This window comes from Salvia splendens, chromosome 3 (genome assembly GCF_004379255.2).
Source record: "Salvia splendens isolate huo1 chromosome 3, SspV2, whole genome shotgun sequence".
Taxonomy (NCBI): Eukaryota; Viridiplantae; Streptophyta; class Magnoliopsida; order Lamiales; family Lamiaceae; genus Salvia; species Salvia splendens.
The window spans coordinates 23,883,078-24,027,256 of record NC_056034.1 but is presented as its reverse complement, the minus strand read 5'-3'; the positions used below and the strand labels follow the sequence as shown (position 1 = coordinate 24,027,256).

Genomic DNA, 144,179 nt, shown 5'->3' with positions numbered 1-144,179 from the left:
ATCTTCTAACTCCCACGTAGCTTCCTCGGGACCATGGTGCTTCCACAACACCTTCACGGACGCTATCGACTTGTTTCGAAGCTCTTGTACCTTCCGATCTAGTATTGCTTCGGGCCTTTCCTCGTAGCTCATGTCGGGGGTTAGGATCACTTCCTCTTGATGAATCACATGCTTGAGGTCGAACACGTACTTGCGCAACTGCGACACGTGGAATACGTTGTGCACGTTCCCAAAGCTGGGAGATAACGCTAATCGGTACGCTACAGGACCTACTTCGTCGATGATCTCGTACGGTCCCATAAAACGCGGTTTCAGCTTGCCCTTCACTCCAATTCTCACAACTCCTCTCGTCGGGGATACTTTCAAGAACACTTCCCACTTCATTTATGCTTGTCCCCAAGCAATCCTTATGAAGTGAAAAACATGGCAGTTAGTGGCAACACAAACCAGAAAAGCAAAAACAACAAACTCAAACTTCTCACACTTAGACCAAGCATTGGGCTAAGTGTAAGAAGGTAAAACACAACAAGATATATACAAAATAGTCTCCTCATACTTAGGCCAAGCCATGGGCTAAGTGGGAAGAGAGATTCAAGAACACAGAAAGCAAAATATGCCAGGCATATAAACTTTTCACACTTAGGACAAGCCATAGCCTAAGTGGGAAAAGACATAGAACAAATAACAACCTAGCATGCATACTAAAGAAAACTAAAAACTAAAACAAAAACAAAATAGAAAATAAAATTTACTTGGTTACTTGGGGGTGGTGGATCAATTCTGACCCTGGTCCCCACGGGGACCAGGCTTCCGGGCTTTCTTGGGGTGTGGTGGTAGCACATCCTCCTTCCTTCTCTTACTCGATGTTCCGATAGATTCACTAGTAGTGGATTGGGTGAGATCCTTTCTCTTCTTCATGGGCACGGTCGTTGGGGCAGTTTGGACGGACTTCTGTGGGATAGTGCCTAGGGGAGAGCTTTGTTGGGGTTCAGGTGTCCTCTGTTGTGGTAATTCTGTCATTGTGCACCCCCAATGGCTCTTTCAGCCCCAGAACAGTGAAAGTCAACGTGGATAACTCAGTCTTGATATCCCGTATATCGGTTTGCACTCCCTCCAACTCCTTCTTCCACTCCAGCATGGCCAGATCCGTCACTGAACTCCCCTCCGCTTTAATGGCCGCCTCAGTCTGTCCGACCTCGTAGAAATACACTTCACCATCTTTCGTGTACAACAACCCCTTGTTGAAGAAGAAATTCACATTAAACTACTCAGGGGGTCGCACATTTCTAGATATGGTACTGGCTCCGCGATCCTCATCATGATATTCAGCTGCAGATTTGTTCCAAGAAGATAGCATGTATAGAGATGGTGAGAAGTGTGGGTGGTCATCAGATGGCCCGCCTGAGCTAGCCAGTGATGGACTTTCACACCTTTCAACATACACCAGGTGAAATAAAGCTTAGGTGTTTTTAGGGTGGAGCTGACCTGCCCCATCAAATTATAGCCGATGAAAATCAGGGTGAAACGGAGTAGGTGGTTGGTGATGTGGACTCCACGTGATATACTGGTCTTGAAACACCCTTCACATTTGTGCGTGATGAGCTCCCAAGCCTCCTGTGTGTCAAATCCCGGAGTTTTCCTAGGGGGGCCAATTTGTCTTTCATCCCAACCCCCGCTGATGTCCTCCTCCATAGTCAGCAATCCCAATCTCATGGACCACTCTCAAATGCTCATCGTCGTCTCTTCATTAAACAAGCGGAAAGATATCAAGTCAACGTTAGTGTCCGCGATGGACTTGAACTTGAATGATGTGAAGAATTCCTTAGCCAGTGCAACCAGCACCTCCGTTACACTGTGACTCAACAGCCATTCAAACCCGATGGCCCTGATGTAGGAGAAGAACTCCTCCTCTGACTCGATATCTTGGAGGGATTCTGAATGGTAGCATTTTCCAGACTTAGCCAGCTTCCCCTTCGCTCCTCGCTCCGCATAGGTCCGCGCCTTTTTGGGGTTGTGGAAATGGGCCATTTCCTCCAAGAGCTTCTTTGTGACCATGTAACATCCCAAAAATTTGTGACTCTTTTTATATGGTTTTTTTGAAATTTGGATTATGAAACTTTTGTTTCTATGCGATTAAGTGAATTTTGTGAATAAAATTGTCGTGGGTGATGTGGAGTAAAGTGTTTGATATTTTGCAATGTTGGGAATTAATTAAATAGGATCATGCATGTATTTTTCTAGCCAATTCTTTGATATTTTCGGCCCTCATTATTTTTGTAGAGGAGAATTATTTTGTTTCCTTTTTGGTGAGACCCTTTTTATTCAAATTAATGTCTATGTCTAATTAATTGGGAATGTGAATATTTCCTTTTAATTCTCACCTATATCACACGCCCATGCTCTTATATTTGTTTTCCTTGAGGAAATTTATTTATTTGTTACCTATTATATGAGAGTCTTTTCCCATAAAGAAATTACCAAATTTAAATCCTATTCTATTTAATTGAGGATTTAAATAATTTCCTTGTGCAATTCCTTATGGAAATTTTCGGCCCCTACCATTATTTTCATACTTGGAGATTTAATTTATTTTGTTCCCTTGTTTATGAAATATTCACTTTTATTTCCTAAGTTGTGAATATATTATCTCCAAGTAAATACCAAATAAATTCCTTGCTATTCCTACATGGAATTTTCGAAAATTTCCTCCCCTTCCCACATGCTTATTTTATTCTTTTAATTGTGAGATTTATTTAATTGTATTTTTACCCACAATTAATTAATTAATTAATTTTAAACCTAACCCTAATCCTATAAAAACACCTAAACTAAACCCTAGCCCCCATTCTCCCTCAATTTTCGTGCCTCCCTCCTCCCTCTCCACATTCTCTCCAAAAACTTCTTCCACCATTGTTTCTTGCATCAATTGGAGTGGATTTTTCAAGAGTTTCCGACGAATCGTGCCAACGCTTGTTTCTACCGTTCATTTTCTTGATTCAAGAAGGTATAACTAAGATTTTCTTCTCATCTCCTTCATTGAAACTTTATTCTTGAATCCTACATGCATATAGAGGCTGTAGGATTGATAGATCGCAAAAATTATCAATAGGAAGGTGTGATTTCATAAGAACTTTGATAATTATGTGTTGTTGATTGAGTTCATGTGAAATTTGATTTAAATCTTTGGTGAATGACGCGAATTTATGTGCAAACATGTTCATGAGAAACTTTTAGGCATGATTGTGTGTTATAAGCATGAAAATTTTGTATTTGTTTGATTGAAGAAGAAACCCTAAATTCGAAATCATGAGCCTGAAATCTGTGACGTTCGATCAGTGGATATTGATGTGTAATTGACCCATCAAACGATCGAATTTTGATATGAAATTTTTACTGAGTAACTTCAAGGTGTTTTCCGTGTCTCGTGTGAATTTCAGCCCTTTTTATCGAAAAATGAAGTTTTAATAAATTTTTGAAGTTGACTGCGCAAATCTGCCAGAAACTCGTGTTCTCGCCAAGAATGTTTCATTTTCTGTTTGACTGACCAAATGACCTCCGATTGATGTGATTCTTGAACTATATGAACATTTGAAGTATCTTCTAAGTCGTGTAAAATATTCAGCCTTTTTAGGCATTGGATGAATTTATGGTAAAATTTTCAAATGAACTGCGCAGTGCTGTTAGAAATTTTATGTTCTGACCAGAGAGTTTAATTATTGATTTGACTGACTAAACAACGTGATTTCAGTGTGAAAATTTGTCAGGACGAAATTGAATGTGTATTCTGTGTTGTGACCAAAATTTAGCTTCATATGAGGTCGGGTGAATTTTTAGTGATTTTTATAAAACGGTCGCGCAGTTCTGCCAGTTTTCTGCTTTGATAAAAGGATATTTATTATCAAGTTTAAAAGTATTATATGATGCATGTATATCTAAGGAACGTGTTTAATGATGTGATCGCGTGAGATACGTTGAAATATATTATGGTGTGTTTTTCCATCTTTGTGACGAACATTGGGTTGGGTAAATTGAGAAAAACGATGAGAGAGAAACGATAGGACATGCATGGTAATATGATTATGTGGAAGGCTGACTTGTGTTGTCGTTGACAAGGGTGATTGTATTCGTGAACTCGAGGAACGAGAGTTGCCATAAGTTGGATTGTGAATTGTTAAGCGGACGAGGTGGGCTTTCTTTTCAAACCTCTTTATTTTTCCGAAAATATGATGTGGTGTTATAAGGGTGGTTTAAAGTATTATGTCATGCCGTGATTGTTTTGATGTTGAGATTTTTGCCTGATGCCTAGTTCGTTTGAGCTTGCTCCGTTAGGCTATAGGGCTATGTTGAGATTGTGCTTGATGCCTAGTTTGTGAGTTCGCTCCATTAGGCTATAGGGCTATGATAAACGAATTCGGGTCTGAGTAGGGCCGCAAACCCTATCAGGCTGTGTACACAGAGGGGATCGTGAGCCGTCCTTGCTAGTCGGCCGGTCTCGTGGGCGAATAGTGTGGCCACACTTTCGTCGCACTATGGTAAGAGGATGTGATTGATTGATTGATGAGAAAGTGGGGAGATTGTTTTGACCGGCCGGTCTGTGAAAAGTGTTTTTGTGATACTCGTGATATTTCTTACTACATATAAAACTCGAGTTCACTGGTATGGATGACATAACTGTTATAAAATGTTTTCGGCATGAGCCCATTGAGTACAACAAGTACTCAGCCCTGCATATCCTTTTTCTTTATGTCCAGGTTGAGGGGTGATGTTGCGGCAGATGTTGAGTGAGCTTTAGGAATTCCCGGATGCGTCGTGTCTTCAAACATGGGCGTCATCCTATGACTCTCCTCTGATACTTGTTTTTCCGCTGCCGTGTTTCGAATCGTTCTTGTTAAAGTCTTTCGTTTTGCCCCACACTACTTTTTAAGATTATTTACCTTGAGATATTAACCCGCTCCTTAATTGTTTAATCGATTAAAACTATTATTTTGAAGCTTTGTTTAAGATGTTGTCTTTCATTGCTTTCCCCTTTTTCTTCCCTGCTCATTCGTCCCTTCCCTATTCACGATTTCCCCGTCTTTACTATCCTTAGTGAGGGCGGTCGTGACAGAGTGGTATCAGAGCTTCGTTCTTTCACTCTGGTCCGAGAGTCTTCTTTCAGTCTAAGTCTAGATCAGTACCCCTAGACTAGAAGTGTCACGAAGGCTCAACATCCGAAGCATCACGCTCAACCAAAGAAAGTGAGGTATGTTTAAGTTGTTGAAAGAATGCGAGATTGATGTATGAAATTGATGATGTTATGATGAGGATGTTTTGGCAAGTGTACGCATGTGAATAAACGTTATGTGTGAAGATGATAATGTAGTGATATGATTATGTGAGACATGAGCATGATTGGCATGATAATCTAAACCCGTGTTATATGTGTGAAAATGATATTGTGATAATGTGATTATGTGGAATATGAACATGATTAGCAAGATGATCTAAGCACGTGTTGTGTGTGCGAATATAATATTGTTATGGTATGATTATGTGAGACATGAGCAAGATTGGTATGATGACTTAAGTATGTGTTATGTGTGAAAGTACTACGACGTAAGCATGTGAACATAGGAAGCCTTAGGGCGGCCTCAAATTTGGTGATGCGTGACGAACCCTAGATTTATCACAAATAACGAGATAGAATATATGTTGGAAAACCTTCGTCTTCGCGTAAATGGCACGGATAAAACAAACCGCATATAAGGGCGCCCAATATAACGTCAGAGTGCGACGAATGCAAGGAAGTTACGATTTTGATAACAACGAATACTAACAACGATGCTAACTTGTCTTTTGGACCAGAATTCCACCAAGACGCAGACGTGGCCCACAAGTGGAGAACGACATGGAGGAACAATCAGAGGGAAGTGTCGGGAATCAACCCCCTCCTCCACCACCACCCCTACCTCAACCTCAAGAGAGAGAATACATTAAGGCCTTCCGAAAGGAAAACCCTCCAAAGTTTGACGGACTGGGAGAGCCCCCGAAGGCAGAGGCTTGGATACGCGACCTCGAGCGTATTTTTTACTTCATGGGATGCACCGATAGGGAACGTCTAGCTTGCGTGACGTATCAACTAACTGGACCTGCCGATTTTTGGTGGGAAACTAAACGACGAACTATGAACCCTGCCCGCCACGAGGCGCTCACATGGGAAGAATTCAAGGAAGAGGTGTACGACAAGTACATTCCCATGAGCTATAGACGGGCGAAGATAGTGGAGTTCCACACCCTGAAACAGGGAAACATGACGGTGACGGAGTACGATCGTGCTCTTTGTGAAATGACCCGATATGTGCCCGAGTTAGTGGACACTAATGAGAAGATGGCCGCAAAATTCCGTTCTGGCCTTAGACACGAGATAAGGGTAGCCGTGGCCAGCCGCAGAGGAATCTCGTACTCCGAATTTTTGAGTTGCGCTTTAGATGTGGAAGAAGCACTACCAAAGGACGAGACAACGGCGAATCCTACACCACCAACACCTCAACCGAGCTATCGAGACAAGAGGAAGTGGAAAGACAACCGAGCTCCTTATGACAACAAGCGACACCGTTCTACTTTCCGCCAGACGCAAGACTATGACCGGCAAGCCATGCCACAGCCGAGATGGAATCAACAGAAGGCACCCCACTGCAACCGATGCTCCAAGTACCACTTTGGCGAGTGTAGAGCTGGAGGCATCCGATGCTTCACTTGTGGTGGAAATGGACATATGTCTCGAGAGTGCCCGAATAACAACAAAGGAGGAATGTGGAATAGGCAGGGACATGGGGAACAACAGCAACAACCACAACCCATTCGACAAGTGGCCCCACAGCAAGCGAAAGCGTACGCGCTGAAAAGAAATGAAGGGCAGGAATAGCAAACCGACAAGGACTGATGGGATGAAAGAGAAGTACCCAGAATAGTTTATGGAAGAAGACTAAAATTTCGGGACGAAATTTCTGCTTAGAGGGGAAGCATGTAACATCCCAAAAATTTGTGACTCTTTTTATATGTTTTTTTTGAAATTTGGATTATGAAACTTTTGTTTCTATGCGATTAAGTGAATTTTGTGAATAAAATTGTCGTGGGTGATGTGGAGTAAAGTGTTTGATATTTTGCAATGTTGGGAATGAATTAAATAGGATCATGCATGTATTTTTCTAGCCAATTCTTTGATATTTTCGGCCCTCATTATTTTTGTAGAGGAGAATTATTTTGTTTCCTTGTTGGTGAGACCCTTTTTTATTCAAATTAATGTCTATGTCTAATTAATTGGGAATGTGAATATTTCCTTTTAATTCTCACCTATATCACACGCCCATGCTCTTATATTTTTTTTCCTTGAGGAAATTTATTTATTTGTTACCTATTATATGAGAGTCTTTTCCCATAAAGAAATTACCAAATTTAAATCCTATTCTATTTAATTGAGGATTTAAATAATTTCCTTGTGCAAATTCCTTATGGAAATTTTCGGCCCCCACCATTATTTTCATACTTGGAGATTTAATTTATTTTGTTCCCTTGTTTATGAAATATTCACTTTATTTCCTAAGTTGTGAATATATTCTCTCCAAGTAAATACCAAATAAATTCCTTGCTATTCCTACATGGAATTTTCGAAAATTTCCTCCCCTTCCCACATGCTTATTTTATTCTTTTAATTGTGAGATTTATTTAATTGTATTTTTCCCCACAATTAATTAATTAATTAATTTTAAACCTAACCCTAATCCTATAAAAACACCTAAACTAAACCCTAGCCCCCATTCTCCCTCAATTTTCGTGCCTCCCTCCTCCCTCTCCACATTCTCTCCAAAAACTTCTTCCACCATTGTTTCTTGCATCAATTGGAGTGGATTTTTCAAGAGTTTCCGACGAATCGTGCCAACGCTTGTTTCTACCGTTCGTTTTCTTGATTCAAGAAGGTATAACTAAGATTTTCTTCTCATCTCCTTCATTGAAACTTTATTCTTGAATCCTACATGCATATAGAGGCTGTAGGATTGATAGATCGCAAAAATTATCAATAGGAAGGTGTGATTTCATAAGAACTTTGTTAATTATGTGTTGTTGATTGAGTTCATGTGAAATTTGATTTAAATCTTTGGTGAATGACGCGAATTTATGTGCAAACATGTTTATGAGAAACTTTTAGGCATGATTGTGTGTTATAAGCATGAAAATTTTGTATTTGTTTGATTGAAGAAGAAACCCTAAATTCGAAATCATGAGCCTGAAATCTGTGATGTTCGATCAGTGGATATTGATGTGTAATTGACCCATCAAACGATCGAATTTTGATATGAAATTTTTACTGAGTAACTTCAAGGTGTTTTCCGTGTCTCGTGTGAATTTCAGCCCTTTTTATCAAAAAATGAAGTTTTAATAAATTTTTGAAGTTGACTGCGCAAATCTGCCAGAAACTCGTGTTCTCGCCAAGAATGTTTCATTTTCTGTTTGACTGACCAAATGACCTCCGATTGATGTGATTCTTGAACTATATGAACATTTGAAGTATCTTCTAAGTCGTGTAAAATATTCAGCCTTTTTAGGCATTGGATGAATTTATGGTAAAATTTTCAAATGAACTGCGCAGTGCTGTTAGAATTTTTATGTTCCCACCAGAGAGTTTAATTATTGATTTGACTGACTAAACAACGTGATTTCAGTGTGAACATTTGTCAGGATGAACTTGAATGTGTATTCTGTGTTGTGACCAAAATTTAGCTTCATATGAGGTCGGGTGAATTTTTAGTGATTTTTATAAAATGGTCGCGCAGTTCTGCCAGTTTTCTGCTTTGATAAAAGGATATTTATTTTCAAGTTTAAAAGTATTATATGATGCATGTATATCCAAGGAACGTGTTTAATGATGTGATCGCGTGAGATACGTTGAAATATATTATGGTGTGTTTTTCCATCTTTGTGACGAACATTGGGTTGGGTAAATTGAGAAAAACGATGAGAGAGAAACGATAGGACATGCATGGTAATATGATTCTGTGGAAGGCTGACTTGTGTTGTCGTTGACAAGGGTGATTTTATTCGTGAACTCAAGGAACGAGAGTTGCCATAAGTTGGATTGTGAATTGTTAAGCGGACGAGGTGGGCTTTCTTTTCAAACCTCTTTATTTTTCTGAAAATATGATGTGGTGTTATAAGGGTGGTTTAAAGTGTTATGTCATGCCGTGATTGTTTTGATGTTGAGATTTTTGCCTGATGCCTAGTTCGTTTGAGCTTGCTCCGTTAGGCTATAGGGCTATGTTGAGATTGTGCTTTATGCCTAGTTTGTGAGTTCGCTCCATTAGGCTATAGGGCTATGATAAACGAATTCGGGTCTGAGTAGGGCCGCAAACCCTATCAGGCTATGTACACAGAGGGGATCGTGAGCCGTCCTTGCTAGTCGGCCGGTCTCGTGGGCGAATAGTGTGGCCACACTTTCGTCGCACTATGGTAAGAGGATGTGATTGATTGATTGATGAGAAAGTGGGGAGATTGTTTTGACCGACCGGTCTGTGAAAAGTGTTTTTGTGATACTCGTGATATTTCTTACTACATATAAAACTCGAGTTCACTGGTATGGATGACATAACTGTTATAAAATGTTTTCGGCATGAGCCCATTGAGTACAACAAGTACTCAGCCCTGCATATCCTTTTTCTTTATGTGCAGGTTGATGGGTGATGTTGCGGCGGATGTTGAGTGAGCTTTAGGAATTCCCGGATGCGTCGTGTCTTCAAACATGGGCGTCATCCTATGACTCTCCTCTGATACTTGTTTTTTCCGCTGCCGTGTTTCGAATCGTTCTTGTTAAAGTCTTTCGTTTTGCCCCACACTACTTTTTAACATTATTTACCTTGAGATATTAACCCGCTCCTTAATTGTTTAATTGATTAAAACTCTTCTTTTGAAGCTTTGTTTAAGATGTTGTCTTTCATTGCTTTCCCCTTTTTCTTCCCTGCTCCTTCGTCCCTTCCCTAGTCACGATTTCCCCGTCTTTACTATCCTTAGTGAGGGCGGTCGTGACAGACCACCACCTCTGTTGCTACGTAGATGGGTTCTTCAGTGTGGTCATCCTCGGCATCTACATTGTTGTCCTCTGCATCTACCTCGGCTACCTGAGCGAAAGGCACCTTAATTGGTTCTGAGGTGGGTTCGCTAATTTTCAAGGTGCTCTTTGGTTTCTTACGCTCGGTAGCATAGCGCTCTTCCGCGTCTTCCTCTATCTCATCTCCACCCGCTGAAGGGTCAAATTTCAGTTTTCTCGGCCTCGTGGCCGCTGCCAATTCTTCTAGCTGCCTACTTCGGCGTGTCTCCCTTCTTGTTGTCCTCTCGTCCACCAGTGTCTCCTTACTCTCCGGCTCATCATTCATTTCCTCTATTTCATTCTTCTTTGTGCTCAATAAGGCATCATTACCATTGTTCTCTGATCCAGTTTCCTCAACATTATCCCCTCTTTCAATTTCTTCCCCGGCTGCTTCCTCACTCTCAGCCTTACATTCACTGACGGCTCCTGCATGCTTATCACTCTCCCCAACAGTATCCTTGCCCCCTTTATCCCCACTTTCCTCCAACTCCTCTCCCTCTGTCTAATCATCATCCTCTCTTTCAGATTCACCTTCGACGGCCCGGTCCCCCTCATCTTCAAACTCTTTCCCTCTTAATCCTTCTGTTTACCTACTCCCTCTGCATGTATCAGATCTGGAGCTGGGGTCAGGGTCATCGCCTGTGCGTCGGCGTGTGTCGATGGGGAGGAAATCTCTGCAACTGGGGTCAGGGTCCTTATTGGTTGTTGGGTGTCTCCTTTGTCGGCAGACACAAGATGGGTTGTAGATGTGTCGCGGGTAGGAGGATGTGGGGAAGTCATCTGAGGTGGGGTTGTGGTTGTCTCCCCATCCTTGCATACTTCTGCCAGGCGAGCGTAGATCGAGCTCGCTTTCACCCCTCGACCAAACTTTTGCAGGAATTCTCATACGATTTGTTCCTGGTCTACTTCTGCGGCGAGTGTGGTGGATGTGAACGGTGGATTAGTAGGTATCTCAAGCCTTATTTCTGTTAGTACAGTTGGGGAATCGGAAATTTCGGGGTGAGATGAAGATGGTCGCCTCAAAGCAGGGTTCAACGGTGGTCTCGTCGCGGCTCCTCCGGCTTTGGTTCTACCCCGTTGGGGTTTTACTTTTCGGATGCGTTGTTTGGGCGGCTGAGCATCCATGGCGTTGATATCGGAAGTCGGCGACTGGTGGTGGCAGCACCGCCGAAAGCTTACACAAAGAAAATTAGGAATTTGAGGTTAGGGTTTCGAAACTATGAAAGTGTGCGTGTGAGTGGGATAAGTGTAAAGGGGAAGTTTTAATAAGGGGAGGGGGAAATTAAATTTGAAAAATAAAAAAAAGGTAGAGGAACGGTTGCATGGTGATGTAAGCAACCGGACGCCTCCTGCTACAAGATTCGAATTTTGAAATTCAAATTTGAAAATTTCCCCTATATTTTTTTCGTCCGAAAATTCCTCCCTCTCTTTTAACTGCCAAATTAATGCATATCCTCTCATCCGCAACTCTAAGAAAAACTTAACTAAAAACCGAAACACCGAACTCCCAGGTCAAATAGAAGAGAATCAGAAACATTTTGAAGTTCAAATGACTCTCTAGGGTTTGTTCGGTATTTCAAAAATATTTTTGGGTTAAATTTTTTTCTTTGTTTGGATATTTATAAGAAAACATAAAAAACATATTCACATTAATTACATAATTCCGTTGAAGTATTCTTGGGAAGATGGGTACAGTCCTCAAAATTTTAAAAACTTCTTACTCATCTAGCTGACCCAAGAATTCCCGAAAAATACTTAAACCTTCTAACCAGTTAGGCGATAGTGGGGAGCATGCGTAGTGGAACTTCTTCCACCACACACAGCTCTGAACTATCCCTAAACTCCTTCACTCTATGACCATTAACTAGGAAAGGTATAGAGTTAGGGTCCGGTCCATTTTGTAGGGTCCGGTCCATTTTGACTTCAGTTTCTCGGGTCCGGTCCATTTTGACCCGATTGTGTAGGGTCCGGTCCATTTTGACTTCAGCTTCCCGGGCATCATCTTTAACCTTAACTGGAACAAGAGCACTTTTTGACCAACTTGCAATTCCTTACTCGGAGGTTCTTGTCATGCCACAACTTAGTTTTCTTCTTGTACTGCATCGCAGCATCGTATGACTCAAGCCTCAACTCCTCCAGTTCTTGCAGTTGGAGCTTCCTTTCCTCTTCACAGGCCTCGGGCTTCATATTCATATCTCTGACCGCCCAGTAAGCTTTGTGCTCTATCCCAATTGGGAGATGGCACATCTTGCCGAACACGAGCCTATATGGTGACATTCCAATGGGGCTCTTGAACGCGGCTCGATAGGCCCAGAGTGCATCGTCCAGCCGTCTGCTCCAGTCTTTCCTTGAGGGGTTAACGGTCTTCTCCAGAATACCTTTGATCTCTTTGTTAGAAATTTCTGCTTGCCCGTTACTCTGTGGATGATACGGAGTAGAGAGTCGGTGATGTACCTCGTATTTCTTCATAAGCGCTTCCATTGTCCGGTTGCAGAAATACGTTACTTGGTCTGAAATGACCTCCCTTGACACCCCATATCTACTGAAAATATTCGCCTTGAGGAACCTTGTGACCTCCTTCGCCTCACATGTGGCAGTCTCCTTGGCTTCTATCCATTTCGATACATAATCCACTACCACCAGTATGTAAGAATTACCGTAGGAAGATGGGAATGGTCCCATAAAGTCCATCCCCCAAACATCGAACACTTCGCAGACAATCACTGGAATCTGGGGCATCTCATCACGAGTGGAAATTCCCCCGGTCTGCTGGCATAGGTTAAACTCTGGCAGTACTCATAAGCATCTTTGTTCAATGTTGGCCAATAGAGTCCGCTATGTAGAACCTTCCGAGCAGTCTTCCTCGGACCAAAATGTCCACCGCACGCTAATGCATGGCAGTGGTCTAGTACGTCTCTTTGTTCCCATTCTAGATGGCATCTCCTGATTACTTGGTCGGATCCCATTCTCCATAGATACGGAACGACCCAGAAATAGTACTTGGCCTCGCTTCTGATTTTCATCCTTTGGGCCCGGGAAATCTCTGGGTACTGGGTAGCTCCCCTGTAACCAAGTAGTTTGCTAAGTCAGAGAACCATGGTTCTGCATTCAGCAGGGACTTCCCTTTTTCAGAAACTCCAGTTCCAGTTGCGGCCATCACTTTATCCCAGCGAATAAGCCTCGATGTCTCCCCTGTAAAGTACAGATGTTCCTCTGGGAACGCATCTGATATAGCTTCTTCAGTATCTCCTCTGAAGATCCTGCTGAGATGGTCAGCTACCTTGTTCTCGGTCCCCTTCTTGTCTTTCACTTCCCAGTCGAACTCTTGAAGTAATAACACCCATCGGACCAGTCTTGGTTTGGACTCCTTCTTTGCCAGTAGGTACTTTATTGCTACGTGATCAGTGAATACTATTACCTTTGACCCCAGTAAGTACGGTCAGAACTTCTCAAAGGAGTACACGACAGCTAGCATCTCTTTTTACGTGGTGTCATATTTTTTCTGGGCTTGATTTAGGGTCATTGATGTGTAGAAAATCACATAGTTCTTCCCTTCAATTATTTGACCTAAGACTGCTCTGACCGCGTAATCACTGGCCTCACACATTACCTCAAAGGGGTAATTACAGTCTGGAGCTCTGAAAATAGGGGCTGAGACAAGCCTTTCTTTCAGAAGTTGGAAGGCCACTTGACATGCCTCGTCAAAGTTGAAGTCTATGTCAGTCTGCAGGAGGCGGGTCAGTGGTTGTGCGATCTTTGCAAAGTCTTTGATAAACCTTCGGTAGAATCCAGCATGGCCCAGAAATCCCCTGATTTCCTTCTGATTTGTAGGATACGAAAGCCTTGAGATTACGTTTACCTTCTCCTTATCCACCTGAATTCCCTTTTCCGAGACAACGTGTCACAGAACAATTCCCTCCTGCACCATAAAGTGGCACTTCTCAAAATTCAGCACCAAATTTTTCTCTTTGCACCTTTGTAATACCAGATCCAAGTTGGCGAGGCAGGTCTCGAAGGAATTCACATAGACCGTGAAGTCATCCACAAATATTTCGATACATTCCTCCAACAGGTCTGAGAAAATACTCATCATGCACCTCTGAAGAGTGTCTGGCTCATTACATAAACCAAAGGGCATCCTTCTATATGCATACGTCCCAAATGGGCACGTGAAGGTCGTCTTTTCCTAATCTTCCAGATTGACGTAAATCTGGAAGTATCCACTGTATCCGTCCAGAAAACAGAAACACTTCTTGCCTTCTAACCTTTTCAACATTTGGTCTATAAATGGCAACGAAAAATGGTTCTTCTGTGTGGCCTCATTCAGTTTCCGGTAATTGGTTACTAATCTTGTAATGCCCCACTTTTTTTTAACCCTAATTTTCGAACCGAAAGTACTTGCATTTAATACTTTTAATGTCGCGAAGTCCGTGGATTAATTGTCGAGTGGAATTGTTGTTGGATACTTTCGTGACCTAATTTTGAGTTGGAATTTTGACTGGGTTAACTTTGTTGAATATGTGATGTGGCTGCTTTGAATAATTGATGTGGGGTGAGATTAAATGTTTTTGAATAATTGATAATTTGTTATGAGAGCTAGAAATTTGTGAAGTAAATCACAATGCGAATTTAAATAATTCCTTTTCGTGAGGAATCTTTATGGGACTCAATCTCGTGTTGGATCGGATAAATTGAATAAATAATACAAAAATCCAGTCTGGTGGAAAATAAATTGTGGGCTGCACAATTTAAATAAAATACAAAGGACCGTGAATTAAACTTATCTAATTAGTTCCGACCTGTTGGCTTGGTCACCAAGCTGCATTAATTCAAATATTAAATAAAGATCCTGCAGAGATATTCCTCCTCTGTGAATAAAAAAAAGAAGAAATTGAATTTCACTCCCCTCAACTCACGTTTGAAACCGTCATCTCTCTCCACTCCATAAATCTCTCCCAAATCACACGCCTCTTTCAATATCTAACAACCCTAATCTCCTCTTTTTCTACCGCCACTCCTCCATAAAATTTCATTCGCAATCAAGTTCCACCCCCCACAAGTTGCTCCACTAAAATCAGCAAGAAGTTTCAAGAACAAGGCTGACATTTTTCTTATCTCAATCGAAACAGATTCAAGGTAATCTCATACACGGAATTTCCCCCACCTGCTATTCTTCAATGTTTTGGAAAATCAACTCATTCATTCTTCCTGTCAGAAACCGAGAACTAAAGTGAGGGAGTTCCTGTTTCGTTTAGTTGCAAATCTGTAAATTGAAGGTATACCCTTCTTCCATCCAATTCCTATCCAATTCCATATTTGTGCATCTCATTAAAAACAGTAACTGAAACAAATCGATAATTTGAACAATCTAAATCAAAGATTCGAGCTTTAATTCATGAACTCAAATTAAGAACTTATCTGTCGGGTTAATCGGGGTGGAAATGGGGCTATTTCGGACAAAGTCGAGGCCGCCGGAGCGGCGACGCAGCGGCTGTTGCGGTGCCGAGCGACGGCGGTGGACGCATGTGACGAATCGGAGTCAGCAACGGTGTCGACTCTGGGGCAGCGGCGATCTCGGTAGAGCAGCAGCGCCTGTCCAGCGGTGATGGCCGAATCAGCAGCTGCGGCTTCGCGTGAAAGCGGAGGGGGGCCTGACCGGCGACAGCTGCTGCTCAAACGGATCGATTGGTGCAGTTACGACGGCGAGGTTGCAGCTGTGAATTTGGGGGGTTTTGTTTTCAATTTGTGTAGAGAGAGAGAGTTCACGATGGAATGAAAAATGTAGGAATGGGGTTCTTGTCACCATTGTTTTATTTCTTTAATTGGTTAATTAATTAAATATTGTGAATCTTGGATTTAAAATGGAAGTGAGGGAGTAGACAGTACGTGTATAACTCTGGGAAAAGGGTATTCGTGTACTCCTTTTGCTATATTCCTATTAAGGCTGGAGTATTTGATTTAAAAGTGGAACGGCAGTATTGTGTACGTATCTTGAACTAGGAGTATATGCTTTCCTATGAAAATCCTTTCTCTCAATTGTTTGTAAAGAAATGGGAAATTTTTTAATTAACTATTGGGTCAGTCAGTACGACAAATTATTTAATTCTTTGGGTTGTTTTAATTGTTTGGGCCTGTTCTAACATTTTCTTTGGGGAGCCAGAATTAATAAAAAAAAATACCTTAGCCTCTAATCGTGGAAAATTGGTAGTCTTGAACGAGGAAAATAATTGGAGACATAGGATGCATGCATCTTATTTATTTAATTTGAAAGTGTGTTGATTTATGTGTTATGTAAAATCTAAGGTCATATCTCGCAAGGGAATCGTGATCGCAAGGGAAAGAAAATAATTTCGGATTAAGCACTCAAGGTGCGCTTTCTTTTAAATAAGGACAATGTACTAACAATTTTATCGATGGAAATGAAATGTGAATATGTTATCATGCCAATATTTTGGTTTTAACGCGCCTATCTGAAATGGTCTTGCCATTATTATTTAAATCGAATTCGGGTCCTGGTAGGGCTGTACACCCTACTTGGATTAGTGTAAACCTATGGTAGACCGTGTGCCACCGTATGGGTTGGCCGGTCTAGTGACTTGGTTTGTGGGCACATTCCAAGTCATGTATGAGCAGATATGGTTGACGTCTATGGAAAAATGACTGCGCAGTCGTGATTTTGAACAATGGAATATTTAGGTACCTCGGGCCTTTCAAAAGTTAAAACCCCGATGGTTACCTAACAACGGCATGATAAAATATAAATATTTTTTTGATAACTTGTTTTCGGCATAGGTCCACTGAGTACATCAAGTACTCAGCCCTGCATGTGTTTTCCCTATGTGCAGGTTGAGAGATGACGAGCTGGGTGGTGTTGAGCTTTAATTGAAGTATTGTTGGATTTATTTTAAACTCCGAGGGGCGTCGTGTCTTCATACATGGCATCACTCTTACTCTTGAATGCTTCCGCTGAATTATGACTGTTTTCTTTTACAGTTAAGTTACTGAACCCTCTTCCATTCTAGGACTATAAATTCTGATAATTGTTGACTTCGGATTCAAATGTAAGAGTTTACTCTGATTTTCCCTCGTTATTGAATATTAAATATTTTGGTCAAACTCTTTATTGAAACCCTAGAAAATTTTCCTTTCATAAAGTCCCTTTGATCGCGACCTCCCACATTTATTGACCCTAGAAAGGGCGGTCGTGACAGTTTGGTATCAGAGCCTCAGTTCTTTCCGCTTTGGACTCAAGAGTCTCTTTGAGTTGTAGTCTACCCTTGTATTGATAGACTAAGTGCTAAACGTCGAAGGCTCATCACCACAACTCGTCACGCCCAACCACAAAAGAAGAGGTAAGAATATTTTGGTGACTTTTGAATTGAATTACTGAAATTTTTGAAATTCGATGGAAAAATGGTTCCTTGTGAAAATGGCAATTTTGGGCCTATTGGAAATTTAAAGTAAGTGCTATGGCTTTTGGAAAATGATGTGGTCTTATGAGACGTGAGACACTATGGGAGTATGTGATTGAAGGTGTTGAATGTGATAAATATTGAGGTGTTGAATGTGATAAATATTGAAGTGTGAATATGAATCGCATGCTTAAGGCAGAGACTTGTTATTACATATGTTTGAACTGCGAATTTAACTTGAAGAACATACGTGTTGATTACTTAAGCGGCAATTTTTATGCCTATGTGGTCGAAATTGCATGATTACGAAACTGTGAATTCAAAGCATGATGAGTGCATAGTTGCAATTTTGTGATTATGATGCAGATGTCCATGAACTGTATGATTTATGAAATGTGATTCCATGGACGATGGATTGACTGAGTTACTATTTTTAAATATTAATATACGTTGGATGAAATGCTATGGAATGCCAAATGGTTTATATGGGTAAATATGTTTGGCTGCGCAATGTATGAATGACCTTTTATGTAATGATAATTCATGATTGATGAAGTACGAGGTATCGTATAGAATCATTATGAAAGTGAAATGTGGAATTTTGAACTTTGTTGCAAACGTAGAATCCATATGAAGCTTGAATTAAGCAACAATCGAATATGTGTTAAAGTATGAGACTATGAACTATGTCCGAAAAACATAGAGTGCCTGAGAAGTATGATAGGCTGAACGTGCTCGAACATAGTTGTGAATTGATAACTGCAATATCACTTTCCTGAGTGATGGGACAAACGAAAACATATACTTCAAACTATACGGATTATTATAATTGCCTATTGTTTTCCCTGGATGAGATGAACAAAACGAAAGGAAGTTTCTAACGAGATCAAGACAAGAAGAAATGTTAGGTGATGTATCCTTACAACGACAAGAAATTGTGCCTACAATAAAATAAAGTGAATGCAATCATGCATAACATGTTAATGCAACGACGCGTTACAAATATGACAACACTTATGACACGTTAAGGCCAGGAGGGTTATTAGCATGTTTTAATGAGAATGACCGCTATGGCGTGCCAAAAACAATATGAAGATGTGACATGCAAGGACAGTTAATTGTTGTAATGACACCAAGAATCTTGACTTCGAATCTAGAGTTTTCGAGAACGCCTCTATTATCTTCGGGAAACGATGGAGTGCCACGTTTGTAGCTAGAATGGATGAATTTAATTAACAGTACTTACTTGGATTCTCAGAAATTTCTTTCTATGAAGCTCCTTGACAATGGTATTCTTTTCGTGCATTTAAAACATTTGATAGACCCGCAATTTGCAAGTGATGCATCACTGTTTCCTTAAAGAAATTAGTGACTCATTCTTGTTCCTCTTGAGTCAATTTTGGTGCCATTCTAAATCAAGGGCATTTTCAGTAGTGCTCCTCATGTTGAAACCCGTTCTGATCCAAGTAAGACTGTTAATTAGATTTCTAAATTCTTGATACAAGACTCTCAAGAAAGACAATGGCTCGATCTATGCAAACACATATGAGGAATAAGTTTCAAGAGACACATATAAAAAAATGATACATTAACAACATGAGGAGTCAAATATTTTTGAATTTATGCTTAATTGTAGCAAGCGGCCGAAGAATCGAACGTTATACCATACCTAGATATTAGGTCCTGAGAAATAAAAAGCTGAGAGAAGCCGTGTACACCAAATGATCACGTTTTGCGGCTCAAAATTTATGTAAGAGGTTGATCAAGGGATATACGGATAACAACAGAAAGTTGTGAGTCAGAGTATTTAAGATCATCGCATAAGATCATCACTGTACGATAGTATTGGAATGAAAATACGAGCACCCCTGATAGATTAAGATTTACGAACGAAGGTCGTCGACGAGAGGAAATCGTCTAGCAAGTGGCGAAAACGAATCAACTAAAATGGGAAACAATCGAAAGGAGGAACGCGTGCTAGTACCATCACCATCACCTCCTCCACCTAAGCCAGAATGACATATTGAATAGTTTTGCTAAAGCAAAATCCTCCTATCTCCGATGGGATAGGAGAGCCAGCAAAGGCTGAGACTTAGATACGCGCATTGGAGATCAGCTTCGAATTCTTCAAGTGCACTGAGGAAGAGCGTTTGATTTGTGTAACCTACCAACTCACGGATTCGGCCGACTTTTGGTGAGACAAGCAAAGGACCATGACCACTGAGTAAATGGATACAATGACATGGGAGGACATTATACCAAAAGGCGAAGACAGTTGAGTTTTACAATCTTAAACAAAGGCGCATGGCAATGACACAATATGGCCGCACACTTGCGACATGGCTCGGCATGCACCCGAACAAGGGATACCAATAAGAAGATGGCTGAGAAGTTCCATTCGGGCTTAAGGCATGAGATAAGGATAGGACGATGTGAAACACTACACAGGCACTGCCTCCACCACGTTCTTCTCGAGAGAAGAAAAAGTAGGATGAGAATAAGGGTCCCTATGAAAACAATGGATACCAGCCCACCCAAAACCAACCAAAGTATAGGGAAGTACAGGCTGCACTGAGTCAGATGAGTGATTTCCAACCCAAACTCAATGCATCGTTTGCTCGTACTATCATTTTGGGAAGTGTAGAATTCATAATACTATCAACCCTTTTTTTTACGGTAGTAGATATAATCACTTTTCTAGAGAGTGTCCAAGCAAAAATGTGGGGACGGAGTTAATGGAGAACAATCAAGGACCCTGTTAGCAGTTAAGAGGGGATATTGATATAATTTTGGGAATAAATTGGTTACCCTTGTATTTTTGCTACTAATCGTTGTAAGGAGAAACAAATATCAAGCGGCCGAAGAATCGAACGTTATACCATACCTAGATATTAGGTCCTGAGAAATAAAAAGCTGAGAGAAGCCGTGTACACCAAATGATCACGTTTTGCGGCTCAAAATTTATGTAAGAGGTTGATCAAGGGATATACGGATAACAACAGAAAGTTGTGAGTCAGAGTATTTAAGATCATCGCATAAGATCATCACTGTACGATAGTATTGGAATGAAAATACGAGCACCCCTGATAGATTAAGATTTACGAACGAAGGTCGTCGACGAGAGGAAATCGTCTAGCAAGTGGCGAAAACGAATCAACTAAAATGGGAAACAATCGAAAGGAGGAACGCGTGCTAGTACCATCACCATCACCTCCTCCACCTAAGCCAGAATGACATATTGAATAGTTTTGCTAAAGCAAAATCCTCCTATCTCCAATGGGATAGGAGAGCCAGCAAAGGCTGAGACTTAGATACGCGCATTGGAGATCAGCTTCGAATTCTTCAAGTGCACTGAGGAAGAGCGTTTGATTTGTGTAACCTACCAACTCACGGATTCGGCCGACTTTTGGTGAGACAAGCAAATAACCATGACCACTGAGTAATTTTGGGAATAAATTGGTTACCCTTGTATTTTTGCTACTAATCGTTGTAAGGAGAAACAAATATCATTACAAGCCCCGGGAAAGAAACCAATTGTGTATCAGGGAATCACGACGAACTGAAAAACGTCTATCATCTCCGCAACCCAAGCCACTACGATGTTGAGAAAAGAGCGTCCTGCCTATCTTGTCTATCTACAAGGAGATGAGAAGAAAGAAAGGAAAATGGAGGATGTTGCTGTGGTACAAGAATTTTCAGACGTTTTGCCTGAAGCTTTGCCTGGCCACCGCCAAATCGACAATTGGAGTTCACAATCGACCTAGAGCCAAGGTCTGCACCTGTGTCTAAGGCCCCATACCGAATGGCGCCTAAAGAGTTGGAAGAACTCAAGATACAACTTCAAGAGCTTATGGACATGGGTTTCATTAGACCTAGTGTTTCACAGTGGGGCGCGCCTGTGCTTTTTGTGAAGAAGAAGGATGGGTCGATGAGGATGTGTATCGACTATAGAGAGTTGAACAAAATGACTCTCAGGAACAAATATCCACTGCCGACGATAGATGACATATCCGGATACCATCAATTGAGGGTCCGAAGAGAAGACATACCGAAGACCGCTTTTCGCACAAGATATGGTCACTATAAGTTTGTGGTAATGCCGTTTGGATTGACGAATGCACCTGCAGTATTCATGGATTTGGTAAATCGAGTATTTCACCCATACTTGGATAAATTCATTTTGGTCATCATAGATGATGTACTCGTCTACTCGAAGAATGAGAAAGAACAAGAGGAACACCTGCGAATCACTTTGGATACGTTAAGGAGTGAGAAATTGTACGCCAAATTCAGCAAGTGTGAGTTTTGGCTTAAGGAAGTAAACTTCCTTGGTCACATTGTGTCGGCAGAAGGAATCCGAGTGGATCCCGCCAAGGTTGAGTCGGTACAACAGTGGAAAGCACCTTCAACACTAAACGAGATTCGGAGTTTCCTAGGCTTGGCAGGATACTACCGAAGGTTTATAGAGGGATTCTTCAAGATAGCGAGACCCATGACCTAACAACTCAAGAAAGGGGCAAAAGTAAATTGGACCCCTGAGTGTGAAGCAAGTTTTCAACTCTTGAAGGAGAAGCTAACTAGTACAACGATTCAAGCCGTGCCAGAGCCTGGAGTGAACTACGCGGTATACACTGACGCTTGGAAGGTGGGACATGGATGTGTGTTGATGCAAAACAACAAAGTGTAGTGGAGTTAGCAGCGAAAGATTTGAACATGCGACGACGCAGATGGCTCAAATTTGTGAAGGACTACGATTGTGGCATCAATTACCACCCCGAAAAAGCAAATGTAGTGGCAGATGCTTTGAGCCAGAAGGACCATTCCCAACTTGCTACTTTTCTCACCAAAGAAGAAAGCCTGATACTCGAGTTTAGCAAGATGCGTTTGGAAGTGGTGAGGGCACTTGAAACAGTGGGAACACGAATCGCCACTTTAGTTGTTGAACCTGATCTAAGGTCGAGAATTATTGAAGCACAACGGATGGATATGAAATTGGAGGAAATTCGGGTAGAAGTGAGAACCGGCGAATCTGGGAATTTTAGTGAAGAATGTGACAATGCCCTTACTTTCGAATGGAGACTATACATACCGAATAACAAGGAACTCAAAAACGAAGTTATGAGTGAAGCACATGAGACCCCCTGCACCGCCCACCTAGGAAGTACAAAAATGTATCAAGATCTGAAGAAGTCCTTTTGGTGGAATGGTATGAAGAGGGATATAGCGTCATTTGTTGAGAGATGTTTAGTCTGCCAGCATGTAAAGGCTCTTGTCACGACCGCCCATACTAGGGATAATAAAACGAGGAGGTCTTGACTACGGGAAAGCAATAAAGGACAACATTTAAAAGACGGCAATTCATATGAAAGACCCAATTAACTTAAGAAGGAGAATATTTTAGTTCATTAAAAGTTAAGCAACGGATTTTAGTTCAAAATACTTACTGTCATAATTACAATATCAAATAGTACGGAGATTTCTAGCAAACAATTTTTCAAAGAAAATAGCGGAAAAATAAATATCAAAAATCCAATTAACTCCTAAAAGAACATTTGTTTTAGTTTACGAAAACCATTCTAGGGTAACGAAGTAAGCAGCGGGTTAAAGTCTCAAAGTATTTGACAAGACAAAAATCGTACGAAATAAAATAAATTCTTGCGACACAGTTTCAATTATAGCAGCGGAAATAGGTTATCAAGAGAGTCATAGGATGACACCTATGTATGACGACACAACGCATCCAAAATTCCTAGGCCGACTCAACATCCATCGCAACATCCCGCTCAACCTGCACATAGGGAAAACATATGCAGGGCTGAGTACTTGTTGTACTCGATGGGCTCATGCCGAAAACATTTTATAACAGTTATGTCATCCATACCAGTGATCTCGAGTTTTACATGTAGTTAAGAAATATCATCAAGATCACAAAAATATTTCATAGACTGGCCAGTCAAATAATCTCCCCACTTTCTCAACAATCCATCAATCACAATCATCATTCCATGTGCGACGAAAGTGTGGCCACACTATTCGCCCACGAGACCGGACGACTAGCAAGGACGGCTCACGATCCCACCAGTGTACACAGCCTGATAGGGTTTGTGGCCCTACTCAGACCCGAATTCGTTTCACAACACAGCCATATAGCCTAACGGAGCAAGCTCGGACGAACTAGGCATTAGGCAACAATCTCATAAACAAAACATCATGGCATGACATAACAAGTTAAACCACCTTTATAACACCACAGCATATTTTCGGAAATTAAAAGATTTGTAAAAGAAAGCCCACCTCGTTTGCTTAAACAACACAATACCCAACTCAAAGCAACCTTGTTCCTTATGCTCACGTACACACAATCCCCTTGCCAACACCACAACACAATCAGCCTTCCATCAATACAAATTATCATGCATGTCCTATCTTTCCTTTCATTGTTCTCTTAAATTACCCACCCCAACATTCATCAACATAAGGAAAAACATGCCATAATATTTCTCAACTTATCACACATAATCACGTCATAAGATACATTCCTTGATCATACATGCATCATATAATTCACCCAAACTTGGCAACAAGTATTATTTTGACATAACAGAAATCTGGCAGAACTGCGCAGTTGTTTTGTAAAAATCACCAAAACTCCATCCGACCTCATATGAAGCTAAATTTTGGTCACTACACAGTAGACACAGTCAAGCACGTCCAGTTAAAATTTCACACCTAAATCATATCATTTGGTTAGTCAAAACAACAATGCAACCCTCTGGTCGGAACATAAAAATTCTGGCAGTACTGCGCGGTTCGATTGACAAATTTACCAAAACTTCATCCGATGTTCAATGAGGCTGAAATTCTCACAAAACACAGAAGACTATTCAAATTGCATCCAGTCAAAAATTCACATCGAGATAAGGCTATTTGGTCGGTCAAATCAATAACGAAACTCTCTGGGCAAGAATACAAGTTTCTGGCAGAATTGCGTAGTCAACTTCAAAAATTTATTAAAACTTCATCTTTTGTCAAAAGGGGCTGAAATTCACACACAACACAGAAAACACCTCAAAAATTACTCAGTTAAAAATTCGTGTCAAAATATGAGCTTGTGGCTGGTCAAACACACATCGGAATCCACTGTCCAAACGCCACAGTTTTCAGGCTTCATAATTTCGAAATTAGGGTTTATTCCTCATTCATCCAAACACAATTAATTATGCTTCCAACACACAATCATGCTTCAATAAGTTCTCACAATAATTTTCTCATATATTCACACATCATTCACCAATGAATCATCCAAACTTCACACATATTCATTCAAAATCGCACATCCATAAATTTTCTCACACAAACATAAATTCCCACCGATTAATTTTGCGATCTATGATTCCTACACTCACTATATGCATGAGGGATTCAAGAACAACGATTCAATGGAAAGGATGAGTAAAAGATTTTAAATTATACCTTCTTGAATCAAAATCAAACGGTAGAACAAGGATTGATGCGATTCCTCAGAAACTCTTGAAATTCCAACTCCAATGGATGCAAGAACAAGGATTGAAGGAGAGTTTTTGGAGAGAATGTAGAGAGGGAGGAGGAGGCGTGTGAGAGTGAGGGAGAGAGAGGTGGACGTTTGGGAGTGGAAAAAACATGGGGGCTAGGGTTAGGTTTAGGTGATTTTATAGTAGGTTTAATCCCCAACTAAATTAATTTATTAATTAATTGTGGAGGAATAAAATAGAGGCCAATAAATAAAATCCACAATTAAAAGAAGGGAATTTTCAAAAATTGGCTATTAAATTAACAAGGAATTTATTTGTTATTTACTTGGAGAGAAATACATTCACAACTTAGGAATTAAAACAATGAATATTTCATAAACAAGGGAACAAAATAAATTAAATCTCCAAGTAGGAAATAAAAGGTGGAGCGCGAAAATTTAATGGGTGCACAAGGAAAATTATTTAAATCCTCAATTAAATAAGAATAGGATTTAAATTTGGTAATTTCTTTATATGAAAAGACTCACATAAAATTGGTAACAATTAAATAAATTTCCACAAGGAAATTTGAAGCATAAGGGGCGTGTGATATGGAGAGCATAATACAAGGAAAATATTTACATCCCCAATTAATTTGACTTAGGTATTAATTTGGTATTTATTTGAATAGAAGGAATTCCATAAAGCAGGAAACAAGTATTATTTCTTTCTTAATCAAAGGGGCCGAAAATAGCCACTTTATTTGGCTAGAACAAAATGCATGCTCTTATTTAAATTAATTTCCCACATTGAAAAATATAAATAACACTTCATTCCAAATCACCCATAACAATTTATTCCATATAGCTAACTCAATCACATAGCAACAATTAAATTTCATAATGAAATTCGCAATCGACATATTATAATAAAAGTCGCAAAAAAAAATTTTGGGGATGTTACATCCTTCCCCTCTTAACAGAAATTTCGTCCCGAAATTTGACCGTCTCACAAAAACAACTCGGGGTACTTTTCTTTCATTCTATCTTCTAACTCTCACGTGGCTTCCTCGGGACTATGGTGTTTCCACAACACCTTCACGGATGCTATCGACTTGTTTCGCAACTCTTGCACCTTCCGATCTAGGATTACCTCGGGCCTTTCTTCGTAGCTCATGTCGGGGGTTAGGATCATTTCCTCTTGATGAATCACATGCTTGGGGTCGAACACGTACTTGCCCAACTGTGACACATGGAACACGTTGTGCACGTTCCCAAAGCTGGGAGGTAACGCCAAACGGTACGCTACAGGACCTACTTCATCGATAATCTCGTACGGCCCTACAAAACGCGGTTTCAGCTTGACCTTCACTCCAAACCTCACAACTCCTTTTGCCGGGGATACTTTTAAGAATACTTTGTCACCAACATCGAATTTGATCTCTGTTCGGCACACGTCAGCATACGACTTCTGCCTATCTTGAGCTTCCTTGATCCTTGCACTGATTTGATGCACAATTTCAGTCATTTCCTTCATGGCGTCGAGTCCTAACATCTTCCTCTCACCAATCTCATCCCAATAGAACGGGGATTGACACTCCCTGCCATACAAGGCTTCATACGGCGCCATATCGATCGTCGCTTGATAGCTATTGTTGTAGGCGAATTCAACCAACGGTAGAATAGTTTCCCAACTTTCCCCTCGATCTAGGACAACGGCCCGCAGCATATCCTCAAGCGTTTGAATCGTCCTCTCTGACTGCCCGTCTGTCCGATTACGGGTGATAAGCAGTGCTGAAGTTCAATTGCGTGCCCAGTTCCCATTGCAAACTCATCCAAAACTTTGATGTGAACTTCGTATCGCGGTCGGACACAATGGTCTTTGGCACCCCATGCAAACGTACAATCTCACTCACGTAGAGCTTAGCTAACTTGTCCGCTCCATAAGTGATTCTAATTGGTAAAAAGTGTGCGCTTTTAGTCAGTCGATCGATGATCACCCAAATCGCAGTGTTGCCCTTTTGTGACTTTGGCAAACCCGTCACGAAATCCATGGCTAGATGCTCCCACTTCCATTCGGGAATTTCAAGCAGTTGCAAATTCCCATATGGCTGTTGGTGTAAGGCCTTCACTTGTTGACATGCTAGACATCGCTCCACATACGATGCTATGTCCCCTTTCATTCCATTCCACCAAAAACGTTGTTTCAAGTCTCGATACATCTTCGTGCTTGCAGGGTGAGCAGTGTAAGGAGTGTCGTGTGCTTCACTCAAAATCTTATCTTTTAGCGCCTCATCGCTCGACACACACAATCGTCCATCGAATGTCAAAGCATTGTCTGCCTCCTCACGATAATGATCAAGTTTCTCGGCTCTCACCTTCACACGTAATTCTTCCAACTTCTCATCATGTCGTTGGGTTGTTATGAGCTTGGTTCTCAAGTCTGGCTCAATTACTAGAATTGTTATTCTTCCTCCTACCGTCTCGGGCACTTTCACTATCTCCAATTGCATTATGTCGAAATCACGAATCAACGTTTCCTCTTGCGTTAGGAAAGAAGCCAATTGAGGTTGGTTCTTCCTACTCAAAGCATCGGCTACTACGTTCGCCTTGCCCGGATGGTAGTGAATACTGCAATCATAATCCTTCACGATCTCTAGCCAACGTCTTTGTCGCATATTTAGCTCCTTCTGCTCGAAGAAGTACTTGAGACTCTTGTGATCTGTATATATCTCGCATCTCACTCCATAGAGATGATGTCTCTAAATTTTCAGTGCGTGCACTACTGCTGCTAGCTCCAAATCATGGGTCGGAAAATTCAGCTCGTTTGGTCTCAATTGCCAGGAAGCATATGCTATCACTTTCCCATCTTGCATCAACACGCATCCTAGTCCTACTTTCGATGCGTCAGTAGAGACGGCGAAGTCCTTGTCAGCTTCTGGTACCGCTAGGACAGGTGTTGTAGTCAATTTCTCCTTCAACAGTTGAAAGCTCGCCTTGCATTCCGGCGTCCAAACCACCTTGATTCCTTTCTTTAACAGTTGCGTCATTGGTCTCGCGATGTTAGAGAATCCCTCAATGAAACGTCTGTAGTATCCTGCCAATCCCAAGAAACTGCGAATTTCACTCGGCGTTTTCGGCGACTTCCGATATTGCACAGCCTCGACCTTCACTAGGTCCTCTTGAATTCCATTAACCGTCACGATAGGACCAAGAAAGTTCACTCGAGTCAACCAAAACTCACTCTTACTAAACTTGGCATAAAACTTCTCTTTTCATAACGTTTCCAACACAGTTTGCAGGTGCCATCCATGCTCCTCCTCGTTTTTCGAGTATACCAACACATCATCAATGAAGACTAACACAAACTTATCGAGATACTCATAGAAAACTCGGTTCATCAAGTCCATGAAAATTACCGGGGCATTAGTGAGTCCGGGTGGCATCACAACGGATTCATAATGGCCATAACGAGTGTGAAAAGCAGTCTTAGGCACATCCTCTCGTCGGACCTTTAATTTTATGGTACCCCGACCCCAAATCCATTTTCGAAAATACGCCCGCTCCTCAAAGTTGGTCAAACAAGTCGTCGATTCTTGGCAGTGGGTACTTATTCTTCAAGGTCAACTTGTTGAGCTCACGATAATCGATGCACATCCTCAACGTTCCATCCTTTTTCTTTATGAACAACACAGGCGTTCCCCATGGTGATACACTAGGTCGGATAAATCCCAAATCTAGCAGTTCTTGCAACTGAATCTTGAATTCAGCCAACTCTTTAGGGGCCATTCGGTATGGTGCTTTCGATACTGGCGCAGATCCAGGTTCTAAGTCAAAGGTAAACTCCACTTGTCTGTCGGGCGGTGGTCCAGGCAAAGTTTCAGGGAACACGTCGGGAAAGTCTCGTACTACTGCCACATCTTCCACCTTCAAGTATTTCTTCTCCTTTCCATTCAAGTACACAAGATACACCGGACGCCCTTTTTTGATCATCGTGGTTGCTTGTAAAGCAGAGATTATGGAGGTTCGTCGGTTCATGGAAATCCCATACAAGCTAGTTGACTCTTTGCTAGAGGCTCGAAAAGAATTTGTCTCTCCTTGCAATGTTGCATCAAAACTCAGAATATGGATCAAGAACGTAAACTTTAATCAAACAGTCTTAACTTGGATATGAACCGATTTAGAATTGTAACAATTGGTTATGATCATCCCCACGCAGCTTGAAAGAACATGAGATAGGTCATGAATATGGGATGAAATCGATTTATGTTAATTCTCATAGTAGGCTACCTAACAAGATAATTCCGTTGTTCGACCAAATTTGAAAGATCAACACATCAATGGGATAATGACTTAAAGGGTTGAGAAATGTAGGCAGTTGTCACAAAGCGGTTCTGATCATGGTTCAACGAAAATCATAATATGGAATGATAGAATCACATCAATGGGTTCATAAGTTTGTGAAAGGCAACCAAAGTCAAAGGGGCTTTTGAAAAAAATCAAGTGGATTAAGTTTGTTAAGGGAAGGTACAAAATGTTGGCCTGCCTTAACTTCGTTTTGTAAAAAGAAAGGTTCTATTATGGAAAGAATACATATAGTGGAACTGAACCAAAAAGACTTTCACTCTATGAGAAAGAACTTGACACAGACATGGTTACAAAATGAAAAGCTGAACAAAAGTTCAAAGAAGAATCTCCCATAGAAAACATGTCTGCGAAACGTGCCTATATTGAAGGACATGACTGCAAATAGCCTTAGTGATAGTGCCTATTTCATGCATCGGTTTATAGGTGAAATACATGCTACTTGATCGGTTTATCGTGCAAAACAAGTGTTAAATGTGCAGAATTACCACTTGACCAAGGCTTCAAGGCCGACCAGATCAAGCGAGTACAAAGGCGATAAAAGGCTCAGAATCGGGGGAGTTGATCAAGGGGAGCGATCAAGTAGTTAGGAGGGGACCACGGGCTTCTGGAAGAAGGGCACGTGAGGAAATGAGCTGGATACAGCGCGCCATTCTGTTATCAAGGACGACGTTCTAGAAGGGACACGTGCTGGAATATGAGACACAAAGACGAAGCTCAGTCACGAATTTGTTACCAAAAAGCATCGACATTCTAGAAGAACAACACGTAGCAATCAATGAGTAGCCATTCTCAGAATGAGTAAATATTCCCTAACAAGATCGTTATCCAGCTGGAGGCCTAATCGAGCTTATAAATAGAGGGTGTGCCACCATAAGAAAAGAGGAGACACTTTACTTTCCGCCTAGTTTAGTTTATCATAGTTATCTAGCATAGTCCAACTCTCTATCTTAGTTTAGTTCAATTCTCTATCTTAGTTAGATAGCTTAGTTAGAAGGGCGACCAAAGGGAGCGCTGCAGAATACTCATTTCTGTTAGCGTGACTTAAGTTTCCCGCTGAGATTCTTCTCAGTTTACCGCTTTCTTAGATATCAAGTGTTAGCTTAGCTTAATTTCACGCTGTAATCAGTTTTTAGTTTAATCAAGTTATTTTTGCCTTAAATCCGCGCATTTACTTTTCTGTTGTTTCCTGCAAATCACTTGACCCAGTAGTTAGAATTCCGTTGATCAAGCTAGCTAGTTTAAATTCTGTCTAGATTAAAACAGTAGTTAAAACTCCCAATTTAAAGCCTGGCAGCAGCCAACCCCCCCTGTTCACTACTCACACACTCGACACACCAACTTTCATGTGGGATCGACCCTGAACTTGCCGTTTTACTGTTAAAGTTGTGCAAAATTGGGAGTTATAAATTACTTTGGCAAGGCAGAAAGGGCGAGAGCTAGAGTGCATTGATTAAGTGGAAACGACATTTGCTAACTGATCCAATCGGTTCGGTTATCACTCCATATAACTTGATCCACATTCTATTCGTGTTTTCGATCTCTTTCAAGCGTGGTGTTACTTTATGTTTGTGCGTAGTGCGTAGGTGTATATAATTTTGTTTCTCATTTATTGTTTTTGCTGTTGATGAGATGGTACCACCAAGGCGATTACTGGAATCATCCCTTGATACAGAAGAACTAACACTCAGTGGAGAGTCCAGGAAGCCGACGTTGTCATCACTCGTCGCAGAGCCGCATTAGAAGCAGCAGCAGCCACCGAGCAGAAAACACAACCACCACCACCAGAACGAACGGAAGCAGAGATGGCCGTTGTCATCGACGACTCGGGGATCGGTTCTCTACATGCTCATGATGAGAGAGAGCCCACGCATGCCATCACCGCTACTCCTGGGATGCGGACCATTGCCATCAAATCAGGAGTACTGGCCGACTTCTCCCACTTCTATGGCCTTTCGAAGGAATGTCCGTATGCTTTTCTAGACTAATTCTGCCGGTACTGTGATATTCATGGAGGTCAGGTAGGATGGTCAGGTAGAATGTCCAACTTCAGATCGACTGATCAGAATCAAAGCCAGCCACAAACTAACCGCACCTCAACAAGTACAACCCTTCGACGGGCAGTCCAACTAGCCAGCCCGAATCTTGGATAGACCAAACACAGGAGGAAATAGAATACATGGAGGTCATGTAGGATGGTCAAGTGGACCTCAAGGGAACTGGTCAAGTGGAGGACGGCCTAGCTGGTCAAACCGACAACAAGAAGGAGAATGGGGGTACCAACACCAAGCTCCTCAGTATGGCAACCAGGGTAGGCAACCAAGTAATCAAATGGTGAATTATGTCCCGCAGTACCACAGAGGAACCCAGCAATCCCAAGGGAACCTACAGTACTACCAAGGAAATCAACAAAACCATCTGTCCCAGAACCAACCAGAGCAATATGGATCTTCCGGTTTCTACCAGCAAGGCCATGGAGGAGGCCGATTTAATCAAAGAAATAACAGGCAGCAAAATGAAGTTCCAGGGGATATGATGGTTCCACATCAGCCTCATGATGCTGTGCGGGAAATACAGGTAGCCCAGAAGGAACAGAGAGCCGCATTAGAAATGTTTCAAAGCAGTTATCTCAGGTCGCCATGTCACTAGGCGAGCTGAGAGGTAATGATGGAAATATTCCAGCTACAGTGCAACCTCCAGCAGGGCGAGAGAATGTTAACACAGTCTCGCTGAAATCAGAAGGAGTTTATCAGAGCTCAACTGCAAGTTTTCCAGCATCCAAGGCAAGTCTTAGTAAAAGCCTTGAATCCAGCGCCCCTGATCAAGTCACAGCGAAAGAAGAGTCTAACATATGTGAACATGGTGTTGAAAAGAGAAGGGGGGTCGAAGTAGAGGAAGTAACTGGTGAGATCCAACCTGATGATCTTCCCTCAAAGAGAACTGACTCAGGAGTATTTACGCTCTCAATTTCTATCAGAAACGTTCAAATGAAGCACGCAATGTGTGACCTAGGGGCTTCCATCAATATTATGCCGTATTCTATATACAAGAAGCTGGAGAACGCTAAGCTCGTCCAAACCAATATGAAAATACAGCTAGCAGGCGGGTCCTGCATCTACCCCGAGGGAGTTCTGGAAGATGAAATCGTCAAGGTGAACAAATTCATGTATCCCGCTGACTTCTTTGTTATAAAAATGACGGAACCAGGAGCAGAGGAGTCTATTGCAATCCTTTTGGGGAGACCTTTCCTATCCACTGCTAACACAGTCATTGACGTCAGCCATGGGACAATTAATCTGGAGTTTAAAGGAGAGCGACTTACAGTCGGCATTAATGCAGCTGCTAGAGAGCCACAGGACAGAGAGAGCATACAAACAGTAAACGCTATCAGCCCTCGAATAAAGGAGTATCCAAAAAGGGAATCCCTCAAAGAGCCACCGTCTAATTTCGCTGAAGGCGAACAACTGAAGAGAGAGGCGGCAGAATGGTATGATACGACAATGGCTGAAGCAATGGATGACCGAGCCATTGGAAGGGCAATTATGGAGTTTTGCCAGCCGTCACAACCAGCTGAGGCAAGAGAGATTACTCAGCCAAGAAGGGTCGAGAAACCACCTGACCAAGCCGCTCCATTAAAATAAATGCTGAAGAAGGATCCCTCGTTTACAAGGTAACTATTTTCCGTACCAACATCACCGATGGCATTCAAGGACCTGTCCAGTCAGACAGATCACAAGACAGTCAAACCACGATTGCAGAGAAAGGAAGAATTACTCTTCCAACATCAACCCCAGCTGATGCCCAAGAAGCAAAATTCAAACTGGCCGGAACATGGGACGGTTATGGTAAGACACACACATGTGGCAAAATTTCCGTACCTTATTAACCAGAGGAAAATCAGAATCTTGTTAAGGCACGCTAAGGGCCGTGGAGGACGTATCAAAGATTTCGCCGGGGGAACGCAGATCCTGACAAAGTTTCCCCAAGAGGACATGGAGTTTAAACTTTCTGATGACTGCAAAGCCACGTTCCCATTCCTAAAGGAACAATTGATGAGTTATTCTATAATTCGTGGTCCTGACTGGAATCACTCCCTTGAGGTGATGTGTGAGACTAGTAACTGTGCTGTGGGAGCAACACTAAGTCGAAAAATCCAAGGGAAAAGTTATGTTTTCCTCTACGCATCAAAAGCATTGGGTCAGGCGCAAAGGAACTATGATGTAACAGAAAAAGAATGTTATCGATAGTCTTTGCATTTGTGGCGTTCAGGCAGCACCTACTCGGTTTCAAGGTGACGGTGTATACAAACCAGGCGGCCAACAAATACCTATCGTCGAAGAAGGGATCAAACCCGCATTTGATCAGATGGTTACTCCTTCTACAGGAGTTTGAATGGGAAGCAGTTGACAGAAAAAAATGTGAAAACATAAAGATCCATCAGGAAAGGAGGATTGATCAAGGTAAACAGAGAAACTAGGAGCAACGTAAACCTAAAAGGGCAAAGTTCGCAGGAAGGACCAACGGTTTGGAGCAAAGCGAGCTACCCGGAAGGAACGAAAGGAAGGCGTTTATAGTGGACGACATTTCACTACCAATGCCTAGCTTGTACCAGTAAACATATATAAGGAGTGATCGGGTATTCATGGATGGTTTGCTTGATCAAGCAATAATTTCTAAATCTCTAAATCTGATCAAGTAACATTCCAAGGAAACCCGGTCAAATCCTTGTAAATAGTTTTTTTTATTAAGTGTGTTTAGTTTTATTTTCGTTAATCAAAAGTCGGAAGTGGAGGAAAGGAACTGATCAAGTGGAATAATATGAGCTGTCATCGAGATTTAATGATTCACGTGATCAGTGCAATTTGAATTTAATTAGTGGAACAATGATTGAAAGAGCAGGTTTCGGTTAGGTTCGTTAAAGCGAAGGTATATCCTACTGATCAGTATGGAATCCCTGGCTAAGCCTGAACCTGGTATCAATAAATCCTCAACCCTCTTCTACTGGGTAGTATAGTGAAGGTAGGGGTCGAATCCCACAGAGATGATGACGATTTGGAGTGATTGTGGTGATATTCTGGAAGGGTTGGTTAACTACCAAGCTTGGGTTGAGTTCCTACCTAGACGGGAAATTAAGATGGTACTCTACTGACTAGGAAGGGTGAAGGGTGGTCGACATGTGGTTGTGTATGTGGAAATTAGTTTATGGGGTGTAACAGAAAAATATACGGAAAGTACTGGGTTTCTATAAAAGACTAAACGGAAAATCAGAGAATAAGTGGTAGTTGTGGTGACTGGGCTGACAGATCTGTAAGGTACAAGCTAAAAAGCATAAAGTAACCCAAAAAGTAAAAGTGGTCCCAAAACTAGGATGTGGACATCATCTTCTCCAAACAACATGATCGAAAATCAAACAACAATCCAGACTCTATGAACAACTTCAGATTCAACAAATCACAACTCAGATCCACCGATTTAAACATCAAATCCAAAAATTACACTAGTGAAACTGTAAATCATGCTTACTGGTTGACATGCAAGGTGGCGAAACTCACGTAAACTAGATTTCCACACTTAACCATTTCAGAACCAAAATCTAAAAGTTATCTAGACTTATAAACTCAGATCTACCAATCGGGAATGAAAACATGCTTGTAACACTTGAAAATTACTAATGCAACTGAATCTACGTAATCTAGGCAGGTGGAAAGGAAATCAAACGCAAGAAAACATCAAAAGCAGCAATTAAACGTTTGGATCACAACCAAAATACTTCAAGTCAGAAAATAGAGAAAATTTCACAGATCCAACGTAAGAAAAGCAAGTGAAAATAAACTACAAAAGCGATTAAAGATTGTTTGCCACTCCAGGCGATGAAACAACTAAACTACGATTACACTGGCTGAAATGAGAACAATTGGAACTCCGACGAACTTCTGGAACTCAGGTAATCATGGATGTGGTGAGGAATGAGAATCTGGACTGGGCTGAAGAACCGAACTACCGAAAGATTTCTACCTAAGAGTGATGATGATGTTTAGATCCCCCCTTTATCTCTCCAAGTGGCTTACTTTTATAGGGAGGCTTGCCCTTGATTTAAGGGTAAAACCTCATTGCAAAATGAGTTCTCTGCCTTTAATTGCGGTTGACCAGTCCCAGCTATCCTTCTCCTCCATCTCGAACCTTTATTTGCATGCATCCTGGCTAGTATTGCGCCCTCCAGCGCCCTTTTCGCTTGAAGTATCCGAAGCGTTGCCTACTGGCTAGAACACTCAACCTGCACACTTAAGCAATTGTTTTGCATATATAATTCAATTATGCACATCATACTGACCAGTAACCAAGGCCTAGAATACGACTTATCAAACTGCTCACACTTACCGCATGCTTGTTCTCCAGCGTGAAGAACAAACAAAAAGAAATAAGTCGAATTCTAGCATGGTTACTCCCCTGACCGACTCAATCCTAAACTAGACTCTAAGCTACGACGCAAGGAAGAAAAGGAAACATAAACGATCACAAAAACACATAAACAAACACAAGAGAACTAAAACACAATGATCGGGCTATATTTTCAACCATCCCTATGTTAGGGTTAATATACTGAAAAGCATATTTCGAGCGAGTTTTGTTATGTTTCGAGTAAGTTCGCACGAAGAAAACGTTGCTTGTATACGGAAAAACTCTACAATCCACTTTTGACCCGATTCAGTATTATTCGAGTCGTATGCACGAATAGAATCAGTATATTATTACATTGTGTTTGCTTGTGCGTTTATAAGATGTTTTATAAACATTTAAATGCATAAGAAGTAAACAAAGCCTAAGTCTTTTGCTTAGTAGACTGGTTGTGGGCATCGTCCACTTTAAGGTACTACAGTCGGTTCTAAGCAATGCTTTACAAAAGAAAAAGAAGAATTTCACAACCTAGATAGGCTTTGGCTACCTATTGTGAAAGGTTGCAATGTCAGTCCGATTATTTCTAAGCCTTATTGAAATAAGATGACGTTGGTGTGGTATAGCACTGAATGGATCTAATAGCAAGACGTGTCTTTATGCTATCTACTGAAAGATGAGGTCTTGATAAATATCTATTTCTTAATCAATGTACGTTAGCATTGAGCATACGATATTGAGTATCTACTACTTTGACTTACCAAAGGTGCGGGTTTTTCGTCACCCAACGATCCAGGTATATTAGGTAGTGGTGATCATTATCTAGCGGTGCTAGGATTGCTATTATGTTGAATCGTGTGCGAGGTGAGTCTCGTTTTATAATGTCCTCAAGAGGAGCTTGAACAAGGTTTTATTATTCGGAAACTGGCCAGTTGGAATTTAATTATTCCATGAATAATAAATAAGTGTTTCTTGCTAAGTCCACTCTTAGAATTAATAAGATGTTAATTAATTAAGTCCATAGCAGACTTTAATTAATTAATGGACATTTCTATCTTAAGCGCGAGAAATAAATAATAATAAACAAAATGGAAACCCGGATTACTTGTAATTTCAGATTTGGATGGGGAGGTCAATATTACGTCTGTAGTGGCTGCTCGTAATATTCCAATATAAGCTTGTATTAAATTATGGGTTCAATTTAATTAGTAAAAAGCTAATTGGGGGAGCCCATATCCAAAACCTTCCATAGATCTCTGACTGTGCCCAATATGAACTTAATATAAATAGGAGAATAAAAGAGACAGAATTATAATTCAAAATATGAGAAAATTTCGTCCCTCTCTAATTGGAGAGGGGGGACGAAAATTTCAGGAATTTCTCCTCCGTGAGATTTTCAGCTCCTCCTCCGTGAGAAAGTTCTGTCTTCTTTATTCGAGTCCTAGTGTTTCGATAAGATCAGCCCACCCTGATGTCGGAATACAGTTCGGGACACCAGTCAGAAGATCCGTGGTCTAGTATTGAAGATCATCGTGGAGAAGGCGCGAGCAATCGACGATTCTTTGGAGAATCAAATCGGTAACTCTAAACCGTAGAATTCATGTTTAGGATTTATATTCTATGAGCATGAATTATTTGTGTTCTAGCATGCAATTCTGTGTTAACATGTGAATAGATTAATTCCATAATCGGTCAAATAGATCCTACGTCTGATTTATTTGTTTGTACAAGTCTTCCGCTGTGCCAGGGGCTCCAAAACCCCAACACCCGCCCCTCGGGATCAGGTGCAATCTGGCCTTAGACAGCCTTGAACTTCCGCCGCCCCCCTTTTCTCTCCCAGTCAGTATATCCGCTTGTCAAGATCGCCCAAACTTTCGACCAAACACTAGGTTCACTTAGTCACTCATACCTCTCCGGGAATGTTAGGACTGTTCTCTCTAAATGCTAGCCTACAGATGCTTCGGACTTAGATCTCACGTGCAGCTACTGAAGGGATTTAAGGTTTGTAACGGGGGCTATTGTTTGTAGTGTTTGGGGTGGATGTTCCTAAGGCTCTAAGGTTCAAAAAAATTTCTACTTTATTTGGTGCGTGGGAACTGTGTGTACTCGGGCTTTTGGTTGTTGCTTCTTTCGGCCTGTGTTTCTGACATTAACCTCCAACAGGTAAGTAGCTCCTTGTGGCTTCGCCACCCTTATTCCCTCTTTTTTTGTGGTCAAGTAATTCTGACCATTTTTCCTCATATTCTTTCTTCTTCTTTCTTTTTTTTTTCTCTTTTGTGGCTTCGCCACCCTTATTCCTTCTTTTTTGTGGTCAAGTATTTCTGACCATTTTTTTCTTCTCGAGCTTCCCAATCTTCCCTCCAGTTGAATTCTTCTTTCTTGCACACCTTTCTGGCCAGTTGCTTTCAATGCCTTGCATACACACAGTCCCAGTGGCTAGGGGTGTATATCTGGGTATATATGGTTAGGAAAAGGGGTTCTACTGGTAGTTTTTTTATTTTTTTTAAAGGGTGGGGGGGTTTCCTACTGACTTCAGTGTTTGCCACACGCGGTCACTTCGCCCTAATCATTCTGTGGCAGCCACTCTTTTCTTTTCTGGATATTGTGGAAAGTGGTTCCACTTTAAGCTTATAACTCACATTTTAAGAGGGCTTTCGTGTTTGGCTCTAAGGATGGGCTTTTCTCTCATACTTGCATCGTCTATCCTGACTAGGAGGTAATAACGGGGGTGGTTTCTGTTTTCCAGCATGTCGTATCTCCCTCAATTCCCCTTACCGTCAGCTCAAGACAGTTGAGTTTTAAGCCCAATCAACACATCAAAGAAAAAAAACTAGACCTAACAAAACACTAACACAAACACAACCCACGCATGTACACATACGTCATACTGGCCATTGCGTCCCCACTCCCACTTCACAAGTGTCTGCCCTCAAATAAGGCTGTGAAGTGGAAAAGGTAATGGCCAGTACGGTGGACACACAAACATGACAAACAAAAGTAAATGCTAAAAACTAAAATAGGCTAAGTGGAAGAGTTTAAAACCTAAGCAGAATCCAACAATTACAAAACACATATATACATAAACTTCTCACACTTAGACCACGTAGTGGGCTAAGTGTGAGTCAACATGCTTATGAAAACATAAAAACAACAGAACATGCATCACAAAAGCAAACCCTTTAATTCTCACACTTAGACTATAGAATAGGCTAAGTGTTATGAATGGGGTTTGCGCACATACACAAATTATACTACCTAAACAAACACCAAAACACAAACAAAAATACGGAAAACTAAAAAAACTGAAAATTAAAACGAAAACTAACTGGTCTGTAGGGGGGTTCATCAGTGTCTTCTGCTCCTTCGCGGTGCAGGTGGTGCAGGTGGGTTCTCCGGTGGTTCCTCTACATTCTCGGACTGGTTCTCATCAGACTTCAGCGGCTCCTCGGCTTTCGCCGGCACCTCGGAACTCTTGTTCCCTGATTCTGTTTCCTCTTGCACATTTGGTTCACTATACTGGCATTCATGGCCCCCGGCTCCGGTTGCTCCTTCCTGTTTTCCCTTGGTTACTTCCCTCAGTATTTCCCCCATCACGGACGCTATCCTGGTGAACTCCGATCGCATCTGTCGGATTTCCTCTCCCATCTCTGCCACTGTCCTCTCCAAAGTCGCCTGCCTCTGAGCTTGCATTCTCTGTCCTGCAGAAGCTCTACTAGCTGGTATAGCCTCTTGTCCCATTGCGTAGAAATGCGGGACACCTTCCCTCATGTACACGGTATTTGTGCGGACGAAGAATGGTATGTCAAACAACCCAAGGGGGCTTACCATAGTCAGATGGGATAAGTTCTTAGCCTTTGTTACGAGGATGTTGTTCCCGACAAATACGATAAAGATTATTGCATAGGGTGAGATTTCGGGCAGGATGGGTGGCGATCAAATGGCATTGGTACGCAGTCCAGAAACCTAGATGCAATCTCCGTCCATGCTTTGCACACCAAAGCAGATATAACTCCGTCATTGAGGTACGGACGACTGGGTTTGACTGACCCAACAAGTTGAAATCTAGATGGAGTTGCATTAGACGTAAAATGGGGTCATTGAAATGGATGGAGCGAGAGATGGTTGAAACAAACTCCCCAGCACCTGGATGAGTTAACTCTGCCCAAGACTCCCGTGGGTCAAAATTGACATGTCTACGGGGGATTCCCCGTTCCCGACTTCTCCAATCTGGCCCTATGGCCTCCTCAAGACTTCACATCCACAGCCGAACCATCCACTCAATCAGACTCATACTTATGTCTCCTCCAAACAACCTAAAACTTATAGAAACCACATCCAAATCCGTAGTCACCCTAAACCGAAATGTGGTAAAGAATTCCTTTGCGAGCCTAACACAGATATCTGGGTTTCCATTCGGCAACAACCATTCAAATCCTAATGCCTGCAAATAGGCTAGAAACTGCTCTCGGACACCCAACTTATCCAAAGAGGGATAATGCATTACCTTTCCGCATTTGACGTCCTTATTCCCATCATCCATGTTGTCGAAAACATCCTGCAGCTTCTTTGATTCTAAAAGCTTCATCTCCTCCGCTATCTCGTCAGTGTAGTCCACTGTCCACCTCCGGTACCTTAATCTCTCTACCGGTGAGTGGACTAACTCCCGATGATCATCCAGAAGCTGTTGTTCGGCGTACTCCTCATCCTCCAAAGAAACATCACTTTCGGAGGCTGATTCGGCACTGGCCGTATACTCGCTGTCGTTCAACTCCCTTCGGCTCGGCGGAGTTCTCTGAGCAGCTTCCCTGATGACTATTCTAGTATTTACTACTCGAGTCTTCTTGGTGACCGATTTCTTCTGAATTGGGTCCTTCCCCTTCCTCTTTCTTGCTTGTTGATATCTGGCTTCCTCCTCCGCTTGAGTTAAGGACTCATCCTGGGCAGTAGGACTTGACTTAGCTTCTTCGCCTTGGCCACCTTGTGCCTGAGGGGCTTCATTGATTTCCATATCAGCGTCCTCCAGGTCAGTAGCAGGTAGAAGCTCCTTCCCAAGTTTTGTGGGAGTGGGCCGTTCCCCTTCAATTTCAATTTCTACCGGAGTTTCCGCTGTGTTTGCCTCGACTTTGCTAGCTGCCCATTTTCCCAGGCATCTCTGTAACACAATTGTTGGTTTAGGCCGGTCTGCCTTTGGATCGCCTTTCAAAATCAACTGCCTCTTGACGACCTTTGGTTTTACCACTGGAGGCGCTACTGGGACGGGTACTTCAATTTCCGGCTTTGCTTCCTTTGCTTCCGTTTCTTGTTCTTCAATAGATGTATCACCCCTCTCTACTTCTGGCTGGGGTGATTCCGGCATTATCTCTTCTTCCCTAGCTTGGCTTTCGTCTGCTCGGTCTCCAGGCACTACTACCCCTGTCTCTTCACTCTCTCCTACTGCCCCCAATGCGAGGTCTAGACCCTCAGCCATCGAGGTCGTGCCTTCTTCTCTTTGGTTCACCCTGTTCACAATCGAATCGAACTCCTCGTCAGTCATGAGGTTCCGCTTCTCGGCTGATTCGTTCAGATCTATCTCCCCTCTAGCCACTTCGTGATGTACGGTTTCTGCGACCGGCGTCTCCTCAACTGCACTTTTTTCCTCTTGGCCTTGCTTCTTCTTCCTCAGCCTTTCCTTCCTTTCTTCTGGATCAGAGTCGTAATAGGCCGCAATAGGGTTAACATCCATGGGCTCTGTCTCTTGGTTGCTCGGAGAAGGTTCTGAGGGTTCTGAGGTGCGGCTTCAGTGGGAGATTCCTCTTCTTGTGGAGTCGTTGGGGAAGTCGGTATGGTAGATGGAGGTTGTGTCGTGGGCTGCGCGCTTGTCTCTGATGCGGTTACTGCCGGGCTTGCTCCGGTCAAGCTCCCCTGTCCTCTGATTCGGCTAAAATTTGCCAACTCCGCCGCCCAATTTCTGGTCGGATCTTGCAGCCTAAGAAACTCCGCCATTGCGTCTAAAGAGATCATCGCTGGTGCTTGCAGAGCCGGCTCTGATGGTTGTGGGTTCGGCGGTGGTTGGGTGGACAATGGTTCTTCTCGCGGCTGTTGTGTTTCTGGGACCTCTTCCCGGCGGTTTGAAGGGGGTTTGATTTTTGTTGCGAATGCTTTCCTTCCCATGGTTGAAAACGGTGATTGGGTGGTGGAAAGTTGGGTTCGATTTCTGGTGGAGATGGAAAGGAAATTTGGAAGAGAGAAAATGGAAATGAGGGTTTGTGAGGGAGAATGGGAGACGGTATGGTTATTTGGGAGAGAGAGTACAGTTGTAGGTCACTTCAACCGGCATTTGGCGGTTCCAGGTCGCCCTTATCACGTGTCGGAGACTATTGAGCTGGCTGTCTTCTGATTGGACAGTGCCCGTCCTTTCGCTGCCTCACCTGCAAAGCTGCAAAAGCCATAATTCAAATTTCCCCCTATTCTTACCTAATACGGAAAATAGTTAAAATAGGCACTTAAATAAAATTGGAGTTGCATCAGATAAGTAATCTCGTGGTCAATGCATACTCCAAAATAATTAAGGCCCGAAAATATTTTTTTTGGATTTTTAAAAATTATATTACATGCGAAAATTAACTACGTATATACAATATTTACATATCTCTTAGGCAATTTGGAACTCTACTTGGCCAGTATATGGAGACTTTCAAAAGAATTGGCCCAGTGGAATTCCAAATTCTTATCCTACTGGTCAGTATGCGGCCAAAGTACTTGGTTGTAGTGGAATCTCATCCACTACACCCACCTCACTATTCTCCCTAAATATTTTCAGCCTATGTCCATTCACGATAAAAGGTTCAGAGTTAGGAAGACTCCTTGAAATTTCCACCGCTCCATTAGAACGGAGTGCAGTTATGATATAAGGCCCTGTCCATTACGACTTGAGTTTCCCAGGCATGAGCTTCAGTCTCGACTAGAAGAGTAGTACTTTCTGCCCAACATGGAGATCATTGGTCCTCAGATTCCTGTCGTGCCACAATTTGGTTCGCTCCTTGTACCACATGGCTGAGTCGAACGATTCCAATCTGAGTTCATCCAACTCCTGCAACTGTAGCTTCCTTTCCTCTTCACAGGCTGCAGCATCCACATTTACTTGCTGTACTGCCCAGTATGCTCGGTGCTCAATCCCAACGGGTAAGTGGCACATCTTTACGAAAATAATCCGGTACGGCGACATTCCTATGGGAGTCTTGTAGGCAGTACGATAGGCCCATAGAGCATCCTCTAACCTTGCACTCCAGTCCTTTCTCGAAGGGTTGACAGTCTTCTCCAAAATCTTCTTTATCTCGCGGTTAGAAATCTCCGCTTGACCGTTTGCTAGTGGATGGTAGGGGCTTGATAGTCTGTGGTGCACACCGTATTTATTCATTAAGGCTTCAATTGTGCGATTACGGAAGTGTGTACCTTGGTCCGATATGATCGCCCTTGGCACTCCGAACCGGCTGAAAATATGACTCTTCAGAAACTTGGCCACCTCCCTTGCTTTACACGTGCTTGTGGCCTTGGCTTCTACCCACTTGGACACGTAATCCACTGCAACTAGGATATACAAATTGCCATAGGACGAAGGAAAAGGACCCATGAAGTCCATTCCCCATATGTCGAATAACTCACAGACAATTACCGGAACTTGGGGCATCTCATCTTTTGCAGATATCCCACCGGTCAGTTGACAGCGCTCACAACTTCTGCAGAACTCGTACGTGTCCTTGGTGAGCGTTGGCCAATAAAAGCCGCTATCCAGAATCTTCCTTGCCGTCTTCTTAGGACCGAAGTGTCCTCCACATGCCAAGCAGTGGCAATGTGTCAATACGTCTCTTTGCTCTCAGTCAGCAACGCATCTCCTTATCCCTTGATCGGATCCCACTCTCCACAGATAGGGGTCGTCCCAAAAGTAGTATTTTGCTTCACTCTTGATCTTCATTCTGTGGGCCTTGGTAATACTCGGTACTTCTGGCAGCTCTCCAGTCACTAGGTAGTTGGCTAGGTCTGCATACCATGGTTCTTGCCCTACCTTTTCTTTTCCTTTTGCTGTATCGTACTGGCCAGTAAGCTTCATCACTCTTCCCAGTCAATTTTCCTGACCTCAAAAATTACCTCACATAAATGCTCCTCTGGAAACTTGTCGTGCACCTCTTCGCTGTTTCCATCTTGCACTATTCTACTTAAATGGTCCACCTCCTTGTTCTCGACTCCTTTCTTATCTTCCACCTGTTGGGGTTTAGAGACCCTTGCACAGCGGAAGTCATGCAAATACAAATAAATCAGATCTACAGATCTATTTGACCGATTATGGGATTAATTATCTACATGTTAAACAATCAATTGCATACAAGAACGAACACAATTCATGTAAAAGGAATTAAAACCTAGTTCATGAATTTCCTACAGTTTAGAATTACCGATCTGATTCTCCAAAGAATCGACGATTGCTTGCGCCTTCTCCAGATGAAGATCTTCGTACTCAACCACGAATCTTCTAATCTGTATCCCGAACTCTGAATCTGACCTTTGGGTGGGCAAAGCTTATCAGAATTAAAAAGGGCTTAATTATAAAGAAGACAGAATATCAGTTTTCTCAAAAACTGATTTTTCGTCCACGAGGGGAGCACGAAAATTATGAGGTTGATTCACCCTAAATCTCCTTTCTAATCTCCTTTTATATTGAGTTATAATGGGCCAGATTAGGGATCCATGGAGGTTGGACCTGGGCCAAACCTGTTGGGCTTTTACTAATTAAATTGAGCCCCAATTTAATACAAGTCCGACAGAATATTATTATCAGCCACTACAGTAAAATAATATTGACTGCCCGTCCAATCCCAAATTACGAGTAATCCGGGCTTTACCTCTTTAATTTATTATTTCCCGTGTTTAAGATATAAATATCCATTAAATAATTTAAGTCTGCTATTTGACTTTAATTAATTAATATCTTTTTCCAAGAGTTGTCTAGTTCAAAATCTTTCTTTATTATTCTAGAATAAATTTCAACCGGCCGGGTTTCTGAATAATAAAACCTTTTTCGAACACCTCTTGAGGATGTTATCAAACTGGACTCACCCACCACACGATTCATTGCAATAACAATACTAGCACCTCTAGACATAGATCACCACTACCCAAGATATCAGGATTCTTGGATTGCGAATAATCCGCACCATTTGATAAATCAAAGTAGTGCATAATCAATATCGTACGCTCAATGTTATGTCAACAATGATTCAGAAATAACAATCACCGAGACCTCGTCTTTCAGTAAATAGCAAGAAAGACTTATCTCAACTGTTAGATCCTTCAGTGCTATACCACACTAGTGTCGTTTATTTCCTAAGGTAAGGAAACATGCGGACTGACACTGCAACCTTTCACGATAGGTAGCCAAAGCCTATCTAGGTAGTGAAATTCTATTTCTCTTCTACAAAGGACCGACTGCGTCACCTTCTGTGAACGTCGTTCACGAACAGTCTACTATGTTGAAGAATTAGACTTGTTTGCTTCTTATACATTTAAATGTTTGAGAAACATCTTATAAATGCTTAAGCAAACACCAATGCGATAAAATTACTTCTTCTCGCCTTGGGTTAAAAGTGGATTGTAGAGTTTATTGTATACAAGCAATTTTATCCGTGCAACATGCTCGAAATATGCTTTTCAGTATACCAATCCTAACACCACCTCCCAATCAAATTCTTCTAACAAGAGTACCCATCGGATCAAACGGGGTTTGGATTCTTTCTTGGCAATCAGATACTTAATCGCTACATGGTCAGTATATACGATGACCTTGGATCCCAACAAGTATGGCCGAAACTTCTCGAAAGAATACACCACTGCCAGCATCTCCTTTTCTGTGGTATCGTAATTCCGCTGGCCTTGATTCAGAGTCTTAGATGTATAAAAAATTACATACCTCTTCCCATCGATCTTCTGACCCAGTACGGCTCCCACTGCATGGTCGCTGGCGTCACACATTACTTCGAAAGGATAGTCCCAGTCAGGAGCCCGTATGATAGGTACGGATATCAGCTTTTCCTTGAGAAGGTCAGCCTTGCATTGCTCATCAAAAACGAACTCCACTTCATTCTAAAGAAGTCGGGTAAGGGGTTGGGCGATCTTGGAGAAATCCTTGATAAATCTTCGATAAAATCCGGCGTGCCCCAGAAAACCCCTTATCCCCTTCTGATCAGTAGGGAACGGCAATTTGGATATAACATCCACCTTGGTTCGATCCACCTGGATTCCTCTCTCTGAGACCACGTGTCCTAGAACAATCCCCTCGGTGACCATAAAATGACACTTCTCAAAATTCAAAACCACACTTTTTGCTTGACACCGCTCTAGAACTATGTCCAAATGATGAAGGCATGAGTCGAAAGAGTCTCCGTAGACCGTGAAGTCATCCATGAATATCTCTATACAGTCCTCAATCAAATCGGAGAATATGCTCATCATACATCGTTGAAACGTACCTGGAGCGTTGCATAAGCCGAAAGGCATGCGTCTGTATGCATAGGTTCCGAATGGGCAAGTGAAGGTGGTCTTGTCCTGGTCCTCAGGATCCACGTAAATTTGGAAATATCCGTTGTACCCATCTAGAAAACAAAAGTACTTCTTTCCAGCTAGTCGCTCCAATATTTGGTCGATGAAAGGCAAAGGGAAATGGTCCTTTCTGGTTGCGTTGTTTAACTTGCGGTAGTCTATGGACATTCGCCAACCCGTGACTAGCCTCGTTGGTATCAGCTCATTCCTCTCATTTTGAACGACTTGGATCCCCGACTTCTTTGGGACCATGTGAATGTGGCTGACCCACTCGCTGTCCGGCACTGAATAGATAATCCCTAGCGACAACAACTTCAGGATTTCCTTCAATATTTCCTCCCGCATGTTTGGGTTTACTTTCCTCTGCGTGTCTCGGTGTGCCTTTGCTCCTTCCTCCAGCCTAATGTGGTGCATGCAGACGTCGGGGCTTATTCCCACTAAATCTGTAAGACTCCATCCAATTGCTCTCTTGTTCTTGCTCAACACAGTCAGTAGCCTAACCTCTTGTTCCTTTGTAAGGCTGCTGCTGATGATCACTGGATATGAGTTCTCCTTTCCGAGGAAGGCATACTTCAGATTTGATGGCAGTTTCTTCAGCTCAACTAGGGGTCGAAGTGTGTCTTCTGGTAGAGGGTTTATTTCAGTTTCACCTTCTTTTTCTAATTCTCCCCCTAAGGATTCCTCTATAATGGCCGGTAGCTGAGCCCCTGCGGCTCTTATAAACTCCGATTTCTGGAAAAATTCCTTGATCGCTCCTTCTATTTCTTCATCAGTCAACCCTTGGCTACTGATCAGATCACACCATGCAGCAGCTTCTACGTCATCCTGCTCATACACATCTAATGCTTGGAGTTTCTCCTGCAATAATTCGGTCTCAAGAAAATCTTGGACTAGGGGGTCAATCACATCAACATAGCATAAATTTTCAGAGTCGATAGGCTTCTTCATGGCCTCATTGATATCAAAAGTAAATTTCTCCCCATGGAAATCAATGCAAATTGTCCCCTCAGCCATGTCTACTATTGTTTTGGCTGTTCTCAAAAATGGTCTCCCCAACAAGATACCACTAGATTCCCTAGCCTCTCACTCATTTTGATCACATAAAAGTCAGCGGGATAGGTAAAATCATGCACTCTAACCAACACATTCTCTAAAACACCCTCAGGACTTATGCATGATGTATCAGCCAGTTGGATCAACACCCTAGTACTTATCAACTTCACTCCTTTCAACCGGTTATAGATTGACAATGGCATGACATTTATAGACGCTCCCAGATCACACATTGCATGCTCAACCTTTACATCTCCTATAATTATAGGTAGAGTGAACCTACCTGGATCGGCCCTCTTGGGCGGTAGCTTCTCCTGCACTATTGCTGACGCTATCCCTTCCACCATGATTTTTCCATTCTCCTGGGCCTTCCCAGCTATGAACTCTTTGATGAACTTCCCAAGCGGGGGTAACTTCACGGCTTGGAGGAATGGTATGGTGACATCCAGCTTCCCAAAAATTGACATGTAGTCCACTGGGTTTTCTTTCTTTCACTTGGTAACAAAACGGAAAGAGAATGGCTTCTCCCCTTTAGTTCCTTCCGTCGGTCCCTCAACAGCCTTCCCGGAGTCTTTCTCGGGCTCATTCTGGGCTGGAGTTCCCTTTGTCAGTTCCTTCTCCTTAGATAAGTCCACCTTGGGTTGCATGCTTCCGGTTTCACTGTTCCTCGACGGTTCTTCATCCAAGAAAAACGGATCCTGCATCCGAGGTATGGGTTTCTTTAGCTCTTGCAACGAAATGGTATCGCCCATTTTTTTCATCCCACTCGGTTCTCCATTGGCTTTTTTCGGTTGGGGTCCTTCATAGGTGGTGCCGGACCTCAGTGTCACCTTACTAACATTCTCATTTTCGGGTATATGGATTGTAGAAGGGAGTTTCCCTAAATTTCCTCTCAAATCACCCACCGAACTGGCCAGTTGGGCCAACTGCCTATTCATCATATCCATGTTCGCTTTATGTTCCTTCTGGGCATTTTGCATCCCCTGCACTACTTCGTTGTGGGATTGCAACTCGCCCTTGAAACCTTGCTGCGACGCGAGCAATTCTCCCATCAGCTCCTCCATGGATCGTCTTGTCCTGTTGGGATATTGTGACTGATTTGGGCCTTGGTGCTGGTTATACTGGGAACTTTGGTTGGGCTGGAAATTTTGGAAGTTTTGTTGGTTCTGGTTAGGTGGGTATTGGTTATACTGGCCAGGAGGGTTGTACTGGTCATGGTGATATTGGTTCTGGTTCTGGTTTTGGAACAGGTTTTGGTTTTGCTGATGTTGCGGACCCTGGTTAGGCTGATTCTGGTAATTTTGAAAGTTTCTCTGGTGGGGTGGTACATAAACAGGGTTTTGGTTCTGGTTTTGTGGGTGTTGGTTTTGAGGTTGTTGACTATGGGATTGTTGGTTCCTTCCTAACCAGTTGAACTGGTTGTTTGGATTTTCTGGGCTCCGGTTGAAATTCTGGTTCGGGTGAGAGTGGTATTGGTTCTGACTTGGACCTTGGTTTTGATTTTGGCCCCCATCTCCCAATCAAAAGTTCGGATGGTCCCTCCATGGTGCATCCCGTTGTCTCCCCTGGATCCAATGCCCACTAGAATTGTAATACCCAGCAGCGTTGACTTGCTCCATATTCATGAAGTCATTAGGCTGATCATAGCTCGGTCCTTGGTTTCCCTGTTCTGCACCCTTGTAGTTCCCAACTGGGGAAGTCGGTGGTGCATTCTTCTCGATTGCGCTCAGGAGTGTCTTCTTCAATTCGTCCATCTTCAAATCCATCTTCTGCTCTATCTTCTGCTCCTGGTCAGTAGACAAGGCGCTGGCAATCATTTCTCTGCTTTAACCATCTCTTGAATTTTCGTACTCCTTCTTCGCGCTCAAAAGTTTCCCTAAGATCCTCTTAGCTTTGCTGACCCTCAACTGCGTGAAGCTTCCTCCTGACGAGGAGTTTGCTAGGTCCTTTGTTGCCTTGTTCATTCCCTCATAAAAGGTATGATGTACCTCTATATCCACCATGCGATGGTTGGGACACGCATCCAAGAGGCTCATGTACTTCGCCCAATAATCACTCAAGGGCTCATCGTACCCTTGCTTCACACTAGTGATCTCTCTCTTCAGCGCGCTCGTCTTCGATGACGGGAAAAATTCTCCTAGGAAAGCTGACTTGAAGTCGGCCCAACTCTCGATGGAATTAGGAGGCAATCGTATGAACCTGGTGTTTGCCTCCCCTTTCAAAACGAACGGCAAAGCCTTCAATCTGTAGTCATCCTCGGTTGCCCCTGCTGGCCTCCTCTGCGCCCTTCAAATTTTACAAAACACATGAAGGAACTCGTAAGGGCCTTCATAGCTCTTCCCGCAGTACGTAGGCAGAATTGCGATAACATGGGGCTTCACATCACAGGCAGTCTGCCCCGGGGTGACTACTATAGCTTGCGGTGGTTCTCCCTCGGTATGCGCATTCAGTGTTCCGATCTCTGGATCATCATCTACGTTGGCAGCCATCTCCCTTGGGTTGCCTTCCAACAGTGGTATCTCTTCTGGTATTGACCCTTCTACGGTGTATTGCTCCTCGTCACTACTCGAACCTAAGTCAGACAAAGCCGTCAACAGGCCGGATCGAGTGGTTACGAGTATAGATCCTCACTGAAGTATCTTCGGTCTCCACTGGTCAGAAGCCGAACTGCTTCTCATAAACTGAAATAAAAAGAAAGAGAAAAATTATCCACAATATATACGCGAATGTATCACACACAATAACAATAAATAACGCCATTCATCCCCGGCAACGGCGCCATTTGAAAGAGCATGTTTCGGTCAGGTGTCGTTAAAGCGAAGGTATATCCTACTGATCAGTATGGAATCCCTGGCTAAGCCTGAACCTGGTATCAATAAATCCTCAACCCTCTTCTACTGGGTAGTATAGTGAAGGTAGGGGTCGAATCCCACAAAGATGGTGACGATTTGGAGTGATTGTGGTGATATTCTGGAAGGGTTGGTTAGCTGCCACGCTTGGGTTGAGTTCCTACCTATACGGGAAATTAAGATGGTACTCTACTAACTAGGAAGGGTGAAGGGTGGTCGACATGTGGTTGTGTACGTCGAAATTGGTTTATGGGGTGTAACAGAAAAATATGCGGAAAGTACTCGGTTTCTATAAAAGACTAAACGGAAATTCAGAGAATAAGTGGTAGTTGTGGTGACTGGGCTGACAGATCTGTAAAGTACAAGCTAAAAAGTATAAAGTAACCCAAAAAGTAAAAGTGGTCCCAAAACTAGGATGTGGACATCATCTTATTCAAACAATATGATCGAAAATCAAACAACAATCCAGACTCTATGAACAACTTCAGATTCAACAAATCACAACTCAGATCCACCGATTTAAACATCAAATCCAAAAATTACACAAGTGAATCTGTAAATCATGCTTACTGTTGACATGCAAGGTGGTGAAACTCACGTAAACTAGATTTCCACACTTAACCATTTCAGAACCAAAATCTAAAAGTTATCTAGACTTTTAAACTCAGATCTACCAATCAGGAATGAAAAGATGCTTGTAACACTTGAAAATTACTAATGCAGCTGAATCTAAGTTATCTAGGCAGGTGGAAAGGAAATCAAACACAAGAAAACATCAAAAGCAAATTCATAGAAATTAAACGTTTGGAACACAACCAAAATACTTCAAGTCAGAAAATAGAGAAAATTTCACTGATCCAACGTAAGAAAAGCAAGTGAAAATAAACTACGAAAGCGATTAAAGATTGTTTGCCACTCCAGGCGATGAAACAGCTAAACAACGATCACACTGGCTGAAATGAGAACAATTGGAACTCCGGCGAACTTCTGGAACTCAGGTAATCATGGCTGTGGTGAGGAATGAGAATCTGGACTGGGCTGAAGAACCGAACTACCGAGAGATTTTGTAATACCCCGACTTTTTCTACCGTTTTATTTATTCTTGAAAGGACATCGTTTGTACACCTAAAAAATTTTCGCTTTTGTTTCCTTATTGAGAAAAAAAATAAATACATATTTGGACCTATTGAATTTATTCTTTTACAAGTCCAACTAATTTTCTTGAGGAAGCCCATTTATTCTTATGAGCCCAAATAATTTATTAATTTCCATCCCATTTTGAATATGCAAGAATTTAACGTGAGATTAGTCTCACCCAATTTCTGTTCCACAAAATCCGGTTTCTACCTCCCATGATTCCATGAAATCGGTTATCTACAAGATATGCCCACAACTCCATGTTGGAGGATGGGGAATCAACTTCATAGAAAATAGAGAGTTAGAGAGGAACGAGAGTGCAGAGGCGAGTTCATCAGAGATTAGAGAATAAAGGACTTAGATTTAGCCAATCACGGAGACCCGACTAGATGTCGCAGCTGACCTCAACGTAGCGGTGACTCAAGGCGACGGCGGAGCTGGATCATGGACGGCGACGGCTGAAGTGGCTATTGCCATGTATGGTTAATCGAATTCGGGTCTGACTAGGGAGTGAGTCCCTACTCAGGCTAGTGTACACCCCGTAGATCGTGTGCTATCTCTTTGAGTTGGCTGGTGAAGTGGCTTGGAATGTGGCCACATTCCTTGTCATGTATGTTCAGATATGGTATAGTGATGTTGATGATGTTGAGGTTGATGATGATGATGTTGGTGAGATGTTTTAGTGACTCGGCCCCTTTCAAAGTTAAAACCCCGAGGTCACTCGTTAATGGCATGATAAATATTTTTATTGAAAATGTTTTCGGCATGAGTCCACTAAGTGCATCAAGTACTCAGCCCTGCATTTCTTTTTTAAAAATGTGCAGGTTGAGCTGTGACGAGCACGGTGGGTGTTGAGCAGAGCTGGTAAAGATTTATGTTTACTTTTAAATGTTCTGAATATATTGTGTCTTCATACATAATATTATTCTTCTCTCGAATGCTTCCGCTGAATATTGTTTCTTTTGTGTCTATGTATTGTTGAGATATAATCCCTTTGAGTTGTCAATTGTTGAAATGATACTCAGATTTTTATTCAAGTTATTTCCATTGATTCGAGCTATGGTCGAGTTGTGTTGATTTTCCCCTTTCTTCCCCGCTTCTTTAACCCTCCCCTAGTCGCGATCAACCGTATTTTCTATCCTTAGAAATGTGGGCGTGACAGATTTCTACGTAAGAGTGATGATGGTGTCTAGATCCCCCCTTTTATAGGGAGGCTTGCCCTTGATTTTAGGGTAAAACCTCATTGCGAAATGACTTCTCTGCCCTTAATTGCGGTTGACCAGTCCTAGCTATCCTTTTTCTCCATCTCGAACCCTTTATTTGCATGCATCCTGGCCAGTATTGCACCCTCCTGTCGCCCTTTTCGCCTGAAGTATCCAAAGCTTTGCCTACTGGCTAGAACACTCAACCTGCACACTTAAGCAACTGTTTTGCAGATTTAATTCAATTATGCACATCATACTGACCAATAACCAAGGCCTAGAATACGACTTATCAGTGATTGAGTTGATAAGAGCATATGATGACGAGACATGTGCAGTAAGTAGAGAGGTGTCAGGCGGCGCCGACTGTTGAAATGAAAGGACGTTCTGGAGAGAGGAAGGAAGCGTATCGGGGAAGCTTTGCCATCTGGCATTCTAAAATGGCGCGCCGGTACACGAAAGGTCGCAGAGATATCAATAAGCGGGGATTTCAACAGTCGGAATTTGAGTATAATAGAGGGTTTTCCGGATCTCACTTTCCATCAAATATCTTCAGAACCTTTGTGCTATCTTCATTCGGAAAGAAATGCAGGGCAATCAACTCGAGACCTCCAATAGTTCCTCGTTTTCTTCAGGAGCCTGTCTCGACAGTAATAATCACAGATCCTTTTCACCACCGAGTCCACCAACTACCAAAACCCCATTATCGCCTCCTAGATTAATCGGCCCACTCCAATATATGGACCCGGCTGACATAAGGCGTGTGGACTCCGTACTTAGAAGTTTTCCCGTGGAGATTCACACCGCCCTAAAGGCTCGCCCAAGGATTTCTTGGTCTAAGGACCCTGTTCCGCCACCACCAATAGAGGGGCTGCCTCGTCCCAGTGATCTCCCTTTACGATGAAAGGAGGCAGAATTTAACCTTTCATCGACCGTAGAAGAAGGCTCCATCCCGAGAATAACGCGCCACCAGGTAATGAACCAGCTGCTTCTTGAAGCTGAGGGTTCAAGACAGCAAGTGGATGAGGAGAAAATCAAGAGACCGGAGCAGTCATTGAAGCAAGCAAGACTGTGGAGAGCAACCAGGTGAGAGCAGAGAAAGGGAGCAAGAGGAAGGGGGAAGAAAGTATCTTTCCTCCCCCTAATGTGGGCCACCATACCAATTAAGGTATGGGGCTTACTAAAGCTGCCAGCAGGTCTTTTGCTTCCCCTCCCCGAAGGAGAAAAAGAATAAAAATACCAAGGAGGAGGAGCTCCGATAAGAATGAAGCCGTAGAGGCAATAAGGAAGGCCTGTGTAATGGAGGCAATAAGGAAGGAGCGCAACATTCCCCTGATTCAGCTATCTAGAAGGTTGTACTATCACCCTTAACCTTGTTTCTTTGTGTAAATTGTGTACTCCAACCTCACACTTAGTCATGAGTCTGGACTAAGTGTGAGAAGTTTATGGAAGTTGCTTTCTGTTTTGCCTATATCTGTTTTATTTCTATGTGGTTATTAGCATGTTTTGATTGCTGGCACTATCTCACACTTAGCCCAGTGTCCGGCCTAAGTGTGAGAAGTTTCCCTTGATTGTTGTTATGCCGTTGCCTGTGCCTAACCCTTCTTTCCACTGCATCCAGCCCCTCGAGGACGAGTTCATATGCAGTGGGGAGGGGGGACGGGTTAGTTATAGTAGAATCATACATGCTAAAAAAAATTTTGAAAAATAACAAATTCCAGATAGTAATAAAATAGGCAATATGCATGAAATTGGATAAATGGAAGACTTGATTACTTCTTGGGAGAGTTAGAAAAAAGATTCAGTATGCTCACATGTAAAACTTGATTGCAAAAGCTTGATCAATTTGAATGAAGCAAGTATGATAGAAACGCTCAATTTCTAAACCAACTGTGAAGCCTCTCTATATGTGAGTTATAAGCCAAAAGTAGAACACTTTCTACTATTTTTACAAAAGAAAAATTATGAGAGTCTGATTTTTAATATTGAGATGAAAATTGCACAAGTAGTAATAACTAAAGGCATTAGGACATAACCATTTGAGCCGTATTCTTCCTTCGTTCCACAAACCCGCCTCATTAGTCAAGGCGCCCCCTAGTTAGCCAATTTGAGCTTATACACTCTTTCCCTTTCTTTGAAGCCTTAAAACCAAATTCAAAGTTTCATATCACATGAGGAAAGAGGGTCAAAGAGATGGAGTTTGTCAAGGGTAACGAAAGGGGATAGCAAGAAAAAGGAGGGGCAGCCATGTTGATCAAGTTAGACAATCGGGCTGATCATTGATCATATAAAAAAAAGGGCAGGAAATAGTTGTAACCTGACCCAGAAAATCGAAAGTAAAAAAATAATATAAGGCTTAAGGTCGAAATCTGACCAAGAAGGAGCACCAAAGAAAAAAAAATTAAGGAACTATCTTGTGTAGTCCGATTCAAGGTATTAAATTTATGGCAACATCGAGTGAACAGTCCTAACTTCTCAGGTAAGGAATGAGTGACTGAGTGAATCCAACAGTGGTTTTTGAATTGAGCAATCTTGACAAGTTGACACCTTGATCAAGCAAAGGCGAAAGAGAATGAACACAAGCTACTGACAAATGGATTGAACTCTACCTCGGGTATGATTGTTGGAAAATTATTCGGTCTAATGCATACATGTGAATACGTGTCTTTATCTTAAGGTCTTGTTTTTCTTTTCGTGTTTTCTTTTACTTAAAAAATAAATAAACCATGCCTGAAATTTGCCCTATCTTTTTCTTTTCTTTTTCTTTATACTTGGGGACAAGTATGTTTTAAGTGTGAGCAGTTTGATATGGCCTATTTCATGCATCGGTTTATGGGTGAAATACATGCTACTTGATCGGTTTATCGCGCAAAACAAGTGTTAAATGTGCAGAATTACCACTTGACCAAGGCTTCAAGGCCGACCTGATCAAGCAAGTACAAAGGCGATAAAAGGCTCAGAATCGGGGGAGTTGATCAAGGGGAGCGATCAAGCAGTTAGGAGGACGTGAAGAAATGAGCTGGATACAGCGCACCATTCTGTTATCAAGGACGACGTTCTAGAAGGGGACACGTGCTGGAATATGAGATGCAAGGACGAAGCTGAGTCACGAATTTGTTACCAAAATGCGTCGACATTCAAGAAGAACAGCACGTAGCAATCAATGAGCCGCTCATTCTCAGAATGAGTGAATATTCCCTGACAAGAACGTTATCCAGCTGGAGGCCGAATCGAGCTTATAAATAGAGGGTGTGCCACCACAAGAAAAGAGGAGACACTTTACTTTCCACCTAGTTTAGTTTAGCATAGTTATCTAGCGTAGTCCAGCTCTCTAGCTTAGTTTACTTCAATTCTCTAGCTTAGTTAGATAGCTTAGTTAGAAGGGCGACCAAAGGGAGCGCTGCAGAATACTCATTTCTGTTAGCGTGACTTAAGTTTCCCGTTGAGATTCATCTCAGTTTACCGCTTTCTTAGATTCCAAGTGTTAGCTTAGTTTAATTTCACGCTGTAATCAGTTTTTAGTTTAATCAAGTTATTTTCGCCTTAAATCCGCGCATTTACTTTTCTGTTGTTTTCTGCAAATCACTTGACCCAGCAGTTAGCTTAAAATTCCGTTGATCAAGCTAGCTAGTTTAAATTCTGTCTAGATTAAAACAGTAGTTAAAACTCCCAAATTAAAGCGTGGCAGCAGCCAACCCCCCCCCTGTTCACTACTCACACACTCGACACACCAACTTCCCTGTGGGATCGACCCCGAACTTGTCGTTTTACTGTTAAAGTTGTGCAAAATTGGGAGTTATAAATTACTTTGGCAAGGCGGAAAGGGCGAGAGCTAGAGTGCATTGATTAAGTGGCAACGACATTTGCTAACTGATCCAATCGGTTCGGTTATCACTCCATATAACTTGATCCGCATTCTATTTATGTTTTCGATCTCTTTCCTAGTCCCTCCACTTAGGTATGAAGTTCAATAGCAAAAGCTCACAAAGTCAAAATATTGTTCGTATAAATAATAAGTCAAAGAAGACTACAATCAATCCAAGTGTCCAAAGTTATGAAGGCAACACCAGTTTCCAAGAATTGAAAGTGAGTTATGACTCAATGGAGGAAAAGAAATAATATGCATCACTTGCAAGGGGTGAATGAAACAAGCTGTTAAATAGACAAGGGCTCACGGTTATTTGAAAGGTCCTGAAAAATAACTTCTTAGAATCCAAGTAAGAACTGCTGATTAAAATAGTTTGTTATAACTATTAAAGTCGGACCACCTCGTTCATCTTTCGCAAGCTGAGACTGGTAACATCGCTCTAAGAACTGTGGATTCCACGCTGAGATTCTTCGTGTCAATGTCACTAATAATGATAGTCGGAGTCCATATCTTCATAAAGTTCTCTGCATGTCATAATGATTATCCTCGTAGGATATTGTTGTCATCCTCGTGCTCCTTAGCAGGGTATGAAGATCATCTCCATCATTTTGCCGCTTACGCACGATTACGCTATACTAATTTAAATCGCGAGTATGACCGCTCGTCGTTGCATGAAAATATCACTTAGCTTCAGCCTTTCTTGTCTCGCACCTTGACTTAAGGGTTTGCCTCAACTTTCATATTCTCGTACGTTTCATTGCTCAGAGAAGCAATAGTTAAGTTTTCAACTTAAAACTACGATTCGCGCGGTCAACTAGGCTTATATTTTAGGTACTCTAAGTTCACAACACAATTCGTCTTCTCATAGATCATCATCTACCACAATTTACGTCATTCAGACCTCAAGATAAACACACAACATTTTCACATCCCATAGCAAAACACTTTCGAACTTCACAATTATATTCACAACTTTTGAAACATAATTTCTTTACACTTTCACACTTTCCGAAAAAAAAAGTTTTTTTTTTCCACATCTCACTTTTAAAGTAAAAGTTTTGACTCAAATTAAAACGTACTTTCGCATCATCTTCCATCATTAGTATTAAACACTCCATAGAATAACGCATCATACTTCGCACCTCATAACATACATAACATCACACTTCCATAGCTTAATTTTCCAAACGAAAAAGTTAATTTAATTTAATTTATATATATATATATATATGAACAATTCATAAACACAACATTTTCCATTGATCAATTAATTTTCCCCAAAAGAAAGAACTAACATGTTTTCATTTGAAGTTCAAGGATATTGCAAAACATAAACATTTTTCCTCAATCAAACAACTTTCCACAATATAAACATTTTTCCTCAATCAAACTCCACTAGAACAACTAGTCATTAATATTACAAAACATCAACCACAAAATCCTTTTCCATTTTTTTTCGACATATCAAACCATGCAAATCTTTCAAAGCTCATAAAACATTTGTATTACAAACAAAACACTCATGTGCTTCACATATATGTTTGAAACAACATTCTTAGATTACACTTTTTTTTCAAAAAATTTTAACATTCTAAAAACAACTCATTCGCTTTCGTCCTTCATGTAAAACACTCCATCATCCTATGTTCACATGCTCACGTCGTAGTACTTTCACACATATAACACATACTTAGGTCATCATACCAATCTTGCTCATGTCCCACATAATCATACCATAACAATATCATATTCGCACATACAACACGTGCTTAGATCATCTTGCCAATCATGCTCATATTCCCCATAATCACACTATCACAATATCATTTTCACACATATAACACTTGTTTAGATCATCATAACAATCATGCTCATGTTCAACTTCTTTATGTCATCACATCATTTATTTACGAATTTCAACATAAAAATAACATCACATCTTCACGTAATTACATGCTCATGCATCCTTTTGCCCAAAACATCCTCATCATATCATCAATTTTATACATCGTTCTTATATTTCATCCACAACTTAGAACATAAGTTAATAAGGATTCACTAATCTAGACTTAAGGTAAAAGAAGACTCTCAGACCAGAGCGAAAGAACGAAGCTCTGATACCACTCTGTCACGACCGCCCATACTAGGGATAATAAAACGAGGAGGTCGTGACCACGGGAAAGCAATAAAGGACAACATTTAAAAGATGACAGTTCATATAAAAGACCCAATTAACTTAAGAAGGAGAATATTTTAGTTCATTAAAAGTTAAGCAACGGATTTTAGTTCAAAATACTTAATGTCATAATTACAATATCAAATAGTGCGGAGATTTCTAACAAACAATTTTTCAACGAAAACAGCGAAAAAATAAATTTCAAAAATCTAATTAAATCCTAAAAGAACATTTGTTTTAGTTTACGAAAACCATTTTAGAGTAACGAAGTAAGCAACGGGTTAAAGTCTCAAAGTATTTGACAAGACAAAAATCGTACGAAATAAAATAAATTCTTGCGACACAGTTTCAATAATAGCAGCGGAAATAGGTTATCAAGAGAGTCATAGGATGACGCCTATGTATGAGGACACAACGCATCCAAAATTCCTAGGCCGACTCAACATCCATCGCAACATCCCGCTCAACCTGCACATAGGGAAACATATGCAGGGCTGAGTACGTGTTGTACTCAATGGGCTCATGCCGAAAACATTTTATAACAGTTACGTCATCCATACCAGTGATCTCGAGTTTTACATGTAGTTAAGAAATATCATCGAGAACACAAAAATATTTCATAGACTGGCCAGTCAAATAATCTCCCCACTTTCTCAACAATCCATCAATCACAATCATCATTCCATGTGCGACGAAAGTGTGGCCACACTATTCGCCCACGAGACCGGCCGACTAGCAAGGACGGCTCACGATCCCACCAGTGTACACAGCCTGATAGGGTTTGCGGCCCTACTCAGACCTGAATTCGTTTCACAACACAGTCATATAGCCTATCGGAGCAAGCTCGGACGAACTAGGCATCAAGCAACAATCTCATAAACAAAATATCATGGCATGACATAACAAGTTAAACCACCCTTATAACACCACATCATATTTTCGGAAAATAAAAGATTTGTAAAAGAAAGCCCACCTCGTTTGCTTAAACAACACAATACCCAACTCAAAGCAACCCTCGTTCCTTGTACTCACGTACACACAATCCCCTTGCCAACACCACAACACAATCAGCCTTCCATCAATACAAATTATCATGCATGTCCTGTCGTTCCTTTCATCGTTCTCTTAAATTACCCACCCCAACATTCATCAACATAAGGAAAAACATGCCATAATATTTCTCGACTTATCACACATAATCACGTCATAAGATACATTCCTTGATCATACATGCATCATATAATTCACCCAAACTTGGCAACAAGTATTATTTTGACATAACAGAAATCTGGCAGAACTGCGCAGTCGTTTTGTAAAAATCACCAAAATTCCATCCGACCTCATATGAAGCTAAATTTTGGTCACTACACAGTAGACACATTCAAGCACGTCCGGTTAAAATTTCACACCGAAATCATATCATTTGGTCAGTCAAAACAACAATGCAACCCTCTGGTCGGAACATAAAAATTCTGACAGTACTGCGCGGTTCGATTGAAAAATTTACCAAAACTTCATCCGATCTTCAATGAGGCTGAAATTTTCACAAAACACAGAAGACTCTAAAAATTACATCCAGTCAAAAATTCACATCAAGATAAAACTATTTGGTCGGTCAAATCATAAACGAAACTCTTTGGACGAGAATACAAGTTTCTGGCAGAATTGCGTAGTCAACTTCAAAACTTTATTAAAATTTCATCTTTTGTCAAAAGGGGCTGAAATTCACACACAACACAGAAAACACCTAAAAAATTACTCAGTTAAAAATTCGTGTCAAATTATGAGCGTTTGGCTGGTCAAACACACGTCGGAATCCACTGTCCAAACGCCACAGTTTTCAGACTTCACAATTTCGAAATTAGGGTTTATTCCTCATTCATCCGGACACAATTATTCATGCTTCCAACACACAATCATGCTTCAAAAAGTTCTCACAATCATGTTCTCATATATTCACACATCATTCACCAATGAATCATCCAAACTTCACACATATTCATTCAAAATCGCACATCCACAAATTTTCTCACACAAACATAAATTCCCACCGATTAATTTTGCGATCTATGATTCCTGCACTCACTATATGCATGAGGGATTCAAGAACAACGATTCAATGGAAAGGATGAGGAAAATATTTTAAATTATACCTTCTTGAATCAAAATCAAACGGTAGAAACAAGGATTGATGTGATTCCTCGGAAACTCTTGAAATTCCAACTCCAATGGATGCAAGAACAGGGATTGAAGGAGGGTTTTTGGAGAGAATGTAGAGAGGGATGAGGAGGCGTGTGAGAGTGAGGGAGAGAGAGGTGGAGGTTGGGAGTGAAAAAAATATGGGGGCTAGGGTTAGGTTTAGGTGATTTTATAGTAGGTTTAATCCCCAACTAAATTAATTTATTAATTAATTGTGGAGGAATAAAATAGAGGCCAATAAATAAAATCCCACAATTAAAAGAAGGGAATTTTCAAATTTGGCTATTAAATTAACAAGGAATTTATTTGGTATTTACTTGGAGAAATATATTCACAACTTAGGAATTAAAACAATGAATATTTCATAAACAAGGGAACAAAATAAATTAAATCTCCAAGTAGGAAATAAAAGGGGGAGCGAAAATTTAATGGGTGCACAAGGAAAATTATTTAAATCCTCAATTAAATAAGAATAAGATTTAAATTTGGTAATTTCTTTATAGGAAAAGACTCTCATAAAATAGGTAAAAATTAAATAAATTTCCACGAGGAAATTTGAAGCATAAGGGGCGTGTGATATGGAGAGCACAATACAAGGAAAATATTCACATCCCCAATTAATTTGATTTAGGTATTAATTTGGTATTTATTTGAATAGAAGGAATTCCACAAAGAAGGGAAACAAGTATTATTTCTTTCTTAATCAATGGGGCCGAAAATAGCCACTTTATTTGGCTAGAACAAAATGCATGCTCTTATTTAAATTAATTTCCACATTGAAAAATATAAATAACACTTCATTCCAAATCACCCATAACAATTTATTCCACATAGCTAACTCAATCACGTAGCAACAATTAAATTTCATAATGAAATTCCCAATCGCAAAAAAAAAATTCGGGATGTTACAGCTCTACATCAACGACCGTATGGAAAATTACAACCACAAGAGATTCCTGAGTGGAAATGAGAGCATATCGCAATGGATTTCGTGACGGGATTGCCAAGGACTCTGAGAGGGAACACCGCCATTTATGTAATTATAGACCAACTTGCTAAGAGTGCGCATTTCATACCGATTCTCATAAGCTATGGGTCCAACAAACAAGCTCAAATTTACATAAGGGAGATAGTCCGATTGCATGGAGTCCCAGGGACTATCACGTCTGACCGTGACCCAAAATTCACCTCAAGATTTTGGATAAGTCTATAGAAAGAGCTTGGAACCAAATTGAACTTCAGCACAGCGTTTCACCCGCAAACCGATGGACAGTCCGAAAGAACGATCCAAACTCTCGAGGATATGTTGAGAGCCGTGGTACTCGACCGAGGAGGAAATTGGGAGGCAGCACTACCACTGAATGAGTTCGCCTATAAAAACAGTTTTCAGGCAACGATAAACATGGTGTCGTATGAGGTTTTATAAGGAAGAAAGTATAGATCGCCGCTATACTGAGATGAAGTTGGCAAGAGAAGAATACTAGGACCCGATGCAGTTGAAGAGATGGTTAAAATTGTTCGACAAATTCGTGAAAGGATAAAAGAAGCTCAAGACAGACAGAAATCATATGTGGATGTCCGACGAACTGACTTACAATTCCAAGTTGGCGACAAAGTTTTCCTGAAGGTATCTCCGTAAAAAGGGATAACACGATTTGGCGTCAAGGGCAAATTGAAGCCGCGATTTATTGGGCCTTACGAAATTCTTGAAGGAGTGGGCACCGTTGCCTATCGTTTGGCGCTACCACCAAACCTTGGAAATGTGCACAACGTTTTTCATGTGTCGCAGTTACGAAAATATGTGTTCGACCCGAAGCATGTGATCCATTACGAAGAAGTCACCTTGAATCCGGACTTGAGTTACGAGGAGAGACCCCAATCTATTTTGGACCGAAAGATCCAGAATGTGAGAAATAAACCTGTTGCTTGTGTGAAAGTACTTTGGGAAAATTATGGGCATGAAGAAGCCACGTGGGAGAATGAGGACAAGATGATGGAATTGTACCCAGAACTCTTTACTTTAGGGTAACAAATTTCGGGACGAAATTTCTGTTAAGGTTGGTAGGATGTAACGGCCCACTTTTTTTTTGAACCCTAATTTTCGAACCGAAAGTACTTGCATTTAATACTTTTAATGTCGCGAAGTCCTTGGATAAATTGTCGAGTGGAATTGTTGTTGGATACTTTTGTGACCTAATTTTGAGTTGGAATTTTGACTGGGTCAACTTTGTTGAATATGTGACGTGGCTGCTTTGAATAATTGATGTGTGGTGAGATTAAATGTTTTTCAATAATTGATAATTTGTTATGAGAGCTAGAAATTTGTGAAGTAAATCACAATGCGAATTTAAATAATTCCATTCCGTGAGGAATCTTTATGGGACTCAATCTCGTGTTGGATCGGACAAATTGAATAAATAGTACAAAAATCCAGTCTGGTGGAAAATAAATTGTGGGCTGCACAATTTAAATAAAATACAAAGGACCGTGAATTAAACTTAACTAATTAGTTCCGACCTGTTGACTTGGTCACCAAGCTGCATTAATTCAAATATTAAATAAATATTCTGCAGAAATATTCCTCCTCCGTGAATCAAAAAAAAAGAAGAAATCGAATTTCACTCCCCTCAACTCACATTTGAAACCGTCATCTCTCCCCACTCCGTAAATCTCTCCCAAATCACAAGCCTCTTTCAATATCTAACAACCCTAATCTCCTCTTTTTCTACCACCACTCCTCCATAAAATTTCATTCGCAATCAAGTTCCACCCCCACAAGTTGCTCTACTAAAATCAGCAAGAAGTTTAAAGAACAAGGCTGACATTCTTCTTATCTCAATCGAAACAGATTCAAGGTAATCTCATACACAGAATTTCCCCCGCCTGCTATTCTACAATGTTTTGAAAAATCAACTCACTCAATCTTCCTGTCAGAAACCGAGAACTAAAGTGAGGGAGTTCCTGTTTCGTTCAGTTGCAAATCTGCAAATTGAAGGTATACCCTTCTTCCATCCAATTCCATATTTGTGCATCTCATGAAACAAATCTGAAACAAATCGATAATTTGAACAATCTAAATCAAAGATTAGAGCTTTAATTCATGAACTCAAATTAAGAACTTATCTGCGGGGTTAATCGGGGTGGAAATGTGGCTGTTTCACACGAAGTCGAGGCAGCCGGAGCGGCGACGCAGCGGCTGCTGCGGCGCCGAGCGACGGCGGTGGACGCGGGTGACGAATCGGAGTCAGCAGCGCCTGTCCAGCGGTGATGGCCGAATCAGCAGCGGCGGCTTCGCGCGAAAGCGGAGGGGGCCCTGACCGGCGACAGCTGCAGCTCAAATAGATCGATTGGTGCAATTACGACGGCGAGCCTGCAGTTGTGAATTTGGGGGGTTTTGTTTTCAATTTGTGTAGACAGAGAGAGTTCACGATGGAATGAAGAATGTAGGAATGGGGTTCTTGTCCCCATTGTTTTGTTTCTTTAATTGGTTAATTAATTAAATATTGTGAATCTTGGATTTAAAATGGAAGTGAGGTAGTAGACAGTACGTGTATAACTCTGGGAAAGTGGTATACATGTACTCCTTTTGCTATATTCCTTTTAAGGCTGGAGTATTTGATTTAAAAGTGGAACGGTAGTAGTGTGTACGTATCGTGAACTAGGAGTATATGCTTTCCTATGAAAATCCTTTCTCTCAATTGTTTGTAAAGAAATGGGAATTTTTTTAATTAACTATTGGGTCAGTCAGTAGGCCGAATTATTTAATTCTTTAGGTTGTTTTAATTGGTTGGGCCTGTTCTAACATTTTCTTTGAGGAGCCGAAATTAATCAAAAAAAATACCTTAGCCTCTAATCATTGAAAATTGGTAGTCTTGAACGAGGATAATAATTGGAGACATAGGATGCATGCATCTTATTTATTTCATTTGAAAGTGTGTTGATTTATGTGTTATGTAAATTCTAAAGGTGATATCTCGCAAGGGAATCGTGATCGCAAGGGAAAGAAAATAATTTCGGATTAAGCACTCAAGGTGGGCTTTCTTTTAAATAAGGACAATGTCCTGACTATTTTATCGATGAAAATGAAATGTGAATATGTTATCATGCCAAAATTTTGGTTTTAACGCGCCTATCTGAAATGGCCTTGCCATTATTATTTAAATCGAATTCGGGTCCGGGTAGGGCTGCACACCCTACTTGGATTAGTGTACACCTATGGTAGACCGTGTGCCAGCGTACGGGTTGGCCGGTCTAGTGACTTGGTTTGTGGCCACATTCCGAGTCATGTATGAGCAGATATGGTTGACGTCTATGGGAAAATGACTGCGCAGTCGTAATTTTGAACAATGGAATATTTAGGTGCCTCGGGCCTTTCAAAAGCTAAAACCCCGATGGTTACCTGACAACAGCATGATAAAATATAAATATTTTTTTTTGATAACTTGTTTTCGGCATAGGTCCACTGACTGCATCAAGTACTCAGCCCTGCATGTGTTTTCCCTATGTGCAGGTTGAGCGATGACGAGCTGCGTGGTGTTGAGCTTAAATTGAAGTCTCGTTGGATTTATTTTGAACTCCGAGGGGCGTCGTGTCTTCATACATGGCGTCACTCTTACTCTTGAATGCTTCCGCTGAATTATGACTGTTTTCTTTCTCAATTAAGTTATTGAACCCTCTTCCATTCTTGGACTATAAATTCTGATAATTGTTGACTTCGGATTCAAATGTAAGAGTTTACTCTGATTTTCTCTAGTTATTGAATATTAAATATTTTGGTCAAACTCTTTATTGAAACCCTAGGAAATTTTCCTTTCATAAAGTCCCTTTGGTCGCGACCTCCCACATTTATTGACCCCAGAAAGGGCGGTCATGACAAATGTTGTGGGTGCCAACTCATTTTTCTCATTTGTCACCACTTGGATTCCCGACTTCTTCGGTACCATATGAACTGGGCTTACCTACTTACTGTCAGGAATGGAGTATATGATACCCAATGACAGCAGCTTGAGCACTTCTTTCAAGACTTCTTTCCTCATATTCGGGTTCAACTTTCTCTGTGGATCTCGGTGGGGTTTCGCTCCTTCTTCCAAGCGGATATGGTGCATGCAGAGGTCGGGACTGATTCCCACTAGGTCAGACAGAGTCCATCCTATGGCCTTCTTGTTTCTCCTGTTTATCTCCAGTAATTCAGATTCTTGCTCCTTGGTCAGATTGTTGTTAACGATAACCGGGAACATCTCGTTCTCCTCCAAATAAGCATACTGAAACGGCCGCTCTTGTCGTGTGAGTGTATGTGTAATAAACTTCTAGGTCGATCTACCAAGTCAAACGAATCCACTAAACACTAGGTCTAGGAACTCAAGGTTACACGGAAGACTCTGTCTATGGACACACAAACTCTTGCATTTCAAAGATCCCTCAACCCGTTATACTATAGATTAGTATAGAGAAGCAGGGGTCGATCCCACGAAGATGGACGCGTAAGAAAGCATCTAGAGACTTTGGTTTAGAAAGCGGCTGCTGCCACGCAAATTTGGGTTGAGGTATAACTACGGCTAGACCTAGGCACAAAATCAAACACTAGACCTAGAAAACTGTAAACGTCATGCTGAAATCGAACATCTTTAGAACTACCTAATTTTAAACTAACTTCCTAGACCGAGCAAACAATTACCTACTATAGCTAAACATAACTCAAATAAAAGTGGGGACGAACTTCCAGAAATATCAAGTACGGAAGAAAAGCTGCAACTAACAATGACATGTGTAACTTCAATTGAATCAAACACGAAGATGAAGAAAATAGAGCACATACCGAGATTCAAACAAAATGTAAAAATTCAGACGACGGAAACTCGCAACCAACCGGAAATAAAACAGATCTATGTATACTAGAAGGAATGAAATGAAAACACGAAAACTAGGCATAAATCCTGATCACTCTATCGCATATCTAAATGTCGGAAGCTTCATCCACTCCGGATCCAAGCAATCCGAACCCAACAACAACCAAACTCAACTCCATAACTTCTGATTCAACAAATCTACTCAGATCAACACCAGATCCCAACGATTCTACTCTAATAAACAACCAGCACGGAAACCAAACATCCAATTCAGTAACCAACAAGCTCAAAGTAAACGACATCCATAATCAAAACTCAACAGCAACTCAAATACGGAAAACAGAGATTTCATAAACTACAAATTCTTCAAACGAGAACAGGGCCGAGCTTCAAGCAGCGAAGCTCGGTGAAATCAACAACAGTAACTAAAATAAAAGCAAGTAATTGTTTCTTCGCCCTCTGCAAGGACGGTGTTACACCACAATTTTTTGGAAATCAGAAAACAACCGTGGACCCGAACGTGACCCCTTTCAAAACAAGAAAAATCCCTAAGTGTGCAGAAGTGTGTGAGCTAAGAACCAGAGGCCTCAGTGCCAAAAAAAAGGTCCCCCCCGAGCATTGCATGCTCTCTTCCTTATATAGATGAGGTAGGTGAGAGAAGAATACTCGGGCCAGATTCGGTCGAAGAAATGATTGAGATCGTGCGACAAATTCGACAAAGGATAAAGGAAGCTCAAGACCGACAGAAGTCGTATGCTGATGTCCGGCATACAGATTTACAGTTCAATACGGGAGATAAGGTGTTCTTGAAAGTATCTCCGTCGAAGGGGATAACAAGGTTTGGCGTAAAGGGGAAGTTGATGCCACAATACGTAGGGCCTTATGAAATTGTTGAGAAGGTGGGACCCGTAGCGTATAGGTTAGGTTAGCACTACCACCGAGTTTTGGGACTGAGCATAATGTTTTCCATGTGTCACAATTACGAAAGTACGTGTTCGATTCCAAACACGTGGTTCATCAGGAGGAAATGATTTTGAATCCCGACTTGAGTTATGAGGAGAAGCTCGAAGCTATCTAGACAGGAAAGTGCAAGAATTGATAAATAAGTCGATCGCGTCCGTGAAAGTACTTTGGAAACACCATGGTCACGAGGAGGCTACTTGGGAACTGGAGGATAAAATGAAAGAGAAATACCCGAAGTTGTTCTTTAGAAATGAGTAAATTTCGGGACGAAATTTCTGTTAAGGCGGGTAGAATGTAACACCCGTACCTTTAAGTACGAATCTAATTTATGTAACGAAATAATTGATAAAATTATTTCAAATATTATGCTCCTCGATAAATGTGTTTTGGGAAGTAGTATGTTTTATGTGTTTAATGTGAAAGGGAACATACTTTTTTTTAGTTAATTATGAACGTTGGGAGACATGTTGAAGGTCTCGTTGAAGGAATGACGACGATATTGCTATATTTAGCATGATGAAGGAAATACGTGGAGATGAATATTTTCTTATGGAAGACGACGTGCGTAAATCGAGGAAAGGTTGAAGGAATTATGTTTGGAACAACACCAAATATAAGTTGTGCCGTTAAACGTACTTTAATTTTTGGTTGTGAAGAATGAGTTAACAAAATTAAATAAAGACCCGTGAATTTTAATTATTGAAGTAAAATACGAAAATATAAAGTATGAATTTATTTTGGGCTTTGCAAATTTAAGAAGAGTCCAATTGTCTATCTACAAAATAGCTTGGACCCTAGTCATTTAAAAATCTAACTAAATAATAATATTTCTAACATGAGCTTACATTAACTTGAGCCCAACAACACAATTTAATTGGAGCCCAAATCTATCCAAGAAAATGGGAGCAAACCCAAGAAATTTTCTCTCCCTTCCTTCTCCCTTCCACCTCTCGGCCGAATGTTCCAGGGAGGCTCTCCACCTCCAACTCTCTTCACCTTCCATCTTCCACATTCAATTCTAAAATCAAATCACACAAGTTAATACATCAAGATCCTTCATTTATCTTCTCTCCTACCCTTTCACTTTAACATTTTCAAGCAAAAATCAGTGAGAGAGAGTGAGAGCCGAGAGAGAAACGAGAGGGTAAAGGAATTTGCTGCCTTTGTGCTTCAATCATCCCAAGTCATAGGTAAATTCATTCAAAGTCCATATATCAATCTTCCCAAATTCTTTCAGAATTTCAAGCGTATATAATTGTTGACAGATTCAAACCACCAAATTCAAGAAGCCATTCCTTTCGGCTCTATCAAAATCACAATCAAACGAAGGTAAAAATCCTTTTCCTTTTGATCGGTGTTATTCATATCATGTTCATCGTACATTATTCCCACACATAACTCAATCATCAATCGAACACCGCCGTGGCTAATCGAAAACACGAAAGAATATAACCTTGTTTTAGAACTTATCTTTCAGGTTGGTTTCGGGGCTATTCGGAGGTGAATCGGGGCTGTCCCGTCTGTAGTCGGGGGCTGCGACCGTGTTTCGGGGCTGCTGCGACAGCAGCGGGGCTGTTCGGGTTGGTTTCGGTGCTGTTCTGATTGACGTCGGGGCTATCCGGAGCCGGTGAAGAGTTCCGGTGGCTGCTCACGAACAGCGGCGGCAGTTTCTGGTGTGGAACGGCGGCGGTGTCCCTGATTCCGCCAGCGAGCAGCGAACTGCTGCGATTTCCGCCGGGGAAGACAGCCGCGGTGGCTGCGGCGAATCGGCGAATCAGCAGCAGCAGCAGCGGCGGCGGAGCGACGACTTCCTTGTCCTCTCGCTGCATCAGCGTTTTCCGCGGAAGAGACGACGGTGGTGGTGGCGAAACAGCGTAAAGGTCGCCGGCGTAAGGACGATGGAGGCCGACGGATTTTTGTTAAGGAGAGTGAGGGAGGCGGAAGTGCCGAGAGAGAGAAGGGGAGTATTTTTGTTGACTCCTTTTTCTTTGACTTTTAACTTGGGCCTTGATAAACATAAACATTGGGCCTTTGTTTTATTTAAGGAATTTAGGCTTAATAAATTAATTGGATGATTTATTTAAGTTTGGGCCCGCTTTTATTTTATTTAGGGCTTCTTAGTTAAATTGGAGAGATAAGGTGGGAAAATAATTAAGTCATGGGCCTTCTAAATAAATAATTGGGCCCATAATTAATTGTGGGGAATTATTTATTTAATTCTCGGAATAATTTATGGTACGAAATAAATATAATTTCGAAGAGAAATAGTTACGATAATTATACGCTTAAATAATTTTTGAGAAATTATTTCGATATTATGGAGGGAAATACGAGGAGCCAACGGAGGAATTATGGGCGTAAGCGGCCGACCGGCGTCGCACACGATGCCTTGGGCGGCTGCCGAATAATCGAGAATGCATGAAAACCGAGAAAACGAGATAAAAGACTTTAATTAGAGTGCATGCATTCTAAATGTTGTCGTTATTGAAATTGATGTGTACTTTATTTACTTTTTCGAGAAGGTGGTTCGCAAGCTCGTTAAAGTCGGATCGAGAAGTTATAAAAGGAAATTTCTAAGCTATCGAGGTGGGCTTTATAAATTTAACTTTTATTTTAAATTGGTATGTTTATGGTGTAATAAGGATGGTTTTTAAATAGTATGTCATGCCATGTTTTTATGTTTTGAAATTGTCTATCTGATTGTCTACTATAATAAAACTCTACTAGACTTTGATGGTTAACGAATTCGGGCCTAACTAGGGTCTAAGCCCTACTTAGGCTAGAGCACTGATGGGGATCGTGAGCTGTCCCCTAGGTCGGCCGGTCCAGTGATCGAGTTTGTGGCCACATTCTCGTTTCACATGATGGTTCAGATATTGGTATATGATGGAGGATGATGTTTGTCTGCGCAGACACTATTTTTTTAAAGAATGATTTTGGTGTTTCTCGGTCTTTTTAAAGTAAAACCCGAGATTCACTCTATGATGGCTTGACATATTTTAGCGATAAATGTATTTCGGGCATGAGTTCACTGGGTGCATCAAGTACTCAGCCCCTGCATATGTTTTCCCTATGTGCAGGTTGAGCGAGGTTGGGAGGCGGAGGATGTTGAGCGATGATTCAAGAAACATATTCAATAATTGTTCCGGTTACTATTGTATCTTCATACATAGTAGTAGCTAAACTCTCATTTGCTTCCACTACTCTACGTTTTTAAGAATCTCTTTACTTTCCTTTGAGTTGTCAAACTATGTCACTTACGTTATGTATTTTTGGGATTTGAACGTTGTTTGATTAATGAAATTTCATCTTTTGATCGATATTTTGTATTCCCTTGATTGCTACCCCCTTCTTCCCCGCTTCTTAATTTCCCCACTAGTCACGATTCCCGTGCTTCCTATACTAAGGAAATGCGGTCGTGACATTAGCGGTGCGTAAAAATGGTTTTCCTAAAAGTACTTCTCTAGACTCATCTTAATAACATGGAAATCAGCGGGGTATAGAAAATCATGCACCTTGACTATTACATTCTCTAACACGCCCTCGGGACTGATGCACGACCTATCAACTAATTGAATTACCACTTTCATATCAACCATTCTTACTCCATCCAGTTTCTTATAGAGGGAAAGCGGTAAAACATTTATTGATGACCTAGGTCGCACATAGCATGCTCGATTTTAATGTTCCCAATTGAAATGGGGAGAGTGAACATACCTGGGTCAGTACTCTTGGAGGGCATTCTTCTCTTCTGAATCACTGTCAACACGGTTTCTCCAATCACTATTTTGTCGCTGGGTTGGTCTTCCAGGCGATAAACTCTTTGATAAACTTGTTGAAGATGGGCAGCTTTAGAGCTTGGAGAAACGGCAGGTTAATTTCCAGCTTCCCGAAAATTTCCATGAAGTCCGCTGGATCCTCCTTATTCTTCTTGAGTTCCCCTCTGTAGCTTTTCGTTGTTGCTACCGTCTCCCTTGGAGAATTCTCTAGCCTCTCTTCTGATTTCTTCTATCTCCACCTCAACTCCTGGGCCTGAGAAGTGTTGGTCAGCTTCTTGGGGTACTGGTTTTTCACCGTTTTTGCTCTGGTCATCATCCTCTGTTCTGACCTCCCCTGTTTCAACTTCCCTTGTTCCGGTTTCTTTTTCCAGTGGAGTTGTAGTAGACCCTTTATCTTTTTTCGTACTTGGACCATCATATTCATGTCCAGATCTTAGGGTGATCTGGCTGATGTTCGCCCTATCTGGTGGTTTCACCGAGGTAAGGATCCTTCCTTCGTTCCCGCACATCTCACTCAAAGAAGTCGCGATCTGGGAGAGCTGCTTCGCTAACGTGTCCATAGTTGTCTTCTGCTCAGTTTGCGCATCTTGAAGCTTATGCACCACGTCATTGTTGGACTGCATGTTGTTCTGAATGTGCTGCTGCGTGTTCACCAAATCGTTCACCTTGTCATCAATACTTTTCGGTTGTCTGGAGCTCTGCTGGCTGGTATTTGTCCCTTGATATCCTTGGTTTCCTTGGTAGTTGGACTGGGAGCTTTGGTTATTGCTTTGGTAGTTCCTCTGGTGTGGTGGCACGTAGGAGTTGGCTGGGTTGTTCTGATTCCTATTTACCCAATTAGATTGGTTGCCTTGCTGCCGACTGCCCCAATTGTTCCCCTCTTGATTCCTGGCCACCCAGTTTGGTTGTCGCTCGAGAGGGTTTGAATAGTTGGAGTTCTGTTGTTAGGGTGGCAGGTTTGGGTCATTGTCAGACCATTTGAAGTTTGGGTGATCCCTCCAGGGAGCATCCCTCTGCTTGCCTGGGTTCCAACTTTCATTCGGGTTCCAGCTTCCCATTGCATTCGCCTGAGCTTGGATTTCTCCATCGCCTTGTTGACCATAGCATGGGTATCCCTCCTCTAGACCTAGTATTTGCTTAATGTTCTCGGCTGGGTCTGGTGAATTGTTCTTCCCTAAGGCGATCAGAATTTCCTTCTCCAGCTTATCCATCCTAGCCTCTATCTGATCTTCACTTTGCACGCTCACTGCTTCCACACTCGCCTTCTCAAGAATGGTGCGAGGGGAGTCATACGTCTTCTTAGCATTGATCAGCCTTCCTAAGATCTCTCTGGCTCAGTCACTCGTTTCTTTGTGAAATTCCCCCCGCTCGAAGAGTTCAGTAAATCCTTGGATTCTGGATTCGCCCCTTCATAGAAAATGTTGTAGACCTCTGATTCGCACATCCGATTGTTGAGACATGAATCGAGCAATCCTTTGAACCTCGACCAGTACTGGCTCAAGGACTCATCATAGTCCTGTCTGCTTGCCAGAATCTCCTTCTTGATGGCATTGGTCTTGTTCGATGGAGATAAATAATCCAAGAATAGTAGCCTGAAGTCTGCCCATTAGCTGATGGAATTGGCAGGTAACCTCAGTAGCCATGTGTTGGCCTCCCCCCTTCAGCGCAAATGGGAGAGCTTGCAACCTATAATCCTCTTCTATCGAGTTTGGGGGCCTCTTCTGGATACTGCAGAGCTTGCAGAACTCGTGTAGAAACTCATAAGGGCATTCTATCTTTCCGCCGTAGAAGTGTGGCATTACGGCCAACACATTAGTCTTGATATCGATCAATCTTTGGGATGGGGAAATCACTATGGCTTGGGCTGGCTCACCGTTCAGTGAGCCGATCTTGGGATCGTTGTCTGGTTCAGCTGCTATTTTAACGTCTCCTTCTTCTAAGCCTGCAGTCGACTCAACTTCGTCCTTGATTGGTGGGGCTAGGTCGTCGTCACTTTCCGAACTCAACTGGACTGGATCTCCTATTGTCAACCCAGATCGGGTAGTAACAGGGGAGACTGTTTTCTTGATCTGTCAACTAGCTTGAGCGTTTCTCCAACCAAATGAGTTATTGCAGTGTCCGGTCTGTGCCTCTGCTCATAAACTGTAAAGAAAGGAAAAAAACAATAAATTAAAACTATATACACCAAAATCCCTAAATGCAAACACTAATAACGCCATCCATCCTCGGCAACGGCACCATTTGAAGTCGATGGGTTTGATGTGATGTGTGCTGATGTAAAAGTAAACTCTTAGGTCCAGAGGATTCACTATAGCACAAGGTCTAGGAGATCATGAACTCTCAGAATTCAGTCGTTGTCACAACAATCCCGCTTCAAAACCTCAACCTCTATACTATTGGCTAGTATAGGGAAGTCGGGATCGAATCCCCGAGGACGGAAGGGTTTTGAATGAATTAAGAAAACTTTGAAGGGTTCACCTGCTGCCACGCAACAAGAGGATTGAGTTTTAACTACTAGACCTGGGAAATTAAAACTAATATGTTCTATCTACTGGATCCAGAGAACTGAAGGTGCTTCAAATGTAATTGCAATAATGATTTGAAACTGAAAATTAACTTTAAATCATTCACCAAATTTCCTGGCTCAAGCAACATAAGTTTCCTAAAACAGCTAGACAACAAAGCATTAGAAAAAAAAGTAACAGAACAAATTTCCCTAAATAGCTAGCGACAGAAAAAGCTGCAACTAACAAACAAACGGCAGATCTGATTCTAACTACCAATTATCACCATCTTCTTCATCAAACAAACATGAACTAGAATGAAACAGAGCATAGAAACAGAGCATACTTAAAATCAAACGTTAAACAAAATGATTAAGCTAAATATCACCAGATCTAATCTACCAGGTCAAGCAAATCAACAATCACAGACAATTCCATGCAGATCTAGAATGTACGTACTCAGATTTAAACATTAAATAGGAAATCTAAACTAGATCCAACAGATTCAACATCAATACAACAAGATCCATAACTTCCAACTCCCGATTCAACTCCGATTCAACCAAATAATCAACAAATCAACTCAGATTGCTCCGATCTCAACACCAAACATCCAATAGTTGCGAAAAGTATCTAAATCAGTAAAATAAACACCAAACATTGCAAATCAGAGTGAAAGCGGAAAATAGAACTAGATTAAACCATAAAACGTCAGAGTTTAACACAAAACAGTCACCGAACTTCCGGCAAGGAAGTCGGCGAGAGAGAATACGTGCGTAAAAGTAAAATGATTGTTTCTTCGCCCTTATCAGCACGGTGTTACACTTTTAGCTAAACAAAACACACCACACTACAGTACCCTGAATCGCCCATGAAACCAAATGCATGACCTAAGTGAATGAAGATGAAGAGTGAGTTGAAAATGGCTAAGGAATTTTCTAACTGAAAAGAGAGCTTGCCACCTTTTCTTCAATATTTTTCCTCATATTTATAGGCGTGGCTCCAATCCCTAGGGCAACGGTCCTTGCGATTTGACGTTTGTGCCCCTGAGAGTTTCGCTCATTTTCTTCACTCTTTTTGCTCCTTTTTCCTCTGCCCTGGTAATTGATACACGTTCCTGGGTCCGGCAGATAATTTACGCACCTGGACTTACAATTACACGTTAGCACCATAGAAAATACAGAATTTAGATCCAAAACAGATGCATGATACGAGCCTTATCAAAGTGCATACCCAATAAAGATGCAATTAACCGTTTTATGACCGATTGTAACTTCTTTGGGCGGAGGAACTATCACATTTGCCAAAAACCCCCACACTTTGAGGTATTTGTAGGATGGCTTCCTTCCCTTCCTCAACTCATAAGGAGTAACGTCCTTACAGTTGCGTGGAATTTTGTTTAGGATGTAGTTGGCTGTCAAAACACCTTCCCCCACATGTTCTGGGGCATCTCCGAACTGATCAGTAATGCATTCATCATCTCTTTGAGAGTTCGATTCTTGCGTTCTGCAACACCATTAGATTGTGGTGAGTATGGAACAGTCGTTTGATGAATTATACCACTTGCGTTGCATAAGTCCTCAAACGAGGCTACGTATTCACCTCCTCTATCACTTCGAATCATTTTGATTTTACATCCCAGTTGATTCTCGACTTCGTTCTTATAATTTTTGAATGCTTCTATTGTTTCGTCTTTACTTCTTAAAAGATAGACATAACAATATCTTGTGCAATCATCTATGAATGTGATAAAGTATTTTTTACCACCTCTCGTCTGCACCAATTTTAAGTAACATACGTCCGTGTGAATTAATTCAAGGGGTTTTGTGTTCCGTTCAACCGAATGAAACGGTAACTTAGTCATTTTCACCTCAAGACAAGTTTCACATTTGTTTTGAGTTTTTACTTCATTTGCCTTTTGTAAATCTAAACTTAGTAATCTTTTAATGGCATTTGGATTAACATGTCTCAATCTATTGTGCCACAAGTTAGAACACTCAGTCAAGTAAGAAGAAGTAGATGCATTCTTATTATTAGCCAACGGCTTAGGGACATGGCGTGTAGCTACACTAAGCTTGAAAATTCCGTCGGTTACAAAACCTTTTCCGAGTAACTTTCCCAACTTGTACAAAGAAAACCTATCAGATTCGAATACAAGTTTAAACCCCTTATTCACTAGTATTGATCCCGACACTAGGTCCTTGCGGATGTCTGGGACGTGCAGCACATCCTTCAAAGTGATGGTGACGTCGGACGTCATCATGAGAATCACGTCCCCAATGCCGAGGACTTGAGATGAGGCTTGATTCCCCATATTGATTATCCTCCCTTCAACAGCGGTGTAGGAGGGGAACTTGCTCTTATCAGCACATACATGGGCAGTAGCTCCAGTGTCGATATACCAGCCACCTTTGTTATCAACAAGGTTGACTGCTTCCGTGACCACAGCCACAAGGTCACTCTCATCCCAGTCCTTGAACTCTTTTTCAACAATGTGGGCAGCTGGCTTCTTCTTCGGCTTGCGGCAGTCTTTGGAAAAGTGGTCAGGTTTGCCACAGTTGTAGCAGTTACCTTCAACCTTCCTCGCAGGCTGCTTCCTCTTGCCCTTGTCCTTTGCAGTTGGACGGGAGCGTTTGTTGGAGGGACCGCCCCGCTCCAACAGATTGGCCTTTGCAACAGGTGGGCCATGGCCCTTAGCCAAATCATCGCGTTTGTGCACGTCTGACTCGATGCGCAGCTTCACGATCAAGTCTTCAAGATTAATCTTGTTTTGCTTGTGCTTAAGGTAGCTCTTGAAGTCCTTCCAGCCGGGTGGAAGTTTTTCAATGACCTTGCCCGTTGTGAATGCTTCAGGCAGGGCCATTCCCTCGGCGGCGAGGTCGTGGATGATTAGCTGGAACTCTTGCACTTGGTCCATGATTGGTCGGGAATCGACCATTTTGTACTCCAAGTACTTGGCTATTACAAATTTCTTAGTGCCAACATCATCACTACGATACTTCTTATCAAGCATTTCCCACACTTATTTTGATGTGGGAATAGTACAATACATGTTATAGAGACTATCATCTAAAGCACTTAAAATAAAGTTTTTACAAAGATAGTCTCCTTTGCGCCAAGCATCATACTCGATGTACATCTCAACACGTGCCTCGTCCTCACTTGGCGGGGTTGGCTCGTTCTCCTTGAAGAAGTTCACGACGCCCAACGTTGTTAGGTAGAACAACATTTTCTGTTGCCGTCTCTTGAAATCTATTCCCGTTAACTTCAATAGCTTCTCGAAGGATGGCATCATCCTTGGTGCCATTGGTGCCGAGTTTGTCCCATGAAAGAGACCAAGTCTGTTGCCCCCGTAGGAGCTAACAATTGGTTGGGGCACAGTACCCCCCATAGTTGCGTGGAGCATGAAGGCCCCACTATTCGTGCCGACCCCGATGGATCCAGCACCCGTGCCGACCCCGAAGGATCCAGCACCCGTGTCGTGACCGAAGGCCCCAACACTCGACACAATGAAGGATCCAATGGAACCACTGAAAGTGGAACCAACCGATCCACTCGAGGTGAATCCGAAAACCGTCCCAGAAGGGTTGTCAAACACCCAATGGGTTGTTGAGGAATAATTTGAAAAGCCAGGAGTCGGTATCATCGTCATGTTCGACTACGTGTTGATGGGTGCAACGGGGGACACAATGGATGGAACGGTGGCAGCGGCGGTAGACGGGTCAGGCGACATTTCAAGCAAAGGTGTTGATTAAGTTCAGTTGGTATGTGTAAACTCCTTTAGTGGCAAGAATATCTCGTCATGCGAATGTTGGAAAAAATATCTTGAGATACAAACTTTCCGGGCAAAAATGACACGGTAAAAACAAACAGAAAATTACACGGAAACAACTGAAAATAAATTACACGGAAAAACTTGTGGAAAGTGGTAAGCTGAGTCGAGGAGTCCTCTTTCTGCAAGACGAGATATGCCCCGATAGTGCTCTCGGTTTGGCGTGTCGTCCCCAAAGATAAAACGGCTTAGTGTCTGAAGTAGCAGCACCGCTAGTAGCAGAGCTCCGGTGAACGGGAGTAAGGCGGGGGCAGAGCTTCGACGGGAAGATTATGCAGAGAGGGAGAGAGCGTGTATGCAAGAATGCTTGAGTTTGTTGTGTGTTGAATGCAATGGATACATGTCTATTTATAGGCCAAGTCCACCCGCAGGGGTTGATGGAGTAAACAGACATAATGTCTGTCATCAAGGCCATTGACCATAACTGCCGGGGGTTATGCGTCGGGGTCCAGCGGGGACCTTTTCTTTCCCGTTATGCGTCGGGGTCCAGCGGGATAGCGTGGAGTTTGAGGTGGTCTAAAAAGAACAAGCGGGGCTTGAACCACGCTCAACGACCAGCTCCAAAGAACAGCCCAAAGACCAAGGCACAAGGTACATGGTGCCCGGTGCACGGGGCACGGGTCACGGTGCGCGGTGCGCGGCTAGCGGGCGACGGCGGCGGCGCACGGCTCGCATGTGTGGGCTCTGTCACCCATCTTATTCCACGATAATTATTACACATAATAATTCATCTTATTAAATACTTCATCAAAGAAGTTTATCAAAATCGATGTGGGATAATTAACACTTAGTTAATTAATCCTTTAGTTTTTCTCATAGCTCATTTCTAGCTTTATTGTGACTAACTTTAATATATTATTTCTCACTCACCAGGAATCGGATTTGAGAAAATGAATATGCTACAGTCATCTACTCGGAACGTAGATCGACGCTATTGTATCTAATTTCAAAAAATTAAATGTCTTGTAACATTTATTATTAGTAAAGTCGTTTGACCAAGCACGATTCTAACAGCACCTTGGTTGTGCGGGGAGGGGGAGGGGTAGTCCTCTCGGGCACATGTTGTAGATTTTACTCATCGTCTCCCAAAAAACATTTTGTTTTTCTTGGTTCCTGAGTATCGGATCCTCTGAACTGGCCCCCACGTCTACTAGTTTCTCCGTCTCGAGCAGAGTGTAGGCATGGAGGCATTGGCTTCGTATTCGTATGGAGTTTCTTTCGGATTTCCTTCCTCCTCCGACTGGGTCTCCCTAATTTGAGATAGTGATTGCATCGAGTTGTCGTACCCGCGGCAAGTGTGCCATAGAGGGAGTCGACAAGCCTTTAGTACCCGAGGTCAGGTATTTCGACGACGGCATGTTGTCGCTGGTGAGCATGTTTAGCATATTTGCAAAATGGGAATAAAATGGGAATGAAATTTTGGAAAGAAAAATGAGTGAGAGATTAAGATTTTTGTGTGAAAAAATGATTTGATGAACGTGGTATTTATAGATGATTTTAGGATGAGTCGTAGAATATAAAAATGGAAAAAATAATTAAAAAATGAGAAAAAGGTAATATTTGAGGAAAGTGGAAAATTTTGATTAATTATTATTTTTTCGATTTTTCCTATTTAAAAAAAATTCAGTGTTCAAATTACGACGCCCACTCTCGAGCTGGTGAGTGAGCGTCACTACTCAACACTAGCATACCCGAGCAGCTCTCTATGACGCCCGGCCTATAACACTGTCTCGTTGCTGGCTCGTCTCGCCGAGATACACCTACTATATTTTCTATTATGCTAACTAATGAGATACACCTACTATATTTTCTATTATGTATGTCTCTATTTTATTGTTCTTTAAAAACAATATTGACTAGTATTTGAGGTGGCCTAATACTGGAGTGTTTAAAATTTTAGACCAAATGTCTTGAATTCGAATACACCGTGACATTAATTTTGAAGTTCTATTCATTTGCTTATAAAAAATTGTAGAAGCTCATAATTTTTCCTAGAGTTTGATTTAGCCCATATACAATAATTTAACGCATGCAATTTTTAACAACACAAAAATACTACTCCCTCCGTCCATTAGAAATAGGCCGAATTTTCTTTTTCGTCCATATCATACAAATAGTCCATATTCATTTATGGCAAATTTTTCTCCTTTGCTTTTAATTTATCATTTTTGGGCTAACTATTCACTACTTCCTCCGTCCCTGAAAGTTTATCGCATTTTTCCATTTCTGTCCATCCCACAAAATTTGTCATATTTCACTTTTTATTATTTTTGGTAATGGACCTCATATTCTACTAACTCATTCTCTATCACATTTTTATTATAAAACTAATATATAAAAATAGGACTCACATTCCACTAACTTTTTCAACTCACTTTCGATTACATTTCTTAAAACTCATGCACGATCAAAGTGTGACAAAATTTAAGGGATGGAGGGAGTACTACGCTATTTCAACTACTTTTTCTTCTTATCTCTTACTTTATCAACTACATATTAAAACTCTTGGTATTCTCAATTAATCTATTTATATGGAACCGAGGGAATTTTAAGAGTTTTCATTTACTACTGTTGGGTTCCATTAAAATAAACAGAGACTTTACTTCATACATCTCATGTCAATAACTTATTTTACTTGTCCATATTTTAATTTGAGATAGTTGTGGTCGGCTTTTCACGATATCAGCCAAAAGATGCTGAAAAATCAAATAAAAATTAAAAATACTATTACTACACATCCAATCATTTCCAAACACTCTGTAAATTGCACGCTAAAACTGAAACAGATACATTGGATGAAAAGATAGGCTTATCTTTAAAGAATAATGACTTACATGTATAACAACCAAGTAAACAAAATACAAAAAAGAAAATAGGGATTAATGAATAAGAAACACGAAGTGGTATTAAAATACTATAGTAGTTTCCTTATTTAATGGAATGAGATTGGATCGCATTCTGGTCATTAGCAGACTTAAGTTGCTCTTCCAATCTGGCGTTCAATCTTTGGTCAACCCAATTGATGATGTCGGAGTATACGATTTCTTGATTTTCCGGCAGTTCGCCGTACGACAAGGAGTGCCACATTCCGGGGTACAGCTTGATGGTCTTGTCCGTGGCGCGTGCCATTTCGTGCAGCGTCTTGCTCACGGATGGATCCGTCACCTTATCTTCTTGTCCATGCAAAACAATGAACGGCAACGAAACCTGCCATTAAATCCAAATTAATATTTACGTGGTAGACCATTAGTTCAATTAAGTGGTCCCTATAAGGTTGAAGATAAAATTAATGGTAACTAAAAAAATCAAAGACAAAGCCAAACCTCATCAAGTCTTTTTTCCAAATCCATGCTGGCTGTATAGAGTTGGTAGCTAGTTTGTAATCGAGGTCGGCCTTTATATGTGTAAGGGTTGGACCTAACCTGCGCATAATAATATATACATAAATATTCTTTAATTAATCATAAATTATTTTTTATAAATTATACATACCTCTTGTCTAACTTGTGGGTCCCTGAAGGCAATGTCGATTATATCTGGAGTAGGAGTAAGTTTCCATGTGGGGATGATGCGAGCCAAAGCGGTCAAAATAGTTATAACCACTGGGCTTGGTTTCATCTCGTCAGCTATCTGCATTTTTATCCCAAAATTAATTAATTAACCAAAATATCATATTTTGATTTATGTAAATTGGTGACATTCTAAACAAATAAAGTTAAGATTGGGTCTCTAAAAAAAAAAAAAAGTGGTGGAAATTGTGTGTTAGGATACAAGATGAAAAATCAAAATTGAGAGTATTACCTTGCACATGGGGGCAACGAGGACGGCACCATCCCAAAATTCAGGCATTTTTCTATGCAAGCGTAGGACCATCGCCCCTCCCATTGATTCCCCCATTAATATCCTCAGCCTACTCCTATTCTCTTTCTTCTCTGCATACACGTTATTTTAAATCAAATCTACTCAACATTGCACATCCACTAATCCCATTTATTATGGGATTCCTTATATAAAATGAAGGGTAAATTGTCATAAAGTTTATTTAAATTTAGATTTATTCATTATTTTTAAAAATAGTTAACTATATTACAATTTTAATATTTTTTTAAATTGTCACACTAATTGGAAGTCAAAATACTTTACCCAAATCTTATACTCATATTTTATAGTACTAACTTTTTATACTAAAATCAATAGCCTCTATGAGTGCATAAATTTGCTGAAAAAATCATAGTTTTTGGCTTCCACGTCATACACGGTTTCATCCAAATACAAATAAATACTAAGAAAATTGAGAAAAATATAAAAATATACACCCTCTGTTCTACTATTTGTAATTAATTTCTTTTCAATGTTGTTTTGAAAAAAAAATAAGAGAAAAAATAATGTAAAAGAAAGTCAACAAGTGAAGAGAAACTCTAATCACATGTAGTGCGAACTAAGGGAGTAATATAATTAGATATTTTTAAAAGCTAAATAATTGACAAATATATGACCAAACTTGTTGATTTTTTGATAATTTCCTAAAATAAACCAAAACCAATTTCACTATTTTCAACTTTAATAAAAAAAACATTATTTAATACCTCAATAAATACTTTTCAAAGGTCAACGGAAGAGACGACTGACTATTTGAATAAAATTTATCCGTTGGGAGAAGTAAAAAGTGAGAAAAACTCACCGGTGATATTGGTGAAGTGCTCGGAAAGATCGTCGACGAGATCGTCAAAACTGTTGATGAGTCCGAGAAGGCCGGACGACTTCCCATGGCCTTCGCAGTCGATGCCGTGGACTTCATACCCGGCCTTCACTAATCGATCAGCGCACCCTGTCAATTAATTTTCACCAATTATTCAAAATTAAAATTAAACGATTCGAATATTGTTATATCGATTATAAACACCACCTCTCATAGAGATGCTGCACTCCATGGCGTAGCCATGGCACAGGAAAACCAGAGCCTTCGCCTCTCTATCTACTGGCGCCCATCGACAGCTGAACAGCTTCACTCCACGTCGACTCACTATGAATTTCTGTATCCAAAATTAATTCATTTTTTTCAGTTTAAGAATTCAAATTGCAGGTTTTTGAATCACTAGGTTTAATTCTAATTACCTCTTCGTACATGACGTTGTTGCTCTTCTCAATTTCCTGCAAAAAGGGAAAAAAGGCTTAGAAATTTGTGAATTGATACAGAGATGTGTGTATTCTTATTATTCTTACCATTTGAATATCGAATAAAATCTTGTGTGGGAGATATGAATTGTGGAGTTCGTGTTTGGACGCTATTTATGGAATCTGATTGGGACGTCTAAATCGACGGCTAACTCTTTCCTTATGGCTTCGTCAATTTGACTAATCTTGTCTACTAGTATTTTTTTTTATTTTATAAAACGTGTTTTATATTTAATATAAATCGATTGGTGCCCAATAATGCACAATTCGGAATCATGATATAACGGATTTTTGGGATTCGACATCTGGATTGGTATTTAAAATTAAAATTAAAATTATCTATTCGTTAGTACTTTTTCTTTTTCAAAATTAATTCAAAGATTCCTTAGTCCATATCCTTTTCTTTTCAGTTTGCATTATGGAAAGAAACAATATTTTTAAGTGTTTTTTTTTCTTTAATTAAAGACAGACAATTGCCAGACAGATTTCTTATTTCATAAGTATAAATTGTGCTTAAATTAATTTTACGTAAAGTTAGGAATAACTAAAGTTAATGACGACGTATTAGTAAGACTGCAGATTCTTATTACTATATCTTAACATCTGGATTTATCATTTGGTTTATAGTTTTTTGTATTTCTGAATTTTTTGTACTGTATCACCGGACAGATGCTTCAGTAGATTGTTTGTTTGTTAATTGTTGCCATGGAGAATTTAATGATAATCTTATAGATATTTAGGATATTGGCGGAAAAAATATATGGGTATTAACTAAAAAAATACGGAGTACATGTTACGTCTCCAAACTTTATAAAAATGTATTGCAGTATATTTGAAAGTTTTACCAATATATCTAATATGTTTCTAAATATTTTTATATAATTAACGTACCTATTTTTTCTCTGTGTTTCGTACTCCATATCTTTTATCCCCATTGTAAAGGTAATATCCTTTGATCTGCTGGCAGAAATATTACTCGTCTCGTTCTAACTGTCATTTTTTTTAAGATGTCACATTCTAAATTCCGCATTTTTTAAAACAGAAATATTAATTTCTATTTTTCTTTCTCACTTTATTCTCTTTACTAAACTCACAAAAAATACTATATAAAATTGTAGGCCGAAAAAGAAATACTTCACTTAGAATGACACTAGAACGGAGTGAGTATTATTCATAGTATCTGGATGACTACCAAATTTAGATCGAGTGAGGAAGTGGGAACTGAAACGTACCTGTCGCTTTACGAGTAAAGGCCGAAACTGGTCATGAACATATGACCATTTATGATTTTAGTCGTATACTTTATCTTTTGAATTTTTGCATCATGAATATTTGAACTCGCGTCACAATTGGTCTTAAAATAACAATTTCGTCAGTTTTTAAACGGTTTTAACCTGATTTTGACCGATTTTTAAACGGTTTTAACCCGAATGAGACTGTTAAAACCATCAAAATCGTGTTAAAACCGTTTAAAAATTGACGGAATTGTTAGTGTAAGACCAGTTGTGATCCGAGTTGAAATGTTCAGGATGCAAAAATTCAAAAGATAAAATATAGAACCAAAATCGTAAAATGGATATATGTTCAGAATCAGTTTTGGCCTTTACTCATATTAAATACTTTCAGTCCATTTTGTAAAAGATAATTATGATACTAATATTTATGATAAATATCCCTTATTTTACCAATATTTTCGCCATCAACAACAAATACTATGTTGCAACATGAAAGTAATTCAAAATAAAACCAATAATTCCAAAAATTTACATTTGAATGTCAACAAATATATTTTAGTACCCACGATAACCTAGTTAGGTGAGCTTGGACATGCTCAAATATGTAAATGTTAATGCTAGAAAATTGCTATAGTAGGGGTTATATATTTTAAATTTTGGATAAAATAATATATCTCCGTCTTCTAATAATTGTCCACTTTGGTTCAGTCACGTATTTTAAGAAAGGTAAAGCAAAATGAGTTGAAAAAATTAGTGGAATATGAGTCCAACTTTTGTATATTAGTTTTATAGTAATAAAATTATGTGAGTAGAAGGAGTTAGCGGAATGTGAGACCTACTTATCATTTATAGTAAAAAGTAAAAAGTGGACAATTAATGGGTGACTGATGAAATTGGCAAAAATTAACATTTAATGGGGGACGGGGGGAGTAATTTTTCTATATCTTGTTGTTTTGATAGAGAGGCTTCTGCATATCATTTCACACAAAATATAATAAAATTATACTCTCTCCGTTCCCTCATAGTTGAGGCGAAACTTTACGGCACGGGGTTTAAGAAGGAATGTTGGTGTGTTAAATAATTAGATAAAAATGTAAGAGAGAAAAAAAGTAGAGAGAATAAAGTAAAAAGTGAATAAAGTAGAGATAATAAAGTAAAATAGAGTAAAGTAAGAAAAATAAAATGTTACTATATATGGAAATGACTCAACTATGAGAGAATTTCCCGAAATGAAAAAATGATTCAACTATAAGGGAACGGATGAAATAATATAATACAACTAAAATAATTAAAAAAATTAATTTGGGAATGGCTTGAGCCCCTCCTTAATTACATTTGTGTCCGCCAATTATGTCACGTGTGAGCTTTTGGCGTGTCACATATATTATGGGCACCTGAAAACTTTTGTTTTGGACATACTCCATGAGATACGAGTGAATTTTTACAGGTGTAGTATACTTGGCATCAACTCTGACCCTCGTCTAGCCTCCCCTCCAATAAGGTCGCCGCCTGCCAAGCCACGATGGGCGATGCAACCAACCCCCCCCCCCCCCCCCACACTTCTATGTTGCTCTAATGCTCTTATATAGTAAAAAGGGTTATTTAGTACATAAACTCATATATGAAATATATGTGTTGGGTATAGTTAAACATAATCTTATTTCACCGTCTAATTTCAATTTGAAGTTACCCGATTCCTATGAGATTAGTTTTAGTGATGTTTATAAATTTGGAGACCAAGTACATGACACATATTTATAGCTCTGTCCTATAAGAGCATCAGCAATGGCGGATGATCCGGCGGACGTCGGACTGGTGCGCCGGTCGTCCGTGCGGGACGTCCGCTATTGGGTTGGGAGAGGCGGACGCAGACGTCCCCGACGGACGTGAGGTATCTGCGGCCGTCCGCCGACGTCCGTCATGAAGTCCGCTATTGTGGTGCCACGACGGACGTCCCGATTTTTTATTTTTTTAAAACTCTATATATGCGGCTCGTTGAACTTCATTCCATTCGCACCGCTTGTATTAACGAGTTTCTCTCTCTACTTTCATTTCTTTTGAAGATAAATGGAGCACGACAGTGATTCTCCCGCCACGAGCGAGTCACAAATGCAGATGTTTCCCGTTGGAGGTGGGGGAAATGCCGGCGGAACTGCAGGGATGTCCGGGATGATGCCCGGAATGGCGCCGATGATGCCCCAACCCCAAATGGCGGGGATGATGTCCGGGTACTACAATATGTACCCTTGGTGTGCATGGATGGTGCCCTAAATGACTGGGGTGAGTGCCCAATGACGGGGATGGCGCTCGGGATGATGGGGGGAATGGCGGTCGGAATGGGGGAATGATGCAAGGGATGAGCGGGATGATGATGCCCGGTATGATGCAGGGCAAGTCTGCCGCTGCGGGGGGTAGCAGAGTGGGGGTCCCCCAACCACCTGGGGACAATGTGTATCGCCCCTACATGGATTTATTGTCTAGCGATTCCTAGAGTACTCCTCTGGAGACTCAGTTCACCGGCATTGAGACTTTCTCTTTTGAGGAGTTGGGGATATCTCCGGCCAGAGAGTCTCCCACTGAGATACCACCGGCAGTAGGGATATCGAAGAAGAAGGTCGAAGGAAAGGGCAAGGGTAAGGGCACTACCTCGTCCTTGCGTGCAGAGGACAAAGGGGGGGTGTTAGAGTTTGTATACTAAAAATCACCTTTCGAGTGATTGAATACTGTAAAAACTCTTATTTTATTTTCCAAGGAATAAAACAGATTATTTTTGAAATAATGTTGTTATGTTTTACATTTAATGGATGTCTATTGCATGTTTAAATGTATAAGTAACTTAACAAAATCCAAGTCTTTGTTTTAGTAGACCGGTTGTGGGCGTCGTCCACTTTAAGGTAACACGGCCAGTTCTGAACAAAGAAAAATAAAAATTTCACAACCCAGATAGGCTTAGACTACCTATCGTGAAAGGTTGCAATGTCAGTCCGCATATTTCTAAGCCTTACTGAAATAAGATGACATAAGTGTAGAAGAGCACTGAATTGGATCTAACAGCGAGACAAGTCTTTATGCTATCTACTGAAAGCCAAGGTCTTGATAATTATTTGTTTCTTAATCAATGTATGTTAGCATTGAGCATACGGTATTGATTATGCACTACTTTGACTTACCAAATGCTGCGGTTTTTCGCAATCCAATAATTCTGGTATATTGGGTAGTGATGATTAATATCTAACGGTGCTAGGATTGCTATTATGTTGAATCGTGCGCGAGTTGAGTCTCGTTTGATAACGTCCTCAAGAGGAGCTCGAAATAAGGCTTTATTATTCGGAACCTAGCTAGTTGGAGTTTGATTACTTTATGAATAATAAATAAGCGTTTCTTGCTGAGTCCACTCTTGGAATTAATAAGATGTTAATTAATTAAGTCTATAGCAGATACTAATTAATTAATGGATGTTTCAATCTTAAGCGCGGGAAATAAATGACAAACAATGGAAACCCGGATTACTTATAATTTCGAATTTGGATGGGGAGTTCAATATTACTTCTGTAGTGGCTGCTCGTAATATTCCAATTAAAGCTTATATTAAATTATGGGTTCAATTTAATTAGTAAAAAGCTAATTGGGGGAGCTCATATCTAAACCCTTCCATAGATCCCTATTTGGGCCCAATATGTGACTTAATATAAAATGAGAATAAAGAAGACAGAAAACACACTTAATTATACTCAGAATTTTCATCCCCATCTCCTACACTGTGAGGGACGATTTAGGTTTCAATTATACTTAATGCATGATTTATTTGAGTTATTAACATGATACATGTGATAATTGCACGAATATAATTTGTCTAAATAATCTGCTAAATAGATCGCTTTCATTATCTGATTTATTCGTAAGCATGCTTCCGCTGTGAACCGCTTCAATTGGTATCAGAGCCAGTCTTTGGCTTTGATTATTTGGATTTAAATTTCGTAAAATTCATGTATGCGTGCGTTTTTTTATTTCGAAGCATGTTCATGTATTTAGATGTTATTAATTTATGCATGATGAACTCAAGAACAATCGAATCAAAAAACTTGAATTATTCCAATATATGAAAAGTGCGATCCGTCGGCACTTGCGCCGAGACGGATCGCGCGACATATAATCAAAGTAGGGTTGTCAACGTAGTGGGAGCAAGGGAGGTGATCACCCGGCGACGCGCGAACAAGCTAGGGATTGTGCGCGCCCTCGGCGAGACCGCCGGTCCCGGAATGCTCCAGAAACTGCGACCGAACAGTGGAAATATGTGGAGCGATCAAACGACAATGTGAATACGAGCAAGGGGTTGTCCGCGCCGCTAGTAGGACCGCAGCCCATATGATGCTCCTACAAAGCGGCGATCGACAATGGTGGAAGACGGCGGAGCTCGCTGCTCGTCCGAGAGCAGCGGCGGTTCTTCCTTCACAAAACCCTAACCCTAGTCGAACCCTAGGTTGTGCGATGCTAAACCGGGAGCAGCGCCGCCGTGTACGGCCGCTGCAGGTTCACGCAAGGTCGCCGACGGAGAAGGGAAATCGCCCGTAGCAGCGTAGCGGTGGCTGCGCAGCTGGGCGACAACGACAGTGGGAGCAAATGGCGTTTCACGCCGGAAAGGAAGACGGAAGCGGCAGCAACTGACGCTGACTACCGGCGAGGGCTGGACGGCGTTTTCGCAGTTCCGGCGAGCTGATCGCTAGAGATTTTCGTCGTCGTCGATCGTGCGAACCTCGATCAACAAGATAACGATGAAATATTATTTTATGATTATTTAATTCTGGAAATTAAAAAAAATCATTAAACTATTATTTAATGGAAATAAAATATTTTGGGAAGATTTTCCTAGATTTTAGGAATATTTTGATTACTGACTATATCTATGGAAATAAATATATTTATTTCATTCCTAGATATGGACAAGAATAATTTAATAGTTTTCTAATTATTATATATATCTAGAATCCCAATAAGGATAGATATGTAAGATTACATTAAATAATAAGATCTTTTCTCTTCCTAATCTTGAATAAGGAATTAATTTAAGTTTAATTATTCATGTTAGTCCAAGATATAAATAATTTAATTTATTTTAGATACATCTTATAGAAGACATGAATATAGATTGAACTTTAATAATTAATATATCATCCATAAATAAGATGTTAAAAAGATATTAAAAGTTTTAATTATCCAGTCAATTAAATGCCAACAGAAGTTAATTAAGCCTTTATCTACCTTAAGGCTAAAGATAATTAACGAAAAATCATAACTCAAATATCTAAGCGATAATTACGAACTATGTTTTGTATATGGTCTCCATCGATTGGTCCTCAATTTATGAAGCCAGTTTTTGAATATTATCGCAACCCATGTTGTGGGGACAATAATCCTAAGAAATAGCGAGTTCGTATCGGTGGACTTCTCAAATGTGAATAGTATGGACTAGAAAGTAGTCCATAAGAAATTACGAGTTTCAGAAGTCCAAACAGAATTTGCGAGATAGCTTGGTCTTGTTATCAACTCATAAGCATTGTTATGAGAGTGTGTTGTAGAAACGAGATTATGTAATGCTAAATCTGATGGTGTGTTTAGGCAACATTTGACGGCCATGTCGTGCTGCGGTCTCTGGACTATTCGTCGGTGTTGTGCCCAGTAAAAATGTTAAAATTTTAATGCGTATTGACCACTCCTTGAGGGTACAAAATTTTGATTTTATAGTTGTAAGATTTTGAAAAATTCTATGGTTTATCTCTTCAATTTCAATACATAAGTTTATGACAAATAGTAAATCTTCTATTTTGTAGTGCAACTTAAACCGTCACAATGTCACTCAATTCTCTATCTGCAATTCTTAAAGAAAACAAACTCGAGGGCCAAAATTACATAGAATGAAAACAAAATTAGGACATCGTTCTTACGGCTGATGAGTACAAGTTTGTGCTCGCTACTCCACGGCCTCCAGTGCCGGCGGCTAATGCCGCACAGGTAGTGCGCGATATGCATAAACGGTGGCATAAGGAAAATGAGATGGCTAAGCGTTATATCTTGGCCTCCATGTCAACTGTGCTTAGACATCAGCATGCTGCCATAGCGATTGCCGCCGAGATTACACAAAATCTCACAATTGGTACACAGAATTGAACGGCTAAGTCTCAAGCTTTTCGGAGTATCATGGTGAAGACTATGAAGGAAGGCTCTTATGTGAGGGACCATGTCCTCGAGATGATGAGTCACCTCAATCAAATTGAGGTTTTGGGAGGGACGATCGATCTCGAGTCCCAAGTGAGTATCAAAGTCTACCCCCTAGCTTTCAGCAGTTCAAGCTCAACTTTGAGATGAACAAAAGGAACTACACCTTGGCTGAATTGTTGACTGAACTTCAGTCGGCGGAGGATCTCATGATCCAAGCTAAGGCAGCGATGGTTTGTTCGACACATCGTCCGTCTGGCCCTAGGCCTGGCATAGGAAGGAAGAATGTGACGAACCAGGTCACCGCTAAGGATGCTAAGGGAAAGAAGAAGAGGAAGCCAAACAAGAAGCAAACAGGAAAGTGTTTCAAGTGTGGTGAGAATGGGCATTGGAAGCCAGATTTCCCTAAAAGGGCCAAGAAGACATGCATGCACCAAGCTCTAGTTGTCGAGTCATGTTTGGCTTCGAAATCATCTCATACTTGGGTTATTGACACAGGAGCTACTAATCATATTTGTTTTGATCCTGACTTGATACAGGTGACAAGGCGGCTATATGATCGTGAGATCGAGGTCCAGCTGGGCGACGCTACTAAAGTGGCGGCCTTTGCAGTGGGAGACGTTTATTTGCATTTTAGTAGTGATAGATTTTTTATTTTGAAGAATGTTTTATTGATACCTTCATTTAGAAGAAATTTAATTTCAGTTTCTAAATTAGTTTTTGATGGATATTCGATTTCTTTTAATGACAATTGCGTTATTAAGAAAGATGGCTCTTATATATATCGTGGTGTTATGGAAAACAATCTGTCACAATCATATCTACACAATTTAATGATCATAAATCAGAACTCAATAATGCATCGAAAATTTCAAAGAAAAGGAAAGAACCTTCAAGTTCAATAAACGAAACGTACTTATGGCACCTTAGACTTGGTCATGCCAACCAAAGAAGGATTCAAACTCTCGTGGACCAAGACCTTCTTAAAAGCCTAGAAACAGAGTCATTCTCCACGTGTGAATCCTGCTTAGAAGGCAAGATGACTAAGAGACCTTTTAGGGTGAAAGGTAATAGGGCCAAGGAAGTACTAGAGCTCGTTCATACTGATGTGTGTGGACCAAGGTCAACTGAGGCAGGAGGTGGCTATCGTTATTTCATCACTTTTATTGATGATTACTCAAAAGTTGAATATGTTTATTTGATGCGTTTCAAGTCTGAATCTTTTGACAAGTTCAAAGAATTTAAGGCTTATGCGGAGACACATCATGGAAAACGTATCAAAAGCCTGCGATCTGATCGCGGAGGCGAGTACTTAACAGCCGAGTTTTTGGACTACTTATCGGTGGAGGGAATTGAATCCCAATTGACTGCGTCGGGTACACCCCAACAGAATGGCGTGGCTGAAAGAAGGAATAGGACCTTGTTAAACATGGTCCCATCGATGATGAGTTATGCACGGCTACCTATTTCGTTTTGGGGAGATGCCTTGCTTTCTACAAGCCATATTTTAGATAATTTACCATCAAAATTTGTTCCTACCACTCCATATGAGTTGTGGAATGGGCGCAAGCCCAATCTAGACAATCTCAAGATATAGGGGTGTCTGGCTCATGTATTGTAAAAGGATCCAACTAAGCTAGAATCAAGGACAGAGGTATGTTTGTTTATAGGTTACCCCAAAGGTTCGAAAGCTTATGAATTCTATAGTCTCCGAGACAAGAAAGTTATCGTGAGTACTCACGCGACATTCTTAAAGGAGAACTTTGTAATGAATCATAAACCTAGCAGTGAAGTGGCTCTTGACAAGCTAACTTCTGTCACAAGTTCCATTAACCAAGAACAAGTACCAAGTGTACAAACAATTCCCAAAATTTCAACTTCTACTCCTAGTGTTGTAGTGCCGCGTCGCAGTGGGAGGGTCTCTCATGGGTCTGATAGATACATTGGTTTGGGAGAATCTATGGATCGCTATTCGAACAACAATGAATTAGATCCGTCCTACCTGAAGGTTGTACTGCCATTGGGAGCAAGTTGATATACAAGCGTAAACGTGGACCCGATGGACGAGTTAAAGTCTTTAAAGCAAGACTAGTGGCTAAGGGGTACACCCAAAAGGAAGGTATCGATTACGACGAGACCTTCTCCCCGGTGGCCATGCTCAAATCGATCCGGATACTTCTGTCTATTGCAGCTTACATGGATTGGGATGTATGGCAGATGGATGTTAAGACTGCGTTCTTGAACGGTAGTCTTGAGGAGACCATCTACATGGAACAACCCGAAGGATACGCCATGAAGGGCAAGGAACACATGGTATGGAAGCTTAAGAAGACTATTTATGGCCTCAAGCAAGCATCTAGATCATGGAACCAGTGTTTCGATCAAACTGTTCATAAGTTTGGATTCGAAAAGTGCCCAAATGAAAGTTGTGTGTATAAGAATGTTGAAAAGGGAAATGTTGTGTTCTTAGTTTTATATGTAGATGAAATTCTTCTAATTGGAAACAATAAAAAGATGTTGTCATCAGTATGAACGTGGTTGTCAAACTAGTTCAAGATGAAAGATATGGGAGACGCGGGACACATTCTCGGCATCAAGGTTATTCAGAATCGTGAGAAGAGAATGTTTTGCTTATCTCAAGAACCTTACATCGACACTATACTTAGTCGCTTTAGCATGCAAGATGCCAAGAAAGGTTTCTTACCTTTTAAACATGGCATCCATCTATCTCATGAGATGTGTCCTAAGACGTCGTCTGAGATAGAAGAGATGAGAAAAATATCATATGCTTCGGCAGTTGGTAGTCTCATGTATGCTGTGCTTTGTACAAGACCTAATATTTGCTTTGCTGTTGGCATGGTGGCAAGATATCAGTCGAATCCGGGCTATGGACATTGGACTGCCGTGAAGAACATGCTCAAGTACCTTAAACGGACTAAGGACTATGTTCTAGTTTACAATGCAGCTGAGCTCTGTCCTTTGGGATATACTGATTCAGATTTTCAAGCTGATCAGGACTCGAGAAAATCTACTTCTAGATATGTGTTTACCTTAGGAGATGGTGCAGTAATTTGGAAGAGTGTAAAGCAAAAATGCATTGCGGACTCTACAATGGAAGCCGAATATGTGGCCGCTTCAGAGACTGCAAAGGAGGCTGTATGGCTTAAAAACATCCTTTTGGACTTAGGTATGGTTACGAATCTGCCCAAGAGTATCACCATTTATTGTGACAATTCAGGTGTTGTGGCAAACTCGAAAGAACCACGGGCTCACAAAGCGAGCAAACATATAGAGAGGAAGTATCATATCATTAGAGATATAGTGCAGAGATGAGACATACAAGTGGTCAAGATTGCGTCAGAGAACAACCTGGCAGATCCTTTTACAAAGGCATTGGCGGTGAAACCGTTAGAGCGACATGTTGAAGGGATGGGAGTTCGACTCACTCAAGACCTCAACTCACTTTCGGTAAAAGTGGGAGAATTAGGCGTAGTGCACATTTTTTTAGTATGCTCAAAAGTTGGTTTGAGTATAAGTGGGAGATTGTTAGAGTTTGTATACTAGAAATCACATTTCGAGTGATTGAATACTGTAAAAAACTCTTATTTTATTTTTCAAGGAATAAAACAGATTATTTTTGTCATAATGTTGTTATGTTTTACATTTAATGGATGTTTATTGCATGTTTAAATGTACAAGTAACTTAACAAAGTCTAAGTCTTTGTTTTAGTAGATCGGTTGTGGGCATCATTCACTTTAAGGTAACACGATCAGTTCTGAACAAAGAAAAATAAGAATTTCACAACCCAGATAGGCTTAGACTACCTATTGTGAAAGGTTGTAATGTCAGTCCGCATATTTCTAAGCCTTAATGAAATAAGATGACATTGCGGTGCAGAATTGGGGTCATCAGGGATAGGAACGGCGACCGGAATCTCACCTATACACAATGAGTCATTGAGAGAAAACGAGAGAGATAAGGGAGAAGGAAATTCAATTAATTCATCATACATGATCCAATACAATAGAATAAAGCAGCTTATATAGCTGTACATATGAGCTAACAAACACGGTGTAACCGTCTAACTAACTCTAATCGTCTAACTAACTCTACAATCTCATGCTTCGCTCTCACAGTGATTTGATCCTCTATTTCTCCACGTGTACATGCGCTTATTGAGTTTCTTTTCATGCACCAAATCTCCCCTCCTTCAAATAACCTTGTCCTCAAGGTTTGGTATCTGAATATTTCCTACAACAGAAGGTTGAAACATTCCTTTGAAAACCCGAAAGACACGCTCAGTACGATGCTTTGGTTCTTCAATCTTATGCAGAGCTTGTTCGATTCCCCCATTCATACGATTCCCGAATTCGATAACGAGCTTCTTTAACAGCTCAGGGTGCATCATGTCCTGGGCTGATATCAAGTCATTCGTCCATGACAAGACATAAGGCGGACTAGACGTGAGAGGATAAGCTGCAGATAGTAACGCGCCTAGAGGAACAACAGGCACATTCAGAGCCTGAGCAGGATCAGCAAGAGGAATAAGCAGTTTGAGAGATGATTTAGATGATGTGTAGTCAAGTGATGAGGCTAATGTCACCACGGCAGCTAATCCAGGATCTCTTCCTTCCGAACTGTAACGTGCTAGCATGGCATATAGTAAAATTCCCCCCATGGAGTGACCAATAGCAAGTATCCGGCCATCCTTTGGTTTGCTTTGGGCCCTGATGTATTCCATCGCAGCGGAAACATCCTCTTCCAGGTCATGATTGAAGTCCCAGTCATATTGGACAATCAAGTCCAACTGATTCTTGAGATCTTGTAAAGTTGTTCTTAGACGCTCTGAAAGATCAAAAAGTGGAGGCGAAACTGAACGCTGAGCTTCATCAATGATATCAACCAAATTTTGACTTAGATCCCTAATCTGGCTAGCAACACCAGATTTTTGCCTCCTCTCCAGCAAACTTAAAAGGTTATTCCTTACTTCACTAAAACAGTAATATATAAATGAGCCCTCCAAAAGATCTGATACTTGGTCAAAAAAATTCGCTGACATGATTTTTGATTGACTTTCACTAAGAAAGCCAGAAAGTCTTTCGGACAAGTGTGTAAAAGTTTCTGTCAATTCTGTTACCAGTCTCGATACATCCCATGTTGTAGCAAGCCCATTTAGTTCTTCATTTACAACAGAAATCTCAGTTTTATCCGTGCTCAGAGATGAGGTTGATTGCTGGTTGGCAAGAGCACCATTGCACTGAGTTAGAAGTTCGTTTTCTGACACAGTAGAGATCCTCTGCTCTTTCTGACCCCTACCCAGCTCATATCTCGTCCCTTCAAGCATGAAATCCGTAGTAAGATTCTTGAAATTCCATTGTATATCACCTAGAGTTTCAGGCCATTGAACCCTTAGCACCATGTCACAGTTACCCACAGGAAGTAGCAGTACATCAGTAGTGAATGTTGTGGCAGTACACATGGCATCACACATTTCAGCCACATCCACCATTACTGATTTTATCTTAGTAGTCAAGCCAATAATGTCATTAATTGAGATCAGAGGGTTATCATCCTCCATAGATTCATCCCCAATGTTCCCCTCTTCAGTAGCCTCCCCACACTCAGAACCTTCCCCTTCAGTAGCCTCCCCACACTCAGAAATTTTCCCTATCTCCCCTTCAACTACATCCTCCTCCAACTCCAGCTGACACAGTTGCTTCAAGTTCTCATCACAACCCATTTCCTCTGATGTTAAGAGTGAAGGGGTTGGCAGCGGAAGCGTGCGTGATTTAACCGATCATATAAACTTGATCTATTTAGCAGATTATTTAGACAAATTCTATTCGCGTAATTATCACATGTATCATGCTCATAAATTGAATTAAAAACATGCTTTAGCACATAAAATCCCTAGAGCATGCTTACTACGGAATTAGCCAATTTACCTCGTAGATTCAATCAAGAATCGATGATGGCTTGCTCCGTCTCCACGTGAAGATCTTCAATACAAGACCTCGGATCTTCTGACTGGTGTCCCAGACTATACGCTGATATTTGTGTGGGCAAATCTCACCAACATACTAGGACTCGAATAATGGAAGACAGAAACTGCTCACGGAGGGAGCACAAATTTCGAGCTCTCTCTTTCTAGAGGGGGACGAAAATTTTGTATATTGAAAAGTGTATCTTCTGTCTCCTTTATTCTCCTATTTATATAAGTCACATATTGGACCCAGTCAGGGATCTAAGGAAGAATTTGGAACAGGCCTCACCCAATTATCTTTTTACTAATTAAATTGAACCCACAATTTAATATAAGCTTATATTGGAATATTACGAGCAGCCACTACAGAAGTAATATTGCACTGCCTTCCAAATCCGAAATTACAAGTATTCCGGGTTTCCTTTAATTGCATTTGATTTATTTCCCTCGCTTAAGATAGAAACATCCATTAATTAATTAATGTCTGCTATAGGCTTAATTAATTAACATATTTCGAATTCCAAGAGTGGACTTAGCAAGAAACTCTTATTTATTATTCATAGAGTAATCAAACTCCAACTAGCTAGGTTCCGAATAATAAAACCTCGTTTCGAGCTCCTCTTGTGGATGTTATCAAACGAGACTCTCCTCGCGCACGTTTCAACATAATAGCAATCCTAGCACCGCTAGATAATGATCACCACTACCCAATATACCTGGATCATTGGGTTATGAAAAACCCGCACCTTTGGTAAGTCAAAGTAGTGGATACTCAATGTCGTGTGCTCAATGCTAACGTACATTGATTAAGAAATTAATTATCAAGACCTCGTCTTTCAGTAGATAGCATAAAGACTCGTCTTGCTGTTAGATCCATTCAGTGCTATACCACACCAACGTCATCTTATTTCAATAAGGCTTAGAAATAATCGGACTGACATTGCAACCTTTCGTGATAGGTAGTCTAGCCCTATCTAGGTTGTGAAATTCTTATTTTTCTTTGTTTAGAACTGACCGTGTTACCTTAAATTAGACGACGCCCACAACCGGTCTACTAAAACAAAGCCTTAGACTTTGTTACGTTTGCTTATACATTTAAATATGCAATAAACAACCATTAAATGTAAAACATAACAACATTATGACAAAAATAATCTGTTGCATTTATTGGAAAATAACCATTACAGTTTTACAGTATACAATCACTCGAAAGGTGATTTCTAGTATACAAAACCCTAACAAAGAGTCTATACTTAATATGTGTAGGAAGCAGGGGTGAGTTGTTCACAATAGAACCTCCTAGATTCCCAGCATCACCAGTAGTTACCTTCTTACAACTAGAGTTAGTACCTAGATTCCCAGCATCACCAGTAGTTACCTTCTTAAAACTAGAGCTAGCAACACCACTAGCATTAGCCGCCAGAGCACTGCGCTTAGCCAGATCCTTTCCTCCATTCTTCTCCACACACACTTCTTTTCCTGAACTCCTTTCCTCATCAAATTCAAGGCTAATGAGGATAGATTCTCTCACACTATCCTCCTTTCTATCCTCGTTCTCACAAGAAAGTCCTCTAAAATTCAAAGCTGACTCTTGTAGTCTAGCCAAAGCAAATGCGTGAACAAGTGATTTAGGCTCAAACATTTTAACTGATTTTTGTACATGATAATTCAATCCACTCACAAAAAGATGCACAGCATACGATTCAGTTAACTCAACCTTTGCTAGCAATGTTTTGAATTGATTGAGATAGTCAGAGACCATACCTAATTGTTTTAGGCTTCTTAATTCAACCATAGGATTGGAGAAGTTACTTCCGATGAAGTTATTGAATTCTGCCGAAAAACGTGGGATACATTCCTCCACCGATTTATCCCTCATTGCAGATTTTCAGGGGTCGTTGATGCTGGAGATTGTAGCAATTTTGGAGCAGTAATACAAGTACCAGAACCGTTCAAATCATTGACAAAGACTATCGGAGAATCAACCTTAGATTGGCGTGTTTGATCCGGTCGAAGCTGCCGAAGAATTGCTTCCATTATCAGCCATAAGCTTCACCATCAACTCAGAGTTTTGGACTTTAAGAGCAATGAAACCATCCCGCAGCTCCTTCAAGGTTTGATCGTAAGTGCGAACAGCTTGATCACGCCTCCGATTGGACTCGTTGAGCCTCGAGAACAAATCGCCCATGGCCTTGCGAATTGTCTCCTCCATCCACAGTAGATCTGCCGATTCAGATTGGAGCGACATCTTCATATTCAGATCTCGAGTGCCATCAGATGTATCCCGCAATTTATCGATCTCCTCCTGCAGATTATCAGAGTAGGTGATATTGGCGGAGAACTCAGCCATGGCAGTCGTGAAAAGCTCCTCCAGTTGGCGCAGATCGCCGGAGTGAGTTTCCACCATCGCAGGACCCAGATCAGGTAGTCTGATACCACTTAGTGCAGAATTGGGGTCACCAGGGATAGGAACGGCGACCGGAATCTCACCTGTACACAATGAGCCATTGAGAGAAGACGAGAGAGATAAGGGAGAAGGAAATTCCAATAATTCATCATGCATGATCCAATACAATAGAATGAAGCAGCTTATATAGTTGTACATATGAGCTAACAAACACGGTGTAACCGTCTAACTAACTCTACAATCTCATGCTTCGCTCTCAAAGTGATTTGATCCTCTATTTCTCCACGTGTACATGCGCTTATTGAGTTCCTTTTCATGCACCACATTGGTGTGGTAGAGCCATGAATTGGATCTAACAGCGAGACAAGTCTTTATGCTATCTACTGAAAGCCGAGGTCTTGATAATTATTTGTTTCTTAATCAATGTACGTTAGCATTTAGCATACGGTATTTATTATGCACTACTTTGACTTACCAAATGTTGCGGGTTTTCGCAACCTAATAATCCTGGTATATTGGGTAGTGGTGATTAATATCTAGCGGTGCTAGGATTGCTATTATGTTGAATCGTGTGCGAGGTGAGTCTCGTTTGATAACGTCCTCAAGAGGAGCTCGAAATAAGACTTTATTATTCGGAACCTAGAAAGTTGGAGTTTGATTAATCTATGAATAATAAATAAGCGTTTCTTGCTGAGTCCACTCTTGGAATGAATAAGATGTTAATTAATTAAGTCTACAGCAGACACTAATTAATTAATGGGTGTTTCTATCTTAAGAGCAGGACATAAATGACAAACAATGGAAACCCGAATTACTTATAATTTCGGATTTGGATAAGGAGTTCAATATTACTTCTATGGTGGCTGCTCGTAATATTCCAATTAAAGCTTATATTAAATTGTGGGTCAATTTAATTAGTAAAAAGCTAATTGGGGGAGCTCATATCCAAAACCTTCCATAGATCCCTGTCTGGGCCCAATTTAATTATACTCATAATTTCCGTCCTCCTCTCCTACACTGTGAGGGACGATTTTCTCTCCTCCGTGAGATAGGTTTTCCGTCTTCTTTATTTAAGTCCTAGTATTCTGGTGAGATCAGCCCACCCTTATATCAGTTTACAGTCCGGGAACCAGTCTGAAGATATGTGGTTTAGTATTCAAGATCTTCACGTGGAGAAGGCGCTAGCTATCTTCGATTCTTTGAAGAATCATCAAGGTAGAATAGCTAATCCGTAGAAAACAATGTTTTAGGTTTCAATTACTCTTAAAGCATGATTTATTTGAGTTATGAGCATGATACATGTGATAATTGCTCGAATAGAATTTGTCTAAATAATCTGCTAAATATATCGCTTTCATTATCTGATTTATTCGTAAGCACGCTTCCGCGTCTAACCCCTTCACGGGGGACGAGGGGAAGGAAGGAGGCCGGAGAGGGAAAGAGGACTGTCTAGAGCGAGGCGGAGTGCGCGCTGGCAAAGTCCTAGGTCGGTATAGTCGAGGATCCCTACATCGGGGCTAACCAGCATATCGACATAATGTGGTGGCGCATTAGCCAGAGCGACCTCAAATTCAAACCGCCAGGTGGGAAGCCTCACGATGGAGAGCAATGCCGGAAATAGTGGGAGTGGCTGAGGATGGCCCTCAGCCGATTTGCCGGCATCTACCAAAACAACCTCCGTACGGCAACCAACGGCATGTCCTTGGAGGATGTGAAGACTTTGTCCATGCAACAGTACCCGAAAAGTCGAAGAAGTTCGGCGTCTTCAATTATTGGGAGGTCTATCTTCTGGTACAGAATTCTGCCAAGTTTTGTGCGGGTGTTGAAGCTGGGTGGCCGAAGCGGACGAAGCTCAACTCCTCCGGCGAGTACAGCAGTAGTGCCGGTTCCCACGACCTCCCCGACGCCGCCACAGAGATCCCGACCCCTCAATCGTCTTCCCGCCGCCGTCGCCCGGTTGGGCAAAAGACCGCGATGCGGATGGCTAGGGGAAGCGCCACCGGGTCCCACGAGGTCCTATCAGCAGGTCCTACCCAGCTCAATCCCGAGCTCACCCGTCTCGCCCGCAAGCAACAGCACCAGAGCCAGCTAGACACCATAGAAAAGTGGTGGGATGCGACTGATACCTTATACAAGTTGATACTAAAGGATGTCATCGACAGTATGAGGCCTGGTTTGGGGATCCCAACCCTGCCTGGGAGTGACGCCTGGACTGGCCACGAGGACGACGAGGAGTGAGACAGGGGTTGCGTTTGTCAAAGCTTTGGATTGTATATTTTTTAACTATGTATTTTTTTAAAATAATTATGTATGTTTTTTACTATTTAAATAAAATCGTTGCATTTTCCCCATATTCGTATCGAAATTTTAATTCCGTAAATTGCATATTTGTGAATTTGTGAATTTTTATTATTGTGGATGTCCTTGGGATGTCCGCCAGGGGCGTAGCTAGGATTTCATCTAAGAAGGGGCAAAATTTTGTATATAGGAAAAATTTATCTATATAAGAAGGGGCAATTAGTATAATTAGAGTATATAATTGGAAATTTATATGTAAATGTATAAGAGTGAGGTAGGGGTAAGGAGGGGCAATTGCCCCAGCACCTTGCAAGCTGGATCCGTCCATGATGTCCGCTATTGTGCAGTGGGATGTCCTTATGACGTGGCATGAGGTATTTTTGGGGTGTCCGCCGGCACATCCCTCGCTATTGTGGATGCTCTAAATATTATAGTAATTCTATGCATTCCATGTACCTTTTTGCAATGTATTAAAACCGGATCGGACCGGCCGGTTCAACCGGTCAAACTGCAAACCGGCAAGTATTCCGGTCCTGTTCACCCTTTTAACCTAGCACCGGTGAACCGATGGAACCGGCCAGACCGCAAACCGAAAATAGATTTTTAATTTTTTTGTCAATTTTTTTAAAAATTTGTTGTTGATAGAACTTGAACACATGACCGCTCCTCTAGTTAACATCTCTACCACTCCACCACAAGGGCCTCAGTGAACTGGTAGAACCGGCCGGACAGCGAACCGGACTAGTTTTTTATTTTTTTTGTCAATTTTTTTTAAAATTTGTTGTTGATAGAACTTGAACACATGGCCGCTCCTCTAGCTAACATCTCTATCGCTCCACCACAAGGGCCTCTTTGAACAATTTAAACATTAAATATTCTTATACATTAAACATTAAATTTTTTATCTACATAAACTAATAATTCATTTTAATTTTATATTCTTTAATATAATTATTAATTATAATATATATCCCTTAAATTTTAACGATACTTTACTTGTCACTAATATTATTATTTACATATAAGGTTCATTATTTATTATAAATAAATATTTTTATAGTATGTATTTAATTTATATACCCTAACTATTGATATTAATGATTATTCTTATTTAAACTAATTATGATTCATATTTAATTATAATATTATTTTAACACATAAACGTTTTTGAGTTAAATGAACTTTATCTATTTGAATACATGAAATATTAGATTTTTTATTTACACTAACTAATAGTAATTTTTTTTATTATATTTACTGAATTTTAATATTTTTATATTTATATAGAACTAATTATCTATAAGGTTTAATATTTTGTGATATATTATTAATTGTATTTTTTCATTTACTAAATTTAATATATTTTTTGTATTATATATGTTTAATTATTTATATTTGCAACAGTAAAACGGTTTGACCAGTGGTTTAACCGGTCCGACAGGTTGAAACATGAACCAATAGCTTCTCCGTTTCGCTTGCCAGTCCGAATTTTAAAACATTGTCTTTTTTAATATCAGAAGATATATGAAAAGCCTGTATATGCGAGTTGACTTAATGATAGAGTTATTAATGCCTGAAAGCAAAGCTCCCTCCGTCTCAATTAAGATAACACATTTTTCTTTTTAGTTTGTTCCAACCAAGATGACACATTCCTACTTTTGATAACTTTATCTTTTCAATTAAATATTTCACTCTCTTTCTCTCTTTATTTAATATTTTCATTCGTTCTTTCTCTCTCCAATTAACCACGTTAATCAATATATTCTAAAATCTCATGCCGATTAAAAAATGTGTTATCTTAAGCAAGACTAAGGAAGTATATATTTTCTGGATGTGCATTGGGGTAGTTACCTATATCTAGAGAGCGTCATTAATGCATGTTGACTGTGTACATACAATTTATTAATACTGGAAATGAACTTTTCCATTTTAGAGTTCTTATGATTATTTTTCTATTTCTCGTATTAATGGAGTTCATTGAAATTATGACGAGAGCAAGAACAAATCTGTTATTTACCTTATCCACTCAATTCACATTTCTTTTCCACTTTTAGACCGTTGAAAGTAACATTAACTATTTTTTCCCTATTTATTCATCCCACTTGTTTTAGAATAAGAAAAAACCTGTTATTGACCTTAGCCAATCAACATTACTCTCACCGTCAAATAAGAATATATACTTTTTAATTTTAGAAATCAATTTCTTTACAATGAGGTGAGACTCATTTCCCAACAATATTTTAAATATTTTTTCTTTACATTAATAATTGTGCATTTAAACTCGTGCCCAACCAAAAGTACATATTCTTATGAAATGGATGGAGTATTATTTATTCCCTTTCTTTTAGTTATCTTTTAAGACCTTGGAAGTAATGTAAATGTTTTCTGTTATATAAAATTATCTTATTTTGTTATTTTAGTTTATTTCATAAAATTAGTTTATATAGTTTTATTTTTGAAAAGGTTTTATCACATATTATAATAGTAATTATATAAGAATCTCACAATTCACTAACAATAGTCCAATTCCTTTTTTTCTTTTATCTAACATAGTTTCATAATCAAGTTGATAACTAAGAACAGTTTTCAACTTATATAGGAGTATGATACGAGTCAACCTTCATCATCCACAACTAGGGCTGGCAATTTTTAACACGACACGATAACACGACACGAACCGGCACGAAAATAATGGGTTTGGGTCAGAGCTTATTGGGTTCGTGTCCTTATCGGGTCGACCCGTTAAGGACACGAAAATTTCGTGTCGTGTTCGTGTCGGGTTCGTGTTATCCGTTAACAATACGTGTTCGTGCCGTGTTCGTGTCGTGTTCGTGTTATCCGTTAACAAATAATATTTTAATATTATTTTCATTTTTAATAGGTTTAACCGTTATCAGGTCGTGTTGTTATCGAGTCGTTATCGTGTCATCTCGTGTACGTGTTGTTATCGTGTCGTGTTGACCCGAATTGGTTCGTGTCGTTAATGGGTTCGTGTCGTGTTCGTGTTCGTGTTCGTGTTCGTGTTTGAGGTTTTCTTAACGGGTCGTGTTCGTGTTTGTTGTTATCGTGTTCGTGTCGTTATCGTGTCGACACGATAACGACCCGACACGCACGATTTGCCACCCCTATCCACAACTGAGTATGAGCAGACACAAGTGGAAGAGAGATGGTCAGGGACAGACAAGCAAGCGCGACTCGAGTAATCGTCGCACAAAACGTCGACCTTCACGTCTCCCAGACTATGTTACTCATTAGCTATGTATGATGTATTTCATTCAGTTGCTTTATCTAATGTAATAGGAATAGAGAGTCGAGCGTGTTATAAGCTCCATGTCGGGTTTTCTTCGTTGGTTCTTTCCCGATATGCAAAAGAGGGTCGAACCAACCCTGGGGTCCGTAGTTCATATAAATAAGGAACTTGTTATCTTAATTCAGTTTAAGCAATAATAAGAACCCTTTATTTATATTCTCTTCGTCAGTTACAGCAACTCTTTCAATTTCCCTTCTTTCTTCTTGCTCGACGAGTACACATCCGCGACAGAGGAGAGAATATGTGATTACAGATCACTGATAAGGAGAAGATCCTTATCAGAGTACTTATAATGTGATTTCCCAACCCCAATAGATACATAGGGGACACGACAAACAATCGTCAATAGACCATAAATTATTATGTTTTTGTTTTGTTTTGTTTTGACGGGGATAAGATTCAGATGCAGTCAGCAGCGTTTACACTTTGAAACTTTACCCCCAAAAGTTTGAACTTTAATACTTAATGTAGCTTAGTGGTAAATGGTCTCTTTCTCTACGCCAGAGACCTTGGGTCGAATCTTCTTGAGCACATATTACTTTGACTTTTTCTTCCATAAATTTGACTTTACTTTAATCAATATTAGGGGTGGGTCGGTACGGTATACCGTACCGACTGTGCCATACCGCATACCGTACCGGAAAGTACGGTATAAAAAATTCAATACCGATACCGTACCGAATTTTCGGTATACCGAAATTTCGGTATACCGGAAATTCGATATGATATTTTTTTATACCGGTTACCATACCGTTATTACGGTACGGTATACCGTTATTTGTTTTTGGATGATAAAATGATACTTTTGCATCATAAAATGATAGTTTGAGGGGATAAAATGATAGTTTCAAATGATAAAATGATACTTTTGTTTTAAAATGATAGTTTTAGATTTTTTGGATGATAAAATGATACTTTTGCATCATAAAATGATAGTTTGAGGAGATAAAATGATAGTTTTAAATGATAAAATGATACTTTTGTTTTAAAATGATAGTTCTAGATTTTTTGGATGATAAAATGATACTTTTGCTTCATAAAATGATAGTTTGAGGGGATAAAATGATAGTTTCAAATGATAAAATGATACTTTTGTTTAATAATGATAGTTTTAGATTTTTTGGATGATAAATTATACTTTTGCATCATAAAATGATATGATAGTTTCAAATGATAAAAAGATACTTTTGTTTAATAATGATAGTTTTAGATTTTTTGGATGATAAATGATACTTTTGCATCATAAAATGATAGTATGAGGGGATAAAATGATAGTTTCAAATGATAAAATGATACTTTTGTTTTAAAATAATAGTTTAGATTTTTTGGATGATAAAATGATACTTTTGCATCATAAAATGGTAGTTTGAGGGGATAAAATGATAGTTTCAAATGATAAAATGGTACTTTTGTTTTAAAATGATAGTTTAGATTTTTTGGATGATAAAATGATACTTTTGCATCATAAAATGATAGTTTGAGGGGTTAAAATGATAGTTTCAAATGATAAAATGATACTTTTGTTTAATAATGATAGTTTTAGATTTTTTGGATGATAAAATGATACTTTTGCATCATAAAATGATAGTTTGAGGGGATAAAATGATAGTTTCAAATGATAAAATGATACTTTTGTTTAATAATGATAGTTTTAGATTTTTTGGATGATAAAATGATACTTTTGCATCATAAAATGATAGTTTGAGGGGATAAAATGAGAGTTTCAAATGATAAAATGATACTTTTGTTTAATAATGATAGTTTTAGATGTTTTGGATGATAAATGATACTTTTGCATCAAAAAATGATAGTATGAGGGGATAAAATGATAGTTTCAAATGATAAAATGATACTTTTATTTTAAAATGATAGTTTAGATTTTTTGGATGATAAAATGATACTTTTGCATCATAAAATGATAGTTTGAGGTGATAAAATGATAGTTTCAAATGATAAAATGATACTTTTGTTTTAAAATGATAGTTAGATTTTTTGGATGATAAAATGATACTTTTGCATCATAAAATGATAGTTTGAGGGGATAAAATGATAGTTTCAAATGATAAAATGATACTTTTGTTTTAAAATGATAGTTTAGATTTTTTGGATGATAAAATGATACTTTTGCATCATAAAATGATAGTTTGAGGGGATAAAATGATAGTTTCAAATGATATAATGATACTTTTATTAAATAATGATAGTTTTAGATTTTTTGGATGATAATATGATACTTTTGCATCATAAAATAATAGTTTGAGGGGATAAAATGATAATTTCAAATGATAAAATGATACTTTTGTTTAATAATGATAGTTTTAGATTTTTTGGATGATAAAATGATACTTTTGCATCATAAAATGATAGTTTGAGGGGATAAAATGATAGTTTCAAATGATAAAATGATACTTTTGTTTAATAATGATAGTTTTAGATTTTTTGGATGATAAAATGATACTTTTGCATCATAAAATGATAGTTTGAGGGGATAAAATGATAGTTTCAAATGATAAAATGATACTTTTATTTTAAAATGATAGTTTTAGATTTTATGGATGATAAAATGATACTTTTGCATCATAAAATGATAGTTTGAGGGGATAAAATGATAGTTTCAAATGATAAAATGATACTTTTGTTTAATAATGATAGTTTTATATTTTTTGGATGATAAAATGATACTTTTGCATCATAAAATGATAGTTTGAGGGGATAAAATGATAGTTTCAAATGATAAAATGATACTTTTATTAAATAATGATAGTTTTAGATTTTTTGGATGATAATATGATACTTTTGCATCATAAAATGATAGTTTGAGGGGATAAAATGATAGTTTCAAATGATAAAATGATTCTTTTGTTTAATAATGATAGTTTTAGATTTTTTGGATGATAAAGTGATATTTTTGCATCATAAAATGATAGTTTGAGGGGATAAAATGATAGTTTCAAATGATAAAATGATACTTTTGTTTTAAAATGATAGTTTTGATTTTTTGGATGATAAAATGATACTTTTGCATCATAAAATGATAGTTTGAGGGGATAAAATGATCGTTTCAAATGATAAAATGGTAATTTTGTTTTAAAATGATAGTTTTAGATTTTTTGGATGATAAAATGATACTTTTGCATCATAAAATGATAGTTTGAGGGGATAAAATGATAGTTTCAAATGATAAAATGATACTTTTGTTTAATAATGATAGTTTTAGATTTTTTGGATGATAAAATGATACTTTTGCATCATAAAATGATAGTTTGAGGGGATAAAATGATCGTTTCAAATGATAAAATGATAATTTTGTTTTAAAATGATAGTTTTAGATTTTTGTGTGTGTGTTTGTTTAATTGTTTGTATACGTGATATCACTGCATGTACTATTGGATGACTATTAAAAAGTGAGGATCATAATAAAGGAATTAAATTATCGTTACAGCAATAAAATTATAATAAACTATTACTCCGTATTGTTAGCCTTGATTCTCTATTAATTTATGATGGTATTGATCTGTGATGGAGAGGGTTTGAAGCCCAGTAGTGAATCACGCCAATTGTAAGGAAAAAATATTTTGAAAATATGTGTGGTCCAGATTTGGTTATAGGGTTATCACATAAATTAGGGGTTATCATATGATCACAACCATATATATATATATATATATATATATATATATATAGGGGAGCGTTATTCTCCTTTTCACATCTTAGATCCTTTTTCCTTCTTAATATTACGCATTAGATCTAAGGCATCAACGGATCAGATTGATTCTATAAAACTGGTTCCGTGTTGCATTATAGAAGGTGGTTGTATGCATTACAGGGTTATTATTGACATTTGACGGAAAAGTAACTGCCACATTTTGGTATCTGCGAATAATGCACCACATGGTCACGAGTAATGCATATAATTGACTATATAATGCACAATATGTGAACTGCAATGCATACGAATAAGATGTACCGTGTTATGATGTTTGGACACATGTTTCTTGTTTCCCCTAAGGGTTTAATAAGCTTAGGGGCTAGGGTATAGTACGTAGACACGTATGTAATCTTCACATGGTAACGAATAATGGATATAATTGACTATATAATGCACAATTTGTGAACTGCAATGCATACGAACAAGATGTGCTGTGTTATGATGTTTGACACACGTTTCTTGTTTCCCCTAAGGGTTTAATAAGCTTAGGGGCTAGGGTATAGTACGAACGCATTAATAACAAATTATAAAACGATACGAATAATTCACCAAATTGTCACGAGTAATGGATGTTATTAACTATATAATGCACAATATGTGAACTGCAATGCATACGAATAAGATGTACCATGTTATGATGTTTGACACACGTTTCTTGTTTCCCCTAAGGGTTTAATAAGCTTAGGGGCTAGGGTATAGTACGTAGACATTACTAACAAATTGTTGTTATTGGAATATACGTATGTGCATTATTTGGTTTAGGTAGTGCATTATGTAGCTGTTAATTGTCATTATCTCAGTATATTATGCATTATTAGAGGTATTGTGTATATGGGTTAATCAACGGATTGAAGATTACATACGTGCATTTAGTAATGTCTACGTACTATACCCTAGCCCCTAAGCTTATTAAACCCTTAGGGGAAACAAGAAACGTGTGTCAAACATCATAACATGGTACATCTTATTCGTATGCATTGCAGTTCACATATTGTGCATTATATAGTTAATAACATCCATTACTCGTGACAATTTGGTGAATTATTCGTATCGTTTTATAATTTGTTATTAATGCGTACGTACTATACCCTAGCCCCTAAGCTTATTAAACCCTTAGGGGAAACAAGAAACGTGTGTCAAACATCATAACACAGCACATCTTGTTCGTATGCATTGCAGTTCACAAATTGTGCATTATATAGTCAAATATATCCATTACTACCATGTGAAGATTACATACATGTCTACGTACTATACCCTAGCCCCTAAGCTTATTAAACCCTTAGGGGAAACAAGAAACGTGTGTCAAACATCATAACACAACACATCTTGTTCGTATGCATTGCAGTTCACATATTGTGCATTATATAGGCAATTATATGCATTACTCGTGACCATGTGGTGCATTATTCGTAGCGGTTTCCAGCCATTATTAGATTACTATTGTACCCTCATAATGCACAAAATAGGACAAATAATGCAACACGAGATTAATTACCCAATGTTGATCTTGACCGTCCATTTCTCTAATCTAATGGCTGATATTAAGAAGGAAAAAGGAGGAAATATAGGAAAAGGAAATGAATACATCCCTATATATATATATATATATATATATATCGGTATACCGGTATACCACGGTATACCGAATCTTCGGTATATACCGAATATTCGATATACCACGGTATACCGGTATACCGTGGATTCGGTATACCGCGGTATACCAAGGTATAGAAAAAATGATACCGTTACCATACCGAAAAATTGGTATTTTCGGTATTTTTCCGGTACGGTAAGTCCGGTATTATGGTATTTCGGTATAATTTCCCACCCCTAATCAATATCATCTCTAATTCAATTTAATATTGTTTCTCAATCCATATTTAAATTTCATATTATTTTGATTTTAACAAATATTTATTATTTTAACTACTAACTTGCTGCTTTCATATTTAATTTTCATGAATTATTTTTTAATAGATACTTATATACTCATTAATTTAAAGTAATACTCCCTCGGTTTTAGCTCATGTGATTGACTTGTTTTCAACACGTATTTTATAAAAATAATAATGAATATAGTTAAAGTGGAGAAAAAATATAGTAAGAGAGAGAATAATGTATATGAGAATATTTTTGTAATAATTTATAAAACTAACCTGGTCATTATATTCACACCTATTTAATAACTATATTGCTAAGTAACAAAACATGAATGCTTGTATTGCAAATATATAATTTACGGGATACTATAAAATAATTTATTTGTATTTAAAATGAAGTTTTTTGATAAAAAGATAAAAATGAAGAAAAAGATTTTATTTTAAAAAATTGAACAATTGAAAAAATTTAACAAAGAAAACAAAAAATTAGTTACATTTTTAAATTTAAGTCATAATTAATTTTGGCACCCAGATTAAAAATCTCGGATACGCCACTGGATGCAGTCATGTAGAACTGTTTGAACAGAAAACGTTGTTAACATGTGAAAAATATACTGTACATTTTTTTTAGATTTGGGCATATGTTCCCGGTCACTACATTTAGACACATGAAACAAATTGTGGAGGTCTTAGTATTTACTTTCTCCATCCTACAAAAATAGGCCATTTCATATGAGCACGGGTTTTAATGCATAATTGGTAAAGTAAAAGAGAAGGAGAAAAAGTAGTTGAAATTGTGTAGTGGATAGTAGGGCCAATAAATAATAAAGTAAAAGAGAAAGAGAAAAATGTTGCTATAAATGGATATGGACTATTTGTATGCGATGGATAAAAAATTAAATATGGCCTATTTCTATGGGACGGAGGGAGAATTAGGGAAAGCGTAAATAACCATGCACCCTACAAAATTAATTCTTTGCCGTTTCCTTCCTTGCAAAGTGTGGAAAGGGATGAGGTGAGAGAGTGAAATACTTTTTCCTGTTGTAGGTTTTTCATTTTTTATTTTTTAATTTTACACTTTCTTAACAGTTTCGATAAGTGGTGCATGGGATATTTTTATTTTTTAAATTTTATTCTTTCTTAACAAGTTTTCTATTTACATTTTTTCAATTACTATTTCAAAATTTTATAATTTAATGTAATATTTTTATTGTACTGCGTTTATATATGAATTACTTGTATTTTACTAACACGTTTTGTAATATGTTTATTAGGGATGTCAGTGCAGCCCGCAACCCGTGGGCTTGGCCCAAACAGGCCGCTGAATTTATAACCCGATTAGCCCTCACATGAGCCCGAAAACTCGATAAAATTTTTATTGTTTAATTTGTTTAACTCCTAATTCGACACTTTATTGATTAATTTTGTAATATAGATAAATAAATAAATAACTTTCAGTTTTATATTAAATATACAAATTATATATTAAATTTTTATAATTATAATAATAGATAAATACATTAGAAACATCAAATTCACTAAAAATATATTTATATTTCTAAAACATGCATTAAAATTTCTCGAAATATGTTTATTTTCATTTTGCACAAATCTCAAATATTATTATTTGATCATGTTTAGGTTTGATTTTAAGCATATATCTCTAATTTATCATAATTAAATGTTTTACATTTTATAAATATAACTAATTTTCATCATTATTTATTGGATTGATTGTATGTTAATTTCATCGCTAGCAACTCGATTAACCCGTTGGGCAAGCCCGAAACCCGAGCTTTTAGGGTCAGGGTTGAACTTTTATAACTCGAAAAAATCACAACCCGATTAGCCGCACCCAATTGATAACCCGAGTAGGGTTGGCTCGAAACCCGCTGGGTCGGCCCGGTTGGCATCCCTAATTTTTACAAGCTCACAATCTCTATGTATCTCTATTAATATAAAAAAGTGAACTACATAAATGGTACCTGATCTTTCACTTTCGCACATAAATGGTACATGATCTTTATTTTATATCGTTTTTGGTATCCCGTGACAAAAATAACCCTAGGTACCATACATTTGATTTTTTTGTTATGGAGGATATATTTGGAAATTCCAATTAAATAGTACCAAACGTGTGTTTTTTTCTTCCTTTCTTATTTCTTTTTTCTTTAGTTTCTTCTTCTTTCTTTTTTCTTCATTTTCTTAATCTTTTTAGTATTTTATCTTCTTTTCTTCTTTCTTTTTTCTCCTTAGTTTATGTTTCCTCTTTTTTCTTCTCTTCTATTTCTTCTTTCTTTTTAATATTTTATACATACATCTAATTACATTCATAATATAAATCAAGAACAAAACACCTAATAAATTAATTATTTAAAATAATTAATTTATTAAATATTTTTTATTAAATTATTTTATACTTATTTTATGGTTGAAACACCTAACTAAAAATATTCAACTCTTTATATCATTATGAATACAATTCACTATTTTAAATTTTTATTAAAACTATATTGATTAGTTATTAATTTAATATAAAATAATAATAATATAATAATATATGATTCATAATTTAAATAATTATACTATGATTATTTATTAATTACTACTAGTTTTTAGTATTATAACAATAATATTGTTATAATAATTAAATATAATTATAACTATAATTAAGTATATTTGAATGATATTAAAAAATAAATAAATTATTAATTTATAACATCAAAATAATAATAGTATAAAGAGTGAGGAGAATGAGAGAAGATATTATAATATCACTTTTGGTACTTGTTTTGTTTATACCCAAAATATCCTCTATGACACAAATGGGAGAATGTATTTGTTTAGAGGGTATTTTGGGGTGAAATGTTATCGGGTACCAAAAACGAGATTTATAGGTACTAAAAATGATTTAAAATAAAGATCAGGCACCATTTGTGTGCGAAGGTGAAATATCAGGTATCATTTATGTAGTTCACTCAATATAAAAAGGTATTACTCCCTTTGTCCCACATTAAAAATCCTATTTAGTTTGGACATGAGTTTTAAGAAATATAAAGAAAAGTGGATTACTTGTATTTTATTAACTCATTTTGCAACATTTTTACAATATCACAATCTCTATGTATCTCTATTTATATAAAAAGGTATTACTCCATCCGTCTCACAATAAAAATCCTATTTAGTTTGGCACCCCTAATTTTTACAAGATCACAATCTCTATGTATCTCTATTAATATAAAAAGGTATTAGTCCCTTTGTCCCACGTTAAAAATCCTATTTGGTTTGGACATGAGTGTTAAGAAATATAAAGAAAAGTGGATTACTTGTATTTTATTAACTCATTTTGCAACATTTTTACAATATCACAATCTCTATGTATCTCTATTTATATAAAAAGGTATTACTCCATCTGACAAAATAAAAATCCTATTTAGTTTGGATATGAGTTTTAAGAAATATAAAGAAAAAGTGGGTTGAATAAGTTAGTGGAATGTGAGTTCCACTTTTATATGTTAGTTTTATAATAAAATGTGAGTGCAATAAGTTGGTAGAATGTGAGGCCTACTTACCATTTATGGTAAAAGTGAAATAGGACTCTTACTGTGGGACGGACGAAATGACAAAATAAAACTCTTATTGTGAGACGTAGGAAGTAATATTTACTTCGAATCCATAAATTGACAATTATGATGCGGACAACTAGAACTACTAGAATTAAGCTATCCGCTCCCAAAGATAATAGAGGTGTTAGTGCCACGCTGTCTTGTTGTTCAATTCCGTCACTAGCTACCTAACGTTTCTGATTCCGTCAGTGATCATATAGGCTTAGCAGATATCTTAAGCGGAGGCTCAATAGCAAACTCGATTATATTAGACTAGATATAACCGCAAGTGTATGGTGCAATTATAGTCATGGGCAAGCAAAGAGTATCATATGCACAACGATCAATGAATTAATCCTAAGCACTACAAGTCAATTGTTTCTACTATCTAGACAATCATTTTCTAAATCTACTAGAGTCATGGGAAAGCAAAGGGTACCGTATCCACATAGATCAATGAACTAATCCTAACCACTACGAATCAACTGTTTCTACTATCTATACAATTGTTTTCTAACTCTACTAAATTGAAAGCATAAACAGTAAAAGATGGAAGCCAAGAATTGGATAGGCAAAATTTTATGGGTTCGATAACAACTATCATATGATCAATTAAATTCCAAATTATACTAGCAAGGGTCACAAAATTTATTAAGTCTTCATGAAATCATGTCTTCTCACGAAGTACACAATTTGTAGATTGCAAGTTAAAAATGGAGTATCCTTCTAGGATTAAATTAACAACTCCAAAAAGTTCTTAAGATTTAATTCTTCACTCAGAAGTTCAAGTCTCTCGAATATTATTGATTAAGGTGTCAATTTCTCTTTTTAATAAAATTAATCTACTCACCTCCCAATTATTGTAGTCTTATTTATGGGTGACACGAATTTTAATGAAAAATTAGTAAAGTAGAAAGAAGGTGAATAAATAAATAAAGTAAAAGAGATATACGACCGAGAAAAGTGGGCAAAGTATGATAAAGAAACTTTTCATTTTTAGAATGAAACTATTTTTTTAGACATTTTAAAATGAAATTATTTGTCGCAGGAGGGAGTACATTGTGTTACCATTAGATGATATGAGAGAAATTAATCATATCTATCATAGTTAGTTAGAGATAGCTATTTATAAGGGAATTTGAATGGCAAACAATGCGAGATTCTGTATTTGTTAGTTGAAAAGCAGGCATACATATCCATCCCTCCCCAAATTAAACAGAATGACAAGCTCCGGGGAAGCATTTCCGGCCGTTGAATTGGAGAAAGAGTTGCATCCGGGCAGCAACAAGGAATTCGAGGTTGATTCCGTCTCCTCCGCCGTCGAGCTAATCAAATCATATTCACACTACAAAACTCAGGCAGGCCGTATTTATATGAGTACATGTTTGTGAAGAAAGAAGCGGCGGCTGCAAGGAAAGAGCGGGAAAGGAAGGATGCACTGCGTAGCTTTAAATCGTTTCTGGGTTCGTCCTAGCTGTTGCCGGCGCAGTTTTCGCCGTAACCAAGACAATCATACAGAATCAGTTTGATGAATGTTTTTATTTGTACACTACTTTTTCATCACCTTTTCAAATCTTCTCTTTTCGTGCTCTCTCATATTGTAAATCCATAAATTCACCTTCATATCTTCTATTGGATACATTCAAATCCTCATTTCAAAGTGGATCTTGCTTCCAAATTACAAGGGACAAAATTTATTGTTTAATTTCTGTAATAGGAATGCGACATATCAAAATCTAACCAATCACTCCTTCAAATATAATGTCAAAAATTTATGGAAATTTTCTTTTTAATTAATTATTTGATTCCCTAATTTACCTCCATAGCATAAAATTAATTAATAAATATGTTACATGACATAATCTAAGTGGATGATTACCCTAATCTAATGGCTCAGTTTTGATATAGGAATGAATTTTGATTTGATTCATTCCATATAAATAAGCCAAATTTGAAATACTTACTAAAAAAACATTTTAATTTTTATTAATAATACAATACATATTTTTAAAAAATTAACCTCACAAATAAACTAATAATACTAAAGCAGAAAATTAAAAATCCCATTAAAGTCCAAAAGAATGCTAGCATTTCAACGGGAAAATGACAAATGTAGTAGTACTCCCTTCATCCCGAGGTAGATGTCATATTTGGGTGATGCCATATGATTTTAAGAGATGTTGTTTTGTGTGTTAAGTGAACGGAGAGAAAATATTTTTATATTATATTAATAAGAGAGGTAATATTTTCTAAAAAATGAAATGTGACATCTTTTATGAGATAAACTAAGAAAAATGTGTGATATCTATTTTAGGATGAAGGGAGTATGAAATACAACATGTAACTAGTTTAAAATCTTTATCTTTTACTTTTATAAAAAGGGTGAACTACATGTTTAGTCCATAGGATATGAGTTCCCAAATTGCAGCTCCTAGGAAAAAAAATTAGCATGGTTAGTCTCTAGTATTTACATTATTCATGTAGTATGAGGTTATTTTTCATCCTCTTAGATTTTTTTTTTTTTATGAAAACGCCCTCTAACCTTGAAGGGCATCTTTATCTATTCCTATATTCCCCACCTGCTATGAAGTGACATAGATTGATTTTTATTTGTCATTTTGATATTGGATGTGCAATGAAGGAAAATTGAGCTAGAACGGCATATGAGATTATATTTATAAATATAAAAATTATTCATGAATAAAAATCACATTTTTATCTACTTTAAATAATTCCTTGTAGCTAATTATATGTGGCTATAGATTAATTTAGGTGCAAATTTAATATAATACAATTTGAGAGGCAGAATGAGATGAAAATTAGGTTTATCGGATCATAGAAGTGAGGGATCTGAAAAAAACCTCCTCGCATGGAAGAGTGTTTTTTTCTTCCCCAACAAGTTGGCTAGCATATTACCTCATTCCCTATTATTAATTCATCACAACACGGTATCAAGAATTAATATAGATTGAAACGAAAACAACTTCAAAGAAGAGGGGAAAATCTAGTAACAAAATTACACGTTCTTGTATCCACAATTGAAATTCTACTTATTCTTTTTCCATTTTAAGTCTAGATCTCACATTCTATTAAATTATTAAACTCATACTTTACTATTCAATAAAACTATACAAAATGAAGATTCACATACTATTTTTTTACTCGTTTCTTCGTAGTTTTTTTAAAACTTATGTAAAGTTAAAATCGAAACTATAAAACGAATGGAGTAAAATGGAAGCAAATTCAATTATTCCAAATAGTAAAAATTATGAGCAATAGCCGATAAGGATATAGAGAAAATTATATTACTACTCTCTCTCCGTCTCATTCAAGATGTTCACCTTTACTTTTAATTTTATTTCATTTAAGATGTTCATTTTCTATATTTGAAATTAAGTCAATCCTTATTCACTTCTCATTACAATATTGAATCATTTTTTACACTCTACAATCAAAGTATTTCATCTAAAGTCCCGTGTCACTCGAGAATGGGACCGAGTGGGACAAATGGAGTACTCTAAATATCAGCTATAAAGGCGGGAATATTTGGCGCCATTCCTTGTACAATTTGGGCACCAATTTTAATCAATACAAATCCCTAATTCAATACAAGCAAAATTCACATCTCATCGTCGATTAATCTACAAAGCTGAAGGCGAGAGACATAAATTAACCCTAGCAAGTAGCAGCAATCTCTTTCCTGATTTCTCGATAGCGTATTTTGTTTTTCCTTAGAATTTATTTACTTTTTCTAGAAGAAATGGATACATCGAATCCCGCGGCTTTGGTCAACGCCGAGTTGCTGCGGATGCATGTAGGCTGGAGATGCTCAGAAACGACGCCAGCTCAATAACCGAAAAATCCACCGACGAGCAGGAACTGGTCGTCAAGGGGCACCCTATTAGCCCCCTCACCACTTTTGTTGAGGTTATCACCCCTATTAGCCCCTTCACCACTTTTGTTGAGGTTATCGGCTTCGCTGACAGTAACTGTGAAAGATGGTGGAATCAAATGTGAAGTTTCTCTCATTCACACCATGGAATCAACATGGAAACCTCCTCGTCCACACAAGACTGGAGTCTGCTACGTGAAAGCTCCACAGCTCACTTCTCATGCAAGATATAATTGTCATGTCAACTTAGATATTTTGGGGAAGTTAGTTAAGAAGTGAGTTAGTCGAGTTGGTAGTTAGAAGTTAGTTACAGATATTTTCTTCTTAGCTGAAAACTTTGTATAAATAGAGTAGATTGCTGCCTTGTATCGTTTGAATTCTCAATCAATAAGATTGATTCCCTTTTCTCTCGGATTATATGAATCCTTTTCATACTTTTTCTACATGGTATCAGATGTGATTTAAATTTCTTCCGCTGATTCAATCACCTTTCTTCTTCCTTTTCATATCTGCAATGGTGCGTGGCAATAGTTCCACCTCCAACGCAAACATCACTCATTCCTCTCCTATGGAGGATTCTTCTAGTCCTTACTATCTTCATCCAAGTGATAATCCAAGTTTGCAGTTAGTTCCTCACGTCCTCACTGGTTCTAACTACATTCATTGGAGTAGATCTGTCAACACAGCGCTTGTAGCGAATAACAAGATTGCTTTCATCAATGGAGATCTGCGAAAGCCGTGTGAAGATGATCTGCTATTATCGGCATGGTTACGATGCAATAGCATGGTTGTTTCGTGGCTCAGAAACTCCATATCTCCTCAGATCTGTTCCAGCATCATGTACCTTGATGATGCTCATGAAATTTGGTCAGATCTAAGGCTTCGGTTTTCTCAGTTAGATTCTGCTCGAGCTTACCAATTGAAGCAACGCATTATGTCTCTTACTCAAGAAAAGGATGACATCAATGCTTATTTCACTAATCTCCGCATTGTTTGGGATGAGTACAAGCATTCTCAACCGGTGGCTTGGTACGTTTGTGCAACTTGCCGGTTCAACAGTGCATTGAAATGGCATGAGTACTAGGAGCAGGAATGCACAATGCAATTTTTGATCGGGTTGAATCCTGCCTTTTCTCAGATTCGATCTAACATCCTCTCTATGATTCCAATTCCTCATCTAGCCAAAGTGTTTTCACTTGTTTTGCAGGAGGAAAGACAAAGGAATATTGATGGCTATTCTCCAGCCATTCCTTCTCCCATGAGTGAGCAGCCATATCTTGCCAATGCTGCAACATCTCAGTCTTACAACAAGGGAAGAATCTGCTCACATTGCGGCAACACTAATCATACCGTGGACAAATGCTTTGTCCTTCATGGTTTTCCACTCGGTTTCCCTAAGAATAAGAACAAGTTTGGTGCTGGTGTTAAGGAGGTCAAGTCTATCAACTTTGTAGAGGATAATATTGAAGACTCTTATGATAAATCTAGTTATTCTCCATCACCAAATCTACCTACTCAAGAGCAATGTCAGCAGCTTATCAGCCTGCTCAAGTCCCAGCTTCCTGCTGCTGCCACTCTCAATCCTCCTACTTCACCTTCAGCCGCACCAAGCATGCCTACTCCATCCCCTCATATTCCTCCTTTCTCAGGTACTACTCTATTCACCAACTCTTTCATTAATTCCTTTTCAAAATCCCCATCTGTATGACTACTGGACACTGGAGCCACACATCATGTGTGTTGTGATCTCTCCATGTTTCATACATCCTCACCTATCCTAAATGCCTCTGTGAACTTACCTAATGGTGCTACAGCCTCTGTTACTCACATTGGATCTGTGCACCTAACACCTACAATTATTCTTCACTCTGTTCTGTTTGTCCCTACCTTCTCATTCAATCTCATTTCAGTAAGCTCCCTTACTTCTTCTTTGTCATGCACTGTCATTTTCACTCAGGACTCTATTCAAATTCAGGCAGCTTATCAGGAAACTGTGATTGGGAGGGGTAGCAGATTGGGCAACTTATACACTCTTGATGTTTCTTCTGATTCACAACATGATGAAGGTTCTGCCATACCTGCTCCTTTTACTTCATCTGCTGATATTTCTCATGTTAATTCTGTTACTAGTATAGACATTTGGCATAAGAGATTAGGACATGTCACTTTTGGGAAATTGAAATCCATGTCCACTGTACTCAAATTTACCAATAAATCTCATTCTTTATGTGACATTTGCCCTCTTGCCAAACATAAACATCTCTCTTTTTCCAAATCTGACTCTCATGCTACTAAATGCTTTGATCTCATCCATTGTGATGTTTGGGGCCACTTTAATCCCTCTACTTCCCAAGGCTACAAATACTTCCTTACCATAGCGGATGATTGCTCCAGATTCGTATGGACTTTTCTTATGCATACAAAATCTGATGTTGGAGCAATTCTTCCTCAGCTCTTCAATACTGTGCTTTTTCAATTCTCCACAAAAATAAAAGCCATTCGTTGTGACAATGCTCCAGAATTAAACATTCCCTCATTGTTTGCATCCTTTGGAACCATTGTCTAACACTCTTGTGTTGAAACCCCTCAGCAAAATGCTCGGGTAGAAAGGAAGCATCAGCACTTATTGTGTAACGCCCCACTTTTCGAACCCTAATTTTCGAACCCTAAGAAGATTTCATTTATATTTTTGATTGCCGCAATTAAATGACGAATTGTTATGTATTTGCGTTGGTGACCTAATTTTGATTTGACCGAGTCAAATTCGTTGATTGATGACGTGGCTTTAATTAATTGATGCGGAATGAAATATATATTGCAGTAAATTATTTTTTTTTGGGAGTGAGATTTAAATAGGATCATCAATAATTACCTTGCCCTTTTGTTGAGAAATTTCGACCACTGTTAATTGTTGGAGAGGAATTTTATTTTCTTGGATTTAATTATTTGCTTGGGATAACTATCCAATTAAATCCAAAGCCTAATTACCTTATTTCTTCATGAGAAAATCGACTCCTATTGTTGTACTAAGGGAGATTTCGAAATCTTCCAAATTTTGTGGGAGGGAGGAATTATTTATTATTTATTTGGATCCCTTATTTAGTTCTTTCCATGAATGAATTGGAATATCCTAGCAAATCTTACCTTACCTTATTTTATTAAGGATTTGGAAATTTTTCCTTGTGGGAGGGCCAAATCACACGTCTACTTCCTTATAATGTGGGAGGATTTTTATTAATTTTTCTGCTCCGTATTATTTTATTCTGCTCCGTGAAAATACCAAATTAAATCAAAGGCTAATTAAATAGCCAAGATTTTTGAAAATTCCTCCTTATTTCCTCCCTCAAATTCACGCCAATCATCCCCTCAAATCTTTATTTAATTTATTCTCCCAGATCTTCAAATTAATTGTGGGATATTTTATTTTCAACTCTATAAATAGAGACTAAACTAAAACCTAAACCCTAGCCACCCAATCCCACACGCCTACACTCTCTCTCACACGCCCATTCTCTCTTCCGCACTCTTCCCACACTTTTTCTTCTACTCTACTCAAGATCATTTCGATTCTCCAAGAGTTTGTTGAAGAATCAAGAGTTATATTCATTTCTACCGATTATTTCGTTCAAGAAAGGTACAATCAAACCTCTATTCTTCATTCCTCTCCATCTAAACATTCTTTTGACTCCCTCATGCATATAGTGAGTGTAGGGATTTCAAATCTAAGGATTTAATCGGTGGGAATTTGTATTTGTATGAGTGTATGCGTTTTGAATGAAATTGTATGAAGATTTAATGAATCATTGGTGAATGATGTATGATTATATGAAAACATGAGTGTGAAGACTCTTTTAAGCATATTTGTGTGTTAAAACCATGAAAAGGTTGTGTTTGAATGAATGGGGATAAAACCCTAATTCGAATTTTTAAGCATTGAAAACTTTGGATTCGGACAGTAGATTCCGACACGTTTTTGACCAACCAAATGAACTTCTTTTTATTTGATTCTTTTTTCTAAGTAAACTTCATGATGTCTTCTATGTTGTGTGTGAATTTCAACTCATTTGGACAAAATATGAATTTTTGGTGAATTTTTGAAGTAGACTGCGCAATTCTACCGGAAAATGTTTTCTCGACCAGTAGGTTACGTTTTCGATTTGACCGACCTAAAACGGTTATTTTGACATGAATATTTAACTGGAAGTTATTTGATGAGTCTACTGCATTGTGGTAAAATTTTAGCCCCAACGGAAGTTGAGTGAGTTTTTAATAATTTTTATAAAATGGTTTCGCAGTGCTGCCAGATTTCTATCCTTACAAAAACAACTATGTTGTTATAAGTTATATACATGATTTATATATGTGATGACGTGATGTGTTATTCAAAGATGGGGAAAAAGGGAAACGTTGGGGACATGCATGATTTTGAGTCGGTATTTGAGACTGATTGTGATACACATAATGTAAAGGTGATAACTCGCGCTCTCGGCGTGACAGCAAGGGAAAGGAAATACTTGAAATCTAAGCAGTCGAGGTGGGCTTTCTTTTAAATAAGGACGATGTCCTAAGTATTTTACCGATGAGAATGAAATTGTGTTTATCATGCCTTGTTTGGTTTTATCGTGCCTATCTGATGTGGCTTTTGCCGCTATTATTTAAATCGAACTCGGGTCCTCGTAGAGCCGCAAACTCTACTTGGATTAGTGTACACCAATGGTAGACCGTGTGTCAGCGTACGGGTTGGCCGGTCTAGTGACCTGGTTTGCGGCCGCATTCCTTGTCATGTATGTGCGGATATGGCTAACGTCTATGGGAAAATGACTGATCAGTCGACTTTTTACAATGGGAAATGATTTTGAGTGCCTCGGGTCTTTCTAAAGCTAAACCCCAATGGTTACTTACGTATGGCATGATAGATAAATAATAATTTTTATGAAAATGTTTTTGGCATAAGTCCACCGAGTATCTTTATAGTACTCAGCCTTGCATGTGTTTTCCTTACGTGCAGGTTGAGCGGCGGCGAGAGGTTGGTGGTGTTGAGCAAGTAACTTGAAGAATTAAATGTTTATCTTTGAAGTATGGGTGTCGTTGTGTCTTCACACATGACATCACTCCTTCTCTTGGTCGTTTTCCGCTGCGATATTTCTTTTACTTATTAGTTGTTGGGCCGAACTTAAATTTGTCCGGTTATTGTTTTCTTGTGATTCTGTTGGATAATGTCAAACTCTTAATCGTTTCCTTTGAGTATTAATTGCCGGCCCAACTCATTATTTTAAACCCGAGTCCCCTTCTTGTTTTATACTTAATTGTTCATTTAGTATGTCGGTCAAACCTCCTTGATGAAACCCTAGCCTATTTTCCTTGTTATATTTAAGTCCGTTTAAGTCACGATCGCCGCATTTATTATACCCTAGATGGGCGGTCGTGACATATTGAGTGTTGCTAGAAGTCTGTTATTTCAGTCTTTTCTCCCTATCTAGTTCTGGGGAGATTGCATACTTACTGCATCTTACCTCATAAATAGAGTGTCATCCTCTGTGTTGCCTGATAATTTGACTCCCTTTCAAGTTCTCTTCCAAAAACCTCCATCCTACACTCACTTGAAAGTCATTGGGTGCCTTTGCTATGCTTCAACTCTTGAACGGGGTAGAGATAAGTTTTCACCTAGAGCTACTAAGGGATACAAACTCATTGATTTAGCCTCTATGGAAGAGATCATCACCAGAAATGTCACCTTCCATGAAGACATTTTTCCTTTCTCTCATCTGTCCCCATCTGAATTTCCCATTTCTTCTCTATCTCCAAACATCCCTACATCATCACAACATACTCCATCTCCTTCGATACCCACTGTCACCATTCCCACTCCCAATAAACCCATGATTTCCAGTCATGGCAGATCCATAAAGCCACCTTCTCACCTCACAAACTTTGTTTGCAACTCAGTTGCCTCAACAACTCCATATCCAATATCATCATATCTCAATCTATCCAAACTTTCACCTGAATATCTGAAATATACCATCCTCATGCCTGCCATCCTTGAACCTACAACATACAAACAAGCCTCCCAATATGCAGAGTGGCAACATGCAATGCAAGATGAGCTAGCAGCCTTTTCCAGAACAGATACCTGGTTTGTTACTATCCTTCCACCTGGTAAAACCCCCATCAATTGTAAATGGGTCTATAAAGTAAAGTTCAATCCAGATGGAACAGTAGAGAGGTATAAAGCAAGGCTAGTTGCTAAAGGCTTCACCCAACTTGAAGGAGTGGACTTTCTGGACACCTTCTCCCCAGTAGCTAAGCTCACTACTGTGAAGATGCTCCTTGCTCTAGCATCTATTCAAGGCTGGTCTTTATCTCATCTCGACATCAACAATGTCTTTCTCTATAGTGATTTGAAAGAAGATATTTATATGACATTGCCTCCCGGGTATGAAGTTGATTGGCATTCTGTTGAAGGGGCAAACTCTGAATCAACTCTTGTGTGCAAGCTTAAGAAATCTCTCTACGGTCTAAAACAAGCATCAAGGCAATGGTACTTAAAATTATCCGAAGTATTGAGTGGTTTTGGTATGCAACAGTCTGCCTCTGACCATTCCTTCTTCTTCAAGAACAATGGCAGTAGCTTCTTTGGAATTGTTGTGTATGTTGATGACATTCTAGTTGCCACCACTCATCCTGAGATAACTGAGGATTTCAAAGCATTCTTATCACATAATTTCAAATTCAAAGACCTTGGAGCTCCTAAGTATTTTCTGGGATTAGAGATTGCAAGAAACAAGAAGGGAGTGTTGGTCTCCCAAAGAAAGTATACATTGGACTTGCTGAGAGATACAGGGATGCTTGGGTGTAAACCCTCCAATGTACCTATGGATCCTCTCAAAAAGTTGAGATTAGACTCTGGAACTCCTTTGAAAGATGCTTCAAAATACAGAAGACTCATTGGGAGACTGCTTTATCTTTGTATTACAAGGCCGGATGTCACCTTTGCAATACATAAACTAAGCCAATTTGTCTCAAATCCAAGTGATGATCACTGGGAAGCAGCTGAGAAGATCCTCAGATATTTGAAAAGCACACCAGGCCATGGATTATTCTATTCGAGCAATAGCAAGATGAACTTAAGTATCTTTTCTGATGGTGATTGGGCAGCATGCCCGGATACTAGGAAATCAATGACTGGCTACTGCTTGTTCCTTGGTTCATCAATGATTTCATGGAAGGCAAAGAAACAAAACACCATTGCTCGTTCATCAGCCGAGGCTGAGTACAGAGCCATGGCTCAGGCCACCTGCGAAGTAGTATGGGCCATTGCTTTACTCAAAGACTTTGGTGTGAAAGTTGAAAAGGCTGTGCCATTGTACTGTGATAATCAATTTGCAATCCACATTTGTTCAAATCCGGTCTTCCACGAGAGAACTAAACACATTGAGATAGATTGTCATACGGTGAGAGAAAGATATTTGGAAAATGTGATAAAGCCTCTACATATCAGAAACAATCTGCAGTTGGCAGACATTTTCACTAAAGCATTGAGAGCGTTGGCTTTTCGTTCTATATTGAGCAAGATGAATTTCGAGAGCTTATACAATTCACCTTGAAGGGGCATGTGAAAGATGGTGGAATCAAATGTGAAGTTTCTCTCATTCACACCATGGAATCAACATGGAAACCTCCTCATCCACACAAGACTGGAGTCTGCTACGTGAAAGCTCCACAGCTCACTTCTCATGCAAGATATAATTGCCATGTCAGCTTAGATATTTTGGGGAAGTTAGTTAAGAAGTGAGTTAGTCGAGTTGGTAGTTAGAAGTTAGTTACCGATATTTTTTTCTTAGCTGAAAACTCTGTATAAATAGAGTAGATTGCTGCCTTGTATCGTTTGAATTCTCAATGAATAAGATTGATTCCCTTTTCTCTCGTATTATATGAATCCTTTTCATACTTTTTCTACAGTAACCGCACTATTCAGGCCGAGATCTGGACCAATTTTGGAGATAATTTTGGTATGTTGAGATTTTTTTATTGTGCGTTCGTAGTCGTTTGGTGTTGAATTTGTGTTTTGGTCTTTTAGTTTTCAAGTTAATTACGGTGATTTTGATGTTAGCCGTTGCTTCATCGGTTGAGGGTGATTAAGAGTCAAAATTACAGGGTCATTTTGCCCCAATTTGAAAATAAAGGAAAACATGATACGAGTAATTCTTTTTAGATTATCAATTTGTGATCTGTGGAGAGAGAGTTTGTTTTAGTATTGGTTGGATTGTGATTGAAAATCTATAAACGATAACAACTCTGTTTTGTTTCTGCAGATGTATCAGGCTACAATACTATTTGTCAACTTGCAAATGGAGATTTCAAACATTTGTTCGTATGAATCCACTCACAAGTAGGACTGTTGTTGAATTTATTATACACTTGGATCATATAGTCTGAATATCTGGCATCTAAATTTCAGTCTTTTAAGCTTTCTTGTGGTGTTTGCTTCTGTTGATCCGACAATCCAACGCATGTTCGTTCCTTGATTATGGATAATCAAATATATCGATCCGAAAATCATATCAATAGAAATCGTGAGGATCTCAAAGCCCGCTGCTGATATGTTGTGTTCGATCGAACATGGCGATAGCCTATTTGGCTTCTTTTAGAAACATCGACAAAATAACATCATTTCGGAATTTGAATACAGAAACAAAATAATCTAAGAGTCCAGCACTTGGACGCAGATGGTTGTTTAAACATGCTTTACTTGAGATGAATATATCCTACTTTCTATTTCTTGCAAGCCCATAAAAACTCATTGCATTCTGTTGTGACAGCAGACAACGAACTCAACATGATATGAAGCACAACAAATTTATGTAACATGGAGAATAGCTCATGTGAGTTGATGATGGTGCAACGGAAATGAAACGAAGAAAACGATGAGTGATTCTCTGATGTTACAATCATGTATTACAGCATTGTTCCAAGAGTCAAGCTAGTCTACATATAGTTACTACATTATGGAATGAAATTAAAGGATATTAAGATAGGCGCGAGGTTCGTGAGGGATAACTATTCTGACATTTAGAAAGCAAACAAGTGAACTTACTTTGATCACTCTTTAAAGAAATGTTGTGAGGTCTTCAGGTGGTTCGATCCAAACACTCTCAAAGGGATCCTGTTCCCCCCAATCGTAACACTGCTTCCGCGGATAGTACCTCCCATTGTCAAGTGAAAATGAAACACAACGTTTCCCATAAAATCGAACCTTTGAGAAGTACACATTGTTTCTCATTGTCCCAAGAAGATCTGTCCTAGCATGGGAAGACAGAAAGTTAGCAAAGAGCGCCATGCCTCCCAAAGTTTGCATCTCGACCCATACTTTATTTGTCTGATCCAACTTATAAATCACAGGGTTTATTGCAGAGCAAGTGTATATGACAAAAATATCTCCATTATGCTCTGCCATAAATTTTCCTTTCCACCAATTTTTCACAAAGAAATTCTCTGGGCATTTAGGCGGTGGCACGGAATGAACGGCCCAAGTGCTTTTTTCGGGATCGTAAACCCCCAGCCAGCCGGTGAGACTCAAGCAGTAGAAAAGACCCTGGCAGTAAACTAGCTTATTCCAAATGCTGCTAACAAACGGTAGCCGGTTTTGGTAGTTCACAGTGGTCCATTCGGTTTCCCCTGGACGACACGTGCTAACTGCAACAACTGTGGGGCTCACATGCTTAACTGTGAAAAGGATGCAGCTAGGAGATGTTGGAGCAGCGGAGAAAGCAACTATCTGGTACATCAATTCTAGGCTAGGCAAATTGATCAACTCCCTCGTGTAAGGGCAACAGAAGAATACAGACAGCGTTCTAGGATTGTATAGCAGCAACCAACCATCCTTGGCATAGCAAATCCTAGAGCCATCTAGCTCCGGCAGCTCAAGCCAATACGTTTTGCGCTGAGAAGGGTCGTAGAATTCATACAGGTCACCGAATTTCGGGAAGAACATAAGCCATGGAGGCTTATTAGCCATTCTAACAGATACAGCAACAGCTAACCATTCTCTGCAAACAGCAGAAGCCCGGATATTGTCCCTCAAGCTTAACTGAGAAAGAATACCTTCCAACAGCTCTGTTGGGAGCTGCGATTGTGTTCGTTGCTCATCTTGCTGTACTTTTGAAACACGTCTGTTGTCTCCGATTGCTTCAGACAACCTACACACATGAAATTTCATACGGTACATTCAAATCATTGTAAGCACTACCAAACTAGTTAACAAGGATATATTACGACATCTAAGTATGAAAGCAAGAGTAAAAGTGCGCAATTAGAAGATCGCCTCTGTAGTACAATTCGAAAAGGAATTGTAAGAAACAATGCCCTTTGGAATGCTAAAATGACTGACGAGATTAAATAAGTTTGTAAATTGTAATGCTATTAAGTAGTCTAAAAGGATGCACATGTTGATTGATCTATCGACAGATTAGAGAAACATGCTGGACCCATCACCGAGAATTTGCAGTCACATAGGAAGAGAAACACATTGCACCCCTGATTCCCACATGGCTATCACTTTCGCCATTAGGAAAGGCTGATGATCTTCAAAAGCCAGCCATCACCGACAACTTATTTTTTCGTAACAACAAAAATCTCAACTTTTTTGGAGAACAATAAAATCAGGAGCAAATGGAAGATAGAACATTAAACCAAAGCCCAACAGGATGGATGGTGAACTAGAATTTCACACATTACGCACCACGAACATCTTACACGGTCGATGAAGCTCACACGTATGAATTGAGTGCGAAAAAAACGATATTTATTCAGAATTCAGAAACCCAATCTGCATTGGGGATATGGTTTTGTACAATATTGTTTAATTCAATAGAGCCCTCTACTCAGACCTCAATTTGGCAGAGTAACCAAATTTCCATAAATTGCTGAAATAACGAATTGCCCAAATCTCACTCCCTTCAGAAAATCAAATCTGCTCACACAATACAAGGAATGGCCGAGCATTGAACGCTATGAGCCCAATTCATTCAATTGAAAATAGTCATCAAAATTCAAACAGCTGGTGCATACTCAATTGTCAATTCAGCCCAAAACCCACCAATTACGACAATCAAAAACTCAAATTTCATTGGCATGAAGGGTGATTGCAAGTATATGATTCAGATAATGAGTCGACAATTGAAGAAAGTAGAAATAAACTCACAACTTCATCTTTTTTCTTCTTCTTCCAGCCATAATTTGTGAAACCCAGATTGAATTTCACGGTTTCGTTTGGGTTCAGTGTGTGAAAAAGTAGGGAGGAGAGGGTTGTGAAGGGGGAGAATGATTGCGGTGTCAGGGCGTGTGAGAGTTTGCTAATAAAACATGTTTCCTACTAACACGTGTGGGTTTTGATTTTCTGTAAATTATTTCTCTTTTTGGTCTTACAAATTTTTGGCGATAAATATATTAATAAATATTACTCCATTAGGGTATCCACGCAGCGCGCCGGCCGTCCCGGAGACGCCGCCGCCGCGGCTATCTATAGTGCGGAAGGCGTCCGCCCCGACGCGGACATATGGAAGGGGGCGGAAGCGCCATCGGTGACAAAGTGGTGAGGACACGTCGGTTGGAGAGCGGTACGCCAATAGGCGAGCCTGTCTACTGCGCGGCCAGTCGGCGCGGCGGCCGCCGTTTTTTTTTATTATTAATTTCAAAATTTTTATTATAAATACCCCTCCTCCACACACATCTTCACACCCATTTCACTCTCTATCTATTATTCACTCTCTAATTTTGCTATCTCTAAAATTGCATGGTGGACACGAAGAATCACCCGGCACCGACGAATCGGGATATGGCCGTGGAGATCGAGTCCAACTCCCCCTCCATCTCAGCCGCGGAGATCGAGTCCCACTCTCCCTCCATTCCAGTCGTGGTCGCCGACATCCCCGTCGTGGCAACAGACCCAATTTCGGGGTCAGACCTCTTTTCAGAGGAATTTGGTCGATCGGCGTTCGGATATTACAGACCCAACATGGATGCGCTCAACCATCAGCGACCGGATACCCCTTTCCATCCCAGCCAATCTCCTTTGTCTGATGCAGATAGATTCGACCTGGAGCAGATGATGGTTTGCTGAGTCCAAGCTTACCGGATACTCCGCCAGCACGCGTGGATACGCCGGTTCCGACGAGAGTCGGCTGGATCGGTGGGGCGGGTGGAAGCGGCGGGGATGGTGGGGGGTAGGAGGCGGCAGAGGCAACGGCAGTGGCGCCGGCAGCGAGGCGACGGGGGCCGGCGGTCGTCGGTCCACGCACTACACCAAAGCGTAGTCCATTGCTATGGCGAGGGCCTGGGATGCCGTCTCATCGGACCCCATAGTTGGCACCGATCAGACCGAGACAAGCTTTTGGATGCGCGTCCTGTTGGTCTACAACGAGTTCAAGCCGAGAGGCCCCAAACCGCGTGACGCGAAACAGATCCGCAAAAAGTGGTCTAGGATTCTGATAGCCACTAGGAGGTTCGCGGGCATATACCAGAACAACCTGCTCACTGCTGAGAATGGCGACAGCGAAGCCGACGTGAAGGATCTGTCTATGTCCCAATTCAACATTGAAGGTTTTCCTAAGTTCACTTCCTGGGAGAAGTATCTCGTCCTCGAGAACTGCCCGAAATTCAAGGCCATCTGTGCGGAGGAGCGGGATGCTCCTAGGGCGAAGCGAACTAGACACAATAGAGTCGGGGACTACAGCAGCGGCAGCAGCTCAAAATCAATCGACCTCAACGACGCCTAAATGGAGGAGCCCTCCGCTACACACACTAGGCGCCCACGCCCTCCGGGGCAACAGACCACTATCTGAAACGCTAGAGGATCTGCAGGTTCCTCCCGCCTCTAGTCGGCCACGTCTGGATTGCGCATCTCGCAACCCGCTTCTAGATCGTACTTCGTGGGCACTGGTCCCCACGAGGTCTTGAACATGAACCTGGATGTGTAGTTGATGAAACAATTGCAAGATAACTGTTGTTTCTACGAGGCCGCAACCGACCCGATCACCAAGGAGATATACTACGCGCTCATGTGTAGGATCAAGGAGCAGCTGGCAACTAATGTGCAACGGCGGCGGGGGAGTCGGCGGAGGCAGCGGGCGACCAAGGCGGAAGTGGTGGAGAAGAGGAGGCGGATTCCGACTCTGCCACCGAGTAGACGGTGGCGGTTTTTTTTTTTAAATGTTCGTTGTATAATTTTCCCGTATCCATAATACAACGAATATTTTATCCCAATACTTTTTTTTAATTTTAGTATTATCTCGTTTTCTAATTATTTACAGTCCGATAATTTTAATTATAATTGAATTAAAATATACAAAAAATAAAATAAAGTGAAATGTGGCTAAAAAAATTGTCCACTATTGCTGCGAAAACTTTTTTTGTGGCCGCGGACAAATCAGAAGTGGCTGAGGACAAAAAAAGTGGTTTGTCTAGGGGAAGTTTCCACCCTATTATGGATACTCTTATTCTAGACTCCATTATCATTTAATTTAGTGAAGAAAGGCTGGCAGAAAAAGATGTGGAATGTGGACTCCATCTTTTTATAGTATTAGTTTTATATTCCCTCCGTTCCATAGAAATAAACTATTTAGGGTTAACACATGTTTTAATATGTAATTTGTAAAGTAAGAGGAATGGGAAAAAATAGTTGAAATGTATAGTGGAATGTGGGACCCATAAATGATAAGAAAGAGAAAAAAGTTGTTATAAATGGATATGGCGTATTTCTATAGGACGAACGAAAAAAGAAATATGACTTATTTTTATGAGAAGGAGAAAGTAATAGTTGTGAATAGACTGAGTTAGTGAAATATGTGGTCCACTTACTAAAATTAATAAAAGTAAAATGGATCGTCCAAATAAAGAAATATGAGATATTTAATGAGGACTTGAAGGAGTATTAAATTACTCAGAAAATTTGAACTTAATTAATCAGACTCAAATAAAATTCATTCTAATTTGACTTAATAATATGGATAAAAATGTCAGGTTTATTCACACTAAGCTTAAGAGCATCCATAATAGTGGACTAACACCCGCCCTAGCCATCGGCTAGCGGCTCGGGCGTGGCGTTAGTCCACTTCTGCGTGCGGCGAGCGGGACGAACTAACGCGCCGCGGATGAGAGGTCCGGCGCGAACTTCGAGCGTTAGCCTATCTCTAGCCGCCTATTGTGCGGCTAGCGATCGGCTAACGCCCTTAATTAATTTTTTTTATTTCAACTCTATACATACGGCTCGTTGCACTTCATTTCATTCACACCACTATGTTTATTTTTTTTTATTTTATGGAATTATGTTGGCACTTTATCCAATTTTAATTTCGTATTTTGTCAATTTATTTGCTAGGCTATTGCTAGCCTGTGGCTAGACTGTGGGAAGGGCATGATGACGTGCAGGAGTTTTTAGCTAGATATTGCTAGGGCGTCATATTGTGTGGAGGCTGTAAGTAGTCGTAACTCGTAACTATTTTAATGATCAATTTTTGGGTTCCGTTGATTTATTTTAGGTTTCAACTTTTAACTGTTATTTTGTACACATTGCAGATATAGATTTGTTATAAATTTGTAATAAAATTCCTATGGTCGATATAAATGGAAATTGGGTAATCACGTATATTAATTCATTCAATGACATTAAGCACGTGGAATTAAATTAATAGATTTGTGTTAGGGGAAATAGTAAATCAGCCTGATTTGGCACATGACTTACCGAAATAATCGAAAATAGAATCATAAAACTACTAAAAAATCAAGATTTTACTCTCAGAACTTCTTGCACTTGATTCTTGACTGAAAATTATTATTCACATTATTAAAATGAGGTATGATCAATTGCTAACCTTCTTAAGTTGCTAACTCTGCTAATTTATCAACGCAGTGTATTAAATATGTCAACTCGATGACATTAAAATATCAACACATAATTTTGTTGTTAGTCAAAAAAGTCAACACATTAGGAGTACTATTTAATTGCATATATTAAACAATATGATGCAGGAGGGAACTACCAATTTATCATAAATTTATGTGGGGAAAATTATACCCCATAAAAACTAGGTAAAATTCATTAGAATTTGTAACTCCACTTTGGTTTTCAATTGTATCACAGCCTGGCCTCATAATTGGCCAGATAGAGAGCGGGAGGCCCATAAAAAAATGGGTCGGAGCCCGCATCATAGTGACGATTCCGTGAATCAATTTTGAAGGAGGTGGAAATGTGGCAGTGGTGCGACGCAAGGGTGTGGCGGACGATGATGGGTGGTCGAGGACACAAGGCAATAAACATGGAAATAATGAGAGTCGGGAGGTCGGAGGAAGAAGTACGTGGTAGTGGCGCATGGCGGGATATCATTGGGATTTGTGAAATCGGGTTGGGCGATAGAGATTTAACTACATAAGGTTCGAATGAGTAAATAGAGATTATTATATACTCCATCCGTCCGTCATTAGGAGTCTCGTTCACTTTTGCGCACTTAATTAAAGTGGAGATATGGTAAATTAAGTGAGAGAAACGGTTTATTATCATTTATATAAACAAGGTCAAAAAAGTGACTACGACTCCTAATGATGGACTGAGGCAGAGTATCTAGAGGAACCGGAACCGTGGACTTTTTCCCGAACCGGAACCGTCGGAATTCGGGTTGCGGTCCGGTTCCGGTTCAAGATATTTCGAACCGGAACCGTGACCGAACCGGTGGTTCCGGACGGTTCGGAACCGGCAGTTAACCGGCCGAACCGCCGGTTCGGGCGCTAATTTCGAGGCATTTTGATGGGGGAACCGGCGGCAGCTTTTCAGCTGAAAAACCGGCCGGTTCCGGCGGTTAACCGGCCGTTAACCGGCGGTTAACCGTGAAAACCGGCGGTTAACCGCTGGTTCAGGGCTTCCGGATGCGGCGCGAGAAACGAGGCGACATGACGCAGCTTTTGCAGACGGTTTCGTTGACTGAACCGGCGGTTCCGGCCCGGGAACCGGCGGTTTTGGCCGGAAAACCGGCGGTTTTCCGCCAAAAACCGCCGGTTTTTGCGAAAATTGAATTTTTTTTTTTTTTTCAAATTTCAAATTCGAAATTCTTCCATTTTCCCCCCATTTTTATCTATAAATACCCCCCTCTATCCTCATTTACATTCACCCCACTCTTGTGTTAATAAGAGTTTCTCTCTTCAATCTCCCAATTCTCTCTCTTTGTCTCCAATTTCTCATTTGTGCTATTGTGTTTCCATTTAATTACGCAAGTGCTACTCTTATTACGCATTGTTATACACTTATACTTGTTCCCGTAGTTCTATCTATAAGTTGTCTTCCTTTCTCAATTGCTAAAACAAAAAAAATATTATTCCATATTTCTACATTTCTACTTCTACATAGCAATATGTCTTCATCCCGAGAAGGTCGTGTTGATAAGGGAAAGGGAAAGGGAAAGGCCAAGAGGCCATCTCGGAGATCCGTTATTGATGAAATTTCTCAAATGAACATGGATGAGTGACAGGTTAATATTTATTATCTACTAATTTAATTAATTTTGAATTACATTACATTATTGTTCATAATTTTATCAAATGGGGAATATATTTTAATGATCTTCAAGTACAATTTACCTTAGGATCAACCATTTTTTCTTGCAAAATGTTGCCCATTTTCTAAGCAAACACGTATCAGCACGCCATATACACATTGTTGCATTTCTAATAGGGGCAATTTGATCTTCCAAAGCAATCAATGTGTTCGAGATGCATTGACTGCTTTGGAAGATCAAATTGCCCATATTAGAAATGCAGCAATGTGTATATGGCGTGCTGATATGTGTTTGCTTAGAAAATGGGCAACATTTTGCAAGAAAAAATGGTTGATCCTAAGGTAAGAGAACTACGTGGGCTTTGATTCCTCAATAAAATTGTGGATACGTAGGCAACTCAACTTAAATTTGAAAAGTTTAACTTTGAAAGTTTAAGTTGATCCCAAGCCCTTTTCAATTTTTCCTTTTTCCCCCCCATTTCATGTTTTTTTTATTTACCTTCCGAGTCCCACGAGGCGACGACACTTGTAAATTATATTATATTGTTGTATGTTGTTGTATTGTATACTTATGTATTGTAAATTGTAATGTATCGTTGTCCGTTACAACTCAAAATCAATAAAATTTATTTCATTTTCTCCTTATTCGTCTTATTTGTGCTTGAATTATGCATTGTCTTGTTCCGATTTATTGTATAAAGCCATATTTCAAACTTAAAAAAAAAAAAAAAATTGAACCGGCGGTTCCGCCGGTTCGAAAACCGGAACCGCCAAAACCGCCGGAAAACCGGCGGTTCCGAACCGGAACCGGAACCGGAACCGTGAAATAGCCTCACGGTTCGGTTCCGGTTCCGAAGACGACCGAACCGGAACCGGCGGTTCCGAACCGGAACCGCCGGTTCGTGAACCGTGGGCATGTTTAAGAGTATCCTCTTTTTAGTAAAAAAATTAAAAATGAAGCTAAATGTATATACTGGTACTAGCTAGTTAAAAGAGACGTGGGCCGAGAACTTTTAAGTCGAGGCCCACCGAACATTGTTGGACAAGGATTAATAAACTAATCTGCACTGTTTTTGTATGTGTAATTTTTGAAACGTCGACAGTCGACTCATATTTTGAAGTATAATTTTTGGTTAGTGTATTTGGGCGCATTAAATATCTCTTTAATAATAGTAGTAGTAGTTTTACATATGTGTGACTTCAAGACTTGAAGATTCGTAAAATGGATCATGACCAATTCAATTGTTCAAATATTATGAGACACAAACAAAATCGATCCATTTTTACGAAATTTTACTTCTAAAATAAAATTTCCAGATTTTCTATGAACTAAAGAACTATAGTCCACTATATTTGTATCTCTAATTTAAAATTGATATAGTGTTACACATGTTATTATCACTCACTTTTCCATGATAATAAAATATCATTTTTCTACCTTAATTCAACGGGCCCTTGCTCATTGAGCGGGCCACACATAAAATTTAACCAACCTATCAAACACTAGGTTGGACCATTAAATGCACTTTAAGGGTGTGTTTGAATTGAAGTTTATCTTTCATTTAGATAGGAATACAATATTTTGTATAAATGCTTTTCTTGATTTTTCATTTCTATTTGTGGTGTTTAAATTAATGGTATGTTATCTATAGTCCTAAATATCACATGCTTGGTTTGTTATTTAAAGCCACACTATAGTAGAAAATTCCAAAACTATCCTCTTGACTCTTTCTATATTTTCAAGGCTGAGGGCTATATTAGTAAATTCCACGTAATTTAAGATTGATATAGTGTTACACATATTATTATCACTCAATTTTCCATGATAATAAAACACCATTTTTCAGTCTTAATTCAACGGGCCCTTGCCCATTGTGCGGACCACATAGAAAATTTAACCAACATATCAAACATTAGATTTAATCATTAAATATATTTTAAATGTGTCTATCTACCAATTCAAACACACCCTAACTATTTTATTTACAAACCAACATCTCCTTTGTTAGGCATTTTTTAGGTAGGCTCCTAATACTTAATTACATGTGAACCACGCATTAGTAATGGATTATATTGGGACTATTTCACTGTCTAAATTGTTGCAAAACTAGTTCATTCCTATATTCCATTCAGGAAGAATCAAGTATCACATCGACATCTCACTTATTTCTTGCATAGTTGCATTATATTATTGGGGCAATAATTAATAAATTAGTTTTGATTGGTCAATTATTATTGATTTGGAGCTTCCTAGAGTGGGCAGAGATTTTGGACTATCATCACATGATGTGATTCGATAACAAGAGACACTAACAACTACTGATTTTAAACAAGTTCGCAATATAGAATAATGCACCCGTGGTATAATTTGATTATATTTGCATGTAATTGTTAGAGTTTAGTATACTGAAAGCATCTTTCGAATGCTTGTATATGTAATAACTCTTTTATCCATTTGTTACCATTTTATGAGAAATAATATTTTGTTACAATGTATTTTGCTTATGTATTGCTTATGTATTTATGAGATGTTGAAATGCGTTTTCCATTTAAATACATAGTTTAAGCAAAATGAGTCTAAGTCTTCTGCATAGTAGACGAGTTGTGAGCGGCGTTCACAGTAGGTAACTTGTCAGTTCATGCAGAAGAAAAACTGTTTCACAACCTAGATAGGCTTTGACTACCTATCGTGAAAGGTTGCGACGTCAGTCCGAAAGTTTCCTTACCTAAGGAAATGAACGACGTCGGTGTGGTATAGCACTGAAAGGATCAAACAGTGAGGTAAGTCTTTCTTGGCTATTTACTGAAAGACGAGGTCTCGGTGATTGTCGTTTCTTAATCATTGTTGACATAACATTGAGCATACGATATTAATTGAAAACTACTTTGACTTATCAAATGGTGAGGGAATTTCGTTGCCCAAGAATCCTGATAGATTGGGTAATGATCATTAATGTCTAAGTGGTGCTAGTATTGTTATTGCAATGAATCGTGTGCTGGGAGAGGCCAGTATGATAATATCCTCAAGAGGTGTTTAGAAAAAGGTTTTATTATTCAGAAAACTGACCAGTTGGAATTTATTCCATGAATAATAAATAATGTTTCTAAACTAGACCACTCTTGGAAAAAGAAATTAATTAATAATAGTCAGATAGCAGACTTGATATTAATTAATGGATATTTATATCTTTAACACGGGAAATGATTTAATTAAAGAGGAAGTCCCGGAATGTTCGTAATTTCAGTTTGGACGGGCAGTCAATATTATATCTATAGTGGATGATAATAATATTTAAGTTTGGGCTTGAATTAAATTGATTTTAATTTAATTAGTGAAAGCCTGAACTGTGGCCCAATCCAATCCTCCACAGATCCCTGGTCTGGCCCAAAATAATTAACTTATTATAAAAGGGAGAAGAAGAGAAGACAGATTAATTAATTCTCCCGTAAAAATTTCGATCTCTACAATCTGGAGTGAAAAATATCGATTTTTTTTTGGGTTCTTCCGTAGAGATTTCAGTCTTCAATTCTTCTCCAGCTTTTGAGGATTTGACAAGCTTTGCCCACACAAAGGTCAATTTCGAGTTAAAGGGAACAGATCAGAAGATCCGTGGTAGAGACGATTGAAGAAGGAGTTCGAATTCATTTACTTGAATTCATACGGTAAATTGTTGTATTTAATTGCATATATATTCAATATGATATGTGATTATATGTTTATAAACATGTTTCTAGTTTACAATCGGATGAAAGCATGTTTAGATGTAAATCGTTCAATCAAACTAAATAGATTTCCGCTGCAAAACCAACAATTGGTATCAGAGCCGGTTTTTAGGCTCTGATTGTTTGATTTACTACGTGCTTTTGATTGTATGAATACATGGTTAAAGTTTTCGACGCATGTTTTAGTGTCTATACAATTCTTATTGAATGATGAACTGTATATCTAGAACTTTCGAAAAGAGGTCGATTTGATCGTGCCCTAGGGTGAGACGATCGGTTATCGCATTGATCAAGGTCATGACATGCCCTCCATGACCTAGCTGATCAGAATTCACGCAGAACAGTGGGAGCTGCCGGTTGAAAGCCGAGGGCAGCTCCGGATCACACATGTTCAGTCGACGGATGGTCGACTAGTTTCGACCATGTTACCGGGCTGGCTGGTCGACGAGGAGGCTGGATCAGTGGGAGTCGAAGGGCGCCGCTGGCTGTTTTTCACGCCGAGAGCAGCGCCGGCGATTCCTGTAATCTAAAACTGCCGGACAACTGATTCGTCGGGTGGTTGGAGGCTGCTGACCGAGTCTACTAGGTCGAGAGTAGCACCAGGGCTGCCTGATCGGTGATCAGTTTTGTTTACACGACCGAGAGTGGGGCTCGGAAATGTGTGTGAAGTCGTCGCTGCTGGCCAAGAATTTACGGCCAAGAGTAGGGTCAGGACTTAGCCGGAGATTCCGGAAGTTTGAAACTGAATACGTGATTCGTTAATCCTGTCGCATGAATTACGTGTTAATAGTTTTGAACTTATAGCGTTTTTCATGGGAACCGACTTCATGATTTGCCTGACTACGTTTTTTGAGGAAACCAGTTGCAAATTCAAATTCAATTCACTAATAATCTAATGCATGTTTTAATGTTGCGTTTTTTTGAAGTATGAAACTGATTACTTGGAATGATATGGGATTACTTTTTACTCCATGTGTTTCATGCGTGATTTATTAGTGTTGAATTGTGGTATCATTATTTGTGTGTTTACTGAGTGTAGTCGCAATATCCGTAGTCTGTTTGTGTGATTTATGGGTTCATTATTTGAATAATGGGATTGCACATTTTATATCATTATGCAATAATGGAATTATGTTTATTCAATTGATTTCTTGCATAAACAGAGACGTAAATTAATTTTAGAAATTTTGGATTCCTATCCAAAATTAAAATTAATTATATGGAATATCATTAAATTAATTTGTTAAGATTTACATGTGTTTGAATTTTTAATCTATATCTTATGGATTTTGATAGATTATATCTATCTAGATATATCCTAGTTAGATTAGATTTGGTTATTCAAATAAATTCTATAAATCTAGGATTCCATATTTTTTATGGAAGAAATAAATTGGAATTTAATGTAGATTATATCCACAATATATACTTATCATGATATAGATAGGTTTGAATTATAATCCTTATCTATAAGATATTGATAAATTTCATTTATCTAGAATATATCTTAAGATGATTTGGATAAGTATTTTTCAATTAAATCCTATTCTATCTAGATTTCCTAAACCTAATGGAAAAGGATAAGTATTATAATTAATATTATTATTATTTAATAATAATCGATTAATATTAATTAAAGAAAATATTTGATTAATTATTTATAATTTATTAATTAATCAAATTATTTAATTATCTTAGTTTAATTTTGTCACGACCACATCTCCCTAGTCAAAGAAAGTGTAGCTTTTCCGCGACTAAAACATACTGAAACTGTCTCAACTCGTCATAAGATACTTAGATCAAAGGAAAACATTGTGTGAAATGTGTTGAGGGTACAAATCATACTGAATCAGAGTAGTTATGGAACAATTGTCTTTGCTAAAAACAAGTTCTAAAATTTTGCGCAACGGAAGAGTACCAAGACAGATGTAGTATGTATGAAGACATACTACACCAGCTATCCTTCTGCTTATTTAGTCTTCTGTCCCAACACCTCCTCGGCTTTGACAACAATCAACCTGCACATTAAGGAAAACAAAATGCAGGGCTGAGTACTTGATGCACTCAGTGGGCTCATGCCGAAAACTGTTTTCTTTTTGTTGTCAGCCAAGCTGAGTGAACGCGGGGTTTTACTGAAAATCTATCCCGGTCACTAAAATCTGTTATTTCTTTCTGAAAATAGACTGCAGTCTTTTAAACTTCTGATGATATGCCATATCAGCTGTGTGAATCGGGAATGTGGCCACATTCCACGACCACTGGGCCGGCCAACCTGGCGCTAGCTCACGACCCACGGACCGGCCAACCTAGCGCTAGCTCACGGTCCCTATGTGTACACTAGTCCGAGTAGGATTTACTGACCTACTGGGACCCGAATTCGATTTAACTGGGTTGGCATAGCCAACAGATAGGCAATCATAAAACAAAACATGGCATGACAACTCATTCAAATAATCATATTTTCACATAAAGCATGCTTTAAAAGAAGGAAGAGAAACCCCACCTCAATTGCTTAACTCTTGCAAAACGGGTGCTTTTCTGTCCTGGGATTACGCGTCGAGTGACGACGTTCCTTTACAAAGTTGAATATACTTAAATTAGGCTTTTTAAAGAAAATGCTTATCTTGCATGAATGCATGCCTAAGCGTGTGCTATTTTATTTTATCTCTTTCTTCTAGTATTTTAGAAATCTAGATTCTTAAATTAAATCGGTGGTTTAATTTCTCCAGAACTGGCCGACTGTTCGGGTTTTAGAATTTCCCGCATTATCTTAAGTATTTTTAAAACACTTCTTGTGGCTATTAAAGTCGGCTTAATTATTTATTGGCTTTTATTTCAGTCACGGCTTATAAGTTCTTTTCTTCCGTGGCTTTAGGAATAAATTCCAGAAATAAAATCTTAGGCCCATAGAGATTAAATATTCTGGCCCAGACTATTTTAATTTCCTCAAGCCCATTTCCCTTCTCTTCTTTTTTTTTTAAACTGAGGCCCAATTTCAGTGGCCCAAAAACCCAAATGAGACCACTCTCTAGGTCGGCCTCTCTCATTTCTTCTTCTCAACACAACTCCAAATCAACAAGATCGAATCCCTAGCTCAAACCCCTTCTCTGCCCCTTTCTTCTCGGCAAACCGCCGCCACGAGGTCACCGAAGACGGCGTGCTTCACTTCGACGCAGCATCTGGCTGCTAGCTCGGCAAATTTGCGCTGTTAGGACAGAGGGGCGTCGCCGTGGTCATCGCCATCACTGGGGCTCGGCGAATTCGAGCTATCGTCGGAACAGAGGTGGAGGCGTCGGCTCCGTGACCCCCTCTCATCACTCTCGGCTGCACTGCAGGAACGGCTCATCATCACCACGACCCTGCTCGCGACGCCTCCGTCGCGTCGTGGCCGTCGTCGCCTGTAGGCCGTCGCCGCTGCACCCGGGGCTCTCCGCAGCTGTCTTCGCGGGCTTACTATCGCCAGTAGCCACCGGGGCAGTTTCTTGTCCCTAAAGCTAAGTCTTTCTTACTTAGCTAATTTATGACCTCTTTTAGACGATTTAGCATTAGGCAGGTTATGGTGATTCGATTCTTGTTCTAGAGCATCTACGTTCCTGAGCTTTTGTCCCTAAGTTCTCAAACTTGGCTATCTACTGTGTGTTACATGATGCTAGTATGGTTTGGAGGATTTACCTCTTGTGATTGCTGAGTGAGGCTGCTCTTACTCTTGCTCGATTCCCTCTTCTCTGTCTTGGTTCTTCCTCCCTCCCTTTAGCTTGTTATCCACTGAATGAGAAAGTTGAAGTATAGGGGAGTGGAACGAGGGGGAGAGCATGTATATATGCTTGGTTTGTAACTGAAAGCTGCACATAGCTGAGTGTTGGCTGGCAAAGGGCTCCACAGATTGTGCAGCTGGCTGCTCCCTCTGCAGCTCTGCAGTGCATACTCTGAGTCCCTGATTCCTCTTTTCTAACAGATTCTGATGGCGTTTCATGGTAGTGGTTGTACTCTGCAGGGATTTGCAGGGGTGTACTCGTGCATTTAATGGCATTGTGGGGGCTGATTCCCGGACTATAACAGGTTCGGGTGGGGGAAGCAAGGGCTGCTATCTGCAGCTTTGCAGAGTATTAGCTGGAGGGGAGCCTGCTGGCTGGAGTTTGCCTCTTTCGGGCCAACTCTCACTCACATTTCTGAAAGGTATTGTTTCCCCTTCCCTTTCCTAATACACCTCTTTTAGTTGTCTCTATTCATGCAACTAATTCTCTTTCGTGTGTGCTTTGGCAGGAACCGAGGCTGTTCTTCCTCGTGGTCTCGTCCTCTCGGCTCGTTCGAAAATCTGGGGCCGAGACGGCCCTTGACGAAGGCCGAAGTAGCCCTTAGGGATTTCTAAATGTAAAAGTGTAGCTCGACTTTTATTTTCGTCGTCAAAGATTGTAACTTTAGTTTGAGATTCTGAAAACTGTAATTTGTACCCTTTCTCAAGAAATAAAAATACTATTTCATTCGTTAAATAAAAGCTGGTTTTTTTATTTCTTAAAAATCCTCGAGAATCTAGGTCTCGGCTATTACATTCTACCCCCCTTAACAAAAATTTCGTCCCGAAATTTTGTCTCGGTTAGGCAAAAAGCTGTGGGTACTTCTCTTTCATCTGGTCCTCGACCTCCCACGTCGCCTCCTCGCGGCCGTGATGCTTCCATAGGACTTTCACTGTTACAATATTTTTATTTCTCAACTCTTTAACTTTTCTGTCCAGAATTGCTTCTGGCTTTTCTTCATAGCTCAAATCTGGTTCTAACACCATTTCTTCTTGGTGCACTATGTGTTTGGGGTCAAACACGTACTTTCTCAACTGTGATACATGAAACACATTGTGAACATTCCCGAAGCTTGGCGGGAGCGCTAATCTGTACGCTACAGGGCCGACTATTTCTTGGATCTCGTAAGGTCCGATAAAACGCGGTTTCAGCTCGCCCTTGACGCCGAATCTGGTTATCCCTTTCGATGGGGATACTTTCAGAAAGACCTTGTCTCCTGCTTTGAACTGTAAATCCGTTCTGCGAGCATCTGCATAGGATTTCTGTCTATCTTGAGCTTCTTTGATTCTCCCTCGGATTTGTCGGACAATTTCTATCATCTCCTCTACCGAGTCTGGTCCGAGAATCCTTCTCTCACCAACTTTATCCCAGTAAAGTGGTGATCTACACTTTCTCCCATATAGTGCCTCATATGGGGCCATATCAATAGTTGCCTGGTGACTGTTGTTGTAGGCGAACTCTATAAGTGGAAGTACTGCTCCCAGCTTACTCCACGGTCGAGCACTACGGCTCTTAACATATCTTCTAATGTCTGAATCGTCCTTTCGGACTGTCCGTCTGTCTGTGGATGGAATGCTGTGCTGAAATTCAGCTGAGTGCCTAACTCTCGCTGTAGGCTTATCCAAAATCTAGAAGTAAATTTTGAATCTCGATCTGAGGTGATCGTTACTGGTACACCATGTAGGCGCACAATCTCTTGCACATAAATCTGTGCCAACTTGTCAGATCCGTATGTGATACGAATTGGTATGAAGTGAGCACTTTTGGTGAGTCGATCTATAATCACCCAGATGGCAGTGTTTCCTCGCTGTGATTTTGGCAATCCTGTCACAAAATCCATTGCTATATGCTCCCATTTCCATTCTGGAATCTCAAGAGGCTGTAACTTTCCATAGGGTCGTTGATGTAACGCCTTCACTTGCTGGCAAGCCATGCATCTTTCTACAAACGATGCTATGCTTTTCTTCATGCCATCCCACCAAAATTGCTTCTTCAAGTCCTGATACATCTTTGTACTCCCAGGATGGGCAGTGTAGGGTGTCTCATGAGCTTCACTCATGACCTCGTTCCTAAGTGCCTCCTCTTTGGGTACGCATAGTCTCCCTTTGAAAGTGAGAGCATTATCCGCCTCTTCGCGGTAACAATCCCCTTTTCCGGTCCTCACTCTGAGACGAACCTTTTCTAGGGCTTCATCGTATCTCTGGGCGTCAATGATTCTAGCTCTTAAATCTGGTTCTAAGACCAAGGTGGATATTCTGCTGTCCACTGTCTCCGGGGCTCTCACTATCTCCAGTCGCATCTTGGCGAATTCCCGGATAAGCTCTTCCTCTAGGGTGAGGAAAGTAGCCACTTGAGGTGTACTCTTTCTGCTCAAGGCATCTGCTACCACATTGGCCTTGCCTGGGTGGTAATTTATACCGCAGTCGTAGCCTTGACTAATTCTAGCCATCTGCGCTGCCTCATGTTCAAATCCTTCTGCTCAAAGAAGTATTTGAGACTCTTATGATCTGTGAATATCTCACATCGAACTCCATAGAGATGATGTCTCCAAATCGTCAAAGCGTGTACCACTGCCGCTAGTTCCAAGTCGTGCGTCAGGTAGTTCAACTCGTGCGGCCCTAATTGACGTGACGCATATACAATCACCTTGCCCTT

At 39.7% G+C, this 144,179-nt stretch overlaps 5 protein-coding genes, 2 long non-coding RNA genes and 1 pseudogene across 7 annotated transcripts; 5 read left to right on the top strand and 3 right to left on the bottom strand.

Annotated features, from left to right (window-relative positions):
* Nucleotides 1-5,887: 5,887 nt before the first annotated feature.
* On the top strand, nucleotides 5,888-6,904 carry LOC121796769. Its single transcript, XM_042195553.1, has one exon. It carries the CDS (start codon nucleotides 5,888-5,890, stop codon nucleotides 6,902-6,904), a length of 1,017 nt encoding a protein of 338 aa, XP_042051487.1.
* Nucleotides 6,905-63,214: 56,310 nt separating this feature from the next.
* Nucleotides 63,215-65,610, top strand: LOC121793913. Its single transcript, XR_006049193.1, has 3 exons — nucleotides 63,215-63,824; nucleotides 64,796-64,860; nucleotides 65,340-65,610. It is a non-coding gene; the product is annotated as an uncharacterized LOC121793913 (long non-coding RNA).
* Nucleotides 65,611-80,544: 14,934 nt separating this feature from the next.
* On the bottom strand, nucleotides 80,545-83,086 carry LOC121793500 (caffeoylshikimate esterase-like). The gene is made up of 8 exons (XM_042191514.1): nucleotides 82,977-83,086; nucleotides 82,869-82,904; nucleotides 82,660-82,786; nucleotides 82,435-82,581; nucleotides 81,555-81,685; nucleotides 81,246-81,383; nucleotides 81,077-81,175; nucleotides 80,545-80,960 (listed from the first exon to the last, which is right to left on the bottom strand). Exons 1-8 carry the CDS (start codon nucleotides 82,977-82,979, stop codon nucleotides 80,682-80,684), a joined length of 960 nt encoding a protein of 319 aa, XP_042047448.1. The 5' UTR covers nucleotides 82,980-83,086; the 3' UTR covers nucleotides 80,545-80,681.
* Nucleotides 83,087-94,587: 11,501 nt separating this feature from the next.
* Nucleotides 94,588-96,117, bottom strand: LOC121796767. Its single transcript, XM_042195552.1, has one exon. The coding sequence runs from the start codon at nucleotides 96,115-96,117 to the stop codon at nucleotides 94,588-94,590; it is 1,530 nt and encodes a 509-aa protein (XP_042051486.1).
* A 21,215-nt stretch (nucleotides 96,118-117,332) lies between these two features.
* On the top strand, nucleotides 117,333-126,419 carry LOC121797270 (annotated as a pseudogene).
* Nucleotides 126,376-128,823, bottom strand: LOC121797269 (F-box/kelch-repeat protein At1g57790-like). Its single transcript, XM_042196028.1, has 2 exons — nucleotides 128,668-128,823; nucleotides 126,376-127,663 (listed from the first exon to the last, which is right to left on the bottom strand). Exons 1-2 carry the CDS (start codon nucleotides 128,697-128,699, stop codon nucleotides 126,574-126,576), a joined length of 1,122 nt encoding a protein of 373 aa, XP_042051962.1. The 5' UTR covers nucleotides 128,700-128,823; the 3' UTR covers nucleotides 126,376-126,573.
* A 964-nt stretch (nucleotides 128,824-129,787) lies between these two features.
* Nucleotides 129,788-130,240, top strand: LOC121796766 (glutathione S-transferase T3-like). The gene has a single exon (XM_042195551.1). It carries the CDS (start codon nucleotides 129,788-129,790, stop codon nucleotides 130,238-130,240), a length of 453 nt encoding a protein of 150 aa, XP_042051485.1.
* Nucleotides 130,241-141,099: 10,859 nt separating this feature from the next.
* Nucleotides 141,100-142,220, top strand: LOC121794878. Its single transcript, XR_006049369.1, has 2 exons — nucleotides 141,100-141,906; nucleotides 141,994-142,220. It is a non-coding gene; the product is annotated as an uncharacterized LOC121794878 (long non-coding RNA).
* The last annotated feature ends 1,959 nt before the right edge of the window (nucleotides 142,221-144,179 follow it).

Coding starts and splice junctions, on each gene's coding strand:
- LOC121796766 (XM_042195551.1), top strand. CDS start 129,788: ATGGCGAGGGCCTGGGATGCCGTCTCATCGGACCCCATAGTTGGCACC.
- LOC121796769 (XM_042195553.1), top strand. CDS start 5,888: ATGGAGGAACAATCAGAGGGAAGTGTCGGGAATCAACCCCCTCCTCCA.
- LOC121796767 (XM_042195552.1), bottom strand. CDS start 96,117: ATGGGTTGTGATGAGAACTTGAAGCAACTGTGTCAGCTGGAGTTGGAG.
- LOC121793500 (XM_042191514.1), bottom strand. Junction 81,384..81,554: donor TCGTTGCCCCCATGTGCAAG/GTAATACTCTCA, acceptor ATAAAAATGCAG/ATAGCTGACGAGATGAAACC. Junction 81,176..81,245: donor ACCCACAAGTTAGACAAGAG/GTATGTATAATT, acceptor TATTATGCGCAG/GTTAGGTCCAACCCTTACAC.
- LOC121797269 (XM_042196028.1), bottom strand. CDS start 128,699: ATGGCTGGAAGAAGAAGAAAAAAGATGAAGTT. Junction 127,664..128,667: donor AGAAGAAAAAAGATGAAGTT/GTGAGTTTATTT, acceptor TCATGTGTGTAG/GTTGTCTGAAGCAATCGGAG.